Below are 143,675 nucleotides of genomic sequence, written 5' to 3' on the forward strand. Positions count from 1 at the left end.
CCCAATACATTAAAATAGCAAGACGCCTTATCACCCTCTAATAAAAATAATTAAAAGTTTCTTCTTCCTAAAAGAAAAGAAAAAGGATGTGTTTCTTATTGGCCATGCTATATACACTGTGTGTGTGTGTGTGTACACGCCTCCACTATCCGAGCGGTATTTTGGCAGACTGCATGAAGCCCTATTAAAAAACCTATATAATGAAATTTGCACTCATTGATGGACGGGCGTGTGGGAGAGAGACAAGAATACAGTAAGCTTTGGAAAAGAGATGCATATATTTGAAACAATGGCTCTCTCTTCCGCCGCCGCCGCCTTGACACGCGCGCGCACACGACAGACTTCAGCGAGCAGGAACCGCGGTGGGCGGGGCGCCGTGGCGATGGGTGGCGCATTCTTGACAGCGGCGGCGGCTGCTGCTGCTACTGCCAGGCGCTGAGGGAGAGCGGCCGCCTCTTCTTCACACCACAGAGGAAATAGCGGGAGGAGGAGGCGGCGGGCTGCTGTCTCTCGCAGACATTTCAGGCAGGACTGGAGAGAGAGAGGAAGCGAAAGGCACGGGCAGAACATGCCAGGCGCCCTGGCGAAGAGAAGCCGCCTTGCTCAGGGCTGAGGGAAGAACTCCACGACCTGATAGTTCCTCCCTCGCCTCTCTGCTCCGAGCCGGCAGAGGAACGGGCTGCTCGGGAGTCGGACACACCTCCTCCAGGGGGCTCCGCTCGGCCTCCCGGCTGCGGAGCGAGCGACGCCTCGGAGCCCCGGTGGGTGGGTGGCCGGGCGCGCCAAGAGCGCAAGCGACCCGCGCGCCGAGGGAGCCCGGCTGGGTCCGCGCCAGGCATGGAGAGCAAGCGCTGCTTCGCCAACCGCTTCGACGACTACAAGGGCAGCCTGCTGGCCGGGCAGGGCAAGGAGGCGGTGGCGCCCTTGGTGACGGCCACGGTGGACCGCATCCTCAAGGAGGTGCCCCCGCTGGGCGGCGCCGAGGCGGCGGGCGGCCTGGGAGCCTGCCAGGGCGGGCTGTACGGCGGCGTGGCCGGCGTGGCCTACATGCTGTACCACGTCGCGCAGTGCCCGCTCTTCGCGCCGGCCCGGGACTCGTACCTGCGCGCCGCCAAGCAGCTGGTGGACGCCTGCGTGCGCTACGAGGAGGACTGGGGCGACGCCGACGCCGACACCCGCGCCGCCTTCCTGCTGGGCGGCGCCGGCGTCTATGCCGTGGCCGCGCTGGTCTACCAGGCGCTCGGGCTGCCGGACTGGGCCAGGCCGCTGGGCAAGTTCCGCGAGCTGTGCGAGCTGTGCGCCCCGCTCAGCTTCCTCGACTGCGGCTCCGACGAGCTCTTCGTGGGCCGCGCCGGCTACCTGTGCGCCGCCCTGGTGCTGAAGCAGAAGCTGGGAATGGAGGTAGCCTCAAGTCCCTGCCACGCGCCGCACCCGCCCTTTGCCTTGCCTTAGTACAGGGGTTCCTAAACTTGTGGTTTTGGAACTACAACCCCCATCATCCATAGCTAGCAGTACCAGTGGTCTGGGATGGTGGGAATTGTAGTCCAAAAACAGCTGGAGACCAAAGTTTGGGAAACCCGGCCTTAGTACTTCTTCCTTCCTTCATTTCCCTGCAGTAGGCATGTGAGCCTGGTGCAGCAAAACCTGCAGAGAGTCTTGTGGCACATTATAAACACATAAGCCTTCATGGACTAGAGTTCATCAGATCTGTGGAACTGGACTCTCATCCAGGAAAGCTTATACTAACATTAAAAATAGTTGGCCTTTATAAGGTGCACCAAGGTTCTCTGTTGAGCTTTGGTGAAGGGTTAAATGACTTTCCTGGACGCAAGAGAAAAGGTATTGGCTTGTTTCCACACAGGTCATCCCACTCTTTTGTGATGTTCTTTGCTCCTGCCTTCACAGTTTTGGATGTGATATTTGATCTTTTTGTCTTTACAAACCACTGAAACTTGGTTCATGCGTTTAGCCTTGTAGAAATGGAAGGTGTGCAAGGTGCGTGCAAGATCATGCTCTGTTCTTGACTTTCCCACATTTACCCAAACTTGTAGCTCTTTAAAGATATTCTAACCTTGTAGAAGGCAGATGCTATCTTGAAACAGGTGTGTTTGTCTGAAAATCAGCAGCAATGGATTCAAATCACATGAAAGGGAATTCCAGCTGAACACCAGGAAGATCTTTCTGACAGTAAGAGCTGTACAACAATGAAACAGACTCCCTTGGAAGGTGGTGGATTCTCCTTCCATGGAGGTTTTTAAGCAGAGATTGGGTGGCCATGTATGATCTAGTTGAGATTCGTGCATTGCAGGGAGTTGGACTAGATGACCCTTGTGGTCCCTTCCATCTCTATTATTCTATTATTCCAAGCTCTATGCACTTCCAATTGATTTATAGACATTCTGATGTTCATAGGCACGTAGGTTGGTAGCAGAACTTGCTACTACACCCCCTTCCATGCACACACACATGTATTCTGTACTGCAGCATGCCTGTGAAGCAGGGATAGGAAACCTGCGACCCTCCAGATGTTGCCGTGCCACAGCCCCCTTCATCCCTGACCATTGGTCACGCTTACTAGGATCGATGGGAGTTGGAATCCCCACATCTGGATCCTTTAAAGGGTTTGTGGCTAGTGTTTGTATGTGTACAGGTTGAACTTATGTAGGCTTTGTGCACAGGTTCAAGAGAAGCCATGGTAGTTGGGGACAGGAATGGTGGGCATGATTCAACTCTTCCACTCTACATGCCCATTTCTATATGATGATGAGTGCCTGAAAAGACTTTTCCTTCTTACTAGAGGTTCTCCAGAATAAATAATTTGGCGTCTTCCAGCCTTAATTTTGTCGCCTTAATCTTGCTTCCCTCCCTAATATCTTGAACGCAAGGGTGCAGTTGTTTCCTCCTCAAGGTGACAACATCTGGGACAGGGAAGGAATTGTGATCTCGTAAGCATTTTTGCATTTGCAACCTCTTATTTCCTTGCTCCACAAGCAGGTGGATGGATATTCTGACCTAATATGGGGCAAGAGGCTTCATTCATAAAAGCCAAGAGGTACAATTGCTCTAAAGCCTCAAAATCTGTTATCTGAAGGGTTTGTCTGGAGGCAAGCAGTGAAGAGTGCTTCAAACACAAAGGAAAAAGCTGCACAGTGAATTGGTTTCAAGATATTTATCAGGGAAGTATCTTTCAATGCTTCTTGAAAAATGCTTGGGGCTACTTCTCTTCCAGCTCACCTAAGCAGCCCCTGGACTTTTTCATTGGTATAAGGGGGGGGCAGTTAAATACTTAACTATCTGAGGTTTTGGGGGTGGGCCCGACATAAAGCCTGGCTACACCCATGAACTTTTTCCATCTGGGCTGGGGCAGCAACTGTTCAACCTCTGTTGCAGAGATGGGGAATCTGTGTCCCTCCAAGTCTTGGACTGCAACTCACATAACCCTTCATGGTTGGACATACTGGCGGGTGCTGAGGAAAGCTGAACCACATCTAGAGAGTCACAGGTCCCCCATCTCTGTTCTGTTGGCTTGGGCTAGTATGTTTCTCAACTGTACCGGGTAGCCTATTCATCTACCCCATTCTTGAGGGGAGATTCATTATACTGGGAACACTTGGCTAACCCTTTTTTTGGATGTAGAAATGGTGACTCACTGATCACTTTCACTTTTCTTCATCTCAGGGGCTCAATTTTAGCAGAAACCTAGTGTTACAACGATGGAAATTTCATATATAAGTAGAACTGACAGGTCATGGAGAGAACAGGATGTGAAATTAAGGACATCTGGTTTTTGGTCTCTGAGCAGTGCTTTTCTGAAATAAGGGACATTGCTATAAATTTAGAGGTAGCCCTTGAAATATGGGATATCCATATTCAAGTGTAGTTGTGGTATAAGTGATGTGAGAATCACCCTCCTGATATCACATGCTGAAATTACAAGATACAAGACACTGTGTTGTGATACACATGTTTGTTTGGAAATTCATCTTGTCTTGCTTCCTGATGTTTGTGTGTGCAGGATGAAATATTCCTAGTTTGAGAAGCACTCAATCAGTAATTCAGCTACTGTTGTAAAAGTCAATTAGTTATATAAGAATCAACAAAGTTCACTTACACAACATCTTCAAATCTTTCTTGTTTAAACTTACTTTTAAGTTCTCTCCCACCACCATAAAAAAACTGACAGAAAGTGAATGAACACTAGGTTTAAAGTAAGTGTACACTTGTGCTATATATTATAAAGCTAAGTGTAGATCAGTTTAGGTTCAGATTTTGGTTTTGGAAGAAAGTGGTTTAGGGATAAGCGACTTCACAACAATTAACTACAGATTCTGCAGAAAGTTGGTTATTGGTTTCCATTATAATGATTAAGATTGTGTGTCTCCAAGTCATCATCAGTATTCCTGTTTACTATACCCTGCTCCCTCTCCTTGGATTCTATTTTATAGGAGGCTTGGTTATAAATAAATCAAATAATTTATTGGACACTTTGTCCAGTTTATATCAACCTTTGTCAAAACAAAGGAGTGACTTCAGGAGGCTGCAGTCCAGCAAAACTAATAATAATAGTGTTCTTCTAGTTCATATAGATTGTTTTCATAAACCACTTTGAGTTTAATTCTTTAAAAAGTGACTAATAAATAATTGTGTGCATAGTATATAATAAAAGCATTGCCCTTTACTTTAACAGTTTTTATTAACACGGCCACTTGCATGTTGGGTGCTGATTAATCAATTCCTCCCTCCTAACTTGTTGCTTTAGAGGAAGAAATAAATAGTGGAAGTTGCAGACCATGGAAATCATTACAAAGGCAGATTTAACACACATAATTAGGTTTAGGTTTTGTCTTTGGTATCTGGTGTGCATGACCATATTAACCAAACTATTCACTGACAATATTGCAAGAAATGTTTGCATATGTTTTCCCCCAAAAAATATATGATGTTCTGTGACTAGACCTTAGACTAGGATGTGTGAGCTGCTTACTAAGATTTTCCCCATTTTCCAGCCACATAACTGCATGAATTTTAAATGGAAATTGCAGTTAATCCCACATATTGTTAAGAGCCGTTACTTCCACTTAGGACTCACAGCCCTAAGAATGTGGTCTGCAGGGGATTTGATTTTACGTTGTGAGAAGGCTGAACATGAGAATTTATATTTTATTCATCTAAATTAGACATCCCATATGCCATAATAGACTTTTTAATACCAATATAATTGCATTCACACCAGGGAATTGCACCAGCAGAACTGCTTCAATTGTGACAGCATAAAACCTCCGGTCTAGGGCAGCATGAAAAATAACTTTCTAACATTTATGACTGGTTTAAGTTACTGTACTGCTTATAGCATTAACAGCATAATATATTTTATAACTGCAGCATTTTGCATCTGTAAATTTTAAGCAGCAGGAGCTCAGTGGTTTATTATTGGCAGTGTACATCATTAAGCCCAGTGTAGAGAGCCATTTTGCCCTTGAGCTAGTCAGGGGGCATGAGCAGTGCAGTGGCTCAGGAGGGGAGCTTGGTTTAGGGCTATCCGAGCTTAAACTCACATTAGCCATTAATTCACTAGATAACCTTTAGATAAGGCTGTGTCTCTTTCCCTCAGCCCAGCTCCCCTCCAACTGTAGTATTAGGATAGTGTTACTTACGGTACCTATCTTAGAGGGTAAAGATGACTGAAATAATGTGCCTTAAGTGCTTTGAGCACTATAAAGACATGTATCTACAACATTATCTGGCTCAGATTTCTCTGCAGGGTGGGTAGCCAATGTGGTGACCTCCATTTGTTGTTGAGCTACAGCTCCTGTCATTCCTGACTACTGGCCCTGTTCGCTAGGGCTGATCGGAACTTTAGTCCATCAACTCCAGGATGCTATGTTGGCTGCCCATCTCTGGACAGCTTCCTTACAGTATCAGTAGGTACATAGTATGTTCTCCATCATGTGTAAAAGGCAAACGCTCCTTTGTTTTTTAACAATGGGTCAAACTACGTGTGACATTTGCATAGCTGCTCTCCCCTGCTGCCCCCCCCCCCACTTAATTGTATAGCTGGCATTGGAGCCCCAAGATGGATTGACACTGGTGGTGCAAGAGGAAGAGGGTGTTAACCCTTTGCCCCTGCTATAGTCCATATTGTAATAGAGGCCTTTTGAACCTACTATTCGCAATGGGAGGAAAGCTGCTTTTGGCACCAGTCCGTCATGTGTGGTTTGGCCATGTCTGTACAGATCTACCCTCCAACATTTCTCTGATAAAAATAGGGACATCCCATTCCATACCTTCCAACATTTCTCCTAGGAAAAAAGGGACGTCCTAAGGAAAAGCAGGACATTCTGGGATCAAATCAGAAACCAGGACTCCTTCTGTAAATCCGGGACTGTCCCTCGAAAATAGGGACGCTTGAAGGGGTCTGCAGGGGCCTATTACCTAAAGCCAAAAAAGTATGCATCTCTTTCCCCGTGCCTCTATCTCTTGGATACATTGTATCTCCTTGTATGCCTACTAATTTTGCAGTGAGGAATATCTGTAAGGGATTATCCATCAACACAGTTCATTTTGGAATAATGAAAGCATGGTTTTCTAGGCTTAATCCTCAAATGTAGAGGTTCTCAGTGGGAGTGAGGCTCCTAATGTTGACAGTGCTGCCTGACTTATCGCCCCCCCTTCTTCATCACCCTTTCCTTTGGGGCTATGTTGGTGGCCATCACTGACTTATTGTGGGAGCAAATTCCATATTTTAACAATGTTGTGAGCCCAGTTCGGTGGTGCACATGTGACATGTTGGCTTTTACATGTTATTGTAATTATGGCCAACCCTTTGGCTTCATGTTAATTCTATCAAAATTCATAATGAGAGTTGGTTAAATGAATGTTATGGGATTCCTCATTTACTAAAAACTATGTTGTAAATATTTTTATAGCATACGATAAAACCCATTTCCTAAAAACTAGAAGAAATGTTAATTGAATTTTGGGTCACTTAAACTGAATTCTGTTTGACACTATTTAAGGTAGGACAGTTAGCATATGAAACAATAATTTCCATTTTTAGCAATATTGTAATTTTGCTGCCCACCTAACCTGCTGCCTGAGGAACATGCCCCCTTCCCCGCTCTTAGATCCTGCACTGAGACCAGCTGAGAAAGAACAAGGAATTCGAAAAGCTAATCTTAACGGATGGCTTGTTGTCAAAATGAAGGGCTGGTATCCCAGGACAAAAGCTGATCATGGACAAATGCTCTAATTTTAGCAACTCTGTGGGAGATATTGCAGAGTTTAAAATACTCTATTAACATTTGAAAGTTTCATAATGGCATGCAAGGCACAAAGCCCAGTCTCTGCACACCCATTTGCAGCCACCTTTCCATAAAGCACCTTTAGGTTCTACTTTGCCACTTGTTAGTTTCAGCCCCAGAATGAAAGACTGACAGTCCTCAAAGGAGGTAACCTCAGCAGTCTTGCTCTGCATCACAAGAGAACAGCATGAAGAGAGGAGTACAGATTTCCATGCTGATTCTATTCTGCATACAGAGAGCACTTCAAACCTAGCACTCCCTCTGAGCCATATGGCTGCTACAGAAGCACTATTATACAATGTCACTTTATCACAGAAGTGCTGATATAGTGCTGCTGTCAGGAATTTTTTTTTCCAGGATAGAAGATTAAGTACCAGAGCTCGTAAAGTGTCAGGAGCACAATTTATTTTCTTTAAGTATGTGCAAGTGTGGCATGCAGATTCTAAAATTATAATACCCCCTAAAGAACTAAGCCGCTTCAAAATTTGTATACGTAGTGCTGCTTGGTAGTATTACTGTTGTAAACTAAAATATTGTGCCTTTTGATACAGAGGGCAAACATTTAAGTTAATTAAATATTACATGTACCTGTACAATCCTCCTTGTTGGAAGCCTGAATACCTATTGGAAGATTGATCCACCTGCGTGGTTGCCAAGTTGAGGCCCTGCAAGGACTAGGGATGCATTGATCAACCTCTTCCTGCCCCACACCAATGTTGTGTGTACACATATATATAACTAATACACACACACACACACTGGTACACTACTAGTACATGCAGAAAATGAAACCAATGTCCAGCATTTTGTGTGCTGATTAGACAAAAGACTGAAATATTAGGAATCCATTCAATCCCTCATGCTTCTTCTACCCCAGACCAAAATTATTCTGAATAGCTTTTATTCTGCATTCATGAATCATAGAATCATAGAGTTGGAATAGACCACAAGGGCCATCGAGTCCAACCCCCTGCCAAGCAGGAAACACCATCAGAGCACTCCTGACATATGGTTGTCAAGCCTCTGCTTAAAGACCTCCAAAGAAGGGGACTCCACCACACTCCTTGGCAGCAAATTCCACTGTCGAACAGCTCTTACTGTCAGGAAGTTCTTCATGGATACTGATGTGCACCCATGCTTGTGCTTCCTGACTCTTGTGTACTAGGGACTGAGGAGGCCTGCATAATTCTCCTTGAGAATACAAGCCACAAGCTGCAATTACTTAATGCAAATCTACTGTGCTTGTGAAAGATGAAAAGTTTTTTTTTTTAAAAAAAGAAAAAGCGAGGCAAATGTCTTCAGTAGCTTGGAGGTATATTTAAAATTCAGCCATAATTAAACTCCATTCATTGTTTCTAGTCATCCAAATGCTTGCTGACATTCATTTAATCTTATGCACACTGTATTCTGCCTGAGCAAAATATAATCTTACATCAATTTAGTGAATTCAGGGATGCTAATCTGTCGAAGAATTACAATTCTAATTTCATATACAAAAATATTCTGAGCTAAGGAATACAAAAATTTTGGGAGCCTGCACACACAATATGGCAAGCTTCTTTAATTCCCTTGAAGATGTACTGTATAGTCTTATAACATATATTCTGGCAACAAATTGGACTATATAACATCAGCCATACTATGGAGTGTTCATCCAGCTGTACATTCTCCAATGTGGTCTATGCCATCACCTGTCAACAGTATCCTTCTGCTGTTTATGTAAGCCAAATAGGTCACTCTCTACGCAAAACAGTAAACTGAAACAAATTAGACATTAAAAACAGCAGTATTCAGAAAGCAGTGGGAAACCATTTCACTTCGCTGCTGAGCTTAAAAGTCACCCTGCTTCAATGAAACAGCATCAACAAAGGGCCCCAGAATGAAGATGCAAAGTTATAATTCATAATATTAAACCATATCTAATCTCTGGCTGTGCTGATGATCCACCAGTATGTTGCTGCTTTGAACAATGAGTCCCACATTGTTTGACTCTTGCATTTGTTTGAGCTCTGTCTTGGAAGGGGACAAGTTGGAAAAGGTAATTTTATATACAGAATGGAATGCACAGCCAGAGGAAAACCCATATCTCCGTCTGCACAGAACAGCCCTCTAACCACATATCCCCAAGAGGAAACAGGAGAGTAGCTCATGATGAGGCCTTTATAGTTTCCTGGGATTAGAGCTGCGGTAAATCCTCATGACATCCCTACCCTATAGCTCTTCACCTGAGAAAAGGGTAGAGTAGATTTACCACTCAGAACGAAGGTTTTCCATACTTACATATGCAGGAAGTTGCTGAAGATCAACCAGTGCCAGATCTACAAATTTTGCCACATAGGACAAAAGTCTGTACTGTTGCCCCTCTCTCCCTGATTGTGAATGCCACGCAACAAATTTTATGAAATAAATTCCATTTCTCGATTCACACATACTAATTGTATCTGAAAGAATGACTTATCCTAATCTTATCAACAGAGTACTATTGTTGGCATCAAGAGACAATGGAGTGCGCCTCCAGGGGTGAAGTCAAACTGCTGCGTTAGAAGCACTGAAGTGACCTCCCCAGAGTGCAAGCCTGGGCAGTGTGTATTTAGAGCCTAGGGCTTGCTGATCAGAAGCTCAGCGGTTCGAATCCCCGCGACGGGGTGAGCTCCTGTTGCTTGGTCCCGGCTCCTGCCAACCTAGCAGTTCGAAAGCACATCAAAGTGCAAGTAGATAAATAGGTACCATTCCAGCGGGAAGGTAAACGCCGTTTCCGTGCACTGCTCTGGTTCGCCAGAAGCGGCTTAGTCACCCTAAGAAACCAGAGGCCTTTCTTTTAGGCATTGTCGGCCAGAAGGTGTTAAAGAAGGATAGGATCTTTTTTATGTATGCAACAACAGCAGCAAGAATACTCATCGCAAAATATTGGAAGACTCAAGACCTGCCCACCGTGGAAGAATGGCAGACACAACTGATAGACTACATGGAATTGGCAGAAATGACTGGCAGAATCCGAGACCTGGGAGAAGAGGCAACGGAGGAGGACTGGAATAAGTTTAAGGACTACTTAAAAAAACATTGTAAATTGTATGAGTGTTAAGAATGATGCAGGACGGAAAACAACACGGCATCAGCAATTTAGTTAAAAGAAATATGAGACTAAGTGAGATTTGAGAAACAAGATAAGCTTTGGAACAACATTATGTCTAAACTAAGTATTCAACTATTTGATAAAAATGTTTAAAGCCGAGGTTATTACATTTGAAAGTTACAAAATAAGAATTGAAATAAGGTGATAAATTGCTGTTTATAACTCTATAACTGGGAACGCAGGAATGGGAGATGTGAGGAAGTCCAAAAGTTTAAGAAAAGAGGATTGCTGGACATTTGATTATTATATGTTATTTCTTTTTGTTTGCTCTTTTTCTGTTGTTCTTTGTTTGCTGTATTGTGTTTTATGTGAATTTAATGGTTAAAAAGCTTTAATAAATATTTTTTTTAAAAAAAAAAAAGAAGCGGCTTAGTCATGCGGGCTACATGACCCGGACGCCAGCTCCCTCGGCTAATAAAGCGAGATGAGCGCTGCAATCCCAGAGTCATTCGCAACTTGACCTAATAGTCAGGGGTCCCTTTAGCTGCCCAGATGACAAGACATTCCCACCACCACCCCGGCCTCACTGATGTGGCCCAAAGGAAAGTAAAGCAATATGTTTGGCACCAGCTTGGCTACAAGAATTGTGGAAGGAGGCGTACACTCCTTCCAGCAATTCTTCTTTCTTTCTTTTAGCTGTTTCAGCTAAAACAGCAAGGAAGAGACTTCTGGCAATTCCAAAAAGTTAAAGTGGCATAAGCCTTCATGGGCCAAATTCCAGTTCCCCAGATGAATGAAGTATAACCATAAACTGGCAGGATTATATACACACATGGGTGGTGGAGAGGAGCAAGACTAGATGGAAATGAATTATTATTATTATTATTATTATTATTATTAATCCTGCCCATCTGATTGGGTTTCCCCATCTACTCTGGGCGGCTTGCAACATATAAAACACAACAAACCATCAAACATTAAAGAAACAAGATAACCTATACAAGCAACAAACCAACCAATAAATCAACAAAAACCAATAACAATAATAACAATAATAAATAGTTTACAATTATATCCAAATGGAAGTATCTGCCAACCCCAATTTAATATTTAACCAACACCAACCCAACAAAAAATGAAACAGAGGAACCAAAATTTGAACTATTTAAAACATTTTAGCCAGTTGCCCCAACCCAGGCAGCAGCAAAAGAACAGTGATAATTGACACAAACAATTGGCAAGTCAATTTCTAGTGAGGTTGCCATGTTGCTTGCTTGCAGCAAGATCTACCAAGTCTTGTAGCACTTCAAATAATGACCATGGCTCTGGGGTATAAAATAATTATATGAATTGTTTCACTGCGTCCATTTAAGGCTCCTGTAACCAGAAGACCCTAAAATTATAATCATAGCAATTTCCCTTAAACTCAAGAAGTGACATTTGAGATATGCCTTTCTTCCTTTCTTCCCCTTTTAGCTCCCTGCATGTTGATTTTCTATTCAAGCCTGGACTTCCTAAAGATTTTTCTGTTTAATATTTTGGCAGCTATTCAGCTGAAAAGCCCAGAATTGCATTCCTCTGTCTTTTCTACCCAATCTGGAGCAGCATTCGCCTTCTGGTTCTTCTATTGGTTCTGCTCTATCTTGTCTACTATATTGCTTACTATGCTCATTCTTTTTGCCACATGCTGCCTGCATCTGTCCTTCTGGCCCTTCTCTTCTGGCTTTGTTTGTCCAGTCTCCCAGGCATCACCAGGCATCTGCTGTCTCCTCAGAGTGCCTCCTTTTCATTTGCAATCTATTTTCACATTCTGTTTTCCTGAGCTGCTCCAATATGTTGTGCTGGCACAGGGGAGCAGACCTGCAAATTGAAATTCAGCAGACTATTTTTGTAAGCGTCCCTTTGCAGACACAATGACGTGCATGCTAAAGAAGGGAGCTAAACAGCCAGCCAGTTGGTCGCTGGAGTTTTCTTCTTTTGAGTAACTCATGTGCCATCTTCTGCAAAGTGAAATTGGGGTGAGTGGGGCTTCCGGCACTTACTCCAGAATTGCCTTCCTGTGTGATTCCATTCCACATACCTCATTTCCAGAAGGCTGTAGCTCAGTGGCAGTGCATGTGTTTTGCATACAGAAGGTCCAAGGTTCAATCACTGGTATCTCCAGGTGTAGGGATGATGGGAGAGTCGCTTTTCTGAAATCCTGGAGATCTACTGCTAGTACAGTGCTGAGCTAGATGGACCAATGATCTGATTCAGTATAAGGTAGCTACATTGGCTGAGGAATATTTCCATTGATTTATTAGTTGTATATACAGCAGATAACAGTGCACACTACTGCTAGTTCATGGGTAGCCAGCATGTTGCCTTCCAGATGTTGGATTGCAGCTGGCATCATCCCTTGCCATTGGCCATGCTGCCTGGAATTGATGGGAATTGGAGCTCAACAACATCTGGAGGTCACTACATTGACTACCCTTGCTGTAGTTACTTCTCAAAATAACTAATTGCACTCTGAATCCAAATACAATAGTTGCAACTTAAGTCCTGTTGATTATTTTCAAGCAATAACTCTTGGATCAGGAGTTTATGGGTTTTTTATCTCCTAATGCCATGTTATTTTTTACATCTTTTTTGTGCCTGAGGGTGACTTTGTCTGTTACATCATGGGTTCTCACAAAATGGTGGCACAGGGTGGAGCCAGTCACAAAATGGTGGTGGACTTGGTGCTGGGCATGTTATAGTCAGCTTTTACCTAATATTTGAAAGGCATTCCTGTGGCTGAAAACACACCGTGAACACACCCTGGGCAATTGCGACTCAACTGAAGAGGCACCTGTGTGATCATGTTTCAGACACAAAATGTCTCTTAAAGATTAGAGAAAATATGTAATAGACTCACATTGAGGGGAAAGGGAGTCTTCTTTACCCTGTAATGTGTGAAAAGAATCTATCCGCCCTTCCTAGAACAATTTTAGTGCTTAGCATTTAGCATTTGAATGCAGGTGGGATGAAAGCATCACCATTAAGTATTTGATTATTAGAAAATCTTTAACCATGTAATAAGCTGCTCCCATCAAAAAACAGTGCCTTAGCAAACCCACCTTGCATACTAAGGACACACTGTTTTGGTTTCTAGTGGTGCTCTTGCTTGTCTTTGTCTTGAAGAAATATTTTTTTCTTTCTACCTACTGGGAATATTTTTATACTGACTGAATCACATTTTCTGACAAAACCGTCTTTTCCTCCCCCAAGGAATGCTTATTTTATATGCAGTGACAGCTGAGAAGGAGGCACAGGAAGGCAAGACTAACATAGCTTTAACCTTGCCTGTATCCAAGGCTCAAATGCTAAATGTTTAATGAGGAGAATTTACCTTCCTGCTCTTTTGCTACTGCAGATTGAATGGGGAGAATGTGCTTCTTACTTCCGCTGTTCCTCCCATTCGTTTTTGCTTTCTCTCTCTCTCTCTTTGTTCTTGGAACAGAGCAATATCAAGCCTTATGTGATGTCTGCATTCAGAATGTGACTTCAGTTGTGCTTGGATTCATGTTCTTGGTTCCAGGCAATGGCAACAGCTGTCCCTTTATGCCACAGGAGTTTCTCTGGTTGTCCTTTTGTAGTTGTCTATGGTGTGTGTGTGTCAGAGAGAGAGTGTGTGTTATATAAGAAATGAAAATGGATGTGGCATGGAGGCTACTGGGTCAAAATCATAACCACTCGTTTATGGGGGAGGGCATAGAATACTGTAAAGTTAAAGTGTCTTGAGACTTCACAACCTTCATTTGATCTTCCTCTCTTTTGCAGATCAGCATTCTTCTGTAGCCTGAGCTAATGTTTCCATTCATTGGGTTGTTAATGCAGCACAAATTGCAAATCAGCAGGCAAAATAAAAGTGGCTCTTTGCCAATGTGGAGTTCTCTTCTGTTGTGCTTGCTTGTTAGCACCAGTGGAATATTAGGAATGCTGAGAGTATATGAAAATGAGCCACTAGAGAAAAACAGACAAGGTGCTTTTTTTTTGATTGAGCATTTCTTGTGGCTTGCTTTATTTAATCATAGCTCTTCTAGATATACATTTTAATTAGCTGACTCTTCCACCAGTCAAATACACTTTTAGAGGTCACCTGACACGGGTGGCACTGTGGGTTAAACCACAGAGCCTAGGACTTGCCGATCAGAAGGTTGGTGGTTCAAATCCCCGTGACGGGGTGAGCTCCTGTTGCTCGGTCCCTGCTCCTGCCAACCTAGCAGTTCGAAAGCACATCAAAGTGCAAGCAGATAAATAGGTACCGCTCTGGCGGGAAGGTAAACAGCATTTCTGTACACTGCTCTGGTTCACCAGAAGCAGCTTAGTCATGCTGGCCACATGACCCGGAAGCTGTACACCGGCTCCCTCAGCCAATAAAGTGAGATGAACGCCGCAACCCCAGAGTCGGCCACGACTGGACCTAATGGTCAGGGGTCCCTTTACCTTTACCTTTAATTCTGTTCTGTTTTACAGTGAGTTGTGAAAAAGGATGAGAGAGCCATCATCACCTGCTGTGTGTTTTCTCTTTTAGCTATGAGCATTTTTCTGTAGTATGAGTTGATGCTTCCATTTTAGGGGCTGTTTATGAGGCATAAATTACAAATCATTGAGCAAAATAAAAGTGGTAAACAGATTTTTTTCAGGGTTCCAAAATAATTTTGAACAGAGACAACAGCAGAGACCAGAAATGAGTGCATACAACAAGAGCAACAAGACCTCAACACTCTCAGAAACTCAACGTCTGTCTCCAGCCACTACTCTGTAACAGTGTGCCATCTCTCTCCCTCTTTCTCTCTTTTCCCACTTGGCAAAATAACACCCATAAATGGATAGATGAGTTGCTGTTTGATACCAATAGTTGCAGATAGCTGTTGCAGTTTATTTTTTAAAAAATATGTTGTTGTGATGGTTTACAGAGCAGAACATGGTGACTTTGTCCCACAGTCCTGCAAGTCAGCATTTAATACCATTGCTACAGTATAAGAAAGATTATTTTGGGTGACCGTAGAGTTGAAGAATCATTTTGTGTGTTTTGATGCAGAGGATGAATGTGCTAAAGAAAAAGAAAAAGTAGTCCTGAATCATGAAAAGTAGCTAGCTTACTTGTTAAATCCCTGCTCCTGGAGATCACTGGCAAAATTCAGAAACAAAAAAACATACAAAGCATCACCTTCCATGACAAAGACTTGGAGTAAATCACTGTTCCTATAGGCTCCATCAGGAAAAAAGAAACTGACCTGATGGCACTCAAGACCAGTTTTTGATGTGCTGCATTGCAGCACAGCTTTAGAAGCCTATTCTACTGGGCCAAAACCCTCTGAAGTTAAGTTAGCCTGTTGAATACAACTGTGTTCTTCATTTCATAGCATTCTTTGTGTATATCGCAGCTGCTGCAAAAGCTCCCTCTGCTGTTCATTCTCCACAGTTGTGAGATATAAAATGAATGCCTTTTGTTGATGTCCTTACGAACAAGTATCATACGGAATAAACAAAATCTACATAGCTGACTAATAAATTCATCTTGTTAATTCTTCATCCTGCAGATTATAAGCTCTTGTGGGGTGTGTGTGTGTGTGTGTGTGTGTGTGTGTGTGCTTTTTTCTTTTTTTCTTTTCTTTTATGGCGGTATATATGAAACTCCAAAATTCAGAGTTGGGGAATACCTTTGTTAGGACCAACCCAAATATGTACCACAAAAGTGTGGCAAGCTTTCAAGTTCTCCAAAACTCTTCAGAGCTCTTTAGGTGAATATTTACTTCATACAGTGGTACCTCGGGTTACATACGCTTCAGGTTACAGACTCCACTAACCCAGAAATATTACCTCGGGTTAAGAACTTTGCTTCAGGATGAGAACAGAAATCACGCAGCGGCAGCAGGAGGCCCCATTAGCTAAAGTGGTACCTCAGGTTAAGAACATTTTCAGGTTAAGAACGGACCTCCAGAATAAATTAAGTTCTTAACCCGAGGTACCACTGTATATGCAAAAGTAAAGGAGTGAAGGTAGGAACACTATTCAGGTGTTGCTCCAATTACTTTGGTGGAAGGGAGCAGGTTTTGTCTTCCTGAATGCAGCCTGTTTCTTATGCTCCATTGAACTTCAATAAGAAGACTTGAGAATCAAGCCCACTCTTGCGTGTATAGCCATGCCTTGGGTGACATTTCTTGGTCATGCTGGAGTGGGACAGTGAGAATGAAAGGAGTAACTGTTTTTTAATATAACATAAATAAATCAGTATCCTGCCCTATAATGATGTAGTGCAATAACCCAAAGTTATGAGTGTTCTAACTATTTAGGGGAAAGCATCAGACATGGGATATTGCTTGACAGCCCATTCAGCTGTGATGAAGGACACTGAAGGTTGATGCCACCTGGGTTTCCATGTTATATAAAAGTATTTTGTAACATTTGGGGCTTTATATCGCTGTTTATATAATCATGTGAGGGGGTTTTTTTAATAGGCTTGGACCAATGAAGCATGAGTGGGACTCCACCCATGCAACAGGCTTTCCTGCTGCGCATTATTGCATGCCCTGAAAAGCTTCTCCTGAGGGAGAGCCTGTGGATTGCTGTGGAATGGGAGGTTGCGGGCAGCTGCAGACAGGAATCAGCAGAAATCATTGGTAGGCAATTGCTTGAGCAGAAATGCCTTCTCCTCACACAAGAGACCTTTTCTCTGCTGTAAATTCCCCCTCTAAATTCTTCCTAAATGATATGAAGCCTACTGATGAAGAAAAATAGATTAAATAGGTACTGAGGAAATGGTTTAATTAAATGAAGTGCATATCGTTAGGAGTCTAATTAAGAATATGCAAAGGAGATTATTCACTCATTTTGTACGCATGTTCTCCATCATTGTATAAAACCCATTTCAAACAAAGAAACTGGTGGCTCCTTCAAATGTACCTTTTATGTATTTCATTTCATCCTTCTGGATGAAGCATGGAACTCCCATGATGCATCCTGTTGCCACAAAACATCTCTACCCTGTTTGCAGTGATCTATCTCTAGCAGCACGCAAAATCCGCCAATCTTGTTTACCATTTTTCCAGCAATGTTCTAAGTGATAAGGAACACACATAGGCAGTGTTTACTGGGAAGTAAGGAGCAGCAGCAAGGTGCTGGAGAGCAGAGTTCTCTTTGTGTGTTGTACAGCCTTCCCTTCACCCCCTAAGACAGGCTGCCGGCCTCACATGTGGGATTGATGGAAGCTGGAGTTCAGCAACATCTGGAAGGCCATAGTTTCATCAACCTTCTTTAGGGACTTGGGGGATCTTTCACCTTTCAAAGGATATCTCAGGATGAAATGTTAGAAATTACATTTCACGCCCACCACGTCTGATAGGTTTTTCTCCCTTTAGGTGTTGACTCCACCACAAATCAAGTCAATTTGTCAAGCAATGTTAGAGTCTGGGAAACAGTATGCTCTGAGGAAGAGAAAACCAGTTCCACTCATGTACTCTTACTATGGAACAGAGTACCTTGGTGAGTAGAGACCTTTAAATTAGGTGTATTCCTGCTGATTTTCTAGGAAATTTCCATTGCATTTTAATGGAAGGATCTAAGAGTAAGCCTGAGTAAGTCCCATTGACCTAAATAGGGCTTGATTCAGAGGAGACATGCATAGAATTCCACTGTGAGATATAAAATCTGTGCACCCAAGAAATATAATATACAGAGAATATATATGGACCCAGTCCTTTTCCCCCTAAAAAATGTTTAAGGGTACTCTCATTTTCCTACTCATATTGAAATACTGCCCCTCGATGAGGCCAAACTTAGATTCACAAAATGTTTAGGGGTATGCGTCCCCCCAGAAAAAAGCATTGTATGGACCAAATGCACATCCTTTGTTTTCTCTGTCAAGTGTTCAGATAGATCATCCATAAGAATTATTTTATACTATTTTATACTAGGGAGTCAAAACAACAAACCTGGCTATGAAGTGGCCTACACGAGCAATAGGTAAGGATGAGGCTCGAAAATAGTCAGGTCTAGAAACATTCAACTGGGGGATTTTTGTCTTGAAATATATACTAGGCAATTGATATATATGCATGCAGAAATCTTGTCTTTCGTGGTGAGCCAGAACAGGGTAAATTCTGTTAGGCAAAGCTTTTCACCCTTACCAAAAGAGGGCACCATATCAGCATTCTTGCGAGGACAGGAGTGAAAATGTTGTGCTCTTTTTTAAAATTTGAAGGTTACTCACTGCACGATACTCTGAAGGATACTCCTCCTGTCTGTTGGCAAGCCCTTTGCCTGGAGCTGATCCGTGTCCCTTCCATTCTCTTGTTTAAATCATTTGTCAAATGAGGGAGAGGGTTCACACTGTGCAGTGTCTGACACAAAATGTACCTTTTCTTTTGCAAGAGGTGGCTTGCCTTTGAGTGGAGCTTGAGCCACCCAACAGCAGGTTTCCTCCAAGATGCAAAACCCTGCAAAAATTCAGTGCACCGCTACCTACTTTATTGTAACTATTTCTGTTCTTCACAGGAGCTGCTCACGGCCTTTCATCCATCCTACAGATGCTGCTTTCCTACTATGAATATATTCCACCTGCTGATCAGGAACTAGTATGGCAGAGTGTTGACTTTCTTATGGATCAAGAGCAGAATTGCAACTGGCCTCCAGAACTAGGAGAGATGATTGAACGGGAGAATGAGCTTGTGCACTGGTGTCATGGCGCTCCAGGTTCTTCTCAATGTAGATGCTGTGAAGTAGATGCCAGAAATTAGTCATTAAAACACAATTTCACCCAGTGCTGTTTTGCTGAGAAACAGGCCAAATTGTATCCATTCGTAACATTTGATGTGAGGCTGCCACAATTTTAACATTACGCTCTTAAATATTTTGTATTACTGAAGTGACTAGAAGATCAGACAATGGAGGGAGCTCTCAAAACACATGGAGATTCCTTTGCTACTGCAGCCATTAGAAATCTGAATGCATTGCAGCATAGCTTGTTCATGTGACTATGACAGTTTACTTGCATTGCCAGAATCCAGAGCATCCTTTGAGGGACTTCTTTCAGGTGGAAATTGATGCAGAGAGCATCATGGTCCTTCCGGGACTAAAACCTACTCATGAAGAATCAAACAGGGTCAATCACTTTTGTGATCAGCCCTATTCATTCTTTCACAACATCCCCTCTGTATATAGTAATGCAGGTCAGAATGTATCACGAGCCTGATACACTGCTTAATTGTGCACTGCTGCATGTCTAGTGGACTTGCAGCAATGTAAGCAACACATACATCCTTTAAACACCACCTTCTGCAAAGTGTCTCCCCCCAAGCCTTTTTTATTTATTTTAAAAGCCCACCAGTGATCTTTGCTATCATCTATGCTACCAGCCCCTCCTTATCATCCCACCCTTTCCTGCCCATAATTTAGATTGCAAACAAGCATCTTGGCAGGTGTTTCCCCCGCCCTTAATTGCAGTAGGCAATAGGGAAGGTGTGGAGAACATTTGGCCCTGTGGATTTTGCTGAACTGCAACTCCCATCAGCCACAGCAAGCATGGCCAATGGCCAGGGATGATGGGCATTGTAGTTCAGCATCACTTGGAGGGCTAAAGGTTCCCCACACCTGCAATAGGGAAGCAGGTTAGTGAATCAGAGTACTTTAGTGAAGATAGCTGGGGATTTGATTTAATTTTAATTATGTTCTTACATTTATATTCAGCTTTTATTTTCTCGTGGAATCATGGTTCCCAGGCAGTAACTGGCTAGACCTGCTTAGCTCTTCTCATGCTTTCAGAATACATCTTATCTGTCTATCCATCCTACTATGAATTATATCATTCAGTCATAAAATAAGATACCTGAGTGGGCAGTGGTGGGCTTTTAAAACTGAAAAACAGTTTTCTGTTACCAGTCAGCTAACCTGCACTTCACACCTATAAATATGAAGGAGAGAATACATATGATCTTATGTAGTAATTGTTCCATTATTCATTTCTTCACTGGTACTTACAACATTTCTTTGGTTTGCTATTTTCCTAGGCATTGCATACATGTTTGCAAAAGCATACTTAGTTTCTAAGAAGCCCCAATATCTAGACAGTTGTATCCGCTGTGGAGAACTAACTTGGCAGAAGGGACTACTGAAGAAAGGACCTGGAATATGTCATGGAGTGGCTGGCAGTGCTTACGTGTTCCTGCTCCTATACAGGCTAACTGGAAATTCTAAGTACATCTACAGAGCACAAAGGTTTGTTCTTTAACAGAACCTCTTTGAATATTGGTGTAATCCTTGTTCGGCGCACTCTTTTGTTGTAGGCCATATTGCTTTTTAATGCTCCTTTAAGTTTAAGCCTCTTGGAGATAACAATGTCCCTGTTGTATTCAGACTGATTTCTCAGCAGTGAAGAGAAGAGACCTAAAATACTGTTATGCCTCCCTAAGGACCAAGTTAGATGTACCATTAAAAGCATTTTTCCATTTAATGGGCTTGTGAATTTTTTAAAACATGGAAATAGCTGCTGTAGGGGTCTCCTAGCAGCAGAGGTGGGGAGAGAGTATAAACTCCCCCCTCCCCCGTCCCCGGCTGTAATACTATTTTTTTAATAAAATAAACCTGGACACTGTTATTTTGCATTGACATCAATAGGAGCTTTTCCTCCCAATGCAAATAGCAACATGGGAGGTAGAAGAACATGTTTTTAATTGGGATCACAGCAGAAGACAGTTTGCAGGATCACTTTCTGACACAGTGATATTGCTCCCCCCCACACACACATACATGCACGACAGCTATTTCCATTTTTTAAATAATAAAAAATCATGCAAATAACATGCAATAACAGAGTTTTAATGTCATATGTGGCTTGGCCCTAATACTCCAAGGAGTGAGGAGCAACTGTTTAGTTTCTTTTGAATGAGAGAGCACTAGAGAGTTATGGCATTTCTGTTATATTTTCGTTATTCAAAAATATAAAAGCAGAGCCTACAAATGGAAGCAAACAGGCACTCCTCCAAGTCAGTAGATCCACTTCACTACAGCAGATCCCTCAAAAGTAAGGTTACCAGACCTCCCCGTTTCCCGGGGACAGTCCCTGGATTTACAAATCAGTCCCCATACAAAATCCATTGAAGCTGAAAAGTGTCCCTGGATTCATTGAAAATAATCTGGTAACCTTACTCAAAAGTGACCTTGCACCCCAAAGTACTTCACCTTGGGCCAACTCACAGCTCATTCTCCCTCTCAGCCTCTGTCTCTGTAGTCTCTTCAAAACTGCCAATTCACAGCTCTCTCTGTCTCCTCCTTTTGCCAAAGGTGCTGACTCCTATCAGTTGTCACTTTAAGCAAAACTAAAGTGATAGACCAAATTACTGGTGTCATTCAGAATAGCACAATAGCTCCTCCATGAGGCTTTTGGAGCCCTCTGACTCCAACTGGCTAGGAAGCCAGATAAGCCGGAAGAAACAGAACAAAGGATTGTTATCTACAGCTTCCTGTTTCCGGTGCGCCAGAAACAGCTTCCTGTTTCCGGCGCGCCAGGAATGGAGTCTCCCCCAACACCAAGGGAGACAGACAGACAGAGACAATCAGAAAAAGATGGGGAAATATCATTATCTGCATTCCTCTTCGAATGGAAGAGGAACCAGGCTCTCACCCGCAGTTTGCCTGGTGGTCTGGCATTTGCTTCCCCATGGAATGCGAGGGCAAGCAAAGGCAATGAGTGCATGGAGCACTCTGGCTGCCATGACCCCCCCCATCCTGTTCCTGGAAGCACAGGTTTTCCTGCTAATTGGATTTTAATTGGAGTAAACTACAGACACGTGCCAGAGATGATGAGATTAAAAACAGCGAAAACAACCCAGCTCCAAGGATGTAAAAGGTTTGGACTGAGAGTGGATTTCATTCGGTGAAAGCGACAATGGAGGCAGGGGAGCCCACGGTTTGCTTATTTAAAGCTTTTTTCTACATTTATGATATGGCAATCCTCCCCAGAATGCAAGTTTTATTAACAATATCTGCACAAGTGAGGATGGAAGAAATTAGAATATAATATGGAATTTAGCAAAATTGGAACTATGTGTGTGATGTGAGAGAAAGGAACTGAGAGGGAAGGGGGGGGGGAGAAACGATATGCTTTGAAACTATAGAGCAAAGTCCTCCCTAACCTCCATTATCCACAAAGGAATGTATTTGAGATAATGATAATTGGCCATAAATCAGCACCTGGGAGGAAAGGAGTCTACCAGTTATTTGAATACAGTGGTACCTTGGTTTACGCACTTAATCCGTTCCTGAAGTCCGTTCTTAAACCAAAACCATTCTTAAACCGAGGCATGCTTTCCCTAATGAGGCCTCCTGTCGCCGGTGCCCTTCCACTGTTCAGATTCTGTTCTTAGACCAAGGTAAAATTCTCAAACCAAGACACTATTTCCGGTTTTGTGGAGTTTGTAAACCAAATCATTCTTAAACCGGACTGTTCTTAAACCGAGGTACCACTATACATGTTTTTGGATTAACTATCTGCAGTCTGGATTCAGACCTTTCTTCCTAGGCTGGGAAAATGGTGAAGACGGCTTGTTTATGGAAGTCGAATCACGGGACAAAGTGATGCAGTGACTTTTAGAAACTGTGAGATAACAGCTTCTCCTGGGGCATGATGGGAACCATCAACAGTTGCAGAAATGAACAATACAACACCATATATGGATGGGGAAACATCATGGAAAAAAATTTCACACACAGGAAAGAATAAGGATTATAGCTACAGTTCCTCACTTGAAACTTTACAAATTATCTGTTATACCAACATGAATAGAAATCACAAGGTTGAAGCTGCTATATAAGAGATTATTATATCTGAATGGAATGTGATGGAAATTATCAAAACTTTGGAACGCAGAAGAAATGTAGAAGAATGAACTCATTAACTCTAGCATGCGAGGGGGCCAGTTTAATTAAATTATATAATTTGACACTTGAATAATTGGTATTAATAATTGTATTAACTGGATAAAATTGATATTGTTATAATGAGGCTATTGGAATGACACTGGAAAATTATATATATATATATATATATATATATGTAGGTTTTGGTGTCTTCGGGTGTCTTCCCGTGTAAGAGTTGGGGTGTCTAGGCGACGTTTCGACGAGGTCTCACTCGTCATCTTCAGGCTGGTGCTTTTGGCTTCTTCAAGAAGCCAAAAGCACCAGCCTGAAGATGACGAGTGAGACCTCGTCGAAACGTCGCCTAGACACCCCAACTCTTACACGGGAAGACACCCGAAGACACCAAAACCTACATTCCTGTACCCGTGAAAATCTACGAAAGCAAATATATATATATATATATATGCTTTCGTAGGGATTGCAGGGGGGTGCAGCATCCGGAGGTGCCACTATGGTTTGGCTACTGGATGGTGTCTGTAATTTATCTGTGGAGAGGGTCTGGGTTTGGGTCTGGTGTGGTTGATTGGAGATGGCGTTCTGTGTGCCTCTGGTTCTGGTGTCGGTTTTTGTGGGGAGGGCTAATTTCCAGATGTCTGGCAGGCGGGACGTGTCGTCACGCTTGTTCATGTTGTGAGGGTGTTTCTCTATCTCGATGGCTTCCATGATTATTCTCTTGTGGTGATGTTCCTGCAATCCCTGCAATCCCCCCTGCAATCCCTACACAGATCTGGCTGGCACAGGGCACAAAACCACAGCTCGCCCCTATACACGAAGCCAAGCCAGAGCACAACTAAGTGCAGTACAGCCATCTTCTCAGAAAAACTCTTCACAAGCTCAAGAGGTCAAGACACGAAAGCTTTAGCAACTAATCCACACCTAATGACCCTCCTAAGTGGTACTCAGAATATCACTCAAGAAATCACTCAAGATATCCCTCAAGTAATTAATGAACAAAAGAAGAAAAGGCACACTAACCTGGGAACTTCCTCTCTGCCCAGAACGTTGGAGGCTATACACCACACCCCCTCAACAGTATTTATAGGAACTCAAACACTGAGATCCTGCTCTGTTCTAGTAACAAGAAGCCGAAAGCACCAGCCTGAAGATGACGAGTGAGACCTCGTCGAAACGTCGCCTAGACACCCCAACTCTTACACGGGAAGACACCCGAAGACACCAAAACCTGCATTCCTGTACCCGTGAAAATCTACGAAAGCATATATATATATATATATATATATATATATATATATATATGGATTGTTATCTACATCTTGGCATTTTAAAGTTTCTGAAGTAGTATTTTGTAGTTTGGCTTTGAAAAGTAGCTATGAGTATTAATAATCATATCAAGACATAGGCTTATTTTCACCACAGAAAACCTCCACTCTTATTTCTTGCTATCTCTATGATCAGCCAAGAGCACTTTCTTAATTTCTGCATCAAATTAAGGCAGGAAGGACACATAAGGATGCTTTTGAAGGCTGCACCACAGCTGTGGAAGCTGGGACAGCTTTTAATCCCAAAGAGATTCATCTTTTGAAGGCTTGGTCTTGGATGCATTTCATGATAATTGCAAAAAACAAAAACCCTAAAAACAAATCACACATTTGCTGGTTCATCGTGGGTGGGGATGTGTGTGTTACTTTGCTTTTGCATTATAGAGATATGAGTAGTAAAGGTTTTGGTAGAAACTGCAACCTGAGGTTTTTTCCCGTGGGAACCAAGACACCACTATCCTTAATGGAGTTTTGTGATCCCCCCTCCCGGCCAGATCTATGAAGCTCAAGTTGGGATCCAGAAGGTCACCTAGTCCAACTTCCACATTGCAACACGTGGTCCCCCATCCAATTTGAAACCATACCAAGACGTAGCTTAGCTTTGTAAATGTCCTAGCAGTTATATTGCTGCCATACTCTTTCATTGAAATTAGTGGGTTCTGGCGGGCTGAGGAGTTTGCAGCAATGCAGCAGTGCCAGTGTCCCCTCCATGTGTGAGGTCTGGGGTGGTTTAAAAATGGTCTGGATGCAGCCGACCACACAGCCAGGGAATGAATCTGTCCATAACACATAAGAACACATTTGATTAAATCTGGTTCCAAACTGAGGACAATTTTGAATCCAGCTTGAAATAGCAACATGTTGACGTTACTGTACAGAGTAACTCTCTCTTTTTTGTCTTGGTTTCTTCTTCTCCTTAGGTTTGCTGAATTCTTGTTTACTGAAGAATTTAAGGCTGGATCCCGGGAACTGGAAAGTGTTTACAGTCTGTATGAAGGTTTCTCAGGGACAGTTTGCTTTCTGGTTGACTTGCTACAGCCTAACCAAGCTGAATTCCCCCTCTTCAGTGTCTTTGTGTAAAATGGAACATGTTCCACTGCCGGGACAGGACAAAGGCACTGTTTCAGTTCACTATCAAGGAAAGCGATTTTAGAATATGTCCATTTCTGCATTGCCACTAATGAGATAGCCTTAACGTTGCAGGGTGCGGGGTGGGGAGAGCAGGTCTAACACACAGACACATATGTATTCTGGGGCTTGGGAAGGGAAGCATGTGGTTTATAAATAATAGGTAGCAATTTTATTCAAAGGTTAGAAAAGGGACTGGCATTTTTACAAAACTGAAAAGGAATAAAAATTCAGATGAATTAAGGGAAGTTAAATGAAGTTCACAAAAACTGACAGCGTTCTGTCTTCCACAAGGTAGATTGGTTAAAGGACAAAATGCAAATTTGGATTTCAGAGAAGTGCAAGTGGTGGTGGTGGGGGAATGTGAACAATGCATTATTTAAAAGCACACAAAAAGTATATTTTTATGGTACATTGCCACATTTTTGGGGGGAAGGCAGGCAATGAGAAAAGTAAAACTGTCAAACATCTTTGACATATTCCAGAAATTCATATTAGGACAATGTCTTTATTAGGCCAACCAAAATGCCACAAAAGAGCATGCCGCGTTTTTAGCTCCCCAGAATTCTTCATCAGGTTAGGTGGCAACAACCTGGGATAAAGCCGCCCAGCAAGAGTCTTAAGATGGAGTGTAGGAGGCAGTAGACTTTCAAATAAAGCCCATTTTACGTACCTTGCAGGAATCAAGCTCCATTGTAGCCTCCTGGCAAGGACTAACCCATAATGGCCAAGTGCCCTTAAGAGATGGGGACTCTGCCATTGTTGGCTGGGGATGAAAGGTGCTAGTCCAGCAACATCTGCAGGGCCAGAGGTTCCCCACCTCAATTCTAGGTCACTGTTTCCCAGTGTAGGCAGGTGAAATTGTTGCCTTTGCTTACGTCTTTGGCAACAGGTTTTCTCCCCTCTATAATAAGTCATTCTAACCCTCAGCTATAGTAAAATTGCAAAATCCTGCAACAGAGATGGGTGCTTCTTACTGCACGGGTCCTCATAGGATAAGAAAATAATCTTTGCTGATGAGCTACATTTGGTTTCATAAAATATATTAAACAATATCCCCTTGGATTGAAGCTAAGGCTCCCTGTGGATGATGTTCTGCTCTCAGGATGCTAAGGGAGTGAAGTAGAATTGGTGCAAATTGTGCCCCGCCCCCACCGCCACCATTGGCAGTACACAAATTAAATAATAATAAACAACTATATATTGTACAGTTATTTCAGGAATGTGTAACATCTACCTAAAATTGCAAAAACAGATTGAAACAAGGCAAGATCTTGTAGGAATCCAAGCCTACATGTTTGTTTAGAAGTCCCTTGTGTTCAGTAGGACTCGCTGTCAAGAAAGTGTGTTTAGGATTTCAGCCCAGGTTAAATTCTTAAATGTACTAGGTTGCTTCTCTGTGAAGTTAAATAGAAGTTTAAGTAATATAATGTGTTTTAATTATGCTTTCTTAAAGAATATGGGTTATTAGTCTTTGCCATATATTGTGTGCCTATTTGTGATGTATGTTTCCTGCATCCCGGTGTGTAAATCATCCCCTAAGGCGCTATGGCCATTGTGACTCATGAGGAACAATCTTCAGATCATAGTAAAGCCAGCTATTTTAACTAAATGTAGAATTCTTGAGTAAAAGTATGAAATATTGTACTAGCATTTTTTATTAGAGCTGAGCTATTGTTTTAGTACCAGATATGTACATGTTAGTAAATACCTATTGCTTTTTCTACAGATTTAAAATTTGCTAGGAATACTGTGGTCCTAGCTTTGCTTATAATGTCCTTCCCCCACACTTTGTTTTTAAATGTTACAGATATTCTGTGGGGGCTGGGAAAGCAGCTTCTCCCCCTTGATCTCTCTGCATTTTGATGTTGTGCCATGTAACTTATTTCAGGGAGAAGTGCCACTGTCCGCCTCTTCACATAATATTATTTCAGTACTAGTCTGTGTATGAACTCTTATTCCTCAGCCAAGGCAAACAGCCACCACTATACTATATTATATTCAAATTGTTGACTGGAGGAGAAAATAGAATTTACAGGGAATATGTCCAGTCCAGCAGCTTATCTCCTAAGGCAATCCCACGTGGTCAAGTAAAGGAGGTCCAAGTGCACATTTTAAAAATATAGATGAAGAAGGATGTAAAATCATTTTATGGATTTGTCTTTATTAGAAAGGCTCTTAGGAGATTTACATATTATGCTTCCACTTCTTACTTTCTGAAGTCAGTCATACCTTGGATCTCGAACGCCTTGGCTCCCGAACAAATCGGCTCCCAAATGATCAAAAACCGGAAGTGAGTGTTCCAGTTTTTGAATGTTCTTTTGGAGTCCAACGGGGCTTCTGCAGCTTCTGATTGGCTTCAGGAGCTTCCTGCAGCCAATCAGAAGCCGTGCTTTGGTTTCTGAATGTTTTGGAAGTCAAACGGACTTGTGGAACAGATTGCATTCGACTTCCAAGGTACAACTGTATTGCCCCAGGTGTATTCAGTAGAGTGTGAGCTTCCCACCTCTGTGACATGAATATAGAATGCATACCATAGTCAGGATCTGTTGGGTATACAGAAAATAAAATTTCAGCAAAGAAATACATAAGGCTAACAAATATAATAAGCCCACAATATAATGGGAAGCTAAGCCAACAAATACACAAGGAGCTACACAAAGTCCTGTCTCAGTCTGATATCGCAGCCCTTGACACTGACTTGCTCTTGCAACAATACAATTGGCTAAGTAGCTACCAGCGCGAAGGTAATTTCAAGGCAAGAAACTTACAGTGCAATCCCATGCACATTTCCTCAGGAGCAAGTTCCAGTGAGTTCAGTGGGACTTATTCCCAACCCAAGTTAGTATGCATAGGATCACAGCCTTAAAGCGCAATCCTTAGAGTGTTTTCTCAGAAGCGAATCTCTCAAAGTTTAATGTGTTTAAGATCACGGCCTTAGAAAATAACCAAAAAAAGTCTTATACTGCTGAGAGAAAAGCATACATACTGCAAAGCCATAAGCCAGCAATACTCAGGGCCCATGAAACAATACAGTATTTTTAGGGATGTGGCTAGGCGTATTCCAACAAAACAGCACAAATCTTGTTTCATCATACAACTATTTATTCCCCATATACTGCACTTAAAGAGTTGAATTGCCTTGAATATCAACTTCAATTATAGCAGGATTTTATCATAATTTGTGTGTACTGATGAATAATTTCTGTTCATACAGACTTTGCTAGTAGTCCCTCGTGCTATCAATTTGTATATATACTTAAGTGCATATTTTCAGTGAATAATATTGTGATAAAAAAATATTCTTGTGTTTACAAACTGTAGATAACATAGCTATGTTATTTGAAGAGAGCTGTTATTATACTTCTGGATGAAGTTTATCAAAGTTATTATTGCTTTTAGGTCTCTGTGCATGCTCCTCACATTATGGCATGTTTTGAAAATTGTAGTTTTCACATGTTAACCCTGATAGTAATTGGTTATCAGTTAAGTTTAACTAAAGCAATATGGTATAGCAGACCATGATATTTAATATTTATTTTACAAAGCAGAGTGCTGCTTGCTGATCAAAAATATTTATAATGTAGTAAGGTTATATAGTGATAGACCAAAAATATTTTCTATACAATATTTGTATAATATATACAGTGGGGATAATATTCTTAAATCCCTCTGTTACATGTAGAAAGAAACTAATCTCAACCATTACATTTTGTGTTAATCCTTGTTGCCATTTCCCTGATGGAGGGAAAAGAATACAGTGATAGTGGGCTTGAGCCTCTATTTGGGGCTATTTTTGGCAGGAGCTCAGAAATACAAACAAAGACTTCCACAAAATCACTTAGGTCTCATCTGCACTACACATAGTGGTTAAGAGCGGTAGACTCGTAATCTGGTGAACCGGGTTCACATCCCTGCTCCTCCACATGCAGCTGCTGGGTGACCTTGGGCTAGTCACACTTCTCTGAAGTCTCTCAGCCTCACTCACCTCACAGTGTTTGTTGTGGGGGAAGAAGGGAAAGGAGATTGTTAGCCGCTTTGAGACTCCTTAGGGTAGGATATCAAATCCATCCTCTTCTTCTTCTACAGCAGTATCATACCACTTTAAACCATCACGGTTTTCCCCAAACTACAGTTCCCAGGATTCTTTAGGGGAAAGCCATGACAGTGAAAGTGGTATAATGCTGTTTTAAATATGTAGTGCAGAGGGGGTCTTCAATCCTAAAAGGTGATGTGTCAGGGAACACTTACTTGGAATTAAGCACATCACTGTGAAGATGAAGATGATTACATTTATACAGCTTCCTATCAATGAATATTCCCTGACTAGAGAAAACCATGCCACATCTAATGCATTGCCTTTGAAGATGATTTTGTCACTTGTTTGTTTTAGAGCGCCCATCATCCAAATAGGATGACAAGGGGTTCATAATACAACAATAAAAGAACAGAATAACTTAAGAATAACCACTGGATACAAAAAAATACTAAAGTAACTAAAATCAGAGGATTGCAGCTCCCCACATGCGTACTGCAGACCACAGAACCAGCGCACACAATGACCCTGACCATACCTCAGTATCAACCCAAAGCCTGGGTGAATAAGTAGTGACTTCAGTTAGTGACAAAATAAGGGTGATCGATGCACCTGTAGAGGGAAGGAATTCAATAAACAGACGTCGCAGCATTATCACTATAAATGTTGGCATTGACTGAAGTAGATTCAAGCTCAAAATGTTAGTAAAGACCAGAGGTCTGCTCGCAAATGTCCATTAACAAGTTCATGTGCTGGCAAAGCCACAAGCTGGTGGCAATGCACATGAGGTAGTCTTAAAGTAATGTGTATATCTGAGAACCAGCAAAGAGCAAGAAGAAATGTTTTCATGTTGCTGATATGTACCCTTTATTAGTTACCTCTGTCCATTTCTTTCAGCAGATGGTAGTCATTTCATTAGTATTGAAAACCCTCTGCTTTGATACCTGCTCAGTGTCATATATCGTCTCTTTACCAAACAAACTTGATTTATTCTTGTAGAATCGCACCTTAAATAAAAGTCCATGCCATGTTTTAAACACTGTGATATTTCAAAGCGTGTCTCTTGTACTCGTTTTGTATTGTACACTGGAGGGATAGTTAAAATAGGGTTGTTGTTTTTTAGCTTTTAAAAGCAGTGATCAGAATATTGGCTTAGCAATGAGAGAAGAACTCCATGTATCCATGCTATTTATATTTAACCTATGTGATATTTTGCCTTAATTCAAATAAAGTATAACTGTATTGTGGCTATTTTGTATTTATTGGAACAACGGGCCAGTACAGATACAATGCTAAACTGTGGTTTGGGAGAGGGATGGGGGCACCTCTCTCCCTTCTGATGTTGTTGGACTCCAACTCTCATCAGCTCCAGCCAGCAAGGTCAGAGAAGAGGGATGGTGAGATTTGTATAACACCAGCTGCTCCAGGGAATGAATTTTTAGACACTTTGGAAGCCACAGTGACCTGCCTGCAAGCCACTTTGTGGATAAAGTAATCCACCAACAGCGTGAGGCAGGCAGAAATGCTGTCAGCAGGGTGTCATGCAGTGATATTTTTCGTAGAACAGTTGGGACCAGAGGCACCAGCTTGCGAAGGTGATGTGGGGTGGGGGGGTGATGTCCTATGTGTGAGCATTGCACCTCCCTCCCTAAGCTGGGCAGAAGCTTCCCAGGCTTTGGGAAGGAAGCGCCAGGCCTTAATGCTTTAATACTCTTAATTTACCAGGAACATTTAAGGGACTAGCCTACCTATTTCCCCCTAGTCCACTGACCATATGCCACTGGTGACAATGGGGCATGCATACCTGTGCAGCTTACAGCTTCATACACTTCAAACAATTCTCAGAGTGGAAGGAAATGGATTTCCAGTGACACTGATGGGTGATGATATCCAGACATCCCTTGTGCAATGGACTCCTGCTTGCACAAATGGGTCTTCTGCTTCTCCCAGAACCTGCTGTACCCCCTAAAATCTCTTCCAGGGGGTTGGGACTCCTCCAGAGCAGATTGAGAGCTTGGGGAGCTTGCAGGGGGAGGTGAAGTAGGAGAGTCCTGCTGTTTCCACTCTGGAACAATGTTGAATCTCACCCAAGGTAGGTGCTTGTGGAATGTCAACTACATTTCTCTTTTTCTTTACAAAAAATGTTTTTAAAAATCAGCTGTTCTATACCTAAAAAACAAAAGCTGTCTTTTGTGGTTTGAGTGTTTGCTTTTCTTTTGTAAGTCTGTATGTGTGGTTGAACTATTTGTTCTGGCGTGGGAGGTGATTATATACAGGGATCCTGATTGGTGTCATTTCTTTGTATTAAAAAGTCTAAACGATTACCTTTGGCTTACCTTTGTACTACAGCTTGAGCTGTCAGGCCACTATAAGAAGGTAATTCCTTGGCACAGAAAGCTCCACCCAAATGCTGGCCATAAAGTTCAAATACAAGCTGTGAGGAAGGTGGTAGTTGTTCAAATATGTAAATAGGACCAGGGCGTGAGCAAGCCTTCTGTAATGCAGAACAAGGAAACAGTGGAGAGTCATGTCCACTAAAAACACCTTGTTGAAATGTTCAGTGAACAATTCCAAGCCTTAGCATTTATTAGGGATTAAGTCCTATTGAACTCAGAGGGACTTACCTTTGTGCTCTGTAATAGACTGCATATTTAAGATATGTACACAGGAGCCTTGTGGAATCAGACCAATGAACCATTTAGCCCAGCTCCCTGTTCTCAAGAGTGGCCTACCAGATGCTTCACTTTTATCTTGCCTTTCCTCAAATTGGCACAGTATGCATGGACCTCACCCCACCCACTTTATCCCCACGCCAGCCATGTGGGGCCAAGCCTGAGAGACTGTCCAGTGTGCCTCATACCTGGGCAGATACCTGAACCTGGATCCTCTCCTGGTAAGTGGTGTTGCCAGCTTGTTTTCTGGCGAGGCTCATCTAGTGTTTAAAAAATACACCAGGTGGAGTCTCTTATCTCTGGGAAAATACAGGCAATGGCCACTCATTGAATTTCTGCCTGTCGTAAGTTAAAAGCATATTTAATATGCCTCTGGTTTGGTGGGAGGATGGCGATCCTAGTAGCAAGCATACCAGCCAACTCCTAAGGTTCCAAGTCCCCAATAAAATATTTCAGGGGGCTGCCACCAGCAAGGTCGATGGGCATTGCCATTCGAATGCTGAGCATGTGTGGTGACATTGATTATGTGTGGCAGGGCTTACCTGCCCCTCCCCCAACATTTTACTCAGATTTGTCCTGCTGCTGGTACAGGACTAGGATGGGCTACCCCTGAGCTTAACCTAAGCCAGGCCCAGGCCTTGGAATCTAAGAAGACAGGTGAACAAGAGCGCACCTGCGCATGTACAGAGCGGCCTTCTCAGCTGGGGAGGGAGCCGCAAGCAAGCAGCCAGCCAGCCCCCAGGGATCCGGGTCTAGGAGACAACGACAGCTTTCGCAACTCCAGGCCCGGCACTTCGGATTCTTTCGTGGATCCTCCTCCGCCATCCCCTCGAGCGCCGCCGAAGACAGCGAGCCTCGTCCAATTGGGCGGCCGGCGCCGCAGCAGCAGCTCGCCCAGGCTTGCCCCCTAGCGGGCGCTTGGCGAAGGCGCGGCTCGGGCGTCTCCCGCCGCTGGCAGCTTGGGCTCCGGGAGATGGGCAGCTGGCGGCCTCGGCTGCGGAGCTCCGCGCGTGGCCGGCCTTGCCCTGCTCCTGCCCGCTGACTGAGCCGCTGCCCGGCTGGCTTCCCCGCCGGCGGCGATGAAATTCCCGGGCTCGGTGCTGGTGTCGCTCTTCCTCTTCGTGGCCGAGACGGCGCTGGCGCTGTACCTGAGCAGCACCTACCGCTCGGCGGGCGACCGCATCTGGCAGTCGCTGACGCTGCTCTTCGCGCTGCTGCCCTGTGTGCTGGTCCAGTTCAGCCTCGTCTTCATCCACCGAGACCTCAGCAAGGACAGGCCGCTCGTGCTGCTCCTGCACATCCTGCAGCTGGGACCCCTCGTCAGGTGGGTGGGGGGCGGGGCCCCCGATCCCCGCAGGTGCTCCTGCAGGAGAAGGACCGCCCAAGCGGGGAGGGCTGGCCGGGGGCGGAAAGGGGGTCAGGGGAGGGGGTGGCCGCCCCAGTTGCGCTGGAAGAGCAACGCCCCACAATGGCTGTCATACATCTCAGAATGCTGGACACGCACTCGAGTGTCTGAATTGGGGACCAGTTCCAGCCTTATTGTTAATTTTTAAAAAGCTGATCGCTTCAATGGTGGATTCTATGCCGAGAGATCTGGATAGGGAATTGTGACCATTAAAATAGCGCAATGGCTCTCTGTTCGGTCAGATGTGCAAGACAATGGACCGCTTTGTTTATAGTGAAATACAGTAAAGGTGTTGGGGTTTTGTGTGTGTTAAGCTGTTTGCTGCATCCATCAGGACGTGGTCTCCTTTTATATGCTTGGAAATCTCCCTCCCTCGCCATGCATGTTAATGGATCTGTACTGTGTGCGGTTAAGGGTCTGTGATGCTTCCTATCTGCACAGCTGCCTGATCCGGTTTTGCCTGTGAGCAATAACTGGCAGAGAAGCATGCCTGCGTTTGGTCACAGACACGCCCATCTGTAGAGTGTGCTTCTGGAAAGCTGTATTGGAATAAGGGAGGCAGTGGTGAGAGAGCTGGACTTGAGAATATAACAGGTTCACACATCTTGAGTAGTCTCTACCTTTTGGGTTGAGTGAAAATATTTCAGCTTGTGAGTAAGACTAAATAAAGAGGAAGGAGGCTGAGTTTCTTGTGGACCACACACAGTTGCTCTTTGAAAATTGAAGCAGAAGAAACTGTCAAACCTATTTTTATCTACTAAAAATATTTATAACCTCCTCTTCAGGCACCTTGTTTTTTGTTAACATTATAATAACATAATAATGCCAAAATCAAACTGCTTTGATTTTATTATTATTTTTTAAAATATCCACCCACACACGTCATCATCCTGGAAGCAATTTGCCATTTTCAAGTCTCTCCCCCTCTCTCTCTTTCACCACCCAGAGGTAAATTGTGTTGCTTCAGCATGTATTGTTTCAGCAAGTATTTTCCTAACAAATTATTCTATCGGTTTCTTTTCTGTTTCTGTTGTTTTTAATTTCAGGGAGGTAACTGTGATGGTCGGTTGCAGCAAAAAAAGAGAGAAAAGCTCATGGCGTAATAAAAATGTCTTAGTCTTTAAGGTGCCTTAAGACTTAAACTTTTGTTACCCTTTATTGCTTTTGTTACCCTTTATTGCTCTCTGAATATATCATATCTCAACTTTGACAACATTGTAAGCCACCCAGAATGGATTTTTTTTGCCTAGAAAGACAGGTTATGCACTTTAACAGAAATAAACAAATTTGATAAATCATTAACTATTGGGCAGTTATCCCTTCAAGCAAAGAAGCATGAGCAGTATTAAGTTTCTTATCAGTTTGTTCCTGAAGCCAAATTGTACATGCAAATCAAACACCAAATTGGGGGGAAAGCAGAGGGAGCAATGTTTTACAGGGCCTAATACTGTTATCCAAAACTTTTCTAATATTATTGGATGTATGCCATCACCTGCCAGCAATCCCCTCCTTGCTTTCTAAATAAAAGGTGGGGTATAAATACAATGTTAATTAATAAATATTAAGCTCTGGAAAAACATTTCAGTCTCCCAAGGTATTCTGCTGTTGACCTAAAAGTTACCATGTTTCAATAAAGTAACTTCAAAGAGTAAGTCCATATACACAGCTGCACACAAGGAGCCTGAACTGGAAGCATTTGGTAGTACTGCATCAGAGCAATCGTTCCATGGTTTCTCAATTGGCCATGGTGATTGTAGGAACTCTTGACATAGGGAAAGCCAGTTAAGTGAATTAGCCATCAAGTTTACACATCTTATTTATGCACTATTATACTATGTGCTTCTGATGCACATTAATAGTGATTAAAATGTTATCATACAACAATAATACATATTAACTTCCTAAGCAGGCTGCAGAATGTCATTCCTTAAATGTTCTCAAGAACAATTTGGGCAGGGACCTGTCAAGAATGTGTTCTGCATAGGATTATGTGATTATGTGGAGTTGTGTAGAGCTTAGTGCAACACAAATATTCCATCAGCAAAAGGATCTCTACCTGCGTAATGGAATGCTCTTCCCCTCTTCTCCCTTTGCAAGTGGACATCCTTGTGCTTGCTGGTGAGGCATGGTGGTTGAGTTCCACCCATGATTTTCAAATCTTAAGAATGGGCTAAAGGGGTGTTTCTCATGCCCACCTTAACTTCTTTCTAATTGGACATCCTACTTAAAAGCAATTGTGAACTTCAGAAAAGTTATGTTAAAGCAACATCTACTCTTGTCCATTTCGCCCCACAGGTGCGTGGAGGTTTTCTATATTTACTTTCATGCAGGCAGAATAGAGGAGCCTTATGTCAGCATCACCAAGAAGAGGCAAATGCCAAAAGATGGGCATTCGGAAGAAGTTGAGAAGGAAGTGGGTCAAGCTGAGGGCAAGCTGTTTACACACAGATCTGCATTTAGTCGGGCATCGGTGATCCAAGCTTTCCTAGGCTCTGCACCGCAGCTGACGCTTCAGCTGTACATATGTGTCCTCCAGCAGGAGATGACAGCAGCCAGAAGTATGTATAATTGGTACATTTTTCAGTATTCCATTTTGGTGAGTGTTTAGAGATAGGGATTATGGGTAAGTAATAGCTATATCCTCTCACTTAATGTGCTATTTAGGAAACCAGATGCAGGTGGAAATGGTTAATGACCTACTTTATGGTTGTTTTGGCACCAGGTGAAGAGTTATTAAAATTCCCCCAGCCCTTTTGAAAACCTGTGCTTTTAGCGTTCTGAATCTCTGTGTATGTGCTGTAAATATATATTTATTTGCTTTTACTCTACTCCTTGTTGGAAATGTGTGCGCCAGAAATCTTTAGGATGCAATTTGTTATTTAATGTAGGCTATTACGTTTTTGATTGTACTACTGTCATTTTTGTGCTGAAAGCCAACCAGAGAAAAATGTTATTGAGTAGCTTTACATAAATATAGCAAATAAATTAAGCAGACTGTTTCTCTACTAAGAGTTACAGACTGGGTTATAAGAAGCGGAAAGCCCTTCTACGAATTATAGCAGGGAGAAGAGAACTCCCAACTTCTGTCAGCCCCAGCCAGCATGGGCAAAGGTCAGAGATGAGGGAACTGTGGTCCAGCAACACCCAGAGATAACAGGTTCCCCATCTCTAGGGATGCACCCCCCCCCCAGTGCTTAATTCATAAAAGTAGAAACAATGAGACCAAGACTCCCCACTCTGTCATATCTCATCCCTAGTCTTAGCTGCTTGGAGCATACTAACAGGACATCTTAGAAGAAGAAGAGGAAGAGTTTGGCTTTGATATCCCGCTTTATCACTACCCAAAGGAGTCTCAAAGTGGCTAACATTCTCCTTTCCCTTCCTCCCCCACAACAAACACTCTGTGAGGTGAGTGGGGCTGAGAGACTTCAGAGAAGTGTGACTAACCCAAGGTCACCCAGCAGCTATATGTGGAGGAGTGAGGAATCAAACCCGGTTCACCAGATTATGAGTCCACCGCTCTTAACCACTACACCACACTTAGCCCGGGGGTAGGCAAGGTTTACCTCACCTGGGCCGGTTCACTCCAGAGGAGATCTCTCCGTGGGCCGGACTGCGCATACACCCACGATTTCCGGCATCTGCATCCATGCAGATGCAATTTTTGGTGTTGTGGAAGTGAGTCCCCATGCTGGGGGGGGGACTTGCTGAGCGGGTGGCTCGGTTTGGGGGTGGCTCATGGGCCATTTAAATGACCCCCATGGGCTGCTTGTGGCCCATGGGCCTTAGGTTGCCAACCCCTGTCTTAGCCTTTTTCAAACGTTAACAAACTTCTATGGACACAGACAGCTGGCTACTTGATTTTTAAAACTATGTTTAAAATATTTGCTTGCAGTGATGCTTGGGGAGGAGTCACTAAGAATGCTGATGTTGCAAACAAGCAAAGAGCGTAATTTTGTCTCACATCAGAAATACATATAATATAGTAAACTGTTCCAGATCTACATTGGGGAATCTGGATATAGAGACAACTTCTTGCGACACATTCTATGTGAAAATTAATTCAAAGGAGCAGCTTGAAGACACCCAGAGTTACAAGAGTATATGTGTGGGAAATCCTATTAGAGGTCTGAAATTAACTTTAGCACTTTCAGACTCATGTCCAGCGATTGATTGCTTTAAAGTTAAACAAGTTTCAGGAGTACATTGAAATAGCAGAGAATGTGGCCCTGAAAGATTAATAAACCAAAAATCCTGATGACCGCAGACAAGTGGATGGTTGCTAAGTATTAAATTAAAATAAATGGAGCAGTTGTGGTGAGCTAGTCACTTGACTGATCTTGCATTCCCCCCCTCCCCCGGGCAGTATAAGTAGATTTAGATAAAGCACATAAAGTTGATGTGCAGGTGACTCATGCCCTATTGTAATAGCCAATCGTGTACATCTGTTCTGTGTCAGCCTTTGGTCCATCTAACTCAGCATTGCCCACGCTGTCTGGCAGCAGGGTTTCAGACAGGAAGTCTTTCCCAAGCCTACCCAAAGATGCCAGGGATTGAAGAACCTGGGACCTTCTACATGCGACAGCCGTTTCATCGAGATGCATAAATTCTCATACATACATTTGGAACCTGCATATCTTGCAGTGCAAGTATCCTCTTCATGGGCAATGTAAAAAATCAAAAACCAAGAGTGTGGATCACTCGCATACCCTCTTCTTTGGAACTTCCAGTTATTGTGCAAAATGGATTTGGGCTGCCGCATAATGTGTAAATTGGCATTTTCATTCTCCGCAGGGCAACCAATTGAGCATCTAGCAAACACTTTCCTTTCAGAAACTAAGATGAAATGACTAGATCCAATTTCTTTTTTTCCATTGAAAATTGCCGAGGGTTCTAGGCCTGAAGTTCCCCATACCTGCATTGCATAAAATGAGACAACTGTGGTACCTCAGAGAGCAGGCACTGGGGGGGGGGGACATAATTTGCATCCCCAGCTACTGTTTTCTTTCTTCACTGGCCCACCTACCCAGATTGTATGTAGCGCTGCAGAGACATGCCCTGCCTTCCTTCTCCCCACTGCAACCTCCCCTCCCCTCCATTTACTCCTTTCCTCCCCCCTGAGTGGTTATGGTCAGAAAACGTATGATATGGGAAGCTAGCTGTAGGTAAGCTGTTTGGGGTCTCTGGATGGGAAATCACCCAGGAACCAATGTATGCTATCTTGAGTTCTGTCATGGAGGTGAGGTGGGCTAGAAATGCAATGTGATCCAGTTGAGATTTTGGTCTTGCTACAAAACAGTGAAATGCTCTAGGATGCTGGCATTATTTTATTATTTATTTTTATCTATTAGATTTATGTACCACCCTTCAAGGTGGTTCACAAGATAAAAATACAAGATAAAAGCACAAATAAATAGTCAAAACAGAAACAAAATAATAGAAAAAGATTGCTGAGTCCTGAGTTCCCTCTGTGACCCCGTGAGACCCTGTTTTTATTTGTTTAAATCTACGGAATTCCTGTTTTAATATGATTTTATACTACTGTTTTATGTTTGTTTTAATGATACTGTTTATTGTATATATATATATAGAGAGAGAGGGAGGTTAAATCTTGCCACCCTCCTAAATCTCTCATCACACACACACACACACACACACACACACAAATTATTTTTTAAGGTTAAGAATTTAAGGTCCTAAATTCAGGAGGGCTTCAGAATTGCGCCTCTTCTGATAATTTGGCTCTTCTGCTATACTCATAATTTATTTCATTTGTTCCGTTTAGTTTTGAGTGTGTGGTCAGTTGCCAGTCTTTAGCAAGTATGGAGCAAAGTGTGAAATTTTCACTGACACAGTCGAAAGAAGGTAACTTAGCAGGACATGCAGAAATTCAGGATTCCTTTGTGCAAGTCAGTCAGGGTGACCGGCCTTGGTTGTGGAGAGGCTGTCACAGGGTTGCAGCAATGGGACAAGGGCGGGAACCTGCACCTGCCAAGACTCCCTCAACGGAAGAGCCGCTGAGGGGACGGGAACCCCGCCTTCTGTGGCCCTTGCCAGAGCGGCAGGCTGAGGAGAAAGGAGCATCTCCTCTTTCTCTCCCAGCCACTGGTGGAGGATTTGCTGGAAAGAAGCTAAGGAATGGGGTGCCGTAAGCCCCTGCTTCCTGTCTGAGCCTTGGCTAGCAGTGTGAGGAGGACAGAAGGAGTGATTTGCCTATTCCTGAGGCTTGGTGGCAGGTGGAGGGGCCAAGTTTCACTCCCCTCCCGTACCTTAAAAAGGAGGCACGTTTGGTTTCGTTATTGTAATGCGTCATTATGATGGTATAGTTTGCTTCTTGAGGATTTGCAACTCGCCATACAATTCCACTTCCAGGTATGGCCCTCAGGCTGTTCTAGTGTGTCTCTGATCACCCTGACTGCAAAGCCTTGGCACAGTCCCTGACGCCGCCCCAACCAGGTGACAGCCCTGTGCTGCTGCCTTGGTTGCTCCTTTGATGTACGGTTTGAGTAATAATGGGAGTTGTAATCTGAAATCATCTCCACCTGACATAGCTATGGGAAGGTAACAAAGCAGTTTCTGGCAGGATATGGCTGAAATGAATGGTCTGGAACAAGTCCAGTATTGGTTTAAAAATACATTGAAAAACCAGTTTGAGTGGCAAAAGAAATCCAGTACTTGCATTAAAAAAAAATGACCTTCAAGTGTGTGTTTTTCAAAAATAACAAAAACCCAAATACCTGCAAAGCAACAATTAAAAAAACAACACAAAATCCAAGCATTAAGACTTCATCAAAATAATATCCATGTTCTTCACTCCACTGAAAGATAATTGCTGTATGTAGATATATTTGGAGCACCTGAATGACAAATGAAATACATTCTTGTAAGGTCTTGTTATTCTGTGAAAGCACTTGCACATTTTTTCCCATAACAAGTCAAGGACCCATATTTTAGGAGAAAGCAAGCATTAGATATGAATGGCTAGACTCAACATGTTGATCTAATTTCATTCACATTGCAACAGGATAATCCAAAGAGAGTAGATTCAAGACTACAGTGTATGTGGAACACTATATTAGATTGTATTGAACTTGCAAAGCTTGGTAACAGATTTCATGAGTATGGGTCATCATTCAAAGCTCTACCCACACAGAGGCACCCCAAACACTGTGATGGTTAGTATTGTGTCATTCATCTCTCTCCCTGCCACCCTGTTTGCCCATTCAGTGCAAAGCACCTTAAAGGATGTAATTAAGATGTGGAGAACCAGAGGATGTGGCAGAGACACCCCTCTTGATTGCAACACCCTGCCTGAATTTAAAATAAAACCCTGAGGGAATTGGGCGTCTGAGTGTTGCCCACAGTTTGAATCCCAGGAAGCCAACTGGCATGTATTACTCCAGGCTTCCTCAACCTCGGCCCTCCAGATGTTTTTGCCTACAACTCCCATGATCCCTAGCTAGCAGGACCAGTGGTCAGGGATGATGGGAATTGTAGTCGCAAAACATCTGGAGGGCCAAGGTTGAGGAAGCCTGTATTACTCATTGAAGTGTTTACATTTGTGCCTGTGGAAAGGGAACTGAATTAAGACAGTCACCCTCTCTTTGTTATCTCAACTACAGAGTTAGGAAGTTGTTATCATTTCGTTTTTAGCTGTGGACCCTCCCCCAAGTGGGCAAAACAGGAATAACACAGTATTATTGAATGAGAAATAGTGAAATGCTGCTAGTTAGCACTTTGCACACTTAAAGCTCAGTGACTGAAAGCCTTGAGTTTGCTCTTGCAGCAAATTCAGTACAGCTGCAGAGACTTGAATAGCTTTGTGGTTTGTACCTGACGCTGTTGAGAATGATGTTTCTCTCAAGCCCCAACATGCTAAAATATTGTCCTCGAGCTGCCATGGAACATGCATGCATTTGAGGGCCCCAGTTCATTACTCATTGTTTCTACATGGTTTAGGCACATGGACTAGGAAAAGTGCGTACTGGGATAGTGCTTAAGAAGATAATATAAGCCACATCAGTTTAGGTCACTAGAGTCAGCCACTTCCAATGAAAGCATGTTCCTGCCGTACGATGCTCTCTGGCTGCTTTCGGAAACGTTGATTGCCTTCTCTTTCCTCAGGCATCTTCATGGTCCTTTCTCTCCTGTCAATTGTCTATGGAGCACTGCGATGCAACATCCTGGCCATTAAGATTAAGTATGACGATTACGACATCAGCGTGAAGCCTGCTGCCTACCTCTGCATCTTCCTCTGGAGAAGCTTTGAGATTGCCACCAGGGTGATAGTCCTGGTCCTCTTCAGCTCTGTCCTTCAAATCTGGATCCTCCCTGTGGTGCTAGTGAATTTCTTTGCTTTTTTCTTTCACCCGTGGATTCTCTTCTGGCAAAGTAAGTGTACTTTGCCGGAAAATATAGAGAAGGCTTTGAGCAAAGTGGGCACTGCCATTGTCTTGTGCCTTCTCACTTTCCTGTATGCCGGTATTAATATGTTTTGCTGGTCAGCTGTGCAGCTGAAGTTGAATGATTCCGACTTAATTGACAAATCCCAAAACTGGTACAGGCTGGCTTTATATTACATTGTGAGGTTCCTTGAGAATGCTTTTCTCTTGCTGATGTGGTATATGTACAAGACTGATGTCTACACGTATGTATGTGCCCCTTTGCTGGTCTTACAGTTGCTGATTGGCTATTGCATAGCTGTTCTTTTTATGCTCGTCTTCTACCAGTTTTGCCACCCGTGCAAAAAACTTTTCTCCTCCAATATTTCAGAAGGATTGGCACTGTGTTTCAAGTTGTTTTGCTATGTATGCAAACCTCTTGCACCCAGCAACTCTGGGGAAAAGGCAGACTTGAAGACCCCAGACGATACTGTTGATGATGCCCAGGACAGCTGCAAGGCAAATGAATCCTATAATGGAAATGCCCACCAAAGTGTTTCGTCCAATGCCTAGAACTGCTGTCAAGGAGCCACCACTCTCAAGACATGCTTATTTTAGCCCCTGGGTCTGAAAACCTTTATGGGAAACATCCCAATGGTGGGCGGGTCTAGAGGAAAAAGTGGGCGGAGCAGCAAATGTAAATTTTTTCTTTGTACAGAAGGCTAGTTTCTTCACATACTCCTCTCTCCTTCCTAAATCCAGGCAAGCAAGAGGCATAATCAGAGTTCAAGGGCACATTCCTGCCAAGCAAAAACATTCAAGGTGGGTGTGACTTGGGTGGGGGTGGGGATTGGGGAGGCCTGGTGGGCCACATATTGGGGCTTCAGGTTGCCACCCCTGGTTTGGGTGGTTTAGAAAGAAGGATGCACTCTGATTATCCCTCTGACCGCCATGGCAGGAGGCACATTTAAGTCCTAGCATTGCAGTGCTGGTATGGTAGTTCAGTGTGTGAAGATAATTGGGATTTTAACTGTTGGAAACAGACAGCACCCCCTTATGGATGGGGTGCTTCACTGCACCTTGACTTTAGATCAGGGATTTGTAACCTTTGTCCGGGTGGACCTCTGCAAGCCATGAAACAAAAGGCAAGGCAATGACAAAGTGACTGACTCAAGGAACTTCTTATTTCATGCAAGGACCGAAATCGATCAGTGAAAAGGAGCGTTCAAAACCTCACAGGTTAACAATGTGCTTTAAAGCTTTATACAAACTGGGCTCCTTCACCTGCCACTGAGTGCCGAATTTATCTGGGTTACGTATGACATGATCTCATCCTGACTGCGTGCATTGGAACTGGGAGCTTCTGAATCCATAATGGAAAGTGATAAAATAACTTGCTGTTGATTCAGGCCTTGGCCCCGTCCTGTCAATTTTTCCTTCAAAGTGCCACAAGTGTTGATTCTCTCCAAACAGCTTAAACACTTGGTTTTTAGGTTTGCTTCTGTTGTTGGATTCTGATTGTCTTGGTCAATTACATTTCTGCTTTGTATGATGCTAAGAAAGCTTTGGTGAATGTAGCAGTAGTTAAGGAAGCATTTAGTCAATGAAAATCTTAGCAATGTCTTGCAGTTGATATCCACTCTTTTACATGAATATTTCCAAATGTTTCCATTAAGTCAAACCTACTGATATTACTGAAAATGGGGGGGGGGGCTATTCACTAGAATTATTACATTAAAGTGATTAGGTCTCCAAAACAGTGGCCAGGTTGGCCGAGTGGATTTCTACATTGAGCATGGGAGGACCTGATCCAAAAGCCAGTGAGCTGTAAAAACCATTGGGCGGGTTTTGAACAAATAATTATATTTGACTGTTTACTGGGTTTGCATCTTGCCTTTCTTCTAAATTTCTCAAAGTGATGATTTGCAGGCTGGTCCTATGCATGTTTACTTGGAAGTAAGTCTTACTTTGTTCAATGAGGCTTATTCCCAGCAAAGTGAGGCCACATCAGTGCTGGCCAGGATCAGTCTGACTCCCAAGATCAACACTCTACTTACCCCACAAGGTTACTGTGAGGATAAATGAAGTAAGAATTGTAAAGCAACTTAATACACCGAACCAGTTCTATAAAAATGTTTAAATAATATTTAAAATGACCTTTGCCACCGCAGTGCCGACAATAGTTGGCACCATGGTAGCTGAAATCCATGGTGCAATTAGCTGGTGCAAGGTGGAGTCATTGTTTCTTGCTTCTGCTTTTTATTGAAACACACATAAAAAAGTGCTGGCTTTTGCCCAGTTCCACAACCGAGCAGTATATAAATTTTATAAAATGAATTAAGTGTGTTTGAACAGTGCAGCCATGTAACAGCAGGATCAGGGGGCAAGTTTTAGCGTGAATTAGCATGACAAATGTGTATCTTTAGCTTTTTATACAAAATATAATGCGGTCACCTTATCTGTGCACATGTAGCAAACTCCCCCTCCTTGATATTCTTATTTTTTAAAAAGAAAAAGAAATAACACCTGGTGGTTATTGTTTTATATCTGGAAAGCTGATTTGTTCCCAGAATAAAATAATTAGTCTCTAAAGAGAAAATGCTGTATGGGTGTTTGTAATTTACCTTCTTTGAGTTTTGAGTTGGGAGGGGAGGGCAGCGCATCACTTGGAACGCAGAATGTTGTAGTCAGTAGGAGAAGTTAGTTGAGCTGTTGGTGATTTTATTTATTATTTTCACTTCCTTATTTTATTTATTTATACAAGTATTCCTATACTGGCCTTATAGCCTGCCCGTTGTAAATTATCCTAGAGTGGGTTACAAAAATGTCACAATTAAAACAAGCGCAAAGCCAGAAAACCAGTAAACTAACCAATATCAAAACAGCAGCACAGAACAGCAATGCAGTAGGGAATATATCGACTAAACCAAAAGGCCTGAGTAATGGGATGTGCCTTGACCAATAGTTGAAAGGCATACAATGATGGCACAAGATACACCTTGGAGAGCATGTATTCTTCTACTTGGGGGACCATCACAAAGAAGGCTGTCTCATGCTCTGCTGCCCAGCCAATCACAGAGGGTGGCCACACTACCAGCTATCCCCTCCGGTTCTCCCTAGGCAGGGTGATGGAGGAGGAGGTGCTCCTTCAGATATTTGGGCCCCACCAAGTTGTTTAGGGCTTTATACAGCAGTATTCAGACCTTGGTAGCAAATTGGCAATGAATTTTGTCAGTTGGAGAAGGAGAAAGGAACAAGGGTTGGCTGGGAAGCAATGGGTTTAGATATTTCTAGTGCTTATCACATTCGTCTTAGATCTCATTTTACTATGGATTTGTTTTAGCACTAATCTGAAGCATACTTTAAGCACCATATGACTGTGGCACAGTTAATTCAATTTTATTATATTTTTGGCCAATAAATTAATTTATCAAACATAACACCTGAGAACGCATCTCTGAGAATACCGTATTTTGCGCCCCATAAGACGCTCCGGCCCATAAGACGCACCTAGTTTTTTGGGGGGGAAATAAAGGGGAAAAAAATTTCCCCCCCAGGCGCGGGGCTGGGGCAGCCCGAGCGTCCCCCGACCCCAGCCCCCAAACAGGCAGCTCTCTGCAAGCCGTGGGAGCCCAGCGGTGGTTCCCGCTGCTTGAGGAGAGATCCGCGAAGCCTGCGCGTGCTGGGATCAGCGCGCGCAGGCTTCGGGATGCCTGCAACTCTCCCCAAGCAGTGGGAACGTTCCCGCTGCTTGGGGAGAGATCCGCGAAGCCTGCACGTGCTGGGATCAGCGCTTGCAGGCTTCGGGATGCCTGCAACTCTCCCCAAGCAGTGGGAACGTTCCCGCTGCTTGGGGAGAGATCCGCGAAGCCTGCACGTGCTGGGATCAGCGCTTGCAGGCTTCGGGATGCCTGCAACTCTCCCCAAGCAGTGGGAACGTTCCCGCTGCTTGGGGAGAGATCCGCGAAGCCTGCACGTGCTGGGATCAGCGCGCGCAGGCTTCGGGATGCCTGCAACTCTCCCCAAGCAGTGGGAACGTTCCCGCTGCTTGGGGAGAGATCCGCGAAGCCTGCACGTGCTGGGATCAGCGCTTGCAGGCTTCGGGATGCCGGCAACTCTCCCCAAGCAGTGGGAACGTTCCCGCTGCTTGGGGAGAGATCCGCGAAGCCTGCACGTGCTGGGATCAGCGCTTGCAGGCTTCGGGATGCCGGCAACTCTCCCCAAGCAGTGGGAACGTTCCCGCTGCTTGAGGAGAGGTCCGCGAAGCCTGGAGAGCGAGAGGGGTCGGTGCGCACCTACCGCTCTCGCTCTCCAGGCTTCAGCGAAAGCCTGCATTCGCCCCATAAGACGCACCCACATTTCCCCTTCATTTTTGGAGGGGAAAAAGTGCGTCTTATAGGGCGAAAAATACGGTATTTAACCGTGTTAGAAGGCTTAAATAATCTCCATGCCTCTGTGCTGATATTTAAGTGAATATCTGATAGTTGTTAAAATCGAAGGGAAAGTAAAAGAGATAAATTTGTAAGAATTCTGGCTAGCACATATTTTACCTTCACATTAGAAACCAAGAGCATTTGTAAGCAAGAGTATCATACACACAAGTTATGTACCTCAATTTCAGTTAGGTCTGCTTCATAAATGGGGATTTTCCTATGCTTGGATCATCTTTAAGTAGAAAAACTGTTGCATATGAAATGCTCAAGTCTCTCAAATAGGAGGTACTGAGGGTCAAACAGGTGAGTCATACATGTCAAGATGCGTTTGGCCAATGTGCTTTGTGTTTTCCCTGTTGCACTGGTCAGATTTCTTTTACTGGTTCAGTCTGACACCAAGATTTGAACATAATACCAAACCATAAGTTGGTTCTATGAGGTCAAGCCTGGATGAAGTCTCAGACTTGTGTGCTCCGTCCTTCCCTCCCCTACTGATTAACTGGTTACTAACTGGTTTTCAGCAATCCATCATTTGGCATCATATTCATGCCAGCATACTGTGGTTTGTACTTGCCCATTAAAACCTATCACAGGCCTCCTCTTAGGATTCAAGAATCATATAAATAAATAGAAATTCCAAGTTATAAAGCACAAGAGTTAAAAATCAGTGCTTTATTTAGGGAGTGACATTATCATGAAGAGTGATGGTAAATATTAAGCCTGACTTCTCCATATAGCTTTTCATAATGTTAACACTAAAAAAACAAAAATCCAAAGGTTATGTGTTACATCTGTGCCTCTCATACCTCAATCTCCTAGGCTGACAGAAACAAATTGAATTTAAGGCGCTAAAGGCCAATGAGAAACACACTCCTCAGTAATCAAAATGCAGTTTCAACCTTCCAGATGACTATAATGAAGATTAATTGAAGAATAGTTGCTTTACAGGAGTTCAAATTTAGGCACTGCACCATCTTATTGGGGTTTTTTTGGGGGGGGGTGGTTTAGTGTCTTTACAGCAACATCACAAGAACAGGTATAATAATCTCCAGTGCACAGAACTCCAACTAAATGTGACATTTAGTTATACAAACAACAGAACCTTGTAAAGCAAAGTCCAAGGTAACTTTAAACAAATAAGGTTTCCCTGCCGATGGACTGTTGCTGTCACATGGCAACTGTGAGTTCTGCTCTGAGCCTGGAAACAAAAAATATACTATATGCTTTATTCAAAATGTTTAAAATCTGCTTTCCCCCATAAGTCCCAGTGTTAGAGCTCATAAAGCTGCCATCAGGATCTCCTGAATGTTGTTCTGTCTCCTTAATCGGTTCATTTGCCACCCACCCCCGCTAACTTGAGCTCTCAGGTATGCTTCAGCGAGTATCGTTTCCTTTCTGCATATTTCAGCATAGTGGGCACTATTGTCTTCATTTGTGCAAACTGAAGTCCAGACCCAATTCTGACACACAATCTTGCATACCTCCCAAGTATGATCTGTAGAATCTGTCTGCCAGACTTGTCCTTGATCCTCCAGATATTCCAATATGTTTGGTTGGCATTTGTGCCTTTAATAAGTGGGGGAAAGCAATCTCCGTTCCATGTTTAAAATGTGTGCAGCCCCTGTCCCTATCTTGCTGTTCACCAATGGCACTCTTTCTTCATGCCTGGCGTGGAAACACATGACAATCTCCTCCTGCAATTTGTAGGTCCTGTTTCCTTTTCTTTTGTGTTCCTCCCCACCCCCTCCCCGCTCTAGCCATTTGGTTTCTTATAAATCATTTATGGAAACTCAGCCAGGATAAGATTGAGGGCTCACTGCTTTCTTCCTGTGTGTCTTATTGAGGTAGCAGGGCGTGCTTGAAATTCTAAAAGCAAACAAAAAGGGGACACATTGTATATGAATTAGTAGGGAGAGCAGGAGAGAGGGGAAATGGTAAGACATTACACGATATACATCTGATCAGCAGCGTTGTAAATTTCAGTGCTGGGTTTGCTTAAACTCATGCAGCCTATTGCCAAAACCTCACCAATTGTCAAACTGTTCTTCTTGACTGCTTCTGATCATGTACTTCATTTATGCATGATCTACCTTAAAACCCTACTTCTTTTCTAGGTCAGGCTGTATTCAATTTTTTTTTACTAAATTCAAACACAAATACATGGCACACATTTTACCTCTGAAATGTGTATTTTCTTCAGTATTCCCCTTTAACATAATCTGGATTCAAGGAGGTGTGATAGTGAAGACTGACCTCTCTGTGTGGACTAGGGGTGAGTGAATTTGTCAATTTCAGTTTTTCTTAGTTTCTCATTTTCCCACTCTGGAGTTCAGTTCTCTGCATTTTCGCACCAGTTTTTTATATATATTTGTAGAGACCTCATGAAAATTCATTAGTTTTAGTGTGACTTTCTTCTAATATACACATTTCTGCTCAATATGTGCATCTTTGCAAAGCAGTTTTCCCAAATGGAATGCACTGTTGTGTGCTGTTTTAATATCTGCATTTTTGCACACATTACTTGGCCAGAGAATTGCATTGCAAAATTCAGGAAAGTGCAAATATTCTTTTGGAATATTATGTAGATTTGCCTTTGAATGCAAACTGAATCCTATTTCTCCTTATCCCTAGTGTAGATAGAGGCCAGGAGGAGCTGGAGTCAAGTCTGAAAAGATTGTCTGTGGATACAGGAAAACTCTGGTTTTACATAACCAGAGAAAGAAAAGGAGGGGAAATTCTAAATGAACTAAAATCTTGGCAATACCCCTCTGACAGGCATTTTCATATGATCAAAGTGTTGCAAAATCAATGTGAATTTTCCATTTGTTACACAAAACTTTCAATCACCACATCTCATTTGTTAGATGGGGGAACTTTCTGATGAATAGGTTTATGACTGTTACACATGATATGCTGCTCTCTGGACTATGAGGGAGTGGCTGCCATTCAGACAGAGCTGGAAAGAGGTGGGAACAAGAAATAAGCACATTCTTTGACATACATCAAACTTGATCATTGCGTTCCAATGAAGAGTCAGTGTGGTGTAGTGGTTAGAGTGTTGGACTAGGACCTGGGAGAGGAGAGTTTAAAACCCGATTCAGTCATGAAGCTTGCTGGGTGGCCTTGGGCCAGTCTAACCTACCTCACTGGGTTGTTGTAGGATAAAACAGGAAGTAGGAGAACCATGTAGACCACCTCAATCTCCCTAGGATGGAAAAGCAGTAAATTAAAAATATATTTATTTGAAGCAAATTCCATTGATTTTACTAGAACTAACTTCTGAACAGTAGCACAGAGCCTGTTTATTTCAGAAGCACTCTTTTGACAACCAGTCTAGTATAAATTAATAAATTCATGATTTCAATTTTATTCCATACTGAAGTTGAAAACAATATTTTGATGGGCAGGCTTTGGATTTAAGACCACAAGCTTATGGGGCTTATGTGTTGCCCCTAACATTTGTACGGTGCCTATCAATTTTAGGTGCTCTAATAATAACAAATGTTAAATTGACATGAGAAAGCATTTCAAGCATTGTCTGAAACGAGAGTGATATTTTTAGTTGGCAGCTTAGTTTCTGCCATCTGGCTTTCTTTTTCTAGCTCTGTGGTGTGTGACTCTGTTCTGCTGTCTTCTTGTCTGAGAGAGAGAGAAACACAACAGTCAATGTGATGGTGACTCCCTGATGAACACAGTAAGATACAGCTAGAAACAAGGGGAGCTGTCCTGGAGACAGGCAGTGTGCTCTGTTGCCTCCCATCCCCTGCCCACTGCCCTGAAACTTCAGTTCTTGTTGAATACCCTGTAGTTCCAACCATCCATGTAGACCAGTGGAGGGCAGTGCAGGGTAGAACCATGCAGCAAAATGAGGATCGGTAGCGAATCATTTAATGAGCTGCTAGATCAGCATCTTACATTAATTTCACTGTTTTATAGTGCTGTTCCTTAACACTCCATGGCCGGTATTCAGTTGTCTTTTTCTCATAGTAAGTAGACCCACCGGATTTAATGAACATGACAAAATTAGGTCTGTTCATTTCAGTGGGTCTATTCTGAGTAAAGCTTAGTTGAATACTACCCTGTGTGCCTCACAAGCATTATCTTTGTAATCCATACAATGCACCTATGTACTTAGGCCAGTTATATAGTGTATCAAATAAACAACATGATATTGTCAGATAATGCATCTGATGAAGCGGATTTTGGTCAGTGGGAGCTTATGAAATAATAATACATTTGTTCGCTCTTTAATGTGGCGCAAGATTCTTCACTAATAAACCCTGGGGTGGAAAGAATGAGGATAGTGGTTTGTTGGATGCAGTAAGTTTATTGCCCAGTTGAGAATTGTAACATCTCCTGCCTCATGCTGTTAACTATTATGCTTGCTCTCTTGCAGGTTTTGTTTCTGTTGCACACTCAGGACAAACACTGTACAAGTGTTACATGGGACCTCAAAATTGCTTCTGTGTGCCAGCTTTTCTACAGGCAGACTATAATGTGCAGTGGATCTTTAGACTGCTTCTCGGGCAAAATATGCCCCCCAAAGTGGTTTCCATATTATTTGTTAACACGTGCATGATACAATATAATATTAAAGCTATTTTATACACCCATTTCCTCCACAGCACTATTAAAAGACAGCGTGAGTCATACAATCATAATGATCAGCATAATTATAATATTTCAGAGCCAGTCTACAATACATTCCTTAAGCCAAAGTCATAATTAGCCACTAAAGGCCATGTTTTGTTTTGTTTTGTTGTTTTGTTTTTAATGTCTTTTTCAAAGCAGAAAGGGGCGGAGATCTGATATCTTGCTTACAGACACATCACAGCAGATACACTGGCAGGCGCAGAGTCCCCTTACCCTGCTCCTCAGCTGATGCTTCCAGATCAGCAGAGGAATTAGGCATTGCATTTTCCTGTCCATCACAGCACTGGCTGGGGCAGCTGTCTGGTTGCGGAGGTGGGTGTGGGTGGGATGGGATGTCTTAGAGGCCCAGACCTGGCACCTAGGGCAATTCAGCCTCCACAACTGCTGATCCATTTATATGGATGTGTGTATTGCAGGAGGCTACTTCAAATTCCTGGGAAGTAGACACTAAGAAAAATTCCTTTGTGCATAAATGAAGGTGCAACAAAAGTAGAATTCAGAAGATTAAGTTATCTTTTATCTCACCATTGTTCTGAAGCTCAGGGTGGAGGGAGTCAGGGAATTAAGCAGTGAACTTGCCTGATACAACAAATTATCAGGTGACAGCAGTTCCCAGTGTTGCACCATTTATGTTGTTGTGTTTGTTTAGTCGCTTAGTCGTGTCCGACTCTTCGTGACCCCATGGACCAGAGCATGCCAGGCACTCCTGTCTTCCACTGCCTCCCGCAGTTTGGTCAAACTCATGCTGGTAGCTTCGAGAACATTATCCAACCATCTCATCCTCTGTCGTCCCCTTCTCCTCGTGCCCTCCACCTTTCCCAACATCAGGGTCTTTTCCAGGGAGTCTTCTCTTCTCATGAGGTGGCCAAAGTATTGGAACCTCAGCTTCACGATCTGTCCTTCCAGTGAGCACTCAGGGCTGATTTCCTTAAGAATGGAACCATTTATGTTACTGTACTCAAAAGTTTATATCAAAATCTGCTTGCGGCTGGCACAGGGGTTGGATGGTGTTGGATGGTGTGCATAAGGCTGCAGATGGAGGGTGGAGTTGGTGGAAATCCTCTTCCCTGCCCCACACCAAATGAGCAACACAATCCAAGCCATTGACTATAGGAGGAAACAAGCACCTTCATTCCCACAATTCCTTTCATTCAACAATTCCTTTCATTCATTTTACTAATGTGAAAAGGATGGACATTAGAAACATGTATGATGTATAAGTGATTAGCTAATTGCATGCAAACCGAAATAGGGAAATAGGCTGTGGCAAGCCTGTAAGCATTCACTTCCTGTGCGGGGAAAGTCCCCAAAACTCACATACCTCAGAAGGATCTGTTCAGTGTCTCTCAAGCAGCGATCAGAATGGGCAACTGGATAGAAAATGAGGGACTTTCCATATTTGTCATTGTAAGTACAATAATAATTTTTAATAATACTATTTTTCTTTCTTACAGTGATTGACATTGGTTTATTTTCATGCAAACCTCTTCATCAATAAAAGGTGTTTTTTAAAATAGATAAAAAAATTAAAATAAAGGCATTGGGTTGTATCCAACTACATTCCACTCTGAAATTAATGTACCTCAGTGGATTTATTCTGTGCGTGACCAGCATTAGATACACATCCTTAATGTGATGGAAAGCAAGCATTCAGAACAAGGAGATTCATCTAAAGGCTTGCATAAGAAGGTTTGGTCTGTGAAAAAACAACAACATTGAACTGAAATGTAAGAAAATATTGTAGCTTTTAAAAATATTTAGTCAGTTTAGCTTGATCAAAGGCAATCAATAAATAACAAAATATTCAATAGGAAGGGGCGGTAAACTATGTCAGGCATGGAAACCACAGCATACAGAAGTCTTACAGAAGTTTTCCACCTTTCTGACGATGTTCTTGAATCTTGATGCTACCTTCCAACCAAAAATCCATTAATGCGATTAATCTAGCCATGAATAATAGAAGCGTCTCAAAGTCTCAGAAAGTAGAATTATGTATGAACTTTTAGAATCTGTGTTGTACACGAATGAGTAGCTTTAAATACAATTTTTATGTTCTTGTACAGTATTTTCTTTATGCACTTGGTTTTAAATATAAGTAACTTTTGTGTATGTTCTGGAACTGAACATCACTTTAATAAAAAAATTCTTACAAAGGTGATAAATAAATGGGGGGGGCTACACTGCACATGAAATATATACTATCCCTAATTTGCAATTTACCACTTACATTTTAAAATTTTTTATTAAATAACAATCTCATTGTTTAATATGCACAGTGATCACATGGAACTGATAATTATCAGACTGTTTAGATTAAGTTGAACAAGAATTGATGTCAAAATTCCTGAGATGATCAAACTAGTTTTGACAAATCTTTGAAAAGTTGTGCTCGTCTCATGTTAAAAACTGGTATGATTTATGACTGGAGAAAGGAGTATTTACCAGAACATGGAAGATTTCCTCATAACCATGGGTGTTTCAGGGCTAGTTCCACATTTAACAAGACTTCTGTAAAGTTTTCTCTGGAGAAACAAATTTCTGCATCAATGGGCTTCGTAGGGTGGCAGCAGGGTGGCCTTCCATGCCAGGAAAGTTGGCACCAGCATTTAATAACACCCTTGATGTGGCGATGCTGTGTCATTGGGCATTGTTGAAAATGCAAATGGCTACCACCATCACCCACTGTCCCAGCTCCTAGGGCAATTGTCAGTGCAGTTGAGATCCTAGCTGATTCCCAAGGGTATTGTGAGCATTTCCCTTTGCCAAATAATTTTAGAAAATTAATTTGATCCAGTTCTGATCATTTGTTCTGTATTTTATGTTGTTTCAGTTATTTTATTGTAAGTTGCCATGATTTCTTTTTTTAATGAGTGGGTGGTTTAATAATAATAATAATAATAATAATAATAATAATAATAATAATAATAATAATAATAAACACTCTGTTTCCTAGGAAAAACAGACTCAAAAGTGTTCCAGTTTAAGTGTTCCAGTTTAAACTCTTGATTTCTCAGCAACTGAAAATAAATTAAGATCATACATTTTTTTCCTTCAGATTGTGTGGCTGGCTATAAACATCTTCCTCTTCTGGTGGTACTACTTGGTATATGACCTTGGAAGGGAATACATCTATACAAGAGAACTTCTTGGGGTAAGTACTAGATGCATATTTACTGTAAAGGTAAAGGGTAAAGGTAAAGGTAAAGGGTAAAGGTCCAGTCGCAGACGACTCTGGGGTTGCGGCACTCATCTCACTTTATTGGCCAAGGGAGCCGGCGTACAGCTTCCGGGTCATGTGGCCAGCATGACTAAGCCGCTTCTGGCTAACCAGAGCAGCGCATGGAAACGCTGTGTATTTACTGTACACTGATGTATATTTACTGTACCTCTGTCAAAAGAATGTTAATTTATGCTGCATCTCAGGCCTCCTTAACTGGGTTGTAAGTAAGCCCCACTGAATTCAATAGGACCTATTCTGAGTTAGACACAGACTCCATCTGCACTAGACATATGAAGCAGTATCATAATTTTTAAAATAGTAATGGCTCCCCCACCCCTAACTGTAGGTGGTTTCCAGGCAACTCTAAGAATGCATGGGAAATGTGAGGAAAAATTGATTGACATGACATCATATAACCTCCCTGTAAACAAATTGGGATAAATGACCAATAAACAGGTAATCCTAGAGCAATCGTGGTTTCAACTTGACTATTCAAAAATATAGCAGTCCGGTATGTTCCCACCCATTCACTTTTAAGCAATCATAGAAGTTCCAGTATGGCCACTTCCCTTCCTTGCTTCCATTTCCCATTTTCTTCTCTCACTTCTTGTCAGAATCAACTACCAAGTCAGCTGTGACTCTCAAAAAGATGTTTGTTATTTGGAAATGACTGTGGTGATTTGGCAAGGCCTCCAGAGATCAGTTGTAGGAACATTATGCAAAGGTTCACCTTCATGATTCTTCTAAGATCAAATTAGATGTTGTTGGTCTAGGCAACTCTTATCAGACTCAGCTAGCATGGCCAGTGGTCAAGGATTATAGGAGTTGTAGTCTCACAATATCTGGAGGGCCACAGGTTCCCCAGCCTTGGTGTGGAGACAGTATTTTTCAATTTTATCATCTTCCAAAACAGTTTTTAATTAAAAACTAAACAAAGAGAAATATCACACTTAGCATATGAAAATATTTCCTGTCCAAGTGTCTGTGCCATTACAACAGGTTTAAATTCCCCAGTGGGACAAAAAGAAACCAAACACAGAGAGAATAAAATTCATTCACATGTAGTCACTCATTCAAAGCTTGCAACACAAGCGTGTGTGTGTGTGTGTGTGTGTGTGTGTGTATGGGGAGAGCAGGGTTGGCCCCACTGGTAAGCAGAGTGAAGTAGCTTATTTGGGGCAATATGAAAGGGAAGCAAATTATTAATTATTTTATTATTACAGTGGTACCTCAGGTTACAGACGCTTCAGGTTAGAGACTCCGCCAACCCAGAAATAGTACCTTGGGTTAAGAGCTTTGCTTCAGGGTGAGAACAGAAATCGTGCGGCGGCAGTGGGAGGCCCCATTAGTTAAAGTGGTGCTTCAGGTTAAGAACAGTTTCAGGTTAAGAACGGACGTCCAGAATGAATTAAGTTATTAACCCACGGTACCACTGTATTATGTATTCACTCACAGTGAGAGTAACTTTTGGAATTTTATGCCTCAAGTGCCAAAAGTAACTTGTCCTGCCTTGGGTACTGTTTACCTTGACTTGGGGCCTGGGTGTCAGGAGGAGCATTTCTGCCTCAGGCAGCAAAATGTATTGGACTACCTCAATGGGGTGAACTTCAAGGTACATCAAAATGGAGTGCAAAGAAGAGAATGGATTTTTGGGGGTGCCTGGTAAGATTCCCCCCCTTCTGCTTAAGAATGTGCTTTTAGTTATTTCCCTTCCCATCTCAAAAGAAAGGTAACCTTTTTTTTGAGGTGAATACTGTAAGGAAATGTTTCATTCTGGGCTCACTTAAAATGAATTCACCCCACCAGTTGAGGTGGCAATTTACCAGGTAATATTCTTGCCTCCATTAGAGGTATGGAATTCACCTGTGGTAACCAGTTGACTAGACGTGTTATCTTCTGCTAAATCTGATCATGTAAATTAGCTTTCTATAAACCATTTTGCAATAGACGATCTGTCCTTCCATTTAGTCCAATTCTCATTTTCTTCACGTTCATATATACTGGTCTGGCATCCTTAACGTTGGTGTACCAGGAACATAAAGGTTCAGATTAGTTTTCTACCTCTCTTCCAATTTATTCTTCAGATAATGCTGCTTAGTTGATTTGAATCCTGTTGTCTTACATTTTAGCCTTTCCTGGCCCTGGCTCGGGCACCTGCAGCATGCCTGAATTTCAACTGCATGCTGATCCTGCTTCCTGTCTGTCGAAATCTGCTTTCCTTCCTCAGAGGCTCCAGTGCGGTAAGATGGAGAAGTATTTTCCATTGCTAGTGATAGTAAGCAACCTACAAAATTGTGCTTGTTCAGTGCAACTTTTGTTACAATGAATGAAGCATCTGTGAACATATTCACCTGATCTTGTTTCTGTGATGAAAGTATGAGAACATTCAGTATTGATTCATATTTCTTTCTGTCCTGTTGACACAAAATGCAGGAGAGCTTTCAAAATATGTTTGTTCTCTGTCAAGAAAACCCCCAGATATTACTGCTTTTAGACAGTTGGCTTCATGCACTGACAGCCAGCCAGGACAGAACGGGGGCGGGGGGGGCTACAATTTTGAGAAGACCTACTCTGTGTCCTCCTGGTTAGAGGCAAAGGGGGACCCTTTGGTAAAGATTATTGAAATGGGACCTACATTTCCCATCTGCCCCGGGCCTATTACGAGCTGTACATTGCCCTGCAGCCAGCATGCACACAAAGGGAAGCTGCAATCACACTTTGCTGGCAAGTACACCAGCATGTTAAACATTAGCAGAAGTCAAAGGTGGGGTGGTGGCCCAATCTTCACCTGACTTTCAGTAGGTTGCATCACTCAACCTTACTGAGAAGCAGAGAGGGAGTGGTGAAGAAGCAATGAGGTTGGTGCAGTGCAAATCAGAGGTCAGATGAGCCCCGCTGCCCCAGTGTGCCATCCACTACTGATAATAAACTTTTGAATTCACAAGTTATGTTTTTGGATGCAAAGTTTTTAAAAAACAACAACTTATATTCATACCTTTAAATGTTAGAGTGAGAATTCTCTGTCACATTATTTTGGAATGCCAAGGGTGACCTTAAAGTCAGAAATATGAAACAGGTAAGGAAAATACATTGGACTGTTTTGATTACAGTGCTTTCCAGAAGAGTGGTGTGCTTTGATGGATTCTTCTCTTGGGCAAAAAGAAATTCTCTGCCTGATAATTAGGCAACATTTGCCTGTAACTTGCACTGTAATGTAATAAGCACCCAGTATCTCATGGGAGTCCAGCCACTGTAGTTCTTATAGGAAATAGTATTCCTGCCTCATCACTCTTTCTTCACTTTATTCCCTTCCCCCCCCCAATTGTTTTGATTACTTTTGAGCTTGTTAAATCTATCATTAACCCAGGACTGACACACATAAATTAAGAAATCATATATAAGAAAGCAAACATGCTCAGTTCATCAACAATTATGTCTTCATTACAAAAACAAATAGTCAGATCAGCAAGACCATACTAGTTGTATCAGCTACTGGTAATGCAAGCTCCACTGCCCCCCATAAGTGGGCTTCCTCATTCACTTAAGTGGTGATATCAGCTCTGCATACAGAGGAACACACTTAGCAAATTTAGGATCTGGCTACAAGAAATTACTGGATTGGATCAAATATGTCCATTCTTTATAAGATAGCGTAGCAAAGAAAGAGATAGTCATGCACTGTGTGTGCTTTTTTGTTTTGTTTTAAGCCTTCATTTTTCCAGCGTCATCTTGAACGCAAAAAGACACAGTATGCATTTAACTTAGCAGAGTTGCATGGAATAAGATTCTTCTTAGTTTTAGCAAAGCAGCTTCTAAATACCATCGACCAAAGCAGCCATATTACTCGATATCTGTCCAAGCTAAATCAAGAAACTTCCTTTACTGGCAGAACTATGGGGAAAACAGCTCTTTTTCCAATCTTTGGGATTAATTTCACTTCTACTTTCACAAGTAACTACTAAATTTTCCAATAAGATTTTCTTTACTGAATGAGACAAAAGCAGAAATAATGGCTACATTAACACCAAATATCCACCCTCTCAGATTCTCATTTGTTGCTCAGTCCTTACAATCCATGGGTTGACAAATTGTGGCCGTTCATTCAGCACCCTGTCTGTTTGTTTACTAGATTTTGATATCACCCTTCAACAAAAGGTTCTAGGCTGGTTTACAGAGAGAAATACAAAAACCATTACATGCAAAACCATAAGATACAGTTCAGACTGTAAAACAACAAGGAATCGGCTGATATATAAAATCATAGAATCATAGAGTTGGAAGGGACCCAAGGGCCATCTAGTCCAACCCCCTGCAATGCAGGAATCTCAATGAAAGCATCCATGACAGGTGGCCATCCACCTCTGTTTGAAAACCTCCAAGGAAGGAGAGTCCACCACCCCTTGTGGGAGTCTGTTCCACTGCTGAAGAGCTCTTACCATCAGAAAGTTTTTTTGAATGTTTAGTCAGAATCTCCTTTCTTGTAACTTGAAGCCATTGGTTCGAGTCCTACCCTCCAGAGCAGGAGAAAACAAGCATGCTCCCTATTCCATGTGATACCCCTTAAGATATTTGAAGATGTCATATCTCCTCTCAGTCCCCTAATATATGCAAAGTTAATATCTCCTCTCAGTCTCCTAATATATGCAAAGTTAATGGTAGTTAAAACTGTTTTCAGAGCCTGTGAGGGTCAAAATGTATTTGCCTGGCACTGTAAAGAGAAGAAAGGTACCTGGGGAGACTCTGTAGAGAGACAGTTCTATCTTGCCCACAACCGAGATAGTTCATTCCTCAGCTGCCACCAGCCTCAGACCGGGAGGCAAGGAGCCCTGGAGGATGGTCTTTGTCCATCAGCAGGTTCATATGGGAGAAGGCACTCCTTTAATGTAAACATGCACTTTAAAACAATTATCAGCTATGAGTGAAATATCAGTTTGTTATGTTTCCCAGCAAGGGATAATTCTGCGTTGTGATGAAAATCCCCATTGGAACTCTTTAGGGAAAAAATAGTATATCATCTAATTCAAGACTGAATAATAGCGTGTAAATATAGGCTTTCATTTTCTTACTTCAGTATTTGATTTTACAAAGAATCTTCTTTTAATTAAGATATTACATGACTGGTATGAATTGGTTACTTCACTCCCCCTGCCCCGCCAAGGTGGCAGAATAATTTATTCTGAAAAGGTGGGAATGTACTGCTTCTTCACTGTTTTTATAGTAAAAATTTGAGTCAGAAGACAAGGGAACACTTGCTGGCTTCTCTGGCTTGGTGAATGCAGTTTTTTTCTGAACCCCCAGCTTGGAATCCAGAATAAGCAAGCATACTCTCTTGCAACAACTTCATCTCCATATTACATTGTTAACATACCAAGCTGGTTTTTAGCCACTTTGTTGTTATTATTCTAGCAAGAAATAGCTTTGTTTATCAAATTGTACGTTCACGCTTCTTTCACCAACGGGATCTCTGCTGAAACTTGGTAATATGCAAATAAATGTATGTAATCAGTTAAAGGCAGGTAAACAAATGGTTTGTAGCCTTTTTCCCCAATAAGCATCTCATCAGAATGTTCCAGGCTTAGGTTAATCTCTTCACACTTCCTCTTTTAAATTGCTAGTGCTGCTCAGTACGTGTCAGAAGACAGTTGGACAGGAACCTCACATTTCACAAGCTGGTGGCCTGGGCGATTGCACTCCATACCAGTAAGTGTTCTGAAACTGAATTAGGAAGAAGCATTGTTGGTTTTAGTGACTCCTATGAGTGTAGCATTTTGCAGGAAGGGTTCAGAAAGTGAAGGGTCAGAAGGTGAAGGAAGGTGTCAGTGGAATCGTTTCTAGAAAATATTGGGGCTGGGAAGAAAGTAAGTGTTTTCTAAATAATAAGGACATTTATTTATTAAGTGCTGCAAGTCACCAGAGCTTGATTTAAACCTTTAAAAACATAGGAATCCTGACCCTCCATAGCTATTTCCATCACATTTAGAAATACAAAATGAAGGGGGGAGGGAGAGGGTAGGGACCCAGATACAAGCCCACTAGGCCGTACTCTCACACTTACAGTTCAGCAGGTTCAGTACTTTAGCACTAAACTGGTAAAATCAGTTCCCCTACCTTTGTCATGTCATATTCCCTGCACAGTAAGTGCACTTGTTGACTCTGAAAGTTCTTATTCTTACTTCCTTTCACTTCTGCCTAAGACAGACACCTGAAAGTCCCACTGAATATTATTAAGTGCTGAGGTCTAGTTAAAGCTGTTGCTGGCAGCTGTGGTGGGCAGCAGATGTGGGGGAGGGGTAGAGCAGAAACAGTTTAAGAACCAATGGCTGTAATCACATGTCTGTTTATTCTGTTTTCATAACTTCTCCCTGTTAAATTCCACATGATGGACCATCACATGATGTAAAAGCCACTTATGGAACTATTTTGAAAGATAGTGCAAATTTAGTGCTCATTTCTGTGCTACTTTCTTCCAGGAAAAAAATCTTGTTTGCAAATAGTATGGAAATGGGTGCTAAACTTGCTGGAAGTGGCTTTATGGTTGTGCAAAAACTTAAATATAATGTGGAAATGCACAGTTAGGGAAACATTGTGAAAACGGAATAAACAGCCATGTGAATGCAACCTAAGAATACCAAGGTTTGTCACTTGTACTTTTTCCAAATCTATGTTTCTGAGCGAGATGGGAGCATAACTAAGGACTAAGTTAACACCAAATATTCTCATTCTGCCCAAATGGTCTTTGGGCTGTCCCTCAATCCTTACAGCACAGGGTTAACTACCGTAATTAATCTGTTGAAGGGTCACGGTCAGCATCGCCAGCAGTCAGGGATGGAGGAATTAAATTGCAAACTCATGGAGCACATCTACTTTGTGGACAAGATAAAAGGCTGCACATTTTCTACCTGCAGTAACTGATAAGAGGAGAAAATTCTTAAAAGAGAATGCCGTGCCTTGTCAGAATTTTGAGGGTTTTTTATGCTTCCATTCATTTAAGTTTTGTATAAGTTTATTCAGATTTGCATGAATTCATTTCATCTCCTCCCATTTTACTTTTAAAAATTCATTTAAAATAGGAGCAATCTTTCCTTTTGAAAGGGGCATGTCATAACATCTGTCAGGAAAAATAGGTATTTGACATTTGCTGTCTTGTGGTTTATTTAGATCTGATTAAACTTCTGTTGATGTCACCTTGTGTTTGTTTCATATTGCTATAAATTTATGTTTTGTGATTGTCTGATGGCCAGATACAAACAAATGAATCTGAATTGTAGTCCACAACATCTTGAGAGCAGCACTTTGGCTACCCCTGTACTACATTATTCTCACACCTTTTGGATATGTTTTTATGTTTTTATTTTTAAGCAATCCATACAATTGCACATTTATTTAATGTTGAACGGTTGGTGGATGCTCGCACTGAAGAGCAAAGAACCCTTAAGACTGCGCTGTCTGATTTGGGGGATATTCCTGGAGACTCTTACCTGAATTTTGCACGATCTAAATTTTCGGTAAGCAATCACATTTCTAGAGAAACAATTAATTGGTGGTGGTTGCAGAGAGATAACTTTCTTTCCTTCTGCAACTACTGCTGTTCCATTATAATGCTGTTTGCATCAAAACAGACTTGGTCACCCTGATTGATGACCATCAGGGGAATGTGACCCTGTTGGTTCTCCTTGACCTCTTAGCAGCTTTTGATACTGAGGACCATGATGTTCTTCTGGAATGACTCAAGGAATGGGAGTTGGGTGTACTTTATTACACTGGTTCTGCAGGGTTGCTACCAGAAAGTAGTACTAGGAGACCATTGATCAGAACCATGGCTTGGGGACTGTGGGGTCCCACAAGGTTTCATTCTGTCTCATCTGCCAATTACCATCTATAATATGAAATCATTGGGAGCTGTCATCCAGGCATTTTGAGCAATGTCATCAGTATTTTGGTGGCACACTGCTGTATCTTTCCTTTCCACTGGAATCATAGAATTGTAGAGTTGGAAGGGATCCAGAGGGTCTTCTAGTCCAACCCACTTGCAAGGCAGGAATCTCAATTAAAGCATCCTTGACAGATGGCCATCCAACCTCTGCTTTGAAACCTTCAAGGAAGGAGAGTTCACCACCTCTTGTGGGAGTCTGTTCCACTATCAAACAGCTCTTACAGTCAGAAATTTCTTTCCAATGTTTAGTCGGAATCTCCTTTATTGTAACTTGAATCCATTGGGTTATAGTGTCAGGCACAGGAGAAAAGAAGCTTGCTCCATCTTCCACGTGACAAGCCCTTCTCATATTTGAAGATGGCTATCATATCTTCTCTCAGTCATCTCTTTACCAGGCTAAACATACCCAGTTCCTTCAACCACTCCTCATAAGGCTTGGTTTCCAGACCTCAGGAGAGTCTGTGAAGATGTTGGGCAAGTGTCTGGAAGCAGTGACAAATGGGGGAAATAACCTGGAACTGAATCATGATAAGATGCAAGCGTTGTGGGCATATCTGGGAATTAGATGTCTGTTCTGCACCTCCCTGAAGGAACAGGTTTGAAATCTGGGAGTAATCCTGGATTCTAACTTGTCACTTGTCAGTTTCAAGTGCCTTCAGTGGCTAGGGAGTGCTTATGCTAAGCTTAGGCTGGGTCTCCAGCTGTGGCTGTCCCCGGATAGCCTGGCCTCAGGTATCCGTACTCTAGTGACCTCCTTGCTTGGACTATGGTAATGCACACTACATGGGGCTGCCCTTGAAGACTTTATGGGGGCTACAGCTAGTGCAGAATGCAGCAGCTAGATTGGTAAGTGGGGCAGCTCAATAGGAACATGTGTCACTGGTTCTGAAAACACCACAGTGGTGGCCAATTCAAGGTGTTAGCATATAAAGCCCTAAATAGCATGAGACCCAAGTAGCTAAGAGAGCGCCTCCACTGATTTCAGCCATCTTGGACCCTACAGTTAGAAGGTGGGGCCTTGTTGATGGTACGGCCTCCAAGGGCTCCCCACACAGCACTGACAAATGACAAGGACTTTTCAGTGGTGGCTCTCCATTTGTGGAATACCCTTCCTGGTGAAGTGCATCTGTCACCAACATCATTAACTTTCAGGAGGAATTTGAAAACATTCCTGTTTGCCTAGGCATCCCTGAGATTACGGGATGAGAGAATGTTTTAAAGTGTACCCATTTTCAGATATCTTAACCAGTGGCGTAGCGTGGGTTGTCAGCACCCGGGGCAAGGCAAGTAATTTGCGCCCCCTAACCCGTGGATTTGCGCCCCCTAACCCGTGGATTTGCGCCCCCTAACCCTAACCCCCAGATGTTGCGCCCGGTGCGGTCGGCCCCCCCTGCACCCCCCACGCTACGCCACTGATCTTAACTGTAGCTTTTTAGAATACTTTTTATTTTAAAAGATTGTGGATATGTTTGCTGCTCTGCACTCCTTTGGGAGGAACAGCAGGAAATATATGTAATAAATAAGCATAATCAATTGTTTTTCATGTAGAACTTTATTCCCTCAGCTGTCTTGAAGAAAGAGATGTTGCACAATTCAGTGGTGAAATATTTGCTTACGTTCCCATACTTTTCTGTTCACAGAGCCCTGTGGGTTGTCTCTATGTAGCATTCACAACCCTGGCCGGCCTCACTGGTGTTATCATTACACTGTGTCTAATCTTAATTATCACATCATCTACTAAAACCATTCGAAGGTCATACTTTGAAGTATTTTGGTTCACCCATCATCTGTTCATTATTTTTTTTGCTGGTCTCGTCATCCATGGAGTTGGGTAAGTATCTACCGGTATTTATTTTGATACTCCACTAAATAACTAGATGGAGATGGAGTCAGAGTACCTTTATTAGGACTAGCTAAAGATCACAGAACAATGAATTTGTTCTCTGGATTCAGTCAGAGAACTCTTCTTCCAGCTAAATGTTAACAACCAGACATAGGAGCCAACTCCTAGGGGCTAAGGTCCCTTCAGTCTCTCCTACAAAATATTTGAGGAGGGCACCCCCCCCCCAAGCTGATGGGCATTGCCATTCAAATAGGGTGGTGTGCTGTGTCTTTTGATTGATTATGCAGGTGGGGTTTACTTGGGCCCCCCAATATTTTATTCAAGTTGGCAGATAAGGAGGATGATCAGTGCACTTACTGAGCTGAAATGAAGCAAAAGCTTTCATTGACAACTGTCCAGTTCGTCAGACATATACACATGGTTGCAGGAGATCAGAAGGAAATGAAATGCAGACAGCACACATAGTGATCTTTATTCTGCTACTAACAGTGGCAATTCACAGGCACACATAAAACAGTCATTGACATTCTGATACAAGTTAGACAACGCATGTAGAAAGATAAAATTATTTGTCTTGACTTAATCCACAAACGATAGAACCCCTCTGAGGTTTCTTCAGGGAGGTGGAAATGTTACCACTGCTGGTTTTTTGATATTGCCATTCTGATTTCAGATTTGGGTCAATTTATTCTTTTGCATAGAGAATGACCTGTTTGTCCTATGTAGAATGCAGAAGAGCATTGTTGGCAGATAATGGCATAAATGACATTGGAAGATGAGCAAGCTAATGAACCTCTTAACTTGTGGGGGACATTATTAAGTCCTGTAATAGTGTTGCCAGAGTAGACTTGGGGATATCATTACAGGACATTTATTATTATTATTATTATTATTATTATTATTATTATTATTATTATTATTATTATTTCCCTCACTCTTCATCAAAGGGTTCCAGGATGGGTTACAGCAGTTCAAAAATTCAATCTTATAAAGAAATCAAAACATATTATGATCATAGGAACAGGGTGGGCCCTGAAAACACCTGCCTCAGGTATCAAAGGCCAGGGTGGAAGGAGAATCTAATAATGTCATCCACAACCTCAGAGGTCCATTCATTTGCTCATCTTTCAGTGTTGATATATTCCATCGTCTACTACCAATGAACTTCTGCAGTCTATATTCTTCATCAATCAAAGAATGCATCCACACTGCAGATGATTTGAACTAGGATTTGTGTCTCAGAATTAACCTTCCTAAAATTGCACTTTACAAAAAGCAGAACATACATGCTATGCCTACAAAATAAAACTGAATATATTTTATCTTATGATATGAAAGTAATTACTTTTAATTTTGGCTATTATCCATTATCAACATTGCTCATGTTGATTTTTGCTGTTGTTCCCAGAAAAATTGTACGTAAACAGACTCCAGATAGTTTGAGTGTCCATGATCCAGATACCTGTGCCAAGAATTACACCCTCTGGGGGGAAATACCTTCATGTCCTAAACCACAGTTTTCTGGAAATCCTCCTATGGTATGATCTGTTGTTTGCTTGCTTGCTTGCTTGTTTTAAAAATCTAGGCACTGAGACCACTGAAGATCTTAATGGGAATGTTTAGCAGTTAGATTACCACCTGATAGGGCAAGAGTAATGTCAATAGCTCAGGGCCCAGCCAGGTCAAGAATTAGTAATTCTCACACATTCAGTAAATTTGTATGTATTTACTGATGAAAAGGAAAGATATAATAGATGTGCACTTTCAAGAGTAACTCTAAACATTAAGTGAAGAGTAAGAACTCTCTTGGCTGGCGGTTCGAATCCCCGCGATGGGGTGAGCTCCCATTGCTCGGTCCCTGCTCCTGCCCACCTAGCAGTTTGAAAGCATGTCAAAGTGCAAGTAGATAAATAGGTACCGCTCCGGCAGGAAGGTAAATGGCGTTTTTGTGTGCTGCTCTGGTTCGCCAGAAGCGGCTTAGTCATGTTGGCCACATGACCTGGAAGCTGTATGCCGGCTCCCTCGACCAATAAAGCGAGATGAGCGCCGCAACCCCAGAGTCGGCCATGACTGGACCTAATGGTCAGGGGTCCCTTTACCTTTAAGAACTCTCTTAAAAGGAATAGATTTTAGAAATCAGCCCATTGTGAACAAAGTAACTTTCTAAAGAGACAAAGCACTTGCAGAAGCTCTTGTGAACATTGGCTGTGGTGCAATGAGCCCTCCGAGTTAATTGCTGAAACCAGTTCCTGCATGCATAATGCAACCTTATATTTATTTAACAGAATTTCATACATTCCTTCCTGTCCTTGCTTCCTTAATTCTTCCTGTTCTGTTGACAGACTTGGAAATGGGTAATAGGCCCCATGATTCTATACGTCTTTGAACGGTTGGTACGGTTTTGGCGATCCCAACAAAAAGTTGTTATCACAAAGGTAAGAGTGATATAAATCAGCTTGCATGTTTCACTTCACTTAAAGCGTTATTCATCCTGGAGTTACCATAGAGTAACTCCAGGATTATAGGAATGTCACCTAAAGTTGATAGGAATGTCTCCTAAATTTCAGAATTTGTTATCTGCATTTATGCAGTCAATATGTGTAGAAAAAAGAACCATTGCTCTATTATAGTTTTCATTAAAATGTACATTAAATTTACATGAAAGTTACAGTCCTGGTGAGAGACTAGTCCCTCCAAGTGTCCCTATTTTCCAGCGACAGTCCTGGATTTACAGAACACATCCCAGTTTCTGACTTGATCCCGGAATGTCCAGCTTTTCCTTAGGACATCCCTATTTTTATCAAAGAAATGTTCGAGGTTATGGGCCTATTGGCTAACAGGATTATGGCATCACAAATTAGTTTCCTTAGCTATTTCTTTAAAAGTTTGCACGTATCAAAAAACGCAGAAAGGAAACCCCAGCAGAATGGCTGCAGTTTGATCAGTAATCACTGGGAAATCTATACTGTGATGTCACAGTGCTGTCAGCTAATGGAGGGCATTTTCAGTCTCCGCTGTTTCCAGGCAATCCTTAAAGTAAATTCCATTGAAAACTATAGTAGAGCAATTATTTTTGTTCCTCTACTTCCCAAGTATTTAAGTCAATGCAATGATAGAATAATTATATTAAAAAATTGATATATATAGATATTGCCAAGTATTGCCTGCAGTGCAGCATTTTATTGTTGATGCTGTTTTAACTGTTAATGCTTTTGGCTGCATTTTTATATTTCTTGTCAGCTGTCCTGAACTCCTATGGGAGAAAGGGTAGGCATGAAAAATAAATAGTTGGGACCAAAGGCACTTCCAGACTTTTGCTATTTTGTGGGTGGGGTTTGTTTGCATACTGGCAAATGTGGGTTCTTTAACTAAAGAAGATTTGCACAACAACAAAAACCCCTGGCCTTTCTGCATTTAGAAATATGCTTGAGAGGATGTCATATAGCCAACCTGCAAATAAATCAGAATGAATTTCAAACATGCAGCTGACACCTGGACACAACCTGATACTAATATCTGAGAGAAGAAAAAATCCCCATTTATCCTCCGGAGAAACTGAATCCCATCTTGGGGGGAAGGGTCATAGGTCAATGGGAGACCATCTGCTTTGCATGCAGGAGGTCCTGGGTTCATTGCCTGGCATCGCAAGGTAGGGCTAGGAAGCTCCTCTGTCTGAGACCCTGGAGAGCTACTACAGGTCAATGCACATCATACAGTCTGAGGGAGCCTGCTATGTTCCAATGCTGGAAAGATGCCTCAAAATGTTACAAACCATCGATATAACTTACCGTATTTTTCGCTTTATAAGACGCACCCTAACTTACCGTATTTGCACCAGACCACAAGACGCACCTAGTTTTTGGAGGAGGAAAACAAGAAAAAAAATATTCTGAATCTCAGAAGCCAGAACAGCAAGAGGGATCGCTGCGCAGTGAAAGCAGCAATCCCTCTTGCTGTTCTGGCTTCTGGGATAGCTGTGCAGCCTGCATTCGCTCCATAAGAAGCACACACATTTCCCCTTACTTTTTAGGAGGGAAAAGGTTAGTCTTATAGAGCAAAAAATACGGTATTTATAAGTTTTTCACTATATCTAAAGCTCTACAGTTAATCATATATGTAGCACAAGACTCGGAAAGTGTTTGTCTTAAATTCTTCAGTCAGATAATTATTTTTAGAGAGTAAATGGGCTTAGGATTTTGCAACCATTTTTCACAATTCCTTCGGCAAACCCATCCTGATGACCTAATGTAAGCTCGGACCATCCCATCCTTCCGGTGTTCTGAGAGCTTTACTTCCTGCATCCTAGGTTGTCACGCATCCTTTCCAAACCTATGAGCTCCAGATGAAGAAGAAGGGCTTCAAGATGGAAGTTGGGCAGTACATTTTCGTCCAGTGTCCTGCAGTGTCCATGCTGGAGTGGCACCCTTTCACATTGACTTCTGCCCCCGAAGAGGATTACTTCAGCATCCACATACGGGTCGTTGGGGACTGGACAGAACGCTTGTTTCAAGTCTGTGGATGTGACAAGCAAGAATTCCAGGATGCTTGGAAACTGCCCAAGTATGTGCAGAATAGACATTCTATGAAAATGTTTGCAACCCTCTATGTGGATTGGCTCAAGCTGCTGATGTGCTGCAAGTAGTGGCATCACCTTCACTATAGGGAATAGCCAGTGTGTGTTTGTGCTGGCCCATAAAGCTCCTAGGGACACAAAAGGTCCATAGGATGCAACAGAATGGGGTGGAAGGGGATCTTGCACCGTTCCTACCAGCTGCCCACCATTGTCAGTATGGCATAATCTCCATCAAGTGGCTCAGTTACACTGTACAAGGTCAGTTAGTCCTGGTGCTGAGGTTGAGGCCTCAGACTGACTCAGGGAGATGAGCACAACAATGCCCTTGTTCTTACACCAGATTTTATAACCTGCCAGCACAGAAACCAAGTAGAGAGAGCTATCAGTTGCTAGGCTTAGTGGTCTGTTAACCTTAGATCCGCACACCACAGTCACTTTTGGTCCTTGCCTGTTCATAAAAACCAGTTTTCTAAAAAGGCACTTTTACAAGATGGGTTCACTCTGGCCTAAGTGTACATGCAACCTACTCCTGTGCATGCCTTGGGCTATTTTTGTAGCTGCTCTAACTCCCAGTCCATAGGCTACTCCCTGTCTCATGGGCCAGGACTACCAAGTGGAACTAGTCCCTGAACAGTGCCACTGCAAGATTGGCTTGACTCTGACCTGTGCAACTATTGGGTGATTAGTGTATATGCATGGGCCAGTCCCAGTTGTTGTTAACTGTGTTCTCACTGTTCTAGGATAGCTGTCGATGGCCCCTTTGGCACTGCCAGTGAAGATGTATTCAGTTATGAAACCGTGGTGTTGGTTGGAGCTGGCATTGGGGTCACCCCTTTTGCATCAGTCCTCAAGTCTGTGTGGTACAAATACTGCAATGATGCCTTAAACCTAAAGCTCAAAAAGGTTTGTTCCTGACATATACCAAAGCATGTGACACTTGTTTCCTAGTGCTGAAAAGTGCATGGAAACAGAGATTGGGAAGTATATAAAGACAAGTGTTGATTCAGATCTTTATGTGTGAAAATAGTGCTGTGAAACACTATAAATTATTAGTTTTATGTCCGTATAAACAAAACTGGCCCCTTTCCCATTCTTAAGTCCATTTCTCCACACTTCTGCATCAGCTTGCTTCTTTTTTCAGTCTCAAAAAATTATCAGCATTTTGGTGCACTTTTCTCCCAATATGCACATTTTTGTATGTAATTTTGTCCAATGTACACTTTTTTTGCAAGCAACTTTCACTAAAATTATGCATTTTCTGTTTTTACTAATTCATACATATTTACAATACTTTCCCCAAATATACATATTTTTGGGTATATTATTTGTCTGGAAGTATGGCATTGCAAAATTCAAAGACGAGTGAATTTCAAAGGACAGGTGCATTTCAGCTCATGTATGTTTTAGGTGAATTTGCATTAAAGTATGACACTCAACCCTCTCCCTACTGTTAGTTCATGTAGATGCACTTTCACTTCTACATCCAAGCATGGAGAACTGACAGCAGAGATTCAGCAGCATCTCTACCTCAGTCTCACTCCACAGTGGGTCCCTCTTTATATGCACACAGTGACATCCTCTATCATTTTAAATCTAATCTCTGCAATTACAAGATCTATTGGAGCATGCAACCAGAGTGCTGTTTTGGGATGAGTATCAAAATATTTATTTTTAAAATGTGTGCATATCACTTACACTCAAAAATAATCAGTGCACAAAATATTAAAACATGCCCCATACAAAAGACAGTAAATAAAATGTCATAATATCAATAAAGTAACAGAAATATGGCTAGCTACTTCCCACAGTGACCAATAATATATGTTGCTGGTATATAAATGCCTTGGGAGGCATTTATAAACAAGAATATCTTAACAGGGGTAAAAAACCTAGGATCATAGTTACATATCTGTTATCAAATACTTCAGATCATAGAATGACAGCCCCAAATTCAACTTTAATAACTATTGCAGTTCCCATTTGTCTTTTCCATAAAGCAGTAGAATTACTTAGCTAAGGGTAATTCCAGAAAAACGTATGGTGGCAAAGACCATTCTTGGTTGAGCTAGTATTTAATTAATGCTTTATAGGACCTTAATATACTATGAAAGCTATGAGAGCAGCACAAAATATTTTGAAGAATGCCTACTACCCCTTGCTACTCATTGGAGTCAGGTCTGAGTTTTGCCCTCACCTTGCCTGAAGGTCATCCTTCATGCTGCAGAAAAAGGGACGTCTACTCATCATAGTTGCACTGTGCACATGGAATCAGTTAATTTTGAAGGGCTTCTTCTACTTCTTCCTAGACAATGAAAGGTGGTCATTATTGTAGCCTTACAATAATACTTTACTGTTGACCAATGTGATCATCAGAGGTAATCCAGAGAATTACATTTATGTCTTCGGGGTTTTGGAGCGGGGGGAAAAGGAAGAGAATGAAATTGCCTAATTAAACACATAATCTAATATGCTAACCAGTTCCATCTTGCCCCTTCCAGATTTATTTTTACTGGCTCTGCAGGGACACTCATGCCTTTGAATGGTTTGCTGACCTCTTGCAATCAGTGGAGACTCAACTGCAGGAGAAGAATAATCCAGACTTTCTCAGCTACAACATTTATCTGACTGGTTGGGATGAATTTCAGGTAACTTGCTGCTGTAGTCCTTTCCAAGTAGTTAGATTCTTGGGAAGACAATGTAGTTACAGCAGTCCTTCTGCCCACACCCACCCCAAAGTAAAAACCCCATGGACACACTTCTGCAAACCTTATTCTCACAGTGATGTCAGATCTAACTCCACTTTTACTGGCTGCCACATGCTGGATTCTAGTTATGAGATGCCACCACAAATATTTGAAGGGGGCATTTGCAATGGCGCACCAAAAGCAGAATCGTGTATGGAATGGTCATGTGGCCTGCTTGCCCATTTGACTGGGACCCAAAATTAACTGCCTTTTCCTAACATTCATTTGTGGCACTAATGGGATTTCTTCCCCATCCCATTAGTAATTGCAGCATGGGGTGATTTTGTTGCAATCTCAGGTGTGTAATCACAGCTCTCTATATGCGGCCCCAATAAAAATAGGGGTGGGTACACTCAATATTAAATAAAGAAAAAGAAAAAGAAAAAAGAAAGTCATATAATGAGCCAGGACACAGTTAACATGACATGCAGTTAGTTCCTGAAAAAGAGCTGCCTGGTGGTAATTGAAGGAATAAATGCATGGGCCAGATTCAAGTACCCCATTCCACTAGCAGGAAATAGTGCAAGAACTCCCAGTAGAGATTTGGGGTTTTCCAGCCTCTCCCCATTGCATGTGCTTCCACATCTCCCTGAAATCTGCTCTGGAGGGTTGCCTGATAGAACAATCTCCTTAGTGCTACATTGAATTCCACTCAAAGTGTATGGTTGGAAATGCAAAATATTGCAAGTCATAATAGGGCCCCCCTCACTCAGTTATTCCAATTTCATATTAGTTCATCTGCTAGAGCTGTGTTGTTCCACTGTTGAACTTCACTCTGCTATTTTAGGAGTATGGGGTGGTGGTGTCTGTCTCTGTTTCTGTCTCTATCTTTTATCAGTCTGTATCTCTCTCTCTCTCTCTCTCTCTCTCTCTCTCTCTCACACACACACACACACACACACACACACACACACACACACATGCTATTACCCTCTGGACCCTACAACTATCTAATAAGGACATTCTTTGCCTTCCTTTTTCCAGGCTGCTCATTTCATGGTGCATCATGATGAAGAGAAAGATGTGATCACAGGCTTGAAACAGAAAACCTTATATGGGAGACCAAATTGGGAGAATGAGTTCAAAACAATTGCAAGTCAGCATCCAAGGTAAATTTGTTCCATAGTGCCTGCAGAATATGGCCTCACTTTTGCTGCTATACTTTATCTGATAATTTCTCTTGCTATCAGTTCCAGGGTTGGCGTTTTTCTGTGTGGACCTGAAGCCTTGGCTGACACCTTAAATAAGATGTGTATTAGCAATTCGGAAGCTGACCCACGAGGAATACATTTCATATTCAACAAAGAGAATTTTTGAACACACTCAAATGTTTGTTTGTTTCCAATGAAAAGCTGCATCTTATCCTTTGTATTTGGGCACTATGGGTCTTAATTTTGCTACACTGAGCTCTTGTCTCTCTGGAATTTCCCCAAAAGTTCCACATCTGCTTGCCTTGGCTTTTGCATTCTGTATAATTTGACAGAAACCAAATATTGCATATTAGACTGCCTTAGGTTATAATCCTATACACACTTATCTGAAAGTAAGCTCCAGTTAACTTAATGGGACTTTGTAATGAGTAGGCATTCATAGGACTGCATTGCAGGTTTTATATTTCTGTTCTCATTTATTTTATATAAATAAGATTGAATTGCAAAGAACTAGAACATTTTAAGTATTTGTCACGGTTATGTTTTAAACTTCATAAAGGTGCTCCTCAGGTCCTAGTTTCAAGAGACATTCCACTTTTGTTTTTATTATTTAACCATCACCCTTAATCATTAAAATGGAGGCATGATGTGGTGTCTAGTGTCAAATATATTGCTCAACTGAGACATTGCATATTTTTGAAAGTGGCAAGAGTTCCACTTGACTGAAGTTTATTTTTGGCAAGCCACATAAATAAACATTCCTGCAACTTCCTTCTGTCTCTTAGCCTTCTGATTCAATGTGAACAAATTTAAATGAAAATAAACATTACGTTTCACAGATTTCCTCTCATTTCTACATCATGGAGAAATTCTACAATGATACAAGTTTGTTATATAGTGTCATGCTTAATCCCATATTCTCTCAGGCACACCTTTGTTTGACCCTATCACAGTGTGGCAGGCGATTTATGTGGTACAATCATCTCTTACTTTCAAGCATCTGCAACTGTTAATTATGTTCATGTTGCTCATGACTTATGGTTTTGTGGGTCCTGCATATGTCAAGCAGGATGCTTATTATTACTCAGTTCATCTTTTACTAGGTTCTGGAGCTATCTCCCCAAGAGTCCAGTCCCACCTCCCTTTCAGCTTTTAGAGAGCAAGTGAAAAGTGACTTGTTCTTCCATACCCCAAATTTGACATGTGAGCGGGGTCACCCACCAGTCAGTCACCTGACATCACAGTGACCATCACAATGACATCAAGTGACCTGTTCAGTTGATTGTCTGGTCAATGTGCTGCTTTGCAGAGTGCTTCATGAGGGTCTTAGCAAGATCTGACTACCAGCTACAAAGGTCACTTGATGTTATTGAACAGGGCTTTGTGGGTATCACTGATCAGTGGTGCTTGCAAATCCCCTTTTGGCTCTGCCAGATTATTATGATTTTTACATGCCACACACCTGATGTAGACAGTACATTAATATAAAAAATATATTGATGTATGTGGACAATGTTTTCCTTTAATCACCAAATAATCAAAATTACTGTATACCGTGCTTTTTTCTAAAAAAAATGTTTAGGGGTACTCTCATTTTCCTACTCATATTGAAATACTGCCCCTCAATGAGGCCAAACTTAGATTCACAAAATGTTTAAGGGTATACGTATCCCTGCATCCTCCCAGAAAAAAAGCACTGACTGTACACACATCAAGATTAAGAGGTAAGTCTTCCTTTATAAGCAGTTTGACTTCCAAGCTGCTGTGAGTTCTGTAAAATTTGCAAATTAAATGCTATGCCCTTTGGACCAGCGCCAATATGGCAGGATGTATTGTATCCATTTACTGTTGTACAAGGCTAATAATGATCGTAAGCATGTTGATTTGGAAGACGGTTCTGTTGCAATAAGACATACCTCCCCCCCCCCCCGTGTATAAGATGATATTTTTTCATAGGCAGAAATTGTGGGTCGTCTTATACATGGATAACAGAGGGGCAACAGGCGATTGGTGGCAGCAGTCAGTAGGGGAATGGCAGCAGCAGTTGGGAATGTGATTGCTGCGGCAAGGCCTGCTGACGATTGACTGGTGCTGTGGCAATTAGGCGTTTGATTTATGCCAGCAGCTGGTTGCATCGAGTGGTCAGGTGGGCTTTTGGTGGCGAGCATGCTGACGATTGGTGGCTGCAGTGATGCATGAGATTTGCATTGGCAGGTAGGCTGTAGCGTGGTTGGTGGTAGTGCCCCCCAAAAGCTCACTAACTCTGGGCAATCTCCCAAAAAAAGCTGAACAACTTTGGGCTATCCCCTCCAAAAAAGTTTTTTGTGGTCCCCCAAAATAGGGGTTGTCTTTTACATGGGGGCATCTTATACATCTTATATATGGTACTTCCTTGTAAGTGTGCACAGGATTGCATTATAGAAGCATCGGAAAGTTGTTTCTTTGGTAATCAAAGCCTGAACTAGCATTTCATCATAAACAGTGAGGAACCACATCTGTTGTAGTCACATAGTGCAACATTCCCAAATGAGCAAGACCTTGTGAATGAGCATGTGACACATCAACAGGCAGGATCACACCCTGTTTTTTACTAGAATCTAAACCAAGCCTTATGAGGAACAGTTGAGAGAGCTGGGTATGCTTAGGCTGGGAAACGGCTGTCACATGGAACAAGCTTGTTTTCTGTTGTTTTGAAGGTTAGGACCCAAACCAATCAATTCCAATTAAAAGAAAGGAAATTCTGCCTAAACATTAAGAAGACCTTTCAGACGGTAAAGGCAGTTCAACAGTGGAACAGACTACTTTGGAAGGTGGTGGACTCTCCTTCATTAGAGATGTTGATACAGAGGTTGGATGGACATCTGCCAGGGATTCTTTACAGATAGGTAGCCGTGTTGGTCTGCCATAGTCAAAATAAAAAAAATCCTAGGGATTCTTTAGTTGCTATTTCTGCATTACAGGGGGTTGATAACCCTTTGGGGCCCTTCCAATTCTATGATCCTTTGAAACCACAGAGAAAGGCAAGGAAAATGGAGGCAAAGATCAATGTAGGGGAGGACATATACAATTATTTCTGTGGATTCAGGGCAGTCCAACAAAGCACTCCTTCACACAGAGCATAATTAGTTGATGGAATTCAGGATCCAAGTATTGATGGTGGCAAATAGCTTGGATGTAGTGGTTGCTGGTCTGCTGGAGCAAATAAGCCTGTACGCTGCTTTCAACCAGCCCCCCAACCTAGCTGCTTGACTTCTTACTTGCAGTCAGTCTTATGAAAACTGTTGGGACCGGATATAGATCCTTCTAATTACTGATCTATTTCTTCTTTCTGCTTGCAGAAATTAGCACTGAAACCAAAAGGGTGATGAAAGGTTGCCCGTTGTGTAATAATTTCCAAATGGCAAGCTGTCATTACATAAAATAACCACTTCCCCCAAGAAACAGCAGATGTTTCCTTGCTTTGTTGCATAGTCTCCATACTCTCTTGTTCATTTTACTTATTGTTACATACTTTTCTTTCATTGAAATCTTTTTTCACTTGGAGCATGGGGGAGGTCGGTGGAATGAGATGAAGCATTCTAACTCCAATGGCCCCTGAAAATCTCCAGTGCAACTTCTTGGGCTGGAAAAACTTCAGCCAGTCCACATTGTTAAAAGCTGTTGGGAAAGGGCTGGGGAGACCAGAGTTCAAGTCCCTAGTCAACCATGAAGCTCCCTTAGACTAGCCACTCTCAGTGCAACCCTTGCAGGTTGCCTATGAAGATAATGTAGCAGAGAAATAGCTTGGAGAAAGAGGGGAAATAAGTGTTGGCATCCGTCTGGTTCGATAGACTAGTGAGTGCACCACTAAGGGTGAAGTCGAACTGTGGTGTTAGCAGCACTGAAGTGACCTCCCTGGAGCGCAAGTCTGGGCAGTGTGTGTGAAGGTCCTGGGCTGCCCGGGGAAATATATATGTAATTAATAAGGTAAAGGTAAAGGGACCCCTGACCATTACGTGCAGTCGTGGCCGACTCTGGGGTTGTGGCGCTCATCTCGCTTTACTGGCCGAGGGAGCCGGCGTACAGATTCCAGGTCATGTGGCCAGCATGACTAAGCCGCTTCTGGCGAACCAGAGCAGCGCACATAAACGCCGTTTACCTTCCCGCTGGAGTGGTACCTGTTTATCTACTTGCACTTTGACGTGCTTTTGAACTGCTAGGTTGGCAGGAGCAGGGACTGAGCAATGGGAGCTCACCCCGTCGCGGAGATTCGAACCGCTGACCTTCTGATTGGCAGGCCCTAGGCTCTGTGGTTTACCCCACAGTGCCACCCGCGTCCCTATGTAATTAATAAACAGTAATAAATTATGAAACAGGATGCAACCAACCAACCAACCATATCATTTAGGTTTATAAAATGCTTCAAAGTTACATACACACGAAATGTTTTTATGAAAGTTGCAAAAATGTTGAAATGAAATTACTAGGCTCTTGTAAGAATGTTTAAAGAATTAGGTAAAAAGGTAATGGTTATGAGAAGCTGGTAAAAATAAGATTTAAATTTTAAGTTTTAAGGTTTTATATAAGATAAGATGAAAATAGAGCAAGGTAATGTAATGACAGAATATTATGAATTATGGAAAGGATTTGCTGTGACAATTATTAATCAAGATACAAGAGATGGGAGGAGGAGGAGGTCATGGAAAGAAGGTAAAGAAAGTGGAGAATTGGAAAATGATGGTTTTATTTTTTCTTTTTTATTCCTGTTTTTGTCTTTTTTTCTGTAATTTTGTCTTTTTCTTTTATTTGTGATCTTAAAAATTCTTTTCTCAATAAATATCATTCAAAAAAAAAAAAGTTACATACGCACACTCTTTGTAAATCACAATCCAGTTTCCTCTTTGGTTCACATACTTTCCCCCAGCCTTTCTTTGTTAACAGCATCCTTGTGTCATATATGCTAAAACTTGCAAGTGTCCCTGCTGAACCACTACGAGGGGTAGCCAGCCAACATTTATTCTAGTGCTGTTTTGATAGAACAGAAGGAAAGTATGCACCAAGTATGGTAGTGACACCAGTTTCAGAAAAGTAGTCAGAGCTCTTTTTCAGCACAAAAGGATCTCTAAATTAACATTTGAAACCAATGCTAAATACATAGGGTGAAATCCATAAGATCAGGCCAAAGGCCATGCTGTTCTCACAGTGGCCAACCAGATGCTTATGCGAAGCCCAGAGACAGGACCCGAGTGCAACAGCACTCTCCCTGCTCCTGGCTTTCAGAGCATTCTGCCCCCAACAATAAAGAACATACCTATCAGATGCAGATAGGTAGCCGTGTTGGTCTGCCATAGTCAAAATAAAAAAAAAAATCCTTCCAGTAGCACCTTAAAGACCAACTAAGTTAGTTCTTGGTATGAGCTTTTGTGTGCATGCACACTTCTTCAGATACCTATCAGAGTTAGTAGTCACTGATAGCCTTGTCCCCAATAAATTTGTCTAATCCCCTTTTAAAGTCACCCCTAAGCCATTGCTATTTCTTGAGAAAGAAAATTCAAGAGTTTACATGTTGTGTGAAGAAGTACTTTCTCTCTCCTGAATCTGCCAACATTCAGCTTCACTGAATGTCTCCTGAGATATTATACTGTGCAAGGCTGACTGAAATGAATGGGAGCTGTTCAGTAACACACTGTGATCTCACATGGCTAGCACACACTTCAGTAGGGCCTGTGGAGGAGAATTTTATTGGGGATTGTGCCTAAAAAGTGTTAGGTACAGTAGCTTGAGGAGTTGTTTTAACATAATAGAATATGACAAAGAAAGCTTGATCTCAACACATCAAGAAAAGACTAGAAGATATTTTTAGAACAGAAAATACCCTATTAAGTGCTCTAGCAATCATTTGCTTAATTCATCCAAAAGACACAGAGTATAGATAAGGCAGGCACCTTTTATTTTTATTTTTTTAGTTAAAACAAACTGTACCTATTTTAAAACCAATACCAGCATAATTTCTAGTGCAATCTTGCCATAAGATATATTGATGAGCGTTCATTTTCTCAGCACAACTTAGATTCAGCTGCATTTTTTAAAACCCAGAAATACAATTGCGAATAAAGCCTAGTCTCTGTAACAGCATCAGAAGTTTACTATAAAAAAGAGTGAAAGGTAGATTGTACCTTTGTCTTTATTTTCTGGCCAAACCCTTTACTAGTAGTTGTTTCAGAAAAATGCATTCATCTATATTCTATAGTATTTCCACCATCTGTAAAATGTTCTCTCTTCATTATTATCTTTTACTGCTTCAGGAAAAAGATGAAAATAGCTTGCACCCAGAAAAAGAGCAAATTTTGAATCCAGAGCTGTGAGAGAACTTCACATAGTATTTTAGTTCTGTTGCTGTAGATATGTGCGTTCATTTAAAGAGTACAGAGATATCTTTGTTCACGCTATGACAATATGGAATATAAACATGGTATTTGCTTAAATATGCAACTTTCTTAATGAAAAACAGCTAGACCTTTGGTGCTTTACATATTATAATATTAAAGTAATTCAAAGCAAAACTATTGCAATGATAAAAAAAATCTAAACATAAACTGCAACTGAAACCAGCTTGTTGCAGTGCTGACAAAAGGCAAAAATGCTTAATGCAACAGTATAGCTTCAAGTTCTACTAGGTATATAAATAACTGCAAAACAATGTAACTTTTTATGCAAAAATAGAATCCTATATACTAAACACATTTGCAAAGGTACTTAATATTTGCTTGAGTGGTTCTTCAAGTTATTAGGATTACCCACTTGACTGAAGTGGAGAATTTTCTAATTTAGGTAGATCTAGGAAGCAAGAAGCATACTGTTGATTCCCTGCAAGTTTACTCAGAAGTAAGTTCCACTCTCTTCAATGCAATTTTCTCTCAAATAAGCATAGGATTGCAGAATTATTTTAACTAATAACATAAATAGCAAGGATTTATGGTCTAACTCTATGAACACTACTAGGAAGTAAGGACTGTAGCCAGTTAATTATTCTGTAAGTCACATACCTACAGCCTAAGTGCACCTTAAGACACAGACAAGTCCCCACTTCAAATTATTCTATTTCCAAGTGCTACATATGAAACCTTACTTTTATATAGATTGAAATGAGCAAGCACAACTCTCTTCAAGAATCTAAAGAGCCAAAGGCTGGTCCTGCCTGGGAGATATGCAATAAAATGGTATCATGAGAGAATTGCTAAACTTTTAATGTCCTAATCTAAAGTATTTGCACATGTATTATCTGCACATTATTTTAATGCTTTTGGTTTGTGATTTTGTGCTGATGCACCAAATATTTGTTAATGCACCAATAACTGAACCAAATGTTGAAGAATGTTTTAATACAATTTCCCTACTTCGACGAATGTGCCTTAAGAATTGTGCCACAGTCTAAGCACAGCCTTACAGCATGAAAAATACATTCTTTTGCTGAACATTCATACCCTGTTTGAGAAAAGTAGGTACTTTGGCTTTATAAATTTTGTGCCTAAAACATGAAAATATTCTTTTACAACTTGTTGGGTTTTTCTGCTTCCTCCCCCCCCCTCACTGCTTTATTTATTATGCATTATAAATCACAAACACTAATAGTCTAAGCAACAGTGGATTTCAAACTTACAGCTTTCAGGGAACTTTTTTCACCTGCTCTGGGACCTATTCATGCTGGAATTATGTTCTGGGTTGTGCACATGAGACTATGTGGTAGCTGTTGCACTGCATCAAATGAGTGTGTGCATTACAGCAAACAACACGCTCTCACAACTCTAGTTTTCAGGGGGCAGAGATCGACCATTATACTGAAGCAGAACAGATGGGAGTGCAAGGATTCCTTGGAACACAGGTTTAAAACCACTATTCTAAGGTATCAACTTCCATAGCTCAGAACCAATTACGTGTGTGTACGTGTGTGTGTGTGTGTGTGTGTGTGTGTGTGTGTGTGTGTGTGTTACAAATAATATTCTCTTCCCCCTTACTGATTATATTTATATTAAGCTGCTGTGTATGAAGTGCCAGTGGTAATGTGGGGGAAAACATGCATTTTCTTATTTTTACGTAACTTTTCCATCACTTCTTGCAGGTTGCAGGGTGGGGAGCAGAGAGAACCACAGTCCTAGAATGCTCAAAACATTGTCCTTTTCCTTTTACAGCTGGTCTCTAGCAAGCTGCCAGCTGGCTAAGCCGAACGATTACACTTTACTATAATATATACTATAATATAATATATATTGTGCAGAGACTTTTTTTAATAGCACATTTCCTGCTCTCTCTTTAGTGAATAAATATAGTTTTATTTAATCATTCTTACAATGTACTATAAGAAATTTGATAGTTTTGTTCTTAAAGGCTTTGGCATAACTTAGTGTGATTTGTCCAGTTTGCTACAGAATAATGGCTACAGCAAAGACATTGACGATGCAGTTCATAGTTCGGTTTTCCCATCGAACTGTGCAGGTACCTATAGTGGATTTAAGAAGAGAAAGTGGTCAAGTTCTATAGTGATTCTTAAGAGGACAACCGAATAACCCGAACTCATTTACAAAAGATAATCCCTAGAGGCTGTCAGACATTGCTTTTGGTGACAGATCTGGGCCACAACCCTAAACATGCTTACAAAGAAGTAGATCTCTGTGAACTCTGCAGAACATACTTCTGGATAATCATTTTCATGCTCTTCGTCCCAACGCTTGCACAATAATGCATATTAGGAGTCAGAAACTCAGAAAAATCCTTCACAGATGGTCACTGGGGTCAAATAGAATTAAATCACACTACAGCATGGATTCAGTTTGTCAACAGGACTTTGATGGTGGGCACGTGATCTAGTCCAAGTTGCCATTCCTGTAGTTGACTAAGAACCTACAGCACTTTGAAAATCAAACTTTTTGCCAATGATAATGAACAGGGCTGCTCTTATAAGGCCACAGGCAGCCCCCTGATTCTCTCCAGCTACTTCTACTGCAAAAAATAAAAGCCCTCGGGTGATCAACTCAGGCACAATGACGTGTTTTTCCTTTGTGCTGGTGGCTACTGCTACCCCAGGCATAAAGCTATGGCCAGCTCAGTGCACTAAAACTGTATGCGTCATTGCTAGGGTTCTTTTTACATTTTTTGCTAAGCTGCATTGAATGTGATTTTTCTTAGAAAGTAAGGACAGTGCCAGTGTTGGTGCACATTTCAGCGTTTTCCTGCCAGTACTCAGCATAGTAGAAAATGAATACAGTGGTACCTCGGGTTACAGACGCTTCAGGTTACATACGCTGCTAACCCAGAAATAGTACCTCGGGTTAAGAACTTTGCTTCAGGATGAGAACAGAAATCGTGCTCTGGCGGCGCAGCAGCAGCAGGAGGCCCCATTAGCTAAAGTGGTGCTTCAGGTTAAGAACAGTTTCAGGTTAAGAACGGACCTCCAGAACAAATTAAGTACTTAACCCGAGGTACCACTGTACAAGTCTGTAGTGTAATATATTTAATCAAGTAACTTACTGAGCACAAAACAAAAAAGAATATAAAGTTACAACAATATGAACATTCTTTCTTCGTTACAGCTTCAAGTCATATCGGTCACTGAAGTACTGGCATATATGATTACTTGGTGATTTGTTTTTTTTAACCTTGTTAAGCTTAGTTCTTCTCTTTCAATTGTATAACTATGAATTTGGAACAGTCATGCTGAGGAGTGAAGTCTGCCAGAGCTGTTCAGTGCTTTGAACGATGTCTGCCCTCATGAACTAGCACCACCTATCCAGGAGACTAGTCTCTTATCTTTCATGATGCCTGGCAGTAAGACGGATTTGATCCAGAGAGTGAATGAAGTTCAAATACTACTCAAACTTAGGCATCAATAACGATTCTGTGTCAGATTTAAACTCATCTAAAGAAACAGTCCTTGGCCTTCTGCCAAAGCATTTTTCCATGCAACCAAAAGCGATTGGTCAACCCTTTTCATTTTGGCCTGGCCTTATCAGCAGGTTTATATCTCTTTCTCATTTGGGGACCTGGGTAAAGAAAGTGGGTAACATATAGTTTGGGTGAAATGATCCTAATTTCAGGAAGTACCTATTATATACCTATTATATCCTGGGGGCTATATGTGGGCTGCCAATTCAAACCGCTTTTCAACTGCAGCATAATGTTTCGCAACAATAAGTGAAAAGTCATTTTTTTCATGAAGTAGTTTGCTTCAATTCTGCAGGCAGGCACTTACCATCAGTTGTGGTATCCCAAAAACATGAGCTTGCTGTATGCAGACCAGCTCCACACTTCTGCATCACTGCACAGGTAACTGAAGACAGAACAAAATCCCATGTTTATCAATAAAGTAGATTAATCAATCAGACTTCACTAGTCTTTTATACAACTGAAAAGACTAAGTGGCGGTTAAAGTATGAATTAAAATCCCCTGCCTTTTCCCAAAAACAAATAATTATATTATATTATAATTTATAATATAATTATAATATTTAGGTTGCCACAAAAGCGTGATCCTTTTTCTTTAAATTTCCTTTATTTAAGAAAGCAGTGAGACATAATCCTCCTCAAAATGGTGGACTGCTTCCTGAACAGCCCTGATATTCTAGGCTTATGAAGTCTGTTGAAAATGCCTGGCTAATTTTCTGATGCAGATAATCAACAGCAGATGACCAATAAATGCCACGGGAATCTGAAAATAGAGCCCTCGCCAACCCGCCACATCCCATATTATTATAGTAAAATGCATAATAAATTGGAGCAAAATTGCCTTCAATGCTCTCACGAAGGTAGGTGGGGTGCAGCACATAGAACCTTATCTGCCTCATTCTACTAACAAAAGTATATAGGATCGCGGATGCCACTTTGGTCTAAACCACTGAGCCTAGGGCTTGCCGATCAGAAGGTCGGAGGTTCGAATCCCCGCGATGGGGTGAGCTCCCGTTGCTCAGTCCCAGCTCCTGCCAACCTAGCAGTTTGAAAGCACGTCAAAGTGCAAGTAGATAAATAGGTACTGCTCCGGCGGGAAGGTAAACAGCATTTCCGTGCGCTGCTCTGGTTTCGCCAGAAGCAGCTTAGACATGCTGGGCACATGACCCAGAAAAACTGTCTGCGGACAAACACCAGCTCCCTTGGCCAGTAAAGCGAGATGAGGGTCACAACCTCAGAGTCGTCTGTGACTGGAATTAACTGTCAGGGGTCCTTTACTAACAAAAGTAGGCCTGAAATCATTTTCTCCTCATTAATTGGAAAATTAATATTAACTGCATATATGCACAGAATCTTACCAATGTACTTGTACGTTTTCCCCAGCTTTACCAGTTGTGTTAAAGATTGTTCTACTATAGCTGCAGTCCATTGATTGACATTGTCGTGATTGTAATCTGCCTTGCCCAGAACACCTTCTATGCACTAAAAAGGAATAAAATGCTTTTTAAAAATCTGATTAAATACGAATATTAAAAATAGATTGGAGTATAAACATATATACTTTTAAGCCAGCCCCACTTTGTTATGTAAAGGAACTCAAATGTCAGAAAGATATTCTCATTTGCCTTTTTTCCTAGGCTAGAGCTCCTAAATGAAGGCACATAAATCAGTAACTGAACTTTTTATACCATTCCTATCTCGGTGGTAAGAGTCACGTAACAAACATGCAGAATCCAGAAGAGCGTTTTAATAATCTGAATTTCTTTCCCAACAGGACTAAAATATTCTGTTGAGCTGGATATATTATTGTAAATGCTACAATTCTGAGTTGCTGCAGCATTGAAATTCAGACAGGGTGGTCCTATTGCCTCAGTATAATGAGCAGCTTCTCTGCCGGGGCTAACCGTGGACCACAATCAAACAACAGTCAACATAACAACAGCTACAGAAATAAATCCAATTGACTTCAAGGACAGTGAAGCAGCTCACCTGCACAGGACTGCCATCTCAGTCACCATTACAAATTGTGTTCTACAGGGTTTTGGGTTTTTTAACAGAATTCAACAGAACACATACAGAACACTTAGCGCTACTTAACATTACAGTGGAGTGTTATAAAAGGCAGTATCCAAAATTGTATTTTCATGAATCAAAAGGGTTCCTTCCATTCATGGAATGATTCCAGTACAACAGAGGCTTCCCTCTAGCACAAGTAGGGGAAGTGATTTCCCCCTTATACCCCTTGCAATCCTATGCATGTCTATTCAGAAAAATGTCTAGTGCAATCCTATGCATGTCTATTCAGAAAAATGCCCCACTGAATTCAATTAGCTATATTCCCAATAGGAGTCTATATGACTGCAGCTCAAGAGTGCAATTAAACACAGCAAGGGAGTATGCCCCACTAAATATAGTGGGACTCAGTTTTGAATAGGCAAGACAGGATGTCTGGTGCAAGTCTTTCAGGGATACCCATTATTCCTGGAAACAGAAAACTGCAAAAATTCATTTTGTCACCAAAACACATAAATACTGTACTGTATACTAAAACGTGCAACTTACATCTTTAATAATACTGTGCGCTTCTTCAGCATTGAAGGTCATCTGTAATAATATGAGATTTATTTAATTAAATTATTATTTTAATCACCCTTCATAAAATTTAATTCTAGAGCTGCTTACGCATTTTAGAATACAAAATATAAAACAATAAAATTGCAGCTGCCACACAGGTTTTGGAAGAAATAATGAACCAAGACAGAATTTATTTATTCAAAAAGTCCACAAAACTCTCCAAAACAAGGTCCTTATATTCATAATTTTCATTTATTCTGGCGATATCACCAGCTCATGAATTTGATGCACACGGCAGCTGCATAAATGCCAAGTTACGTAAGTGTGTTATTAAAAAATCACAATCACCAGCATCCCAAATGGATTTTACAATCACACTATTTCTGGCTGTGTCCTGAAATTATGCATCAGCATCTATGTCAAAGCTAATGTATCACCTTATCCTAGTGAGCAGTATCCTCTATTACACAAGACTGACACAGGATAAAACAAAACTACATCCTAAATCAGGGGTCAGCAACCTTTTTCAGCCGTGGCCTGGTCCACCGGCCCTCAGACCATGTGGTGGGCCAGACTATATTTTTTTTTGGGGGGGGGAAATGAACGAATTCCTATGCCCCACAAATAACCCAGAAATGCATTTTAAATAAAAGCACACATTCTACTCATGTAAAAACACACTGATTGAGAAGGTGATTGGGCCAGATCCGGCCCCCGGGCCTTAGTTTGCCTACCCCTGTCCTAAATGCTTTGACATGACAGTCAGACCCTCCAAAGGTTGTAGTCAGCATAGTTCTACTTAGGGTAGACCCACTGAAATTAAATAGGCTTAAACATGGGTCTGTTCTGATTATGTTTGGCAATGGATACAACCCCAACTTTCTTTAAAAAAATACCAGGCTAAGCATGTCACAGAATCAAGGGATAACAACAAAGGGAAAGGTCTGCAGGAGAGGGGAAGTGGGAAAAGAGCAGAGGGATTGTGTGTCTGAATGCTGCCACATTAAAAAGATTCCCTGGATGCACACATAAAAACCCATCATACCAGGGAGAGCGCTACCCTTTCTCTTTTACACCATCCTTCTCTACCTGCATGAGGTTTTGTCTTCTCCTTTTTCAGTTGTGTGCAGAGGGCGGCAGGCATTCAAACACGGGATTCTTGTCTGACGTGCTCCTCTTCCCACCCCCTCCTCCATCCTCCCTTGGCCTTAACCTTGGAATCCACTGCACTCCAAAGCAAAGGGAGGCTCTTTTCACTACCCTATTTTGTTACCATCATCACCACCGTCTGCCATTATTCTGCAGTGGCCTGAATTGGGAGCGGGGGCGCGCGCGCGCAACCCTCCCCGTCCACGTGAGGACCGGCGTCGCAATGACAGCATTCTTGGGCGGACCGAGCCTCCCTCGCCTACGATCCCACAAGCGGCGCTTGTGATTGGCTGGGTGGAGACGTACACTAAATACATTTAAAAAAACAACCCTTGAGCCAGGTGACATTTTTATGCAGACCAGGCCCACCCACGTCGGAGCGAGACTAAAAAGCGCAAGCCGGCCTCTTACGAAGTCATGGTTGTTGTTGGGGGTTTTTTGCGCCCCTCTCCTCCCCCCCTCCACGCACACGCTTTAAAGCGGGTGGCAGGAACGGGAGGCGCCTCCGCCCCCGCTTGTCTGGAGTGGGGGGGGGGGTCCCTAACCTAATTACTCAAGTAGAAGCGCGCGCCACGGCCAAGCGCTGCGCCGAGGAAAAACCAGGTCACTGCTGCCCTCCGGGGCGACAGGGAGCTTGGGCTGGGGCGAGGAGGGCGCCCCGCTCCCGCTGGCCGGGGGAGGAGGGGGAAGTCCGTACTACCTCGTCGTTATGGGGGTGAAACTCTTCCATGGCCCCAGGAGCTGCGGCGGCGCGTCCCTATTCCCAGCAGTGGCGGAGGCGGCCCCGGTCCTCGCCCTGCTCCGCAGCTCCACCTTCCCTAAGCCGGAGGTGCGCAGAGAATGGCGCCACCCCCTCCTCCTCCGGCAGCTCCCTCTGCCGTCTGAAGGGAGCACTGGAGGCTCCCTCGAAGATGCCGCGGCCACGCGCCTGTCGTTGGAGCGGCTCTGCCGGCGCAAGCCAGCTTTTTTTCGCAGCGTCCGCACGACGTCGAAGCAGCAGCCCGCAGTTTTCCCCTCTTCACAGTGGCGTAGCGTGGGGGGTGCAGGGGGGGGCCGGCCGCACCGGACGGAACATCTGGGGGTTAGGGTTAGGGGGCGCAAATCCACGGGTTAGGGGGCGCAAATCCACGGGTTAGGGGGCGCAAATTACTTGCCTTGCCCCGGGTGCTGACAACCCACGCTACGCCACTGCCTCTTCACCATGGAAAATCCGATTATTTAAGGTGGCAGCCACCCGTTTGCGACAACCCCCCCCCCCCTCCGGAAACAACACTCTTGATTCTTAGTAGGGCCGAGGATCATTCGAGGATCAGAGGAGGGCAACCAAAATGGTCAAAGGCCTGGAAACGATGCCTTATGAGGAACGGCTAAGGGAGCTGGGCATGTTTAGCCTGGAGAAGAGGAGGTTAAGGGGTGATATGATAGCCATGTTCAAATATATAAAAGGATGTCACATAGAGGAGGGAGAAAGGTTGTTTTCTGCTGCTCCAGAGAAGCGGACACGGAGCAATGGAGCCAAACTACAAGAAAGAAGATTCCACCTAAACATTAGGAAGAACTTCCTGACAGTAAGAGCTGTTCGACAGTGGAATTTGCTGCCAAGGAGTGTGGTGGAGTCTCCTACCTTGGAGGTCTTTAAGCAGAGGCTTGACAACCATATGTCAGGAGTGCTCTGATGGGGTTTCCTGCTTGGCAGGGGGTTGGACTCGATGGCCCTTGTGGTCTCTTCCAACTCTATGATTCTATGATTCTATGATTCATTCTTGAATACCAGGGCTGAGTGCTGGAGTATTTGTGAAGAAAAACGTCTCCTGCCACTTTCAGGTTCAATGCGGCTTTTAAGGGCATACACGTGTACGTACATACACATACATAGACTGACGACAAAACGTTTTGGGGCAAAGGGCATAGCCTTTAGGTGGACTTCAGCCCCAACACTTTTTAGCAGGGGTGTCATAGTTGCCATATATTGCCTGTGATGTTGCTGTTAGCTGCTCTGAACCTGGTTTGCCATGGAAAAGTGACAAAGAAAAAAAGAGATGAAGATGGAGATTTGGTCCATAACTGGTGGTACATGACATCAGTCAAGCTTGAAAAAATTTACCATTTGCCCGACAATAAATGTTGGAAATGTAATGAGACTGAAGGTACATTATTTCACCTTTGGTGGACATGCCCAAGGATTAAGACATTCTGGGAGATGATTTATAACGAAATGAAAAAGGTATTCAAATATACCTTCCTGAAGAAACCAGAGGCCTTTCTCCTGGGCATGGTCGGCCAATTGGTGTTAAAGAAGGATAGAACCTTTTTTATGTATGCAACAACAGCAGCAAGAATACTCATCGCGAAGTATTGGAAGACACAAGATTTACCCACCTGGGAAGAATGGCAGATGAAGTTGATGGACTGGCGGAAATGACTGGCAGAATCCGAGACCAGGGAGAAGAATCGGTGGAAGAAGACTGGAAAAAGTTTAAAGACTATTTACAGAAATACTGTAAAATTAATGAATGTTAGAAGAATGTTGGAATGAAGTTATATGGCTTTAGTAGAAATGTTATAAGGAATTAAGTATAAATAGATTAATAGAATATTAAAGGAAAAAATAAGGTTAGAATGTGTTAAGATAATTATAGGATAGAAAACAGAGGAAGATGGAAAGGAATTGCTGAAACAATTAACAGAAGTGGAATACAAAAAGGGAGGTGTGAGGAGGTCGTGGAAATAAGTGAATGAAAGATAAGATACTGAAATTGTTTGATGTGTTTTAAACTGTTTTTGTTTTGTTTTGTTAGTTTAATGTGTTAGTGTTATGTAGTGTCTCTGTATTGTATTGTATTGTATTGTTCTTTTTTTGTAGTGTTTAAATTGTTGGAAAAGTAATAAATATTATTTTTTAAAAAAAAAAAAAGGAAAAGTGACAAAGAAAAAAAGAGATGAAGATGGAGATTTGGTCCATAACTGAGGTCTGTCCCACTCATATGACCCTTTAAGGGGCAAAGGGGCAACTTTAAATGGAAATACACTTGCCTGACTTCCATTCCCTGCTCCTTTAGGCTCCAGGCTAAAGGGATGCAAGTGGCAGTGAACTTAATTCCAATTAGACTAATTCCTAGTCTCTGCTGCGATGTTTCTTGGGGGCGCCTCTGCTCCTGCCAGTTTGGAGGGCTTGCAGGAGGCAAGGGTTGTTCTATGACGTCCCAGTATTTTTCCTTGCAGCCCAATCATACTTCTGAACAGGGAAGAAGTAGGGTGTTTCCATTTAAAGATATGGGTTTTTGAATACATGATGGGAAGGAATTACTGCAGGCTTCCCTGCAAAAATATTCTTAGTGTTTTGTATTAACTCACCCAGGGCCAAAATTTCTCCCAAGATGCCCCAATTATGAGAGTCAAAGATCATTTTTATTTCATTTATTACTTCCCACGAAACATCCCAAAGTGATTAAACATAAAACATAAAAAATAGGGTAAATGACAACAACAACAAATACAAAAAACAATTTCAAATCCAATACAGATACCGTAAAGATTGGAATAAGTCTGCATTGGCTTCCAGTGGGCAGAACCACCTTTAATCTTTCTTTCTTTCTTTGCTAAAGTGGCTTGAATCAACAAGTACTGAACCATGCACAGGGCCGGAATGCACAGGATTGAGTCATGTGTAAAGTCAATTAAAATGACTTCTTGTGTTGATAAGAAAATGGTTGTAAGAATCTCTCCTTGGTGACCAGATAGTGATTGCAAAGGACCAATGATCTTTCGTAAAAACCACAGCTAATTCTTTATCATTAGTGTTCTGTTTACAGTGGTGGCAAAAATCAGCTCCAGAGGTGTAGTGGTAAAAATAGCCATGTTATCTGACTTTGACTACATATCTCTGTGCTTGGTGCTCCCCATCACACAGAGAAAGCAAAGCCCTTAATTGCAAATGCAACAAGACAACAAAGACAACAAAAGACTTCCCAGCATCTAATAATTGTTCAACACAGATGCAATACAGAGGTTGTATTGTGAATAGTATTCTGAAACAACAGTGTTCACACCAGAAAAACTCTTAAGGCAATTAAGCAGCCTAGCAACATCCTTCAACATCAAAAATTGTCAAAGGGGCTTGGCAAAACTTAATAGTGTTTTAAACAAAGCCGTGTGGTGTAGTGGTTAAGAGCGGTAGTCATGTAATCTGGGGAACCGGGTTCGCGTCTCCGCTCCTCCACATGCAGCTGCTGGGTGACCTTGGGCCAGTCACACTTCTCTGAAGTCTCTCAGCCCCACTCACCTCACAGAGTGTTTGTTGTGGGGGAGGAAAGGAGAATGTTAGCCGCTTTGAGACTCCTGAAGGGGAGTGAAAGGCGGGGTATCAAATCCAAACTCTTCTTCTTCTTCTTCTTCTTCTTAGTTACCAATTTTCTGTTGGTATAAGGAAAAAAACAAGTATAAAATGAGAATTCCTAGATGCCAAGATCCAAGTTTGGGGCAAATACTCTTTCATGAGAGAAAACCAGCAGATATTTTAAATCACAAAATATGCAGCATGGAAATAAAGCATAGAAAAATAGGCTGTTAGACTTAAAATATGTGTCCTTTAAAGTGAGTTCCAAAGTTTCCCTCTTCCCCTAGCACAGAAAAGACCATGTGTTTGGTAAGTAAAAAATCGTTTACTTACAATTTATCCAAAGGTCAGATTCATGTGCTTTTCCATACAGCATTTAGTAAAAGTTTCAGAGACACTAAAACCTGGCTTAGTTACAGTGGTGAAAGTTCCTAAATTATTGGTATAGGTCACTCAAGAATGGTTGACGAGAGGCATACGGTTGAGCTGGAGTTACCAACTCAAACCTATTTATATGCTGAGCTTCTCAGGTAGACTGGGAGAGAATAGGCCTGATTACCTAGTTCAGGCTTCCTCAACCTCGGCCCTCCAGATGTTTTTGGCCTACAATTCCCGTGATCCCTAGCTAGCAGGACCAGTGGTCAGGGATGATGGGAATTGTAGTCTCAAAACATCTGGAGGGCCGAGGTGAGGACCTAGTTCTTCCCAAGGTGAGGGGAAGTGGACACAGCTAAGCCTGGCAGGACAACTTACTCTATGGTATTAACTCCTTCATGCATTAATTAGACTTAAGCATGTTGGTTATATGAGATATCTGACATTTTCTCAGGTCTTCATTATCCCCTCTGTTGTGATCAGATATAGAGCCACTTGTTTGCGAGAAAAGAACACTTGGCAAATGTTCTTTGAAGAAACAGGGCAACAATCAACAACAATTGTATTTAGGGACACAACAGTTTCTAAGAACATAAGAGCCCTGCTACATCAGACCTAAGGCTCATCTAGTCCAACATCATGGTCACCCAGAGGCCCATGTTAATGGAAGCCCCCAAAGAGAACATGAACACTTTCCTCTAGGGTTCCCTAGCATTATTAAGAGGCATACAGTCTCCAATAACTAGTAGCCACTGAGGGGTAATGCCTCTAGTGGGGAACATGTTGTGCCCCTTCTGGGGTAGTTTGCCCAGCTTTGGTCCATACCCTGCACTCGGTTCTCACCTGTGGCTCCTACAAGCTGTCAGCATTTGACAGCAGCCACAACCTGGGAAATGGCTTTGACTGGCCAGCAAAACCAGGTGAGGGTAACCAATGGATCTCAAACCCTCAGTGAGTAGGGGAATTTTCCTGCATGCGAAGACAAGCTCTGTCAAGAAGTTTTCTGCACATGTAGAGGGAAGTGAGGGGCAGATGGGGCTCATTAATCTGGGAGGGTGGTCCTTCAAGGAGAAGGAAAAGGCTGATCCTAAACTCCCACTACCTTGCAGGACATCTTTGGGATTGTTGTTTAGTCATTTAGTCGTGTCTGACTCTTCGTGACCCCATGGACCAGAGCACCCCAGGCACTCCTGTCTCCCACCGCCTCCCACAGTTTGGTCAGACTCATGCTGATAGCTTCGAGAACACTGTCCAACCATCTCGTCCTCTGTCATCCTCTTCTCCTTGTGCCCTCCATCTTTCCCAACATCAGGTTCTTTTCCAGGGTGTCTTCTCTTCTCATGAGGTGGCCAAAGTATTGGAACCTCAGCTTCACGACCTGTCCTTCCAGTGAGCACTCAGTGCCGATTTCCTTAAGAATGGATAGGTTTGGTCTTCTTGCAGTCCATGGGGTTCTCAAGAGTCTCCTCCAGCACCATAATACAAAAGCATCAATAAGAAAAGGCTAAGGAGTAAACCCTACACAAATCTGGAGCAGAGTTGCTAAGAAGGTTGGATAGCGACTTTTAGGGCTCCTTCTAGCAACTCCTGCAGTAAAGCTGGTGCCAAACCTATTGCTCTGCGTTCTCTTGCACCACATCAGCGAGGCTGGTGTGTGTGTGTGTCTTGTCGTCTGGTGGACAGCCCAGAAGCTCCATACAGACTGCTCAGGCTTGCATCCCGGGTGCTGCTAAGGCAGCAGTTTGACTTCACCCCCAGAGGCGCACTCCATTGACTCTGGAGACAGACGGATAACAACAACTGAGAGCCGCCTTTTCCAGGAATTCACCTGAATCCCTATTAACCATTATTTATTTCATTTACTAATTAAATTTCTACACCGCCTTTCCTCCGAGAATCGCAGGGCGGTTGACGACATAAAAGCACAAACTTGCAGTTTTGCCCGTCACTCTGCGTGTGCCAAATTTTGCCCTCCTCCTTTACAGCCAGCACTTAAGCCATCGAAACCACCACTCCCTCCCCCGCCCTTGTTCTTTCCTTCTTAGCCGAGCCTCCCCAAATCCTTGCGCGCCCCTCCGAGGTCTTGCAAGCGCGCAAGGGGCTCGCCCTTCTTTCGGAATGTCTTCTGCGCGCACACTGCCTACTGCCGCGGCGCTTCCCGAGCGGCGCCAGCAGAGGGCGCCTGAGGGGCGGCAGCCGGCGTCCGCGGGCAGCTGTGCGCCAGCCCGGGCAGGGGTCTCGCTTCTCTGCACCGAGCCTCGGCGGCGGCAGCAGCAGCAGCAGCAGAGAGACGCCCGCCGCGCTCGAGCTGGGAGGCGTCCCCAGGGCCCGGCTGCGCTCGCCGGGGGCGGGAGGCTGGCGGCGGGGATGCTCCTCCTCGTGCAGGAGCTCAGCACCAGCAGCGGCCGGGCGGGAAGCCGCAGCAGTCTCGTTTGAGACCCGCGCCCAGGCGGCGGCGAAGAGGGAGAAGTGAGGACTTGACCCGGAGGGTAAGCTCGCCTCCTGAGCGTCGGTTTCCCGCCAAAGCTGCTACCGCGGCCGGTCAGTGTCAGGCTGGCCCCTTTAGCAGCCTCGACGGGAGGGGGGCGCCCGCGGGGGAGGCAGCTGCGCCACCCCCTTCGGTTTCTCCTTCCCCCGGGGTCGAGTGAGGGGGAGAGACCTGGCCTCCCCCCCCCTCGCGCTTCCATGGTAGAGTCCGCGTGCTTCGAAGGCGAGCGGGGGAAAGGCTGGTTGCGCCAATCCCGCGCGGAGCGAAGAGGCGGGAGGAGCCGAGAAGAAGTCGGTGGACTTCACTCCCCGGCTCCGAAAAGAAGCGGAGTTTTACTTCAGGCGTTTGCGGTTCGCGTTTTGAGACGGGAGGGAGAGAGATGCTCTTAGGAAAACGAAAAAACAGGATTCTGGCAAGTGCTGGGATTTTGAGGGTGGTTTTATTTATTTTAGAAACGAGTGAAGGACGGGTCCCGAAGAAAGGCGCTCGTGTTGTTTCCCAGAAATAATTTCGCCTCAGGTTAGTGTTCCCGGGAGCTCGTGCCGGGCTCACCTGATCGAGACTTGCGCAGCTGCCAGGCTACCTGCGGGGCAATTTCGCTCCGGGTTGTGCTGGGTGGATGGAAGCGCCGGGGGAGAGAAAGCCTTGCAGGCAGAAAGTCCCAGGTGCAATTGATTCCTGTTTCCCCCCCTCCAGGTGTGGCTGGGGGTTGGGGAAGACTCATGCCTGAAACTCTGAAGAGCTGGTGCTAGTTAGAGTAGGATAATACTGAATAAGGCAGCTTTCCTATATTGGGGTGTGTGTGTGTGTGGAGCAGGTGATCCTTCCCTTTTGTATAATTAAGCTGTTTGTTTTTTTTTAAAAAAGCATTTATTATTATTAAAAATATTTTATACTAGCAATTACATTAAAGCAAAATGCAATGTAACATAGAGTATGCAGAGAAATAGGGTTGCATTTGTTAAATTGTCTACTGAAAATCCTAGACAAAACTCAAGAGACAAGTTATATACAGTACCAGTTTTCAGGTTCTACAAATAAGGTTTGGGATGGTAGCCAAGGGTTAGTTTCCACTAAGCCAGCTGCGATGTCCAGTCCACACCATGGCAGTGCAAGAACATCAGTTGAATTTACCAATGTAAGTATTGTCTGATGAAGAGGAGTCATATAACTCAGGATTTATGTAGGCTCTTAAAAAAAAAATCTGAGATTAATTCTGCAAGTTTTAACAGGGTTTCCATATTTTTATGGCTGCCCCATCAACTCAGGATATTTAACACTGCTGTTTTGTGATACAACCACAAAATGTGGGAGAAGTTCAAAATTTAGCCAGTAAGGTTTTTGGTTCAAGAAAATATATTACAAAAATTAAGAGAATGACAAGTTTTTCAAGGTGCCACAGGATAACCCCCAGAAAAAAAATGGCTATTCTCCCTTAATTTGTATAATACAGTGGTACCTCAGGTTACAGACACTTCAGGTTACAGACTCCGCTAACCCAGAAATAGTACCTCGGGTTAAGAACTTTGCTTCAGGATGAGAACAGCAGTGGGAGGCCCCATTAGCTAAAGTGGTGCTTCAGGTTAAGAACAGTTTCAGGTTAAGAACGGACCTCCAGAACAAATTAAGTTCTTAACCCGAGGTACCACTGTAACTGTTTATAGGCCAGGAACCAAAACAGTATTTCAGGTGTGCCTAGGGTTCTTGGTATGTCTTGTACAATTTTAGCTTTCACTGTTACTCCCCACCCCCCATATCATATCCAAATTTGTGGAACTCTCCTCTGGTTCAAAAGAGATTTGCTGCACAGCACCGGTGTGTGTGGAAGGGAGGGATCATGTCCAAACCTTTCTTGGCTCATGTACCTATTCATGTGGTGGTTGTTAGATCTATGATAGAACTATTTAGTTCAGCTGTTCCTGTGGCAGAGCCATTAGGAAAGCACCATGTAATTGCACTTGCAGATCAAGGCAGTGATTTGAACAGGGATTTGGGAGGAACAATTAAACTCGCTACACATTACTGCCTACTTGTCCACTGTCATGTGCTCCCACCGCTGGTCTATGAAGTTGAGTACACATTATTTTAGACACGATCCATCTGTATCCCTTAGCTTTCTGAGAAAGGCTCTTTTGATGTGCTTCCCCTCAAACCAGTGGAAGCTGTAGTTAAACTGATGTGTGTATATTTCAGGCTGACATTGACCCATGCACAAATAAACTGGAGTTCACTGTGGAGAAACAAATTGGACGTGGTATGAAGATACCCCTGTCTCCTCTATGGTGTGTACAACAGTGTTTAAAAAGCAACTTGAAACCCGGTGGGGGACCTCACTGAGTTTCAAGTCATAGACTTAGTTGAAAGGAAATTACAGTAACAGTCTAATTCTGTGCATCCTGGCTAGGAAGTGTCCCTCTGTAATCAGCGGGGCTTAATGCTGTGTCAGTGTTACAGCCTAAACTGCGACCTAAATTGCAGTGTTGCAGACAGAATTGCAGCCTAAAGCATATTATTTGTGTGGGTTCAACAACTGACTTGTATTCCTGTGAGTAACTTGCTCAGTTTTCCCCCCTCAGTGTAGAGTAGGTGGGGTTCTAACTGAATGGATATTGGTTTTTGATAACAGATTATCTTTTAATGTCTAGCTGTAGTTCCTATTTGTTGGTTTGCCTATTTGCTTCTAACATATTCCAGTCTGGTGTTGGCTTTTTGTGGACTTATGTTGTGAAACAGTGTTAAGTTCTCATTACCTTACCTACTTTAATTCCTGTTTTCATGCAGATGAAGATCCAAGGTTAGATTTGGGCCCTGTATTTGCAAGCCTGGATGAGCTATCACTGGCGGAGGAAGAGGAGTGTGGGGGGAGTGCATTGCCCCCAGTAGTGTGATCCCAGTGGGGTGCCATCACGGCTGCTTCCTCTGCCTGCACTGGGTGCCATGCCCCTGCAGGCGGTGTGCCATGCCCCCAGGACACACGCACACCCCTGTGGGTGGCGCACCATGCCCCCACCTGCTCTCTGCCCCCCAGTGCCAGAGCATGAAGCTCCGCCACTGTGAGCTATCAGTATGGTGTGACAATAGTGAGGAAACATATTGGCTGTAACTGAGAGTCAAGTCTTTTCCCTATGGCTAGACACTTAAGCTTCAGTTAGACAAAGTATTTGGATCCTGAATAAGCATGTTCCATCAGAAGTAGCAATGATGTACCTTTCAGGCATATACCCTCTGCTTTTGTCTAGCAAAATGCCCACCATTATAATGGCAGGAATGTATGAGAGAGTAGAGGGAAGTCTTCTACTGTAACACAAAGAAGGAGCAGGAAAATATTGCAGTGGCCTCTGCAGGCTGAGGTGGAGTTTATTCAGTGCACTTTTGTTGTATCCCCTCTTCAGAATTTCTGTTAATGAGTGACACACATGCTATAACTTCATTTGCATGTAGCACTCATCCGAATCATGGCTTAGTACCAAGGACCAAATGTGCAAATATCCTGTTGAGAATATTGTGGCCACCTAGCTCCTTCTGTGGCTATTTTGCTGCTGTGCTGGACTAAGCCATGGTTTGATTTAGCCTGTCATCTGAACCTGGACTTGTGGTCTAACTCTCAGGCAAACCACCGGCTGCAAACCATAGGGCAACCTTGGTTAGCTCACAAGCCCATGTTCAGACAACACACCGACTTGTGATTTACCACAGTAGAGCAGTGGAATGACTGCAGGAGGAGCAAAGTGGCTGTGAGCTAACTGGGAATCTGCACATTCGCTAATTTGTGCTAAGTTATAGTTTGCCTTAGTATGACATGTGAACCTGTGTCAGCAGTAGAAATCAGGGTTTGCTCTCATAGCAATGGTTGGAAGGGCAACACCTTTTATTTCCCTATTGGGGTGAATAACAAGCACTTGTTTACATGGGAGAGATAAAGGACTGCACTTGGGATTACGGTTCAGATGGCTGCTCAGCCTAACCTGTGCCTCTAATCTCAGTCATCAAGATTCAGACCTGCTACTTCATCTGCATAGCTCCTCTTGGTTCTGTTTCTTGAGGCGCTTCCAGACTGCCACTGTTCTGAAGTGGGGATTCAGTCACATACTGGCAAATTCAGGTTGCACAATTATAGTTGTTTGGGAGGTCCTGAGCAGCAAACTCATGTCACTCAGAGAGGACTTTTTATGATAAAGTAAGTGAGGTGAAAGTGCACTGGAAAGTGAGAGAAATAACACCTGTTTTGACATAACACCATCTAATCTCCCCACAAACAAATCAGAACAAGCTCTCTTTAAACTGCTGTTGTCTAACCTCCCTATCAAGTCAAGATGAATAAACAGGTTTTCTGGAAGCGCCCTTGGTCTCACTAAAATGTTATCTATGTGTAATATAGTTTTAGACAGAGAACATCTCGTCTCCTATTCGTTAGCATTCTTAAACTAATCCCAGACAGATCATTCTTCTGATTAGTTTAAGAATGCTAACCCTTCATGCCTGGCTGCTTCCAGACTACTTTGGATTCAGTATATGTAGCCAAAATGTATCCATTTATAGTACCTGCATAATAAAGAGCATTCTTTACCCTTTCAGTACATTGCTGCAATATGGAATAAAAATGCAACTTTTGCAATAAATTGTACATTGGGAGTTGGCAAGTGTTTCCTGAAATTGCTTAAGCAAGTTTTTAAACTCATGGTTTTGGAAGAAGGCAGGAAGAAGGTAGATAACTGAAAAGTAGTTTATTTACAAAGCATGTCTTAAAAAATATATCTGCAGCAATGTCCATTCCTGCTTGAAATGTCTTGAACAGAGGAGTCAGAGAACTGCAGTCCACAGAGTGATGTAAGCAAGAGAGTATGAGTCATGGTGTCTGAAAAGGAAGCCGATAAACCTCTTCATCGGTGGACACTGAACAAATTCAAAGCTTGTATAAGCAAGGCGGAGATCTGATTAAGTTTCACTTGATGACGACAGATCTGACTCTGGTCTTCAGCACGCAGTATATCTAGGATGACATTCACAAAGTTTACTAAGGAATTAAACTTTAGTGCAAAAGAAAGGAGCTGCAACCTAAACTCATATTGGATTTTACAGCAGTTATGGAGGGGGGGAATGCAGAACGTTAGAAATATTTTTCTAGTAGAGTTCAAGAGTCAGATGCTATTAGAAAAAGGATGATAATCAAGTAAGGAATTCAGGAGTGTCCTGGCTGCTTTCTAGTCTAGATGGATTCTACATTCTGCTGTGGGTGAGGGTGAGTGTGGTTACTCGATATGCACTTGAAAACCCTCCCCTTAATTAGGTTGTCCACTCCTCTTCCTTCCTGCAGGTGTCCCAGGTGGTGATTGTGATCTTGATATACACCACTCACAATGTCATTGGACAGGTGTGGTGTCCACCCCACCACCCATTGTTAGGTAACACAAAATCAATCTGCTATGAGCTCTTGTTTTTGGAATGAAACCAATTTCTGAGGAAGTGCTTTCAACAATAGAAACATGCAATAGGAAACAATTAATTTCCAATGATTCTAGGCAAAAATGTTGTGTGTATGTAGCCCAAGGCTGCATGTACATCATACATTTAAAACATATTTTCCCCAAAGTGGCAGTGGAACTGTAGTTTACTACCACTTATAGAGCAACAATCCCAAGCCTTAACAGACTACAGTTTCAAGGTTTCTTTTGAGGGAGGGACAATGGCTTTAAATGTATGGTGTGTACACAGCCTCACAAGGGTGGAGAACAGAAAGGTAAATAGGGAAATGCTCACTTTCAGTTACATTCTCCTAATACATATTGCTCCTCAGTAGTCTTTGCTTTCATGAGAATTCTGTGGAAAGAGCTGGGAGAGCTGCAATTTAGGGAGTGATGTCAGCAGAGAGCATGAGTCATCAGTTTTGATTTAGGAGGAAGGTTACATTCATTGGAACTTAAGAAGCTGCCTAATGCAGAGTCAGGCCACTGGTCCATAGAATAATAGAATCATAGATTTGCAGAGTTGGAAGGGACCACAAGGCTCATCTAGTCCATCTCCCTGCAATGCAGGAATCATTTTGCTCAACGTGGGGCTTGAACCCACAACCCTGAGATTGTACACTGGGCAGCAGTGGTTCTTCAGGATTTCAGAAAGTGGGTATTTTCAGCCCTACCTGGAGTTGCTGAGGATTGAACCTGGGACTTTCTGCATGCAAAGCATATGCTCTCCTATTGAGCTTCTTATTGTTGGTTTCCGGAGAAATTGAGAGCTGGTGCAAGCAAGGTGCCGTTATCACAGTACTGAGTTTCACTTAACGATGGTAGACTTGACCTGATTGTGGCTCTTCTAGTAGTTTTCTTTTTCACATTGCACATTGCAGTTTGTAAAGTGAAAATGCAAAGAACAGGTGCAGCCAGGATCATCTGGACCTTTGGTAATGCTCTCTCTCTCTCTCTCTCTCTCTCTCTCTCTCTCTCTCTGTGTGTGTGTGTGTGTGTGTGTGTGTGTGTAAGGGAATGGATGTGCTTAACCTTCTTACCACCTGACATTTCTCTGCTTCAACTCATCTCAAGCCGCTGTGGAACTCTTGCACTCAGTAGTGTTCAACATATAGTTAATATCAGTTACTGCTAAGATGGTTTCTGTCCTTAGGTTTACAATCTAAAAGGGCATGACGCATGAGAAAAATATGAATGGGAAGGAGGAGGGAAAAGCAAATCCATGTGCAGGTTCTTAAATTACAGTTGTTGTTGTTGTTGTTGTTGTTGTTGTTGTTATAATACTTTTATATAGTTCTGTCTATGCAGAGTCTGGATGTCTTGGAGGGCATCAATTTCCCACTGATGTCACTAGCAGATATGACTGCCTTGCCCTTGATAGAGAGCAGTTCCTCTCCAGAAGCATTTTTTCACCCCACCCCAATCAGATCTGGCAGGAGAGCTGACAACAATGTCCAAGCTAGAAGGACAGGGCTGCTCCTGCCACACAGTTCTTTCCTCAGACAGAATTTGTGACCAAGTCCAAAATTACAAGTCTGTAGAAGATCTGCAGTTTTTAACCAATATGGGATTGGCTTTTCAGGATCTGGGACATCATTCTCATGGATGAAATTTATGTGGGAAGTTCAAAGCTTCACAGATAGTATGTCCTCTGAAGTTTATTTCAAGCATTGGTTTCTGGTTCATAATTGGTTTCTGCTATTTATTTGGAATAGCATTCTGGTGTTGCTAAGAAACTAATTTACTCATAAATATTCATTTGTGACAAAGTATTCGGACAAATTACCAGACATTTGGTAATTTTTTTATTGGAAAATACCCATTTCCTAGGAGAATCCTGGGCATAGTCTCATGGTTAGTGATCATAGCGGGGCACAGTAACTTTATCTGTTAAATTGTCTTATCTGATAGTGGGCCTTTTCTATACATGGATAGTTTTAACACTTCCATTTCACTGAATGCCTCTAATATGGGAACTGACCAGAATGGTAACAAATGCAGCAATTATTATTGTTGGGAGGAGGCAGATTAGAATAGATTGACCATAGCATCTAGTCATGCCCTGAAGTACTATGCCAGAGGACTGTTTCAGCAAGCGTTTCATGGTCAGATTCTTATACTGTGTGTGAAAAGCATAGAGGCTCTGTTAGAAAAGGGAGAGCTTATATAGGCCTGCTGGGTATGACATTTTACAGAATTGGGTTTTGTACATATATCTATTACTAGCCCATGTTCAAAAGGGAATAAACTACCAACAATAGCATGTTTGAGGACTCTGATTTTGATGGGTATTAGAAGAGTTATTAAACTACAGATCAAATACCCAGAAACGTCAGCTGGAGGATCGTTCTATTTGAAAAGTTGTCCATCTGTCATACAGATTTTTGTGCAGTTTTACCACTAGCACTTGCAGTGTGACAGAACTCTTCATTCTGACACAATTCAGTAAGCTGGAGACAAGCCTCATTATTACTCTTTAAGAATAATAAACTTACTGAGACCTGACAATTCGCCAGTGAGGAGCAGGGGTTCCGAAAAAGCATTACTGAGGGAAGAGAGCTTGACTTTGCTACAGCTCATTGGCTAGTCTGGAGAACTTAGCCATGAGCCTGGGTTGGGCCAATGTGCTAAGTCAAAACCTGGCCTGGCTTGGCAAAGTATAGCAGCAAAAAGACTGGAGAGCCGCAAATTGGCATGTGAAGTCCAGGTTACAGCGGTGCCTCGCAAGACGAAATTAATTCGTTCCGCGAGTTTTGTCGTCTTGCGATTTTTTTCGTCTTGCGAAGCACGGTGTTGGGAAAGTTTTGGAAAAGCTTCAAAAATCACCAAAGTCTTTAAAAACCTCAAAAAAGGCTACCACACCGCGTTCTATGAGTTGCTCCTCGAAGTCAAGTCGCAACTATATTAACGGTGTTAAGAAAAAGGAAACAAACTTGCAAGACGTTTCCGTCTTGCGAAGCAAGCCCATAGGGAAAATCGTCTTGCGAAGCAACTCAAAAAAATAAAAACCCTTTTGTCTTGCAAGTTTTTTGTCTTGCGAGGCATTCGTCTTGCGAGGTACCACTGTATTATCTCTTGAAAACTCCATACTGAAATTAGATGCAATATTAGATTCTTGATCCTAAAACTACTGTTCCTTTCTAAGTAAAAAGAGATTCGGAAACTCTTCTTTATATTAGCAAATGGTCACAGGGTCCCTGGCTTATGATAAGCCCCAATCTTCTGAAAATTTGTGATAATTTCTTGGCAAGGTAGGGTAGGTTTGTTGCTCAGCCCTTTCCCACAGTGGGCAAGATGTTCTCTGCAGTCCCTGCAGGGACTTCGTTCTGGTGTCAAATGTTTACTTTGTTATATGAGATTTCCTCCTAATTTGAACTCAAGATGCCTCCGTAAATATGACCTCTACGTGAGCAAAACAGGGCAGATCTGTTCGGCTTTGCCTCACTGGTCTTGCAAGTTCCTCTTGGGTGGCACAGAATTGGAATCTTGTAAAGCTGTTAGACAAGTATATATAACTAACTAACTAACTAACTAACTAACTAACTAACTAACAGCAGGGCTGACTCAATACATTTTGCTGCCTAACATGAAGGACAAGACAGCATTTCCCATTCCATATAAAGCAACTGACTGAACTGGCATTGCATCTTACTCAATACTAGGTTCTTGCTGTTTTTAAACAGATCTTCCAGCTGCACAAATTCCCATCAGATACTCCACACTAAAATAAAAAAGTGGACTGAGCACAAAGCCTTATTTGCTCCTTGCACCCTGTTTTAGTGGCCACTTCTTATCTACTATACAGTGACAATTCATTTATAAATCTTCCTTAGTTCAGTAACAACAGACACAAAAACCCCCAAGGGTACTTTAAGGGTACTTACAAAGATGAGAAGAAGAAGAAGAAGAAGAAGAAGAAGAAGAAGAAGAAGAAGAAGAAGAAAAAGAAGAAGAGTAGTAGTAGTAGTAGTTTGGATTTGATATCCCGCTTTATCACTACCCTAAGGAGTCTCAAAGTGGCTAACATTCTCCTTTCCCTTCCTCCCCCACAACAAACACTCTGTGAGGTGAGTGGAGCTGAGAGACTTCAAAGAAGTGTGACTGGCCCAAGGTCACCCAGCAGCTGCATGTGGAGGAGTGGAGATGCGAACCCAGTTCCCCAGATTACGAGTCTATCGCTCCTAACCACTACACCACACTGGCTCCACACCACACTACACCACACTGGCTCATTTGTTAATGAGACAAAGCATTAACCACCTGAAGGTGAAGGTGAAGAAGAGGAGGTTCCAGCCATTTTATTTTAAGCATGAAAACAGAGAACATTCTACACACACACACACACACACACACACACACACACAATTTCCCCCCATCTCTGTTTTGTGTTTACCTGCGCATGCACGCATGCACACACACACCCCTACACCCCTTCTTCAACACTGGTGACAGGATAGTGCCCTCTACCACACCTGAATTTAGGGGGTCTAGGACAGACAGCAGAGGATACATTGCCCTGTCATCTAGCAAGAACAGATACACCTTAGGAGAGGGAGGGAGGGAGAGCTGCAGCTCCTGCCCTCCAACACCTGTTGCCTGATGCAGTTTCTATACTTTGCCTAACAGCAGAGAATAACATTTTCCAGGCAATGTACAGTAATGGTGTATAGTAGGATGTGTTGATAAAGTTCTATAGATTGGAATGAAACCAGATGGTATCTGTAAATTGAATTATCCTTTCTACCACCATTTATTTAACATTTCTTTGTCATAGAAAATTAGTGCAACAAAATTATTTGCATCACAGTGTGGTTCACTGCTAAGGCCCTGCTTGCATCTTTTGAGTGGGTTATTTCAGAGCTATAACATGTCTGAAATTGCAAAGCATAGCCCAAATGTAGCCCTTGTACTTCCCCCTTTGAAGTTTTCTCATCTAAAGGAGTGCAGCTGATTTTTGTCATGTTACCTAAACCCGATTTCTGCCATTTGGTATTGAAAAGGAAGTTGAACAGATGTGTAGCTTAATTTCTTCTTATTAATAGCCTAATCTCAAAAATTGAAACAATTTATATAAAAAGCTTTTTCTAAAGGCCGTATTGAGCATGTAGACTGTGCTACTGAATAATTTAAATCTTATAAATACTGTGCAAGGACTTGATTCATTAACATTAGCCTGACATGCTTAAAGGCCAGTAATTCTAGAAAGATAACTTGTTGCTCTTCCTTGCCTGGTATTAATCACCCAGACATTAATAAGTGGACATGGGAACAGGCAGCAAGTGTGCATTCGTTTTCATCCCAAGATTTGTTTCTGGCATTTTAAGAGAGCTGCACTTCTTCTTTTTAATTCCTCAAAGAAAATGCTGTCAGCTTACCAAGAGCGGGTTGTTGAAAGGGAAGTTCCAGCTTCATAGAGGGAAGAGAAATGAAACTATTTAAATATTCCACAGAGGCCACAGAAGAGCCTTTGGAAACAATTGTTTTCACAGGGAATTGGAACAAGGGAAAATATATGTATGAGAATTGTGTAAAACTGGGATTCTTTTTCTCTAACCTTTTAAAATACTCTGTTCTGCAGGTGCCTATCAGATGCCATTAATGTTTTTGATAGCCACCTGTGGTGATAAGGATTAACATTTCTGGATTGCCAGATTGAAATGTTTTAAATACTGTCATTTAGTATATTGATAGTAGATTTCTCGTTGACAATAATGACCTTTTCCCATTTCCTTTATTTCATTGCTCATCAAAAATAAGGTAAAGTGGCATGCATATATATGCATGCAGTGGTCTTTTCCATGTGAAGTAAAATATGTTTAAATTTAGAAAACAGTATTGCTTCCATAGCTGTTAAGAGAGGGAAGTTTCATTACAGATTGTTTAGTAGGCTGTTGACTGTTTTCATAATACTAAATTTATATTTTGAGATGTTCTGATTTGGTTTATTGAAGATTTTATGTTTTGTTTAAATTGCGTAGACATATTTTAAAATAAGAGTTTTGAAATGATAAATAGTTTTTAAAAACATACTGGTGATGGTTTTTGATGTTGTTGTAAACTGGGCAGGGTACACTGTGGGAAAACAGAATATAAATAAAGTTGCTAACACAGTGACCCCAACTAAATCCATTGGAAGGAGACGGGTTCACTCCTAAGTCCACTTGTACTGATGGAGGCTAAAGATACACTAGCATAGCGATTGTACAATTCTGTAGCTTCATTGTTGCACCAGTGGGAACTACTGCTGGTAAAACCCTGTCAGTGCAAGGGAAGATCAGAAGCTAGTTGGAATTCTGTGTTCCTTGGTTAGTCCCTCCCTTTAATAGTAGTATGTGAAAATGTGTAAGTTTAAACCCTTAAATTTAAGTTAACAGAGATTTTTAAATGAGTGTTTCCCTACCCCCCCATCCAACCAGCCACAGTAGAGGAAAGGAGTCTGCCTAACCTGCAGCTAATCGTGGAGTACATAAGCCTTTTTCAGAGAACATTGACTGCAAGTACATGGCATAAGACTACATAACTCTGTCTCAATGCTTATAGAGCTGGAAGCCCTCAAGTGGAGACGTTAGTGATGTGTCATTGGGCAAAAAGGGAACAATTTGCACTAATGGAAGATAACTAACAGCCAGAGAGGACAAAAAGAAATGAAGAGAAGATGTATAACACTTGCCTTATCAGAACCCTAAGAGGTTCATTCTCTCATCAGGGGATGAGACACTATGCTTCAAAGCATGATGCCACCAATAACTTCATCCCTCTTGTTGAAGCTTTCTCAGAAAAGAGTGGGGGATATGGGAGGTTTCTTCAGCAACCAAGGACATAATATGTCTTCCACCTCCACCCTTTGCATGAGGGAAAGCTGTTTATGTTCACTGTGCTAACAACTGTTACTCAGTAGGTTGTGAAAATGTCTCCTGTACAGAGGACCCTAAGTTTGCCATCTGCAGTAAGTGGTTTAGTGCCAGCAAACCCAAGATTGTGGCAGAGCTTTGTTTTTAAATACACAGATCTGCCACTGTTGTGTTTACTACATGCCCTCTGTGTGTTCAGAGTGTAGTGCAATAAAGTCACAATTTTTGTTGGCTTCCAAACAAGATTCTTATGCTAAGACACTCGTGTGAGATTGTGTGTGTGTGATCATTACTTCTTTCTGTTTCTTTTATCCTCTTGGCTTAAAGATATCAAATAGCAAATGTAGCAGTAGAATTAGACAACTTGATGTCCTGTTGAGCAAATGAAAGGAGGTCAGCAAGACCTAACAACCTGCTGTAGTCTGCAGTCTGGAAAGAATCTTCTTCTAACCACTGTGGAATTTAACACTGTCAGAACGTTCTTTGTGTGTGTGTTTTTTAAATGCTGTGAAGCATATTCAAGACTGGCTCTGTGAAAAGAGATTCTCTTAATACAAGGATGCGCCTTGCGTGTCAGAAGACGGTATTTCTCTCTTGTTCTGTAGCCTACATCTTGTCCTGGCACTGCCTACAATTAGACGCTGGTGGTTAACAATGGCCAGCAGCTGTATTTGTGGGCTCTGTTCTTTTGCCAAGGTTCTGTCAAGTTCTAGTAGGTGCGGGAATGACCACAGTTCAATGGTGTAGCACCTGATTTTCATGCAGAAGGTCCTGGGTTCACTCTGTAGTGTTCCTGTCAGGTAGCAGGTGAAGGGGATGACATTTGCCTGAGATTGTGGAGAGGAGCTGTCAGTCAGAGTAATAATAAATAATAATAACTTTTATTATTTATACCCCGCCCATCTGGCTGGGTTTCCCCAGCCATTCTTGGCAGCTCCCAATAGAGGACTAAAAACAGAATAAAACAGTAGGCACTACTGGGCCAGATTGACAAAATAGTTTGGCTTGGTATAAGGAAGCTCCCTGTGTTCCCTAGCATTGCTGAGAAATCAAACCCAGAGGATGGAACTGTGTAGATGGACAGGCATGATTCTCAGTGACTGGGGTGACCAAGGGCAGGGTTGCTCTTGTTAACATGGCCAATGACAGGGTTGCTGTGTTCATGGTGCAGTTGTTCTTGTGGATAGAGTTGATTGCAATAATAATAATAATAATAATAATAATAATAATAATAATAATAATTAATAATAATAATAATTTATTTATACCCCACCCATATGTCGATCCTTTCTCTAAAACATACGTTGCCCCTTATAATAAGGGGGAGGAAGGGGTAAGATTTAATGAAATCTAAAACATCACTTGTTCTTATGGGAAAATATGAAGTTATTTGTGCATGTGAGTCTTTCACATGCTGGTGTTTTTTCCTCCCAAACATTTTTACTCGGACACAAGTCTGATTGATTTGAGACATACTTACCAAAAAGTGTCCTTAGGAAACAAATTCATGTGTCCAAGTTCTTTCAGGTAGCAACTTTCACTGCTTGAGCACTACCTGCTTCCCTTCTACCAGGAAGAACTTGGTACTCTAGAGACGCTGTGATATGCAAACAGCCCTGTGTCCTGGGGTCTTCTGCCATTGTTTTGATTCAAGCTGTGTTTGACCTACAAACCGGTATAGTTCACTGCAGAGTTGCACCATCAAAGCAGTTTGCTAAACAATGCTAAATTAAATTGAAGACAAATCTTTTGCTGTCACGTACCATTTGGGGACATACTTTGTATGGATTTTTAAAGAAATACAGAATGACATATGGATAATTCTGGCCAGATAAAACCTATTACTCAAAGCTAAATTGATCAGAACCGTGTAACAAATGTTACTCATTTTCTGCTCCGAAACAAAAACACATCTGTGGTGTTAAATCACCTGTGGAGAAGGGGGGGGAAGGTTTGGGAATAACTCACCTCAATCTTATTGTTTTGCCTGCAGCATTTGTACTGAACTAAAACCTGTATTTTTTGAGATAAACTATATACCTTGTGCTTCATCACTGTCATTGCATTTCCATTTTAACTACTACATTTCAATGGGAAATGAGATAAATATTAAAAACTTAAAGCAGTGCAGAGGTTTGGGATAGCATTCTGTCAGTTTGTTAGATTGCGTCACACTCATCACAATTTAAGTTGCACATAATATTTTCTCTGCACACTGTTGGCGTGTTCAGGCATTGACCTCAACATGCAAGGTCAAAACTGTGGAGCAGGGTCAGGGCTGCATGTTCATGCCCTTCCCTTGATGTACATGGTTCTCCTTTGGAGATCTTCCATCTGTCAACGTGGGGAAAGTCTGCTTACGATGCAGTGCATCTCTGTGTTGTTGTCAAATACTCCCTTTCAGAGGGCAGCTTAGGGACGAGATGAGAAATTTTGAAATCCACAGAGGCAGGAGCAGAATATGAGCGAGCTAGAGGCTGGAAGCATCTTGGGATTGTAGGTGCTTCTCTGGAGACCTGAAGTGGGGCAGAGGATCTGCTGCCTGATAGGAGTTCACATGCTGCTTGCCTCCACCTGTGCTCCACTTGTAAATAAGCCAAATATTACGAAAGCATCATATGTGTCTAGTGTTCTCTCGTCCAAATGAAGCTAAACCAGGGGTGTCAAACTCAAATTCATCGGGGGCCGCACCAGCAGTTTGGTCACCCTCAAAGGGCCGGTTGTATCGGCCTAAAATATTTGAGCAGGCTGAGACCCCTGAAGTTGATGGGCTTTTACCGTATTTTTCGCTCTATTGGACGCACCGGACCACAGGACGCACCTAGTTTTTACAGGGGAAAATCAAGGGAAAAAATATTATCCTTCCCCCCCAGCCCCAAAGAGCAACGGACAGGCTGTGTGCAGCCTGTCTGCTTCTCCCAGAGCTTCTCGGGGCTGCGGGGGAAGCCCGGGTTCCCCCACCAGCCCCAAAGAGCAAAGAAGCCAAGACAGCGCACGGGATCCATAGCCGCGCAACCTCTCCAGCCAGGAGCTAAACCTCTCCAGCGCGGCTAAAAAAGAAGAAGACAAGGCAGTGAGCGTGATCCATCCCACTCACTGCCCTGGCTTCCTCTTTAGCCTTGCGCAGCATCTTTAGTCTTGCGCAACAGAATGGATTGCGCCCGCTGTCCACCGGGGCTGGACTAGATGACTCCTGGGGTTCCCTTCCAACCCTGCAATTCTATGACCTCGGAAGGTGTTTGGGGTCTCCACCACTGGAGGCTTTTAAGCAGCGGTTGGGGGACCATCTGTCTGGCGTTCTTTAGCTGTGATTCCTACATTGTGAGGGGGCTGGGCTAGATGACCCTCGGGTGGCCCTCCCAACTCTATACAGTCCTACAGTTCTGCAGCAGGAGATCCACAGCCACTTAGAATCATAGAATCATAGAGTTGGAATAGACCACAAGGGCCATCAAGTCCAACCCCCTGCCAAGTAGGAAACACCATCAGAGCACTTCACACAATGCCCACACCATCAGAGCACTTCACACAATGCCCACCATCAGACCACTTCACACAATGCCCACTCCCAATTTTCATCTGAGAGACATGTGGCTTCAGTGTCTAGGCAGGTACCCCCCTACCTGCCACACTTCCCCCACCCCACTTAAGCTAAGGGAATTCCTGCCCAGAGAAGCTCCCAGGTGAGGCAAGGGTTAAGATCTACCTCTGGTAGATCTCTTGCGGCTGGAGAGGCACGCAAGGCTAAAGAGGAAGCCAGGGCAGTGGGATGGATCGCGCTCGCTGCCCTGGCTTCCTCTTTAGCCTTGCGAAGTCTCCCTCCCCCCCCCCCTGGAGAGGCGCGCAAGTCTAAAGAGGAAGCCAGGGCAGCAAACGGGATGGATCGCGCTCGCTGCCCTGGCTTCCTCTTTAGCCTTGCGAAGCCTCCTCCCCCTCTCCCCCCCCCCCGCTGGAGAGGCGCGCAAGTCTAAAGAGGAAGCCAGGGCAGCGAACGGGATGGATCCCGCTCGCTGCCCTGGCTTCCTCTTTAGCCTTGCGAAGCCTCCCCCCCCAGAGGCGCGCAAGGCTAAAGAGGAAGCCAAGGCAGCGAACGGGATGGATCGCGCTCGCTGCCCTGGCTTCCTCTTTAGCCTTGCGAAGCCTCCCCCCCCCTGCCAGAGATGCGGCAGCCCGTGGGACGAGGCGGGCGGCCTGCGGGGTCGCGCCGGTGGGGGACCTCCGGAGGCGGCCTCTCTGCTCACCACCTCCTTCGTGCTGAAAGGCGACGCGGCGCACAACCAGGCGATGGTGCACTGGACGGGCGAGAACGGCGGCTACGCGGGCCACATGACGAGGTCTGGCGGGCCGGATTCGGCCCGCGGGCCTTGTGTTTGACACCCGTGAGCTAAACCAAGCTAATATTCCTCCTGAAACCTCTCACCACTTGGGAGAAGTGAGGAACACATAATACTGTATTTTTTATATAAAAACTAATGTTTGTTAAATATTTTCTTGGTTTATAAATGTACGTGCATTGTCTCTTTTTCAGGTTGTTAAGTCTTTTCTACAGATCAGTTACATTTGATATGAGACATTATTGTTATATACGGTATAAGATCAAGGATGAAGAGAGAGGAGAGATGGGGTGGTGAAACTTACATTCTTTTATATAGTGTATGTATGGGGTTTTGTGTCAGCGTCAACTGGATAGGTTTTTTTTTTCAATTCGCTTTTTACATTTCCTTGGTAGTGAGAGGGTGTGGTTGGTTGTCTGTAGTTGGCTGCAGTGAGGTTTGTTTGCATTTGTGAGTGGGGGAGGGATGATTGGGTCATGTAAGTCATCTATTTTCCCATGTCAGTTTCGGTCTGTTGGTTAGCTTTTCTAGGAAGGCTGTTTCCCATGTTATTTGGTACCAGTGGCCCGTGTTCACTCCTGACAGATCTCTGCAGTGTCTGGCTATGATGCTTTTGTCTGCTGAAAGTAGGTGGGTTATAAGCTCTTTATAATGTGAATGGACATTATTATCTTGGAAAATATTCAGTAGCGCCAGTTCAGGGGTGAATTCTAATACCTGTTAGTTATTTTGCATATCTCTTGTAGGACTGCTGTCCAGGAGGGTTGGATTTTGGGGGATTCCCACCACATGTGAAGGTGTGTGCCTGTGGAGGTGCAGCCTCACCAACATTTTGGCTCCTGGGCTTATCAATGCCAGTTTTGTGGTGTTAGGTGCCATCTATAGGTAAGTTTCAGAGTGAGTTTCCTTCTTTCGGCTGAGATGGATTTAAAGGGAGGTTTAGACCACATTCCAGTCCATTGGGTGGTGTTAAATTTCATAGCCTATGTTGTGCTCCCATTGTTTTTGATAGCATCGTAGGGGTTTGTGGGATTTTGGAGCAGTATTTTGTATTCTGTGATTACCGTCTCCTTGCCGTGTCCCGTTGCTGTCAGGAGAAGGTTTTTGAAGGTAGCCAAGGGCTTAGTGGCTGCTGATTTTACTGCTGGATTGTTCAAGAAGGCGTGTAGTTGGTGGTGCATTAGCCAAGATATTTGGGTGTCCCCTAGTTTGTCTTGTATTTCTTGTTTTGGTATAGGTTTGTGTCAGTATGGGTAGAAGTCTTTAAATGATGTAGGCCTTTGGCTTGCCAGGTTTTTATCTGGAGGCTTTGTGCTGCATGTTGGAATAGTGGGTGAGGAGCCAGGGGAATTAGTGAGGCTGAGGCTGGGGACAGTTTGCCTACTTTTTCCTTCCATGCTTTAGGCATGGACTGTGTGAACCTGTTTGGTATTGTGGGGATTTTATTTAGTTTGTTTTGGAGAAATGGGTACAGTTGGTTCTTCTTATGGTTGTTCCAAGTCGTGACTGCGGCAAACTCGGAAGCAGCTGGCAGGTTTGCTGCCATTCGTGCATGCGCAGGAGCGGCGATCGCCATTCATGCATGTGCAGAAGCAGCAATTGCCGCCCGTGCCTGCGCACAACGGCGCCTCTCCCAGCAACCCATTTCGACCTCCAGACAGACCTCCGGAACGGATTATGGTCGCAAATAGAGGTTCCACTGTATGCTGTTTTGGGGAAGTTTTTGATTGTTCTCTCCAAGTGGACCCATTGTTTCGTCTCGTCATCTAGAATGTATGGGATTATATGGCACACTTGGTTAGCAATGTAATATGATTCTATTTTGGGGATTCCCCATCCTCCTTCTCAGGAGGCTAGGCACAGGTATTTGGGGCTTATTCTTGGCTTTTTGTGAGAGAAAATAAATGAGTATAGTTTTTTCTGCCGTTTCTGGAACTGAGGATAATACTGTATTTCTAAAGCTAACTGGTATTTATCGGCTCAATTGGCTTTTTAAAAAATCTTCAGGCATTAAGTGTTTTAGCCTGAGTATTAGTATTTTAATACATATGTGCTACTGCTTCACACTTCTGTTTTATAAATTTGGTACAGCTTGGAAGTACAGGCTTTGATCTAACAGAATCCAAGACAGAGTGCCAGGGAAGCTGGCATAATTCCAAAAAAATATGAAAGAGTGGCTTCTAGCTTCTGTTTTTACTTGAGGAATGAATGTGCCAACAAGTGTCCTTTTGGTGCTGTGTATTAACTGCTGATATGTATCTTCAGGAGATGAAATAATAGGAATTCTAGCAAGATTGTGGTGTTTGTTTAATGATGGGCTTTTTTGTTACTTCAACTCTTTACCATGCCTTCATGTCTAACCATTAAAAAATGTTTTGCAGTATTTGATAATTAAACATTGTCTCCACCTGACAGCCTGAACATCAATATGTTCATACAAAAAGGTTACTTTTTATTTGTTGTGATCCAGCAGTGACATGAACTGTTTATTCCAATTAGTTACATTGAACATTGTTCAGTTGATCATGAGCTCATTTATTTGGAAGGAAGTCCTATTAGGTTCAAAAGGGTATACTCTGGAGTAAGTGTGCATAATACCACAGTCCCGCAACATGTTTTGATATATTTAAAAGCCATGCTGTTGGCCATTTTAGTATAATGAAGGCTCCACTTGCAGAGCTAAGGAGTGTGTGTTTGGCATTCCAATAACTCTTAATGCTATTCATGCTGCAGCCACAATCCAGCTTGTTGCATATTCCTCTGTTTTGTTGACTACCAAGGCATGTTGCAGGCTGTACAGTGTCAAGAGAGGGTGCTCTGAAGTGATCCTATGGATCGTCCGTTGTGTCGCCATTGCACAATGAGACTAGGAGCCTCAGGAGGATTGCCATTTCTAACCACTAGGAAATTTCCCAGAGCGCTGAGGAATCTATCAGATTTTTAAAATGTCCATTATATGCCCCACTTGTAAAAAAGTACTATCTGGCATGAATGAAAATAGTCATATATGCATTACAAAACAGGAAACAATGCTAGTTTGAACTCCAGTTTTTGATGGTTTGTCCTAACATAGTAAAGTGCCTCTCTTGCCTCACAGGGTGCTATTAAATTAGGGGGTTCATTTTTTTGTTTGTTTCACTGTCTTTATGTATGTGCTTTTTCCCCCTCAGAAAAGTGATCTGTTGGTTTTTTAAAAATTAAAATAGAAGAGTGGCATTTAGCAAGTGTCGCTCTGCTTATAGACAACATCCATCAGTGGAATGGGGAGTGAGGCAGTTTTTGCCAATGCATCCTCTCCCTTTCAACTTCATTGAGCCTCCTCAAAATCAGTAGATTTTGCAGAGGAGATAAACACACACACACACACACACACACACACACACACACACAATTCCTCATTCTGTTGATGGATGCCTTCCATTAGTGGAACAACACCTGTGGCATTCTGTTGTAAATGCTTCATATAAACTGAAATACCCACTGTGCAGTAGTAATGCAGTGGCATTCCTTCTGGTGATCTGACTAGTTCAGACCTTAGAGCCATAGCTCAGGAGCAGAGCATATGCTTTGCATGCAGAAGGTCCCAAGTTCAGTCTGTTGGTAGGAGTGGGAAACACTCCTGTCTGCCTGTCACTGAAGGAAACAGTAAGCTAGATGGATGGAATGGCCTGACTTGGTATAAAGCAGCTTCCTAGACCTAACCACTTTTTACATTTTCAAAGAAATCAGTTACATCTGTATGATTGGGCATTATAAATGGTAGTTAGTAATTCTCCTTGAATGACTGACATGACAGCTTTTCACTTTGTTGTTTGATGAAGATGGTTCTAAAAAGATGGAAGACTTTCATTCCTTCCTTTGAAAATTCATTAGGTTGGGGCTGCAGGTAGTTCCTTGTACTTTTGATAACCAGGCGCTGGTGGCAAATATTGCATCACGCTGCTGGGTGTGTGCTTTGTGCAAACAGATTGCCGGTGGAAGAACAGCTGGTTTTTCTAGTTTTGTAAAGAGTCCACTGCAGTAGTCCTCTGTAAGTTGACCAGAAGTACTTCAGCTGTTAGCACTCTGGATACGGTAAGACCTATGTATTTATAATGCCATTTGAAGATTTATTCTCATTTTAAATGCTCAGTAGCTCTTGTCATACTGTCCAGCAAAATAAGACTTAAGAAAAAGGTTTTGTAATAATGCTTCTTATAACTGTAGACTTTTTTAACTGAACAGGAAGTTTACTGCCTGTTTTGTTTTATTTCCTGATGTCTCAGTGAATGAAGCTGGGCTATTTTAAGGTTATAGTTTCTCTGATACCATCTTAAAGTATCGCATTGTTATAGCATAGTTGGCTGATTAGAATACATCACAGCACAATGAAAATACCAGATTATGCCTGCCTGCAAGGGTGGATGAGTTTTTATCAGTAGTATCTCTCAGAGTGGTGAATGGCACTATTTAGTGAGAAGAAATTCCAATGAAAATCCTCATTATTACATATTTTTACATGGCTGTTTATTTATATATATTTTAAAATTTTATATATGGATGTTTTATGATGGCCTATATTCGTAATACCTAATAAAGGTTTGGTGAAAAAAATATTAGAATACTTTCCGATTAAATGTTATTCCCGATTTAATGATATAAATGTAGATCAGGAATGACCCTAATTTGTTGTCCTTTCACAGCAAGGCTATTTTTGGAATTTTATTACTAATTTGAACAGAGCACAGTAAAATTACTTCTGTTTTACCAGTGACACTTAAACTGGTATGTTGGCCTTTCCTCTAGCAATAAACTGGAATCATAGTTTAGACAGAGACTTCAACAACGGGGCAGTTTTTATAAATATGATTGATTATGTACGCAGTGCATACTGAGGCAGTTTATTAATGCTTTTGTTGACCAGTAGCCAGACTGTTCTTCCTTGCCTGTTCTATTCTTGGAGAATCCCTCCTTATATCTAAGGAAGCAAATACTAAAGATTATTCAGTGTATTAATAAACAGCACAGCATGGTCGTTTCACATATGGAAATATTTCTGTTCAATACACCATCAATTTAGTGTGCAAACTGACAAGCCAGGAATGGTTTATGCAATAATGAACCATTTATCATGGATCATGCTCACACATGACAAAAATGAGTACCACAAGTAATAATTGATCATTTGCTTTACCTAGTCTACAAATCTGTTAAAGAATCACCCACTTAACACTTCACATGTACCCTAAAAATAGCACCCTTGCTCCAGGAGATCTGTTGTATATTGATTAAGAAGAAAAAGTGAATACAGATCTAAAAGAAGTATTTTCTGTTTGATAGTATCGATCTCCCTTGCCTTCTCTCTTGTATTTACCTCAGAATTAATGGTACCAACTGAGAAACAAGAAAGGAAAATGGGATGGAGAGTTTATTTGTTACCTGCTCTTCACTCTTAAGGTCCCTGGGCAGGTTGCAGCATTAAAACACAATATTAAAAACAGTTTAAAACGACTGAGCAAGATTATATTTTTAGTGAAAGAAAATTGTAAATACTGTTTTGAATCTTAGAAGTACATATTAGTAGTTGCCTGCCAAATGACAGATTAGTCATGATTTTCCGTTATGTAGCTAAATCTACTTTTAGTGCAAACTAACAACTAGTATGAATATATCCTCAGAAAATTATTTTGGCCATGTGGTGGAGCAATCAGATAACTGTTTTCCATTCTTCCAGTTGTTAGGCAAATTGAACTCACCACATAGTTTGGCTGATTTTGGGTTTGGGAACTGACTGTTAGACACAAGCAGTGTGGGCCGTCTCCAGTTTATTCAGATGCAAGTACATTCAGTTGGTAAAATCAGGGCTTGTTCTTGCTGTTTCCATGGATGTACCGTACTTTAATATCAGTGGGACAGTCAGAGTCACAGATGTCTACAATGAATGTTGTGAATGTATCAGCACTTAGGTATCTTGAAGACACCAAACCACTGTTTGATTTCAGCTGCTCATGCAACATACTGATTATGTCAAGTGTCTTATTTTCACTTTCGTTTCCAGGTACAAAGAATCGAAATAACCAGCTTTGGGGGGAAACAATTAACCTGAGGATAATTTATGAATGAAGACTCACAGCATGTTCAGAAGTTCCAGCCAAGTTGCAATGGACACTCAAGTCACTAAGCTGGACTTTGTAACTTTTGGTTGTTTGCAATGATGTGCCTTTAAACTTTATATCACAATCCATGCCCTTCATACTACATAAATTATAAAATAATACAATCGAAGCAACATGTCAAAAAACTTGGAGATTATCAATTTGTCATTTTTACTGGAACATGAGAGGGAAATGATACTGGGAGTGCTGAAGAGAGACGAGTATTTGAAAAAAATTGAAGATAAAAGAATCAGGTAATTTTGAAACTTTCTTCTGAGGTATTTAAACTTCTGAATATTGGAGTTCGATTTAGATATTTGTGCATATGTTGTTGTTGTTGTTGTTGTTGTTGTTGTTGTTGTTGTCCAGTTAACTCATGGTTACAGTGTAGTTCAGGGTTGGGAAGACATCAGACTTGTGGAATCTACTTTGTTTTTTACTACAACCCTGAGGTCCACCAACCACAGCCAGGTTCAAAATAGTGGCTCAGGTGAGCAGACTAAAGCTAAGAAGGAATTTTGGTTGAGCAATGGGATTTCTTCTCCCCTTGCATGCACTCAATGCCCTTCTGAAATCTTTTCCAGAGGGTTGAGTCCCTAGAGCAGAATTAGGGTTAGCATGGGAAGGAGAACAGGAGAACATTCTGTTACACAAGCAGAAACCTCTGCCCTGACGGAATTTTCACACAGTGCTATGTGTACAACCCAGGATACCTCTGAGCACATGCTCAGAATTTGTGATCAGAAGCAGAACTGTCCTCAAAAGTTCTCTTTCACACTGAAATCCACTCTTGGTTTCTTCCTCAATAGTTCCTTTTCAGCAACCTGATTTAGAAAGGAAAGCTTTTTGTTGCTATTGTTAAGACAGCTAAACATCAGAAACCCTTGCTGATCTTAAAGCTGGTCAGTACAGGCGCTGACCATTTTGCACATGTCCAATTAATTCATGACTGTTGATGCACGGATCCTTTAGGACCTGGAAGAGGGCAGAACAGGGATATGACATGGCGTAATGGGGTGGGCTGGGCTTATGTACACTTCACCAATGTGTAGGGGGCCAGGAATGGAACCCCTGCACAAAATGATTGCCGTCTGTATTTACTTTCCGCATTTGTAAGTTAGTATATTGTGGTTTGTTATTGCTGTCTATAAAATATAACAGGTGGTATCATTCGTCTTGCAACACACACACACCCCAATAATAATAATGAAGAAACCATTTCCGATCTACTACAGTAGCATCTAGAGATCTTTCAGTAGATTCTCTAGTTTTGTTCATAAATAGCATGCATCTGTTGTTGACCTATAGGTTAAATTGACTATAGGCTAAGACGATTGCCTTGCTCTGTAATGTTTTATGAGGCCATGTTGACTAATCTTTATCCTCCACTTGGAAAGGTTTAGCTTATTAACCGTCACACTGCAGTTTTATGTGCAGTTTCTGTAGTCTATGTAGCATGCTATCCATGTTAACATCCTCACTCTCTGACCCTTAACCTAAAATCTTTTTAAATTTAAGAATGGCTAGCATGAAACTGCCATTGTGTGATAAAAATTAAAAAGGCCTAAATGATACCAATGTAATTGCTGTCATGCCGGCAATATGGCAAGGTGGCCGCTGTTCAAACAGAGAATGTAGCACAATGGAATGTCATAGAACCATAGTTAGAAGGGATCCTGAGGATCATTTAGTCCAAGCTCCTGCAATACAGGAATCTCAACTAAAGCATCCAGGACAGATTGCCATCCAACCTCTGCTTAAAAACCTCCAATGAAGGGGAGAGTCCACCACCTTCTGAGGAAGATCATTCCACTGTTGAACAGCTCCTACTGTCAGAAAGTTCTTCATGATGCTTAGTCAGAATCTCCTTTCTTGTAACTTGAAGCCATTAGTTCGGGTCCTAGTCTCCAGAGAAGGAGAAAACAAGCTTGCTCCATCTTCCATGTGACAGCCATTTAGATATTTGGAGATGGCTATCATATCTCTTCTCAGTCTCCTCTATGCCAGGCTAAGCATATCCAGCTCCCTAAACCATTCCTCCTAAGGCTTGACAGGTTGTGGTTAAGGAAGAACAGGAGCAAAAGCTTCTGAACCCCTCACAGCTATAGCAGAGGAGAGGGGAGGAAGGAAGCTAGAGGCTCACTGCAGCTCATTCACACCATGCTAAACCATGATGTAGCAGATGGGAATCCAATGTGCTCTTCAACTCCCATGAGTCTCAGCCAGCATAGCTAGTGGTCAAGGATGATGTTAGCTAGCAATATCAGGAGGGCACCATGTTGGCTGTTAGCATGATGCATGAACACTGCCAATATCTTTATTATGACCAGGTGAAAATTGCAAAAAACAATGAGCTAGCTTTCAAGTTTCACAGTAAGCTTGAATTTAATTTTATTGTCCACCCAGGTATATGTATCTACCTACACACACATCCCCAAATTAAACAAATTTCATGTGAAGAGTAGAAGGATAATAGGCAACAAATTAATTGCACACAGAGAGAAATGTCCAGCTCAAAATCAAAATGCAGGGAAGTGGGTGACTAACAATTTGCTCTTAGATAGACTTAGTCACTCCTAACCCCACCAACTTCAATCATTAACAGGATCAGCTGTAAGCAAGATGAAACAAGGGTTCAATAAACAGAGCAGAATGCACTTAGTGACTATTCACCGTTGAATGTCAATAGAACTACATGGCTAGAAAAAATAAAAGCAGGAAAGGTCCCTAAAGGCTAAGAATCCATGACCATTAAGAGTACAGTAGAACCCATCTATGCTTTTCCTGGAATTACTACTTAGTCATAACCCATTTCTTAGTTCCACTTCAGTGTAAATATGTGCTTACCTGACCTTCTGAATATCCAAATGTTCCACATGGCTGAATCTGGACTGAAAATTCCAGCAGTGTTGCAGGTGTAGCTGGTGAACGCTATGTTAATTGAGCTCTCATTTCAACTCTCTAGTATTTAAATTTGCATTAGGACCCAGTGGGTTCTATTCGGGTGTCTAAAATGTCAGGTCTTCTCATGTGCTGCGGTCATCTGCTGATACTCTCCTCTGAGTGTCCCTGCCATTAGAGGTAAGATCAACTGTGACATGGGCATCATTGGTTGTTGTGCCAGGAAAATACTGATTTTGTCTCACAGCCCTTAAAAAAAAATAGAATTAAATTTTTTGGGTCCTGCTGCTGCTTTTCATTTATTATTGAGATCTGGTGCACATGTGTTTCATGTTCAAACTTCTGTTCTACCTCTGAGGATAAGGAAAGATGCAAAATATGCTATAATATGATATATACCTTGAGCATAAGATTTGTATGTTCAGGACACAGTTCTGCACTTCACATTCAAGCACCACCTCAATTTACTGCACTCATTTCCAAGTATACTAAGGAAAACATAATGCAGGGTCTCCTCTGAACATTGAGATCCCAGGTTTTCTTCAAACGGCAGGAGGAAAGATGCAAGACCCATTGTAATGGTACTTCAGAACATTGTGCTTTTCAGGTATTCTTAGACTTTTATGCATTTAATTCCTTTTAATTTATTTTAGTCTTAAAAATTAGTCAGTTCTGGTTTTGGGCAAAAAATGTTTTTATACAGCACATAACTGCTTATTCTACTGACGCACAGTGTTCCTTTTCCGTAGTGTTTGACACAGCTAGATAGTGGCTGTTTAGAAAATGTGCTCATGGTAGATTGAGATAGGATGACTCATTCTCCTCCTCCATCTCTTGTACTCTTGGAACACTTAATTCCTCCAATTTTGAAATCAGAGCACATTGTCACAGTTGTTCAGTGATTCACTCTTGAATACACCGCAAGGAAATATGGAAGGAAGTTTATATAAAACGCAGCTGTCTGAGCTTGCTTTATCATAAATGAAGGAAATTGTGAAGCGGGGCATTTTATTTGTTTGTCTACATTTGTGTCCTCACCTTTCTCTAAGGGCCTTTCATTTGCGTTCCTGGGGCTCCTGCATAATTCCTTCTAGTTCTTGGCTAGGTCCAGATTTATTTATTTAATTAAAACAATCATACCGCTTGGTTGTTTTAAAAACTTCAAAAAAGTTACCGGTAGCTAAGATCTGCTTAGCTTTAGAGAGAGGAGCCTAGAACAAGTACCTTCAGACCATTATCTGGTAATTCATAAAGCTTTGCACTGGTTTTTCCCCAGTTTTTTTTTTGGGGGGGTGGTATGGAAGTTTTTATAGGAACACAGAAATGGAAAGCAGAAAGGGGAAAAGTTGGCATGCAGCTTATTTATTTTGGCAGTTTTTGCCACCCAGGAAGGTTTTCTGTCATAACTCTTTGCAGGCAGGCAGGCAGTTCCCAAATTGTTAACCTTTTGTCATTAAAACCTGCCTGATTTCCAGCCTTTATTTCTTAAGTTTGTATCCAAAGTGCCGTTTGCAAAGCTACAGAAATAAGAAGTTGTTCATGAGCAGTCTGTGAAGGTTATGACCATTCCCCTGTTAGTTTCCAGCACATGGTCTCAAAGGTATCTGGATTCTGGACATCCATGACAGATGGCCGTCCAACCTCTGCTTAAAAACCTCCAATAAAGGAGAGTCCACAGCCTTCTGAGGGAGTCCGTTCTACTGTCAAACAGCTCCTACCATTAGAAGGTTCTTCTTGATGTTTAGTCAAAATCTCATTTTTTTCATAATGCCAGTCTGCCAGATTTGGTAGAATCAAAATAACGGCAAAGGATTGATCCAGACAGAAACTTGTATAAATGAGTGTGGAGAACATCAGAATAAGAATTATTCTATTATTATCCTAGCAGAGTTGCACTCTTATCCTTCTGAAGCAAGTGTCATGAATTTTTATAGCAGATAATCATTTTGATCATTTGGGGCTATCCAATCTCTAGAAGAGAAAAATGCATGTAATACAGTATTTCTCATTTCAAGTGTTTTGTGAGTCAGAAATTACTTTGCTCTTTGATCTACTGCGGCTTTGCAAGCTTTGAATAATTGTGTTGAGGAAAGTTGGCAAAGCTAAAGCCATATAATAATAATAATAATAAGCAGGCTGAAGACTCATACTAAACATGCATTAATGCGACATGCATTGAGACATTGAGCAAAACTGAACAGAGCTCTCTCTTTCACTTTAGGGCAATCAATTTATGGCACATTTTCCAGCCATGTTGTATATACATGATGTATTTGCATCATGCTTAGCATGTGTTGGTGGGACCACTGCTATGCTGCCAGAGAACAAATTGCCTTTGACTGAGCTTCCCATCAGTCATGTCCTGCCTTCACATGTGGGCTTAACCCCCTTACAAGAGGAGCATGATGTTCAGAAAGGCTTTATTGTTATCTGTGCAACATGTTCTGGCAAATAATGAGCAACATAAATATAAATGTAAAGTAAGCATAAAATTTGGTGAAGTCCTAGATCACAGGATAATATAGTGCATATTTAAATGTCCTTCATATTCAGCAGTGGATGCTTCCCTTAGCTCCAGTGGATTGTGATGATTGCTGAAGAAAGTAGAACATTCATTATTTTATGAAATAAAACTGTCTTTTGAGGACTGGAATTGCAGTCTCTACACTGCAAGGACTGGGACCATTGTTGTTGTTTAGTTGTTTAGTCGTGTCCGACTCTTCCTGACCCCATGGACCAGAGCACGCCAGGCACTCCTGTCTTCCACTGCCTCCCGCAGTTTGGTCAAACTCATGCTGGTAGCTTCGAGAACACTGTCCAACCATCTTGTCCTCTGTCGTCCCCTTCTCCTTGTGCCCTCCATCTTTCCCAACATCAGGGTCTTTTCCAGGGAGTCTTCTCTTCTCATGAGGTGGCCAAAGTATTGGAGTCTCAGCTTCAGGATCTGTCCTTCCAGTGAGTACTCAGAGCTGATTTCCTTAAGAATGGATAAGTTTGATCTTCTTGCAGTCCATGGGACTCTCAAGAATCTCCCCCAGCACCATAATTCAAAAGCATCAATTCTTCGGCGATCAGCCTTCTTTATGGTCCAGCTCTCACTTCCATACATCACTACTGGGCTGGAATTGCAGTCTCTACACTGCAAGGACTGGGACCATAGTAGCATAAATTGTGCCCTACAGTTATATGCTGAGCAGCTCTGTAAGGGCTGACTGTTCATTTCATTTTCTTAAGTACACACAAAAAAATTTTCATTAATAATCTGTTGCTTTAGTAATGAAGAGCTTAATGTATTGCATTTAATTTCAGAAATATGACAAAAGGCTTGGATTAAAATGGGGCCAGCATGTTCTTAATGAGCACTGATATTTCATCACCTAGAGCTTTTGTTTTACACCCTGACTTAATTTAATAGTTCATAACATGCCCTTTCTCCTCTAGTGCCAGATATATTGTTATCATTTTGGGATTATCTTTAGCCTTTGTCCTTTATTTTTTTTTCCCTTTTCCTTTTCACCAGATTGTTAAAGTGTGTGCGTGGTTAGGTCTGCAGCCAGAGACAAGGGAGAAACAGAACTCGGACTGCAGCACAAGGGATGGAAGGTTAAATCTTCCCCTCCTCCATATTGCGGTCCCATCAAATCACTTTTCAGAGCTTTTATTCCCCACAGGCTAGAAGTAGCAGATAGTTAACTACAGAACTCTCTCCCACAGGAGGCCAAGTTGGCCACCAACTTGGAAGTTGTGGAGAATGTTAAGATTTTTGAGTGATGCTATTAAATTATGTCACCATAGGTCCTAAGAGCCATCTTCGTACCTCATGATGTCCGGACACTTTTATCCTAAAGTATTTCCTACTATGGTTCATTAACTGTGTTGTGTTCTGATCCATGTATATGATGTACTTTTCATGCCAATAAAGGAGACTGAGCGATTGATTGAACTGTCATCTTTATCTCACAAAAATCCTGTGACCATTACATCTTAGGAACAGAGGCCAAGAGATAAGAAACTGCCCGAGGTTAGGCACTGAATCTTGCAGACACTGATAAAAGTGAATAAATATCCCAGCCTGGTATCCATACTAGAGAGTAAGGTTAATATTTTCTCCCAATGTATCATTGCACCCAAAGGATGGAGAAGGTAGGACATTTATCTCTGCATAACTGAGTGTGAAAGCTGCTTGTGTTTCAGAGTCATTTTATGTATTTTCTATGGATAATTTGATTCTGCTTCAGCCAGAAATTGTTTTAGTAGATTTGATATTTTAAAAAGTAGATTAAGAGCATTAGGCAGAGTGAGGCTTCTGCCTCAGGTGGCTTATGTTGGAGGGCCAGGGAGTGGTGGCAAGGCTGTGCTGCAGTAATGAACCCTCTAAGTTAGCCTGGATGCTGTTCACATTGCTAGTGCTGAAGTAAGATTCAACTGCCAGTCTGTTCTACTTACATACGTAGAATGGAGGGTGCCATTTTGTATTTCAGCTCAAGCCACACAATGTTTTGGTCTAGTCCTCAGCAAAGTACATACATACATACATACATCATGCTCAAGGCAGCTTACAACATGAAAAAATTACATAATTGCAAACATAATGAAAGTCATAAATAATAAATAAAACATCAAAAAGTATACAACAAAATTAAACAATTTCCACATAAATCATAAGATCTAAAATAAAGATACAAAAATATAAAATCAATAACAGCAATAAGTCCTCCGTCAACAAAACTCCTAAACTAGAGCTTTCCAAACTTTGTGTTGTGACATGTTACTGTGTCGGCTTGCAGTGTGTCGATGTGTCATGCAAATGTTCCCCGCACTCCTCCCAGGACTGGAAAGGGGTTAGTTTAATCTCTGGTTTGCTAGTAAAACTAAATTACTGTGTTGCGAAAAGATGCATATCTAAAAATTGTATCACCAACATGAAAAGTTTGGAAAGCAGTGCCCTAAATAATTCCAAAGTTGTAATCAAAAAATATTTTGATGGCTCTGTCACACATACAAGTCACTAGAATTTAGGTTTTTATAAAGCAGTGAATACTTCAAGCCACTTTTCTTAACTTAAGTTTGTTGTGTTTCTTTCCAGAAAACTGAAGAATGAGTTACTGGAAGCCAAAAAGAAAGGTGGACGGCGTTACCAGGAAGACGATGGCAGGGTCTGCATTCGGTGTCGAAAGAATTTGGGCCTAATCTTTGATAGAGGGGATCTCTGCCAAGCATGTGGACTCAGAGTTTGCAACAAATGTCGTATTGTGGGAATTGGTGGCAACTGGAAATGCACAGTGTGCGATAAGATTGCGTAAGTTTTGTTCTTGGACACACTTGGATGTCAACTCATGTTTTCTGATCTCCAGTTACGATGCCTTTGACAAGCAGTATGAACATCCAGGTGATGGAGGGGCTGGGCTGATAAAGGCATGTTTGATCCTAATTTGAGCTAGAGAGACGCTTAAAGCATCTCCTGCTGAGTGAGGGTTGTCTCCTGCTAGTATCTTCACTTGAACCCACCAGCTATTGTTGTTGTTTCAGATGTTTCTGGATTTTAATTCCCATTGTCATTGACCATGTTGACTGGGGCTGATGGGAGTTCCCCACCCCTGCACTAAAGTGTAGTGTGTATGTTTGTTTTGTGCATTGGACTTATTCTGCCACTCTGCTAGGGGGAACGTCATACTTACATACAGCTTCCACAGCTCAAATGTTATAAAAATTAATTTCAAAACTTAATTGCAGCAAGGTCTTGAAGTGTTTCTCCATGTCTTGATCCAAGTCTCTATCAGCAATACCAATGCTGAGACCTTTTCAACAGGAAGTGAATTTAAGGCAACAGTTACATCCCTTGATTTTCTCCAGAGCTAGTGCCATTAAAGCTAGTACCTATTTATTTTATTTTAAAGTACTTATTCTGCCCTGGGATATTCCGTCTTCTAGGACATCTAACAGACAAGTAAACACATAAAATGTATGTATTTATCTATTTCATGTGGTACTCTTGTTTCTCATACATGTTAAGGTGATGTGCCTCATAAGTAATAAATTAAAGATATAGACAGTAAAAATAGACTGTAAAAGCATTAAAGTAACCATGGTTGTTTGCATTCCTAAAAACAACCAACAATTTTAAAGGCCTGGTAAAAGTGTTTATTTATTCAAATATTCATAGACAGCAATTTATATTTTATTTCATCGAAAGGTATTCAGCTAGTACCAACAAGGAGTAAGAGTTTGTGCCATGGCAGCCTCCCTAGACCAGTGTTTCCCAACCTTTTTTGGGCAAAGGCACACTTGTTTCATGAAAAAAATCTCGAGGCAAGCCACGCCCCCTCCAGCCAGCCGATTGGCTGGCCAGGAGGCGTGGCCGGATGGGATTCCCCTGCTCTCGCGGGGGCTGAGATGGGATTCCCCGCTCACGTGGGGGCGGATGGGATTCCCCGCTCACGTGGGGAAGGGCGTGATGCCCACAACCCCACCTCCTGGGGCAGGCCCAGTAGCGAGCGGATGCGCAGGCCAAGTAGCGAGCGGCGATGGGATGTGGGAGCTCGCTCGCTCGCCGTCCCGCGTGTGCTCGCCGCCGCCGCCCCGCCTCTCACCGCCCGACTCGCCCGCCTCCACGGAACACAAGGCAAAGTTCCACGGCACACTACTGTGCCGCGGAACACCGGTTGGGAAACACTGCCCTAGACAAGGAGTTATAGCCAAGAGGGGCCCCTTCCTGGTTGCCACTTTCTTCACCTCTGAGGGTTGGGGTACCTGGAAAAGGGCCTCCAGCAATGAGGTTAAGGGCCCACTGCCTGATAGATAGATAATTTATTACGGTCAAAGGCCAGCTCGCATAACACAATAAAAACAGCGTTCATAAAGATAAAATATGCAATTATGTATATGTAGATTATCTTAGCCACACCTACAATTACCCATAGGTACATGTAACATAACTTGCTAACTAGCACTCTGGGCCCCTGTGCAAGATTTCTACTTTTGTAAGCTAGCAGCTCAGGATAGTGCTGATGTGTCTCACAGATGCTTTAATTAGTGACATCCTTTCACCAGTTAGCGATATTTGCTGTCTGCTGTGCTATCCAATGATGTCATCATGCATACTTAATAAAAGGTGTTTTATTTATTTATTGCTTTTTATTACATTTAAATCCCACCTTCCTTCCAGGGAACTCAAGGTGTTGTACATGGCCCTCCCCATACTCATTTTATCCTCACAACAACTCATGGGGTAGGTTAGACTGAGAGATTGCAATTGCTCCAAGGGGAAGCAGTGAGTCTTTGTCTCCCGGGTCCTTATTATTGCTTTAAAGGTTAGCTTGTGCTTCCTTAATAGTTTGCATGTGGAAGTGCCTTTTTGTGCCTAATATCACCATGGAAAGATGAAGAGAGGATTGTTGGTAAATATTGGCTTGAGGAAACTAGCATTTTTAAGGACATTGTGGCCCTGCTGTAGGCCATGGTAGCAATCAGGGAGGTAGCTCTTGTAGAAGAGCATAATGGCTGCCCAGGACCATGGGAAAAGATCAAAGCAAATTCAGCACAAAATTACATGAATGTGATGAACAAATTGAGCTGCTTGTTAGGCAGCTCTTGAGAATAAAGAGCTCCCTGAATTTCAGAGCATGCAGCAGTAGAATTATATCACAAAGCACTTTACTAAGCAATGTAGGCTGGGAATTAAATGCAAAATAATGGGCTTGGGGTGGGGAGAATCCGAAAGCATCTTTTAACAGAAGAGGGAAAGATGAAAGAGAAAATACTGAGTTTTTCTTAAGGAACAGGTCTCCATTGTACTTTGCATGCATGAAAAATTTAAAATAAGCACTTGTCCTTCTAGAATGCTTTCCCACTTCCAGCACATAATTTCATTTTAGCTGGTGAAGGGCAAAGTGCAGGGTTTTGTTTTTAAGTTAACTGAGTTGCATGGCGATTGTGAAATGTAGCATAAAGACTTAAACACAGCTGCAGTTAAACCGCTTATGTCGGAGTTGTATAGGTATACGCTCTTAAAACTCTATTCATGAAGTGTCCTGCATTCAGTAACAGTAGTTTTCAAATGTAAGTTTCTAGCTTTAGAGGAACATTTTCTGTATTGCTCCTAACTATCAGAATCTCAGCACTTTGCCAAAGATCTGCAGCATATTCTAGGGACCAAAATGGACCTTTACTGCTCCTCTGTATGACCTGAGTGGGTTCTAAAGTATATGTCACACTCTCCTCGGCAATGCACTGCAGGGGGAACATGGGAAGTGACCTCACACTGAATCAAACCATGGATCCATCTAGCTCAGTGTTGTCTACACTGACAGGCAGTGGCTCTCCAGGATTTCAGACAGATTGGGATTAAACTTGAGGCTTTCTGCATGTAAAGCAGTTTCTCAAGCTATGGCCTTTCCCCAATTTATAAGCCAATCATATCTCAGGTATAGGTGTCTGTCATCACTGTTCTTATCATTGAGAAAGTTGTAAGTTCCTCAGCACTCAGGAGTGATGAACACACATCTAGTTAGGATGCCATATGAATGGTGCTGGTAGATCGGTGAATTCTAAGTCCAGATTTAACACAATTACATAGAAATTAGATCCAGTTAAAAAGCCTCCAGTTAAAAAGTCTTGGATATCCTTCAGCCTCCCCACCCCCAAATGCACAGCATTTTTTCCAGTTCATTTGAGGGAGAGACTGTAGGGAGGTAACCTTGCAAAGGTCTATCTTTGAGAGCCTTTCGGCACTCAGTATAAACCTTCTGTGTGTGCATGATTGGGCAGCTCCAGTATTAAAACACACAGAGGTCTGCTGCCATTTAGTTTGGCACAAAGCAATTGTAAGTGGATAGGGCAGGTGACCGCTAAGTGTTTCATATCTAATACATTCACATTATTACTGAAGTTAGAGTAACTCAACATTTGCATTTATTCTACAGTTTTAGCAAGTTGAGTAAATTTTCTAGACCAACAGAAGACAGTGAGTGGAACAGTCAGCCTGAGTTGCCATCATTATAAAGGAGCAGCCTAAAATGTGGGTGGAGGTTTGTGTGCTTGCAAACAAATTAAAATTTGGGTTCTATTCTAGTCGAATTCCTCTCTCTATTTGGTAGAGAGTGCTAATTATACCAGACAGTTGCCACATTCAATAAGACTGCAAGACATAAATAAGGTTTTAGGCAGTAGATTGGAATGGAGCAATGATGATTCAGAATGCAGCTATATAGATTGTGTAATTCTAGTTTTCACAGCTCAAACATTTCTCTTTCTCTGCAGTGTTAAGTTGTTATGATGTTCATGGACATCCTGGATTCTGCAAGTTATTAATCAAAGAATAATATAGGTAGCACAGTTGAGCACCACATGAGAGCAAAGGTTTCAGCCTCTTGGTCAATCCATGAAAGCAAAGAGGTTTCTTTTGATATAAGCAGAGGGAAGGAGTGATGATACCTTTGCAAAAGGTCCCCTTCTCCCTCTGGTTGAGTACCATTATTAGATCTCATAGAAGTTTCGGGAAATGAGATGAAGTGCTCCTTTATTCGTCCTATATAAGACTCTCTAGTAAGGGCACCGAGTGGGGAGGGGGTCCCTTTTCAAAGGATAAAGAGACTTTATTTTTGCTCCCCGGGCCAGCACTGGGGAATGGAACTATCTTTGTTCAGTAGTGTCTACAGCTGGTGAATGAATTGTAGCTTGGGCCCTTAGTAAAAGTGATGGACCTGAGCATACCTTGAAACTGCAAACCTCTTCTAGTTTCTTGTGTATGTTGAACCCATTCTGGGTGGGATTGTGCTCTCACAGAGGAAAAACAAAAGAAAAGCAGGTTTTCAGTTGAAGAGGTGCCTTGAAAAGCTGTGTAGGAGTTGTGAAATGAGGACTGCTTTTTAAAAGGTTTGCGTTTCTGTGCCTTACATAGTTCAGAATAAGGCACTGACTGTACCCTGAAGCAAAAACTCCATCCTGACAACATTTGCCAAGGTGTCATGGAAGCTGCCTAATAGAACAGTTTGCTTGCCATTTGCTTGTGCAGAACGGGCAGCAGTTATACCTAAAAATGCCTCGTATCCAGAATGAAACCTGAGCACACCTGATCTCCTGGCTGCTAGTCTGTTATGGTTGGACTACAAAGGCTGCTACATTCCCAGGACAATCAACATCCTGGAGATTAATAGTTTTGATAAGATCGTTTGTTAGCAACTTTACTCAGGTGTCTAAACATTGGTTATCAAAGGGAATTGAAGTTTCGGAACACTGCTCTGTGGTTCAACTGAAAAGGTTTCTTTGCAGAATAAAAGTAAGCAGAAGGAAATGGAAACGTTCAAAGGGTAGTAAGAACAGTTTTCAGAATACCGTAGCTTCTTGTATTCTACCTGTGTATATCTTGATATCAAAGGACTTGTTTTTATTCTCTGTTAGCTTAACCTTCCCTAGGCAGGGCAATACCCTTGACTTTTGAATCTATTTGTGTATATCTTTTGTTTTAAATTAATGCAGTACCTGTGACTAATATCATTCAATCCTGGAACTGAGCAACAATGCTCCCTGCCAGACAGAATTGGTGTTAGAAATTGTATCATTGGGCAACTGCTGAGGCCCCCACACATGTAGGGACTCCACTTCCAGCCCTGCCACTGCGACTTGTCCTTGCTGATAAATCATGTTCACCTGTCCGCTCTGAGCATGCAAACAATGACTAGAGTCAGAAGATTGCAGCATCCTCCAAATTGCCTTGCCCATGCCTTCTGGGAGGTTGTGTGGATTGGGCCTAGAGGAAGAAGACAAGCACAGTGGTGGCTGTGGCAAGGTCTAATGTCATATTTGTATAAATCTTCATAGAGGTTTAATTCTGTCCTCAACAAAATTTGAGAAGGTGGTGGGAACTGAATTGGGACTTAGAAACTGAAGAAGAGGCATGGAACAGACTGTGAACAAAAATGCCATACAAATCCTTATTGGCAACAGCCAGAGAATGAGCCTTTAAAATTTTGCTTGGCTGGAACTTAACACCTAGATGCCTAGCCTATATAAAACTGAACTGTTCTCTTAGGTTTGCGTTTTGTTAACTTGGCTCTTTTTGTGCTTTTCCTTCTTTTTTAGTTCATCATTTATCTATAAGGGATCACATGTTGTGGAAATGTGTGTACATTATTAAAAGGAGATTAAATATGAGCTCTAATTCTGGTTCCTCTGCCTGTTTTCTAGCCAATAGTTTTCTAAGGGCTAAACATAAATGTTCGGCTAAATATACTTTGAGATGTTACCCTTGTCTGACCTTATCATGCAGGCCCAGCTCCTTATTTAATTTTCTGCTAATGTTTTCTAAAGCAATGTATATTTCTTGAGTGGATGGAGTTAATCGGAGTACTTGTTTACACTGATTGGATCAGATTGTGCCATTTTCCTTTCTCTTCTCGTTCAGGCAGCTTAGGATAGTTACAGGTGAATGGTTTTTTGAAGAGAGAGCAAAGCGCTTCAAACAATCCACCCTCCTTGGAAGTGATGTCGTTAGAAGGTCTATCCAACGCAAAGCCGCAGGTAAAAATAACAGGAGGGAAATGTGTTTGTTCTTCCTATGTATAGCTAAAGCCTTGTTGTCCCCCTAATTGCCTAATTTATGGTTATAGTCTTAGTGCTGCATAATGAGCTGGGGCTTGCTGACGCCTTTTTAGTATTGAAACTTTTTTTAATACAATGGAAACCCCTTGGTCCCTTATCCAAGAGACTACTCTGGCCCACACCTACTTTGTTTTAGCAGCACCAGAACATAAAAGACTCCCACACTACTCAGTCAAAAATATTGATATGCCACAATCCTGTCCTACTGAAACCAGTGAGTTGTGTGCATCTGGGCTCAGGATTGCTGCCATGGCTTACAGCAAAGTATAGACCCTCTCATCATATGCCACACTTGCAGGGGGTTTTCCTTTTCATGCCTGTGCACATGGGTTCCACGTGCAAGCACAGGATTTCCTCTTGTAGCAGAGAATATTGCCTCCAGCTCATTATAGTATTCAGACTCAGAGTTCTCAAGAGCTTTCCTTTATACACTGAACTATGTATAATACTGTAAGGAGGATTATCATGCCATTGGACAGCTTTCACCTGCCTGTTATTTCCCAGCTTTTTTGAACTACAACTAGACAGCTGGAGGGCACTAGGTTGGTGAAAGCTGGCATAGAGATGTAATGCAGCTAATTCTGCATGCATACATTATGAATGATGCAAGATGGGATTGTCATAATGCATGCTGGTGGCCCTGCTAGGTGTGTAATACACTCTAGTCTGAACAGTTGCAATTCTCGTAGTTCTGTTCTATAGAAAACACAGTTGTTGCAAGGTGTGTGTGTGTGTGTGTGTGTGTGTGTGTGTGTGTGTTCAGCTTTGTAATGAGTGTAATGCTTTTTATTTTTTGAATGTCTAAAATCTTGGTAATATGTCTACTAGGGTATATTGAATTCCCCTAGTAGGAGTTATTTATTTAACAAACTGTATATACTGCTTGATTCTAAGAAAACCTTTAAGGCATACTTACTACCTATCAGAGGGACGAGGGTGGCGCTGTGGGTTAAACCACAGAGACTAGGACTTGCTGATCAGAAGGTTGGCAGTTCGAATCCCTGCGATGGGGTCCCTGCTCCTGCCAACCTAGCAGTTCGAAAGCACGTCAAAGTGCAAGTAGATAAATAGGTACCGCTCTGGCGGGAAGGTAAACGGCATTTCCGTGCGCTGCTCTGGTTCGCCAGAAGTAGCTTAGTCATGCTGGCCACATGACCTGGAAGCTGTACGCCGGCTCCCTCAGCCAATAAAGCGAGATGAGCGCCGCAACCCCAGAGTCGGTCACGACTGGACCTAATGATCAGGGATCCCTTTCCCTTACTACCTATCAGAGATGTGGTAGCATCTACATTAGCAGGAGGTTGAACTGGACGACCTCTGAAGTACCTTCTAACCTTATGATTCTGTGACCAGTTTCTTCTTCTTCTTTTAAGTTCTCTTGTTCTCTGGTTCTCTTGTTCATGTCAATTTTTTTTTTAAAAAAATCTGCTATTCCTGTTTGTGTTTTCCTTCTTGCTGTGAGATTTCTACCACCCCTCTCGTTATTTGTTCATGTTAGTTGCATTGGGCACTTTGTTTGAAACAAAGTGGTGAGATAAAAAAAGATTAGAAGATAGGGAAGTAGTCAGTGAGTGAGAACAAAACTCTGGATTTATGGGTCATTGGCCTTATCCATATGCTCTTACGTTCTTCAGTTGTGGATGCTTCTGTACTTGGAGACCATGTTCAAATGAATGGTGTGTTGGTGTTGCACTCCGGCAGCTGGTTTAAAATTCTTGTCAAATCACTGGGAAACTTGCTTTTGATCCCCTTTATTATTTTTAAAGTACATTTTTTCTTTTTAAGATCCTTCCTCTGAAGCTACAGGAGGAAAACTCAAAGATCAGTCTCCAGAGAGTTCAGAGGAGACTTCAAAGCAAGATGTGCTTGCTTCCTTTTCAAGTGGGGCAAAGTCAGTCTTCAGTGGGCACAGAAATATTGGGTAAGGCAACAGTTTATAATCTGAATGCTGAAGTGGATTTCCGTTTAGTGGATTTCTGTTTAGATTCACTCCAGAGCATTCCATCATTTGGACCCAATGATTGAGACCTTTTTCTTCTAGCAAGGATTTTTTGTTTGCTTCATTTATATTTGAAACATTTAAAGGATGTGTGGTTCCTAACTGGATTCTCCTTTGATAAGAGATTTTGAAGCAGCCTATGGAGGGGCTCCCTTTTGTGTGGTGTTTCTGGCTTCCTCAGATAACTTTCTTGGCGTTCAGACAAAATGTTTATTCCATCTTCCTGACTAGAACCACAAGGTGGTATTTGCTATGCATCGTAAAAGGGGCTTCCTCCTCTTCCTCAAAATAACAGAACTTGGGATTAGTCCGTGAAACTAATTGACAGGAAATTGATAACCACCCAATGGAAGTACTTCTTCACACAGTGTGTGGTAAATTTGAGGGGTACACTGCCATGAGCTACAGTGGTGGCCTCTAGCTTAAAGGAAATTAGAGAGATTCAAGATGGCTGTATTCCAGATCCTTGTTCAGAGGTAGCATAACTCTGAATGCTGGTTGCTAGGGAACTGTGTCCTGCTTCTTGGCTTCCCGGGGGCATTTGGTCGGTCACTGTGGGAGACAGGATGCTGAACTAGATAGGCCCTTAGCCTGATGCAGCAGGGTTCTTCTTGTGTCCTTAAAATATTGAAGATCCAGTCATGTCCTAATGACAACACTGCATCCACTTGCCTTCTTTTCTGCTACTGCTAAGAAATGCGTGCAACAGCAAATGGGGCACTGGCACAAGAAACAGATGGTGCAAATTTAGGTTGTGTGTGAGTGTCTCGTTGCACCATGTAGTGTTTATTGCAAAATAAAAATAAAAATGGAAAGGCCTTAATATTTAACAGGTCTGATATATATAAATATTTTTATGAGTGAATGGGAACCCTTACAGTCCCTTCTCAAAGCCAAAACATAATGCAAGACACAGGATAATAACTGCTGTTTCCTTCTTAGTTTTGTACAGTTGAAGCACACAAATTCCCGAGGTTCTGCTTTTGGGGATAAAGGCCAAACCCAGTAGAGTGTAAATATTAAATGATGCTTTACTTTTGAAAAATTGCAATACTTTAGAAAAATTACTTGTCTTTCATGTTATCTCTATTATAGCAGAAAATTGCACAGTGCTACAGTTTAGATACATTCTTTCATTAACTTTCACCTTTGTCACAATATCTAAACTTGTTTTTGAATCTTGATGTGAAACAAAATGCAACAAGCTTACATGAAAATATACCATGGTGTACAATTCTCATGAGCATCTTAAACAGAAAAAAGGAAAACTTATGTATAATTGTTATATGGGTCCTGTATTTTGATTGATGCCTCCCTGGTTGCCTTGACCTTTCTATTGAACAGAGCTTTATTCAAGGCTAAAGGAGAAATCGCAGTTGTGAAGGCAGAAGATGGAAGAAGCATCAGCTCAGATGTTGATGTCCAGAGTATAAATAGTGCTGATAGGTAAGAGAAATGGTATGACCTTTGTACAGTTGAACTTAATTTCTCCACTGGCTTCAGAAACTGATACAGATATTGAAATTACAGTAGTCCTTCCTTCCTTCTTCTTTTTGCTGAAACCACTCTGACTTAAGGTTCTCTGATGCTCATTTTCTACATGCACACATTTCTCTTGCAAGTTGTAAAGCAAGGTGTGGTCTTGTGTCAATTTTGTTTGCTGGTGGTTAGAGGGGGAGGTGGTACTAAGCCCTAGTAGTCAGTAAGCTGCACTCATCATCCCCATCCAGCTCAGCTAGCAGCCAAGGATGATGGGAGTTGTAGTAGAACAACATCTAGGGACCCAAGTTTGAAGAACATGGCACTAAAGAATACAAGCTGTCATTGTAAATGATCCTGTTTGCCATCTCACTACTTCCCTAAGAAGTCTTTATGGGGTAGGTGGTGGGTTGATGGTTGTTCACAGCAGTAAATTAGAATGTGATATGGCATAATCAGCCAAGCAAAAATGTAATATGGGTGTCATTTCTAGTATATGAATGGAATTACCAAAAAAAAAGCAGAAAGGTTGCTTAGACAGTGAAGTGATGTGTTTTTAAGTTAAAATGTCAGTTGCATTTAAAAGCAAAGTTATTCTATTATACAGCCTTTTATTCAATTTCCTGGCAAATGAGGATGGATTCCTTGATGAATACCAAATTTAAAATTCCCATTGCTGAATTTTGAAAAGATACTGGCTTTCTCAAACCTTAGTATTATTGAATGGAAGGATAGTAGTGTTCTGAGATGTGTGTGTTTTGAAATGTCACAAAAATCAAATTGGCGAAGCATTGGAATGCAGTTCAGGTCAGGAATCAACAGCTTGAGACAAATAAGGCAAATTGGAGCACTGCTGCTCTTGAGCAGACAGGGCAGACAGATGGAGATATTTAGAGCAGCTGAACAGTGTGGTGAAATCTCAAATGTCTGTGGAATGGCAACTGTCCCTGGAGCATTATGTGAACAATGTCAGAACCATCATGCAACACCATGTGGCCAACATGCCAGACTGCTGCACCATGGGCATGTTCCATTGAAGGCCTATTTATCAGCTGTAACTAATTCCAAGTGTCCAAAAGAGTAGAACTGCATGTTGCAGATAGATTGTGTGTGTGTAGCAAAAATGCAATAGCTGCTTTCACCCTAGGAAGAGCAATTATGGAGCAGGCTTTTGGAGCAGAGAAGCTATGAAGGAGGAAGGACAAGGGTGCTTAACACTTCTTCGGTGGGCCTCTTCTCCACTCCAGATCCACACACACAAAGCTAATCATCAGTTGTAAAAACAGCTAATGGGGGCAAAAGTTCAAGTGCCTCTTTCCCCTGGGGTCTTCTGCTCCAAACAGAAGGGAACAGATAGGAGGAGGCCACCTACTTTCCCCTACTTGTGACATACACAATACCAGGTATCAGCAAACATTTCCAGCAGGGGGCCAGTCCACTGTCTCTCAGACCTTGTGGGGTGCCGGACTATATATTTTTTTAGCGGGGGGTGGGGGGGAGAGAATGAACGAATTCCTATGCCCCACAAATAACCCAGATATGCATTTTAAATAAAAGCACACATTCTACTCGTGTAAAAACATGCTGATTCCCGGATCGTCCACGGGCCAGATTTAGAAGGCGATTGGGCCAGATCCGGCCCCCGGGCCTTAGTTTGCCTACCCATGCACAATACATTTCTTTCTATGGGTGAGAGTGACCAGTCTCACCCTGAGATCTTTCTGCAAAAATGGGAATAAAATGCTGGTGGGGGGGAAACAGAAGAGAAACAACAGCAAAGCAGTAGAGAAACAGAAACATCTTTCTCCAGGAAGGCAGAGCATATATAAGTTCCAATATTTAACTAAATAATTGGAATGTCATTGTGCGACTCTGTTAAATACAGAGATGCTCTGAGCCAATTTTGTGAAGCCTGAAACTACTATCTCCTTTATAAACTAAAGATTAGATGCTTAATTGGCCCTGGAGTGTTTCTTCCCTGGGGGAAAAAAATACTGACTAGAAGCCAAAGAACAACGGTTTCAGAAAGGTGATGAATGACGAATTCAGTTTATGGGGGTGGGACAGGTAACATTACATGGCTGGGTAGCAATTTCAGTGGGTTTGTTCTTTATAATGTCTGAAAGGCCTAACTGGATCTGCTAAGAGGCATGTGGGATGAAGCCCAAGAGATGGTAAACTGAAATTACCTTGTGCAAACTAGTTCCTGAATGCTACTTACATTATTGCCTTTAAGTGCACTTCTGATTTCAGAGTTGAGTTCTTTGTAGAAGATCTGAAGCTCACCCTTTATGTTATGAAATAGTGTACCTTTCTGATGCAGTATTAGCTGTCCTAAGAGGATAGATTTTTGGCACTCTTTCCTTAGGGTGAGCACCTATTCTCTCAATATGGAGGAACTGCCTGCTGGGCTGAAAGGAGCAGTTTGTGCCGCAAACCGAAGCAATTCTTCTACTCCAGTCCATCCAAGGTCACCAGCACTGAGCACACGCAGCATGACTGTAGATTATGGCAGAGTAAGTTGACTAATTCCCAAATTGTTCTCTTTAGACTTTACTGCCTCCAAAGAGGTTTAAAAAAGAGACAGTTGAAACATGAGTCGCATTTTCATTCAGGCAAAACTGAAATCTATGCTCCTTCTGAATGTTTGCTGGTCAGGGCTCTTTATGTATACAGAAATTCCCTGCCCATAGAAAACCAGGTATTTGTGAGAAGGAATCTAAACTAGCTTTCTCCCTGACATACTAAGTTTCTGTGTGCCGGTGTCTTACATATGGAGGAGTATTCAAGCATGTGAGCTCTCCATCGTAGTCAGAACTGGCACAGGTTAACTGCCTCAGTGAGAAACTGTCACAACCCACATGGGCTAAAGGGAATATTGAGCCTTTCATGGGAAAATGTTGGTAATAATTGAAATCCAGTGATGAGAAGAAGTCTCTAATCTTAAAAAGGAGTGAACATGGAGTTATCCCGTGTTGTTTTCACAACCATCTTGCTTGATTGTTGAGAGACTTGTGACTTGCCTAAGGCCACCCAGTAAGTTGTATGGATGAGCAAGGATTTGAACTTGGGTCTCCCTGGTTAAAATTTAACCACCTGCCTCCTACACTTCATTGATTTAACCATTATGTTGGCTTCTATCAAACTCAGTGGCAAAACCCACATTGACTTTAATAGGACAGGAATCTCTTAAATTTTACATTAGACTTGGGGATCAGACTACTACCGATTTCATTTGGGAAGCAGGTATTCATTCATTCACCTTTGCTGGCTGGAGTCCCCTGGGAGGATGATGTGCCAATTTAAGTTGGCACAAAAAATACAGAAAAACACATAGAAATTAATGCAAGCAATTAGCACTTTCTGCCATGCCCCCGCTTTAGTAATGTCTGAAGCCTCTCTTTTCTTAGTTGTTTTTTAAGACCAGTGTGAATTAGGACATTAGTCCATTCACAGCGATGTCCTGCCTAAGGCTATCCAGAACCAAATGCAGTACAATGAGGATAGTTCAGTGACTTTTGAAACAGAGTACTGATCCAATCATGCAGGGTTTGCAAGGTAGCATCCAGGTGTCCCCCCCCCCTAAATACATAAATCAGGGAGAGACTTGGTGGCTTTTGTCCTGTGGCTTACCTCCCTGCAGACCCTCTTCCCCAATTTTCTCTCAGCCAGGTCACTTCTCGTATTCAAATTAAAGTAGGAAGAAAATTGCCTGTTGTGAGGGTTTAGATCCTTTTACTCACACATTCCTGCCTTGAAAATTGGATCCTGTGTCCCCCATTTCAATGTGACTGGGCAGTGCTATGATGCGTTTGACCCACTGGAATTTTTTGGAAAATCACTTGAGTTCACTGAATGAATCTGTATTTGTGGGGAGGTTTTGACAACAACCGACACTAAATCTAAAGATTAAACTTTTGTTCATTTACTAACCATGAGTGGTCAAAACTAATTTGGTTCAGCTTTTCAGGATAGGAACACAGGCTGTTGTGAAGACATCAGTTTGCAGAAACATTATGTTTGTAGCAGACATAATAAAAGCTTAGGAGAAACTGGGCACATTTGCAAAAAATATTTTGCAGATAGCATTTTTTCTCTTGGCTGCTCAAATCCTGCAGACTCCCCATACAGGCTGATATTTAACTCTGCTTACATTACATATAGCAAAATGGTAAATATGGCAGTTGCTGACAGAATGTCTTGTTTTTGCTTTAATGTGTTCACTTTTATATTTAATATATTTTGCCACTTTTATAGTTTGCAATATGTTCTGTTTCTGGGGCACATAGATTTATTTGTATTTATTGGCTCACTCAGATAAATCAGATTATTTCATCAGGATTCTTAGTATGGTTAGGCAGTGTCATGCCTAACTGTACTTCACAGATACAGAGCAAACAAACAGATGGAAAGTAGGAGAAGTTTGCATTTTTAGCATATAGTTTAGCATAAAGTTTTTGGCACTGCCAACAAACAGAACTGTTGTAGTGGGTTAAAGAACTTGCCTTTTTCATAAAGAGGTTTGTTTTTTTGTTTTTGTTTTTAAATAGCATTGTATATGGAATATCTCTGTTTCTTCTCTTTGGGAAGGATCCTGGATTAGAAAAAGGCACTGCTATGCCTGCAAGTGAAAGTATACCAGCAGATCTAGCAAAAAAGCATCGCAGGAAAGCATCTGGAACACCCTCTATAGCTGTTTCTAGGACATCTATGTCATCTGGTAAGCTTTTTCTTTTTTTTAATGCATTCTTCATTGCTACCGTTTTCTTCTTCCTGTTTTTCCTTCCATTTATTCTCATTTGGAATAAGCCCCACCCACCCCTACACACTTTTGCTTAAAACCTAAGAGGCAACCATTTCCAGGTTAGACTATTTTATCCATCTAGCCCACTATTGTCTCTTCTGACTGGCAGAGGCACTTCATCTGCAGGCAAAAGATGTACAATGGTACTTCCATTGTTTTATTTCTCATTAGCACCTGCAAATTGTAATCCTTGCCATGATTCCACTGCTTCCATTTGAAGAATGATCGATCCATCTGCCTCTGCACTTTACTTTATACTTTTATTTATGCCTCTTATATTTCACCATATTTCTTCTTTGGTTTATGGCCGTTTTTAAATATTTTTTTTAAAAAAATGACTAAGTTGCCGGAATTCTGGGTACTCAGTTGTGTGCAGCTTGATTTTTCTCTCTCCTTTGCTTGGCTTCTGCAAAAGACAGGAGAAATGAAGCTTCTGTAATGTACCAGAGGGACTCTTGTCCTAGCCCACTGCTCTGGTTCTTACCTTTTACTCTCTCTCTTTTGCTTTGGAATAGAGTGAGGAGAGGAAATTGACTTTGTGGGGAGCTGCAGAGAAGTTTGTATACTATGAACGGGGGGGGGGGGAATCAAGGGTGGTATTGGAATAGAATTTACTGTAAAATTTTCAAAGAAGAAGAAGAAGAAGAAGAGTTTGGATTTGATATCCCGCCTTTCACTCCCCTTCAGGAGTCTCAAAGAGGCTAACATTCTCCTTTCTCTTCCTCCCCCACAACAAACACTCTGTGAGGTGAGTGTGGCTGAGAGACTTCACAGAAGTGTGATTGGCCCAAGGTCACCCAGCAGCTGCATGTGGAGGAGCGGAGACACGAACCCGGTTTCCCAGATTACGTGACTACCGCTCTTAACCACTACACCACACTGGCTCTCATCTGCTTTTTCCTTCCCCTTCTGTTTTTCAGATCGCAGCAGATCAGAGAGAGATCTCAGTGTATCCTTCTCAGAAGGCAATGAGGATACTTTAAGCTTAAGAAGTAAATCTGTACCTGAAGCGTTGGACCAGGAGCTGGTGAGTTAAAATTATGCCACAGTTTAGAACTATGCCATTTTATGTTTTGTTGTTTAGTCGTTTAGTCGTGTCCGACTCTTCGTGACCCCATGGACCTGAGCACGCCAGGTATTTTATGTTACAAGGGCTTAAAAAAAAAGGTTTCAACTGAATCCGATGGTTCACTTGTATCACACTCCATGCTGTGACTAAATGTATAGCAGCAGAAATAAGAATATAAGAGCTCTGCTAGATCAGGCCAAAGCCTACCTAATGTAGCCCCCTGTTCTCACTGTGGCCATCCCAGGTGCTCATGGGAAGCCCATAAGCAGATCATGAGCACAACAGCACTTTGTGTTCATGATCCTCAACAACTGGTATTCAGAGGCATAGGTAATACTCTAATGATGACTGGTGTAAGCAACCTTGGAAAGGTAGGATAGAAGTCGGGGGTGTGCACTAACCACAAGATTCAGTTTGGACCCCAATTCAGCATTTTGGATAACAGCTGCATACCTGAAATGTGGTTATAGTAGTCATTAGAAGTAATAAACTTGTTGAACAGGAAAGCCTAAGTTACAGGAAGGGCAGGAATATTAATTGAAGGTAGATTGACATGATATATAGAGAATTTGGACTGATATGGCATCCAGAATCAGGAAGTGTGAAGCTAATGAGAGCAGTAATTGCCTAATGGCATTCTGTGACATGTAATTACCCAGAATAAATGCATGCTAGTGGAACTTTTTTAACAATTTGCAAAACATAGTTTAAATCTGCCACCCACTACAGGAATCTTACCTCAAATAGGCTAGAAATTCTGTAACTTTCTCATGAACAAGTTTCAGCTGTCCCTGTGGCTCAACTGTTCTCTGGAAGGGACAGGGTGATAGGGATAAGAGAGAAGACAAATGCTACTCTTGCAGTGATATCCATTCGATTGAGAATCAGCAAGAGATGAGTTCTAGAGACATTGTATGTGATGAACAGCACATTTCAGAGCCAGGTAGACATGCTTATACTTTTTTTCTTTGTCCAATAGAGTTACCTGGATGAGACAGAGGAAGATATTGATGACATTGTGGCCTCTGGCTACTCAAAGAGACATACCAATATGATCAGTGGATTATCAACAGTAAGTTCTCCATTACTATTTAGATGTATTTTCCTTGTACAATTTCTTCCTGTAGTGTAGTGTTGATGGCCTAGTTCATGTGTCACTTTAAACCATAGCTTAAAACCAACTATGGTTTAATATGAACAAGTAGAATGCGAGTGCATGCTGCTCAAAAGTTTCCACAGTGCTCTTCCTCTGTTCCTGCACCACGGCCAAAACTAACCAGAATCTGGCTTGTTGTGTTGTCTGAACCTAGTCTCCATCAAACAAACTATGAGCAAGAACAAACTTGGGTTTGTGTGGCAGAAAACAAACCATGAGCCCAGCTTTGGATAACCCAACAAGCCAGATTTTTTACTTGTTTGATCTGCAGCACAGAAGGAGCAGAGGAAGAGCTGTAGGAACTTTAGAGCAGCACATACCACCGTGTTTACTCATTCACATTAAATCATGGTTTGTTTAAAACTATGGTTTACTGTGACATATATACTTGGTTGATATATGTTATATACTATTCATTCTTCTCTATTCAGTACATTCGTTTTACTCTCCTTTCCTTTATTCCTCTGCCGACCATTCTTTGGAGTGTGTGTGGGAACCACAACTCAACACTATGTCCGAATCAATAATGATTTGTGGCCTAAATCCAAAATCTGCTCAGCTTTCTCTGTTGTGTCAAATCCAAATGTCCCTGAATGGTGATTGGACTAGAATTTGAGGGGAAAGCAGCTCACTGGAGAGGCGTTTAAACTGTTGTTTAGATTGTGCATCAAAAGCATGAATGATTTAAGGGTCCAACATGTAAAATGAATCTTGGAATTCTATCAATGGACAGAACCAGGGCAGCTAGCCCAGCTGGAGAGAGAAGAATGCAGTTATTTAAAGATGACTTATTATATCTCTGTTGATGTATGCAGGGATGTAGCCAGTAGCTGTTGCCAGGGAAGCCAATTACAAAGATAAATGTGTTTTAGATAATAGATATATACTTGTTGAATTACTATAGTTTCACATATATTTTTGTAGAAAGAGATTCAGCTCTGTATATAATATATTCGTCCTGAAGAACAAAAAGCCACTATTGCAAAAAGTGGTGATGTTTATTTCTGCAAGCCTTGTGACAATATATAATCAAGATAAAACAAAAGTGGGTTTCTAGATTGATTTGCATAATAAGGCCAAGGGCGTGTGTGTATCACAATTCCATGGAAGAACAGAATTTGGTGGTGAATTCAGCTTCCTTAGAATTTCTGCTATTGTGTTACTGTTTTGAAAACAACATGGATAAGTTTAAAAATTTGTGGGCGTTCTTTGATGAAGATCAGAAGCCAGGCAGGTGACTGAATATTATTTCTTGCAGGAGGGAGGACACTTTGATATCTTTGCCCATCCTGATTAACAAAATTGGAATATGCTATGTATAAGCGAAATTACGAAAATCTATATAATTTCCATAATTTATAAGTGTTGCAGAGTTCTTTTGTTTTTCTTTGCACATAATTTAATTTCCTGAGCTCAGATTGCTAAGACATTTTAATACAAAGTGTAACATGTTTGGCACACCTTTCAACAAAAAATGGAAAACAATACAATTCCAGTGATGTAAATGGCCTGGGAGACATCCAGAATATCTGGAAAAATAAAACTGCTGAATAAACTGTTTATATTGACATAGCAGGTATAAGACAAATTGGGGTAATTGGAGATGTGGATTACGGGGAAGAGAGTTCTTATTGCATCCAGTCACATTTCTATGTCATGTGGGGCCTGCATATCAACTGTGGATGAGGGTCACAGAAGGTAGACAGACCTCAGTGGAAACCTATTGGCAGAAGGTGTGGAATGGCATTCCTGATGGGGGTATCAAGTTTTTCTATATCCACAGAGGTCAAGAGTGCGCTAGAGCTCTATTGCCTGTAAATATATGGCATTCTTAGTGCATTTGGTTTTATTTCCATAGTGTTATGCTCCACTAATTTGAGTTTCCGGTTATTAAATGCCTCTGCTAATGACTTTGTACAATTTGGTATGCCGTGGCACAGAAAGACAAGACAGACACAGTAGGAGTTCTTGAGTAATGGGGCTATACACACACGGCAGAGGGAGTTGGGAAAAGCATCAACACCCCACTGTCTCACTTTGAGTTAAAGAATAGAGAAGCGCAAGAACTAAGGGTGCCTACTGAAAGCAACATTTTACAAAGGGAGTTTTTAGTCAACATTACAGTAGGATGGGTACTCTTTATTCAAAGCTGGAATGTGCTGATGCTGCTCAGTGTGTTGTTGTTGTTATACATTTTATGTTATTATTAGTTGTAAAAATATTGACAACTGTATCATTCTGGTTTATTCGGAGAGAGAAATATTCCCACAATCAATTGAG

The 143,675-nt window shown here is 42.1% G+C and overlaps 5 protein-coding genes and 2 long non-coding RNA genes across 11 annotated transcripts in view; 5 read left to right on the forward strand and 2 right to left on the reverse strand.

The window, feature by feature from the left end:
• The first annotated feature begins 795 nt into the window (after positions 1-795).
• Positions 796-31,007, forward strand: LANCL3 (LanC like family member 3). Of its 2 annotated transcripts, none has more exons than XM_081197803.1 (5): positions 796-1,401; positions 17,763-17,886; positions 18,898-19,107; positions 20,409-20,616; positions 25,517-31,007. In XM_081197803.1, the coding sequence occupies exons 1-5, from the start codon at positions 838-840 to the stop codon at positions 25,674-25,676; spliced, it is 1,266 nt and encodes a 421-aa protein (XP_081053929.1). In that variant the 5' UTR covers positions 796-837; the 3' UTR covers positions 25,677-31,007. The 2 variants fall into 2 exon arrangements, with proteins under 2 accessions (XP_081053929.1, XP_081053930.1); XM_081197804.1 differs by having other exon boundaries at positions 18,898-19,095.
• LOC308589042 lies at positions 18,992-32,425 on the reverse strand. Its single transcript, XR_014009056.1, has 3 exons — positions 32,080-32,425; positions 21,580-21,669; positions 18,992-19,114 (listed from the first exon to the last, which is right to left on the reverse strand). It is a non-coding gene; the product is annotated as an uncharacterized lncRNA (long non-coding RNA).
• Positions 32,426-33,398: 973 nt separating this feature from the next.
• Positions 33,399-44,211, forward strand: XK (X-linked Kx blood group antigen, Kell and VPS13A binding protein). The gene is made up of 3 exons (XM_081197802.1): positions 33,399-33,756; positions 36,133-36,395; positions 41,962-44,211. The coding sequence occupies exons 1-3, from the start codon at positions 33,512-33,514 to the stop codon at positions 42,789-42,791; spliced, it is 1,338 nt and encodes a 445-aa protein (XP_081053928.1). The 5' UTR covers positions 33,399-33,511; the 3' UTR covers positions 42,792-44,211.
• A 2,426-nt stretch (positions 44,212-46,637) lies between these two features.
• Positions 46,638-49,367, forward strand: LOC308588560. The gene is made up of 2 exons (XR_014008819.1): positions 46,638-46,954; positions 47,471-49,367. It is a non-coding gene; the product is annotated as an uncharacterized lncRNA (long non-coding RNA).
• Positions 49,368-52,302: 2,935 nt separating this feature from the next.
• On the forward strand, positions 52,303-73,539 carry CYBB (cytochrome b-245 beta chain). 2 transcript variants are annotated; one of them, XM_081197599.1, is made up of 13 exons: positions 52,303-52,711; positions 54,360-54,455; positions 56,654-56,764; positions 60,140-60,224; positions 61,884-62,029; positions 64,098-64,288; positions 65,709-65,838; positions 66,643-66,735; positions 68,607-68,860; positions 69,614-69,776; positions 71,372-71,518; positions 72,602-72,726; positions 72,808-73,539. In XM_081197599.1, the coding sequence occupies exons 1-13, from the start codon at positions 52,667-52,669 to the stop codon at positions 72,932-72,934; spliced, it is 1,713 nt and encodes a 570-aa protein (XP_081053725.1). In that variant the 5' UTR covers positions 52,303-52,666; the 3' UTR covers positions 72,935-73,539. The 2 variants fall into 2 exon arrangements, with proteins under 2 accessions (XP_081053725.1, XP_081053726.1); XM_081197600.1 differs by lacking the exon at positions 52,303-52,711 and adding an exon at positions 53,013-53,031.
• Positions 73,540-78,674: 5,135 nt separating this feature from the next.
• DYNLT3 (dynein light chain Tctex-type 3) lies at positions 78,675-87,281 on the reverse strand. 2 transcript variants are annotated; one of them, XM_081197833.1, is made up of 5 exons: positions 87,110-87,281; positions 85,249-85,290; positions 84,045-84,168; positions 82,994-83,071; positions 78,675-81,244 (listed from the first exon to the last, which is right to left on the reverse strand). In XM_081197833.1, the coding sequence occupies exons 1-5, from the start codon at positions 87,137-87,139 to the stop codon at positions 81,168-81,170; spliced, it is 351 nt and encodes a 116-aa protein (XP_081053959.1). In that variant the 5' UTR covers positions 87,140-87,281; the 3' UTR covers positions 78,675-81,167. The 2 variants fall into 2 exon arrangements, with proteins under 2 accessions (XP_081053959.1, XP_081053960.1); XM_081197834.1 differs by lacking the exon at positions 87,110-87,281 and adding an exon at positions 86,350-86,459.
• A 6,162-nt stretch (positions 87,282-93,443) lies between these two features.
• SYTL5 (synaptotagmin like 5) overlaps positions 93,444-143,675 on the forward strand; it is a 65,008-nt gene continuing 14,776 nt past the window's right edge. Inside the window, exons 1-10 of one of the 2 annotated variants that reach the window (XM_081197778.1) lie at positions 93,444-93,609; positions 116,293-116,643; positions 124,377-124,589; positions 130,692-130,807; positions 132,674-132,809; positions 134,232-134,333; positions 136,735-136,882; positions 138,957-139,086; positions 140,091-140,197; positions 141,219-141,311. In XM_081197778.1, the coding sequence (XP_081053904.1) occupies positions 116,525-116,643; positions 124,377-124,589; positions 130,692-130,807; positions 132,674-132,809; positions 134,232-134,333; positions 136,735-136,882; positions 138,957-139,086; positions 140,091-140,197; positions 141,219-141,311 (1,164 nt within the window). In that variant the 5' untranslated portion in view covers positions 93,444-93,609; positions 116,293-116,524. The remainder of the gene's footprint in view (positions 93,610-116,292; positions 116,644-124,376; positions 124,590-130,691; positions 130,808-132,673; positions 132,810-134,231; positions 134,334-136,734; positions 136,883-138,956; positions 139,087-140,090; positions 140,198-141,218; positions 141,312-143,675) is intronic. The other variant, XM_081197779.1, reaches the window with a different exon arrangement.

This window comes from Podarcis bocagei (genome assembly GCF_964188305.1).
Source record: "Podarcis bocagei genome assembly, chromosome: 6".
In the NCBI taxonomy this organism is placed as follows: domain Eukaryota; kingdom Metazoa; phylum Chordata; class Lepidosauria; order Squamata; family Lacertidae; genus Podarcis; species Podarcis bocagei.

Coding starts and splice junctions, on each gene's coding strand:
- DYNLT3 (XM_081197833.1), bottom strand. CDS start 87,139: ATGGAAGAGTTTCACCCCCATAACGACGAG. Junction 83,072..84,044: donor GAAAACGTACAAGTACATTG/GTAAGATTCTGT, acceptor TTCTGTCTTCAG/TTACCTGTGCAGTGATGCAG. Junction 81,245..82,993: donor TTGGGATACCACAACTGATG/GTAAGTGCCTGC, acceptor AATCCACTATAG/GTACCTGCACAGTTCGATGG.
- LANCL3 (XM_081197803.1), top strand. CDS start 838: ATGGAGAGCAAGCGCTGCTTCGCCAACCGCTTCGACGACTACAAGGGC. Junction 19,108..20,408: donor CGCTCCAGGTTCTTCTCAAT/GTAGATGCTGTG, acceptor CTATTTTCCTAG/GCATTGCATACATGTTTGCA. Junction 20,617..25,516: donor TACATCTACAGAGCACAAAG/GTTTGTTCTTTA, acceptor TCTTCTCCTTAG/GTTTGCTGAATTCTTGTTTA.
- XK (XM_081197802.1), top strand. CDS start 33,512: ATGAAATTCCCGGGCTCGGTGCTGGTGTCGCTCTTCCTCTTCGTGGCC. Junction 33,757..36,132: donor CAGCTGGGACCCCTCGTCAG/GTGGGTGGGGGG, acceptor TTCGCCCCACAG/GTGCGTGGAGGTTTTCTATA. Junction 36,396..41,961: donor GGAGATGACAGCAGCCAGAA/GTATGTATAATT, acceptor CTCTTTCCTCAG/GCATCTTCATGGTCCTTTCT.
- CYBB (XM_081197599.1), top strand. CDS start 52,667: ATGGGCAACTGGATAGAAAATGAGGGACTTTCCATATTTGTCATT. Junction 52,712..54,359: donor GACTTTCCATATTTGTCATT/GTAAGTACAATA, acceptor TTTTTCCTTCAG/ATTGTGTGGCTGGCTATAAA. Junction 69,777..71,371: donor TAAACCTAAAGCTCAAAAAG/GTTTGTTCCTGA, acceptor TGCCCCTTCCAG/ATTTATTTTTACTGGCTCTG.